The sequence below is a fragment of the Salminus brasiliensis genome, chromosome 1 (genome assembly GCF_030463535.1).
Source record: "Salminus brasiliensis chromosome 1, fSalBra1.hap2, whole genome shotgun sequence".
Classification (NCBI taxonomy): domain Eukaryota; kingdom Metazoa; phylum Chordata; class Actinopteri; order Characiformes; family Bryconidae; genus Salminus; species Salminus brasiliensis.
Genome location: NC_132878.1, coordinates 62,364,805 through 62,508,983, shown reverse-complemented (window position 1 = coordinate 62,508,983; position 144,179 = coordinate 62,364,805). Strand labels below are relative to the sequence as shown.

Sequence of the window (144,179 nt, the reverse complement as noted above, 5' to 3'; positions counted from 1 at the left end):
TATGCAATGGCATAACAGGGAATAACAAGCGGCCATGGCTCATCGATGTGATCCATGGAGCCCCCACCTCGATGGGTCACATCTGTTTTGGCAGGTGGTTTTAAAGCTATGGGTGATCCGAGTTTGTGCACAAAGCTCTTTAAGTGAACAAGCAAGTTTGTTTTTAGTTTAAGCCATAAGCCGTGTTGTACTGCTGCCCACCTTGGTGATGATTCTGGCATACTTCGGTACTTTGTAGTTGATGAAGATGCCAACAGCGCAGGGCAGCAGGGTCATGACCAAGCTGGCGATGATGCCAGTGTAGGGCACAGCACTCTCCAGGCCAGAGAAGCCCTGGCAGTAAAGGTAGAGCAGCAGGGGCATCATGCCGAGCCCCAGCACTGTAGAGCAGGTGGTCATCACAATACTGAGACAGAAGGAGATCACACACAAACAACTGATGAGGCAGAAGCACACTGCTTTCAGCTATGATGAGATTGCCCTATATATGATGGAATAAGCATAAGTAGGATATGACTAGCAGGAGCAGTAGCATATTTTGTGGAGTTCCACAGGGTTCTATTTTAGGGCCGATGTTAATTATAAGAGTACTACAGTTATGAGGGTGAAGGACTAAGGAGTAAAGACGTGAAGGGACGTGTTTCTTAGATTGTATTACAATATATGGACAAAAGTATTGGGACACTTACTCATTCAGTGTTTCTTCTGAAATCAAGGATATTAAAAAATAGTTTATCTGGCTTTTGTTGGATTTACTGTCTCTACTGTCCAGGGAAGGGTATCTACTAGATTTTGGATCACTGCAGTTGGGATTTGATTGCATTCAGTGACAAGAGCATTAATGAGGTCAAAATGTTGGATGATCACCACACCACACCACACCACCTCATCCTTACCTCATCGATTGATCGATAGTGCTATTGGTGTGAGCACTAATTATTCAAGAGAGCACAGTTCCACTGCTCCACAGCTCAATGCTGGGGGGCTTTATACCCCTCTAGCCCACGCCTGACATGGCAGGCATGGTGCCAATAGGAGAGGCCAATTCTATTAGCAGTCTATTAGCATCTGTGTCAGCAATGGTTGCAACTGAATTAGAAGGGGTGTCCACAAACATTTGGATATACAGTGTATGTCATACAATATTAATTCTTTAAAAAAGAAATTTGAAGATGTAAAGAAAGTCATTGAGATTGGTTTGGTAATTGGTTTGGAAATGTACAGAACTTAAATGTGAACTTAATTTCACAGCATTACAGTGTCTGTATCACAGCTATCTACTGTCCAAACCCACCACATGTCTTTTGAGGTTAACATGTAATGTTAATAATGGCAAAATACTGTACATTTATTTCTGTACAGTGCAATCTCACATGTATCTCCCCACAGTAAATGGATTTATCATATCATAAATCAGTGTCTCGGGCATCGGGCAGTGTTTTTCTAACCTTTTAACTATGTGTGACCTTGTGTGTACTAATCACATTAGCCTCATAGATACGCTTAGGACACATGTTGAGCAAGCCACTGTGGCAACAGTTCAACGTGCATTTCAAGTGTTAAGTCATGGCCTTAGTGAGTCCTCTGATATGTTATGAGGGGTGAGTGAACAGATGGCTCAAAACATCACAGTTCGTTATCAATTATCATTACACTAGAGGTCATTCAACTCACACTGTCTAATAGGTCATACTGAAGAGTCGTTGGCAAGATGTTAATATTATATTGTACAAAGGCCCACACTTCAGTTCTTCACCTGCATAACTGCAATACTCTCATAATCAACATTTCATCAGTTTCATAGACCCTGAAATAGAACCTTATGGGACTAGTAGTCTTTGCAGTGGGATTAATGTTTAGATAGGCAGGCATATATGATGGGACTTATATACAGTCATATCGCTGCTGTCCAGAGAAAAACATGTATCTCCATTTTTTGTCCATTTTTAGTTTTCTGTAGCTGCTCTGTTCACTGTGTGAATAGTTCTGGATGAATGGACCAATAGGAATGCTCCAAATGACTTGGAACAAACTCTTATTTTACATTGACTTCCATTCAAAGCTCAGAACATTTTAGCCTTCTCCTGTAAAATAACCATTAGGAGATACATGTTTTTCATTGGACAACAAGGATATGATATTTGTATCGTGACTGTTCTGCAAAAAATGTCCAAAACGTCAACTTTACAAAATAAGGGTTTTTAGTGGAAGTCATGGTAATAAATATATTACATGTCATTTAAATTGGTCAGGTTACAGTTCCAATAAATATAAGAAATTAAAAACTGGTGACAACACATCTATGCCTGGCTGCTCCAGAGAGTCCACTTCTATTGACAGTGCTTTTCAATAGAGATTAAACAAGTTGTATGTGCAACTGAACGCCTTAAAGTAGCAGAATGGACTAATTAGAAGCAGTGTCTGGTGCACCTTTGGATGTTTAGGGCCAGGTTCTCGAATCCAGATTAACTCTAACTGAGACTTGACTAACTACCTTTGGCTTAATACACGTCCAGGATAATTGTCCCAGTGTTCCAGTGTATTTCGCTCGCAGAAGATTTCATTGTCTGTGCTACAGAGCTGAGGAAATAGCAGATATATAGCTTTGCTTAGGTCTAGGGATAGCTAATGATTATTTACCCAGTGTAAAAACTATTAAATTCTATTGAAATGAGGAAATACAAATGTGTTTGTATTATGGATATATTTTGACAATGTTAAATTGTATTTAATTACTGAGTTGTGTGTATAACTATGTTATCCGAATCACCTTCCTAGTGGTGGTAAAAGCATGTAAACAACCCACAGTAAGAGCTAAGCAGGATAAAGTACATCCTCCACCCAGCGGGGGTTAGTCTCCCCAAAGAAAACTACACCGGAGGTCTGTATCTTCCCATATAAATTCATGACAGTTCAGACAGAGGTCTTCATCCACATACTCATCAGTAATGTACCATAAATGTGATGTTAAACAGCCACTTTTCACTAATTATATTCTTTTGGATGCATACATGTTTATGTATTTAGGTTAGGAAGCTCCAACAGCAAAGACCTGTATGGAACCTGTACTGACTGTTTTAAAGATGATTTTAGCAACTTTTACAACAAGCCCCTTAATCTTTCACAATTAACCCCACAAATGTGGTAACATTTGCACTCTGCTCACTGTAATTTATCTGATTGTAGCATATTATTAGAAGTCTACCTGAGGTTCATATCTCCTCTGAGTGCCAGGGTCAGGATGTTGGAGAGGTTTCCTCCCGGACAGCAGCCACACACCAGCACTACCATGGCCTCCATGGGGCCCAGCTGGAGCAGTTTAGCCAAGGAAAAGGCAGAGAGGGGCATAATGCCGAACTGAGCCACCACAGCAATGGCCACTCCTTTGGGCTTCCAGATATGGTCCTTTATCTTCCAGATCTCCATAGTGCAGCCCAGGGAAACCATGGTGATAAAAAGGATGACTAAAGTGATCAAGTTGATGGCTCTGTCCACATTTTCAGAGAACACTTGAAAACCCACCGAGGAGTTTGTGAAGGTGAAGTTCCTTTGGTTAAGGGTGACCTCCATCATGGGTCTGTTCTGGCTGGCTTTCTGTAAGGCAAAGACAGGGGAATAACAGCCATATCCATTAGGTTAAGTTTGTTAGTTAACACAACCAAAAGGCAAATAAGTATTATAATAATTGTCTGATTATCGTTGTGCAATGCCATCTGCAGAGATCTGAAGTTACCACCACCTTAAACATGGAAGCTAGTATTTTGTTGTTGTTGTTTCATTAGCATGGTTGTGGTAGTTTTATTTTATACCTAAATAGTAAAGTCAGAGAATTCCCCCAGCCTTTGGAAAGCGCAAGAAGTACTCTGAAGGTCTACGGTAAAAAAGTAACTCAGTTTCCAACACTTGAGTTCAAATCCCTTCAAACAGTACTTTACTTACTGGACATTACCCACCCTGAATGAGAAAGCTCCAGTCTCTCCAAGTCAAGAGGTAGACCTACCTGCGATGCATGATCTGAAGGAGTAAGAAAGCGTGAGAAAATGTGAAAGAATCAGAGCTTTCTTCATTTATTATCAGTGTCTCTCTCTCGCTCTCGCTCTCGCTCTCTTCATCTCTTTTGTTTTTCAGAGAGTTTAGTGAGTTTTTGTCACGTGTGATTGTGGCTGCGAGGCAGTGTACAGGATTTTTTTTTTCTTCCATCTTCCATCTGTCTGGGGTTTTGAGTCAATAGGACTGGGGTTAAAGTGAGTGTTTATGGTAACTGATCATATGCGACAGACATGGCACAGACATTAGGTGGAAAAATGCTGGACTGTCCCCTTACCACATGTAATCGTGTTTGGGGCTCTTTGCCCCAAAGCTAAGCTTTGTATGACTGCAACCTGCAGACCCAGGTGGACATTTGCACAGAGGAATACAGTGATGTGACAGGCCTGTGTTTTTGTTTTTGTTTTTGTTTTTTTGATAAATCTGGGCCAAATCTGATGCCAGCCTTGAGTGCAGCTCAGCTTTTTTTGGGTGCCAGCTCAAACCTTTTATCTCCCAGCAACCACATCCTACACAACACAGCGTATTGCAAGTTTCAGAACAGAAGTTAGTGCAGAATAACACGTTACAACATTTCCATATAGAATAACCAAGAAAACAACGTTGATCTAATTTGACCCAGCGCCTTATGCCAGCTTTGCAACTCAGCGATGTACCTGCAAATTTACCATACTTACCATACTTGCTGTGAGTGTCTTCAGAATAGAGCTGTTATTCATTTCATTCTTCCATTACAGTGCATCGCTGCAATGCATTAGTACAGGAGAGTACCGCATTTTATGAACACACCTGATTTTTACAGTAAGGTATTGTTCATATACAGCACTGCTACAGTATACCATCATTTCTGTTCGGGTATGGGACATTTTGTTTACTACAGGTTAAGATAACAGCAAATTTCAAATATTCTGTTTGTGTCTGCCATTAAAAAACTACCCTAGACCTTAGAGCCAAGTATTTCAGATACCATTCAATATCTAACCAGTCCCTCATTACAGCAAATGAGATGAGCTGAACAAGTCCATACAGTGACTGGAGAAATCAGCAACCCATATATATATATGCGCACTATGGCACAGACTGATCTAATCTGATCCGGTGTCTTATGCAATCAGACAAGTCAGCAAACGTAGTAAGTACAGTGGCATGGACCCCTGGCCCAGATTTCTGTTACTGTAAATAGTTATAGTATAGTAACAGCGAGTAGGAGATCAGGTGATCTTCGAAAATGAAATATGAATTAGAGTATTAGTATTAGTGCAAGATTAGAGTTTTGTACTTTTCAGAGAGGAAGAATGGAAAGGAGAAGCATACAAAGGTCTGGGCAGTGATATGGTTTATTCACAGGAAAGGCCAGATGATGCAAAACCTTTAAAAAATATTCCAATTCCTCAGACCTTCCTCAGTCCCAGCAATCTGCAGCTATGAACTCATTTAAGTAGCTTCCTAGCACTCAGAAAGCTTAAATAATTGATGCCCTCAAAGCAGAAGAAGGCTATATGAAGCAACATGTTTACAGATGGCCACTTCCTCTGTTCATGATGTCATTAAAAAGTGACAGTTAACAGGAACAGTGGAGGTCAAGAAAATATTTTGAGAATGTTTGACTGAAAACCTTTCCTGCATCCTCCTACCACAGCATTCAGCGTCAGACCTTTTAGAACGAACACCTCAACAGCCCGAAGGCCATGAAAAGAACACCTCTGCAACTGTTAGACACAAAAGTGGATTGATCAAGCTTTGGGCTAGTGATGCAGCTAGTGGCGTGGGAAGCATTTCTCTGGGAGAGAGAAGAATAGATTCAATTAAATACCAGCAAATTCTGGAAGCAAACATCACACTGTAAAAACAAACTGAAGATCAAAATTGCACGGCTTCTATAGCAGTGCAAACATCCCAAACACACCTCAAAATCCACCTTATTCCTCAAGAGGCAAAAGCTGATGGCCCTCACAGCCCCCAGGCCTAAACATCACTGAACATCTGCAGTGGAGCAGAGCAGTACATGCAAGATGGCCCAAGAATCCCACAGTACATGAAGCCTTTTGCAAAGAAACATGGGCAAAATCCCCCTAAGCAAGAACTGAAAGGCTCTTAGCTGGCCACAAGCTGTGATACTTGTCAAAGGGGCTGTCACTAAGTACTGACCAAGCATGGCGTCCAAACTTTTGATTCGCCCAATTGCGAACTGATACTGTAAGAGAGGAAATCAAGTTTAAAATACACTTGGTACACTTTTGTGGACCAGGGATGCCCGAGGTTTGCATGCCAAAATCATAGTTAGATATCAGTTTCATAGTAGCTGCCACATAATTAACATAACAGACTGTGTCATAGGTCTTCAGACCTTTGGTTGTAGATCAGCACACCAGTGCCAATGTGCACAGTTTAGCACTGTATAGGGTATAGGATATTGTGATTATACCCCAGTATTAACTGATAATCCTGGTATTTATTCGATTATTAGACAATGAGACACAACAACTGATTAACAAGATCAGTCTACTCACAATCTCAAAGACAAAAAGCTCCGATCTGTAATCAAGTGTTGATTTCAACACTGAGGGTCACACAGCTGTGTCACCTGTAGCACCTTAAAAAAAACAAGCTCCCCGATTCCCCCGAAAGACAGAGTCCCTCCCTACCTCATGGTTAGCAGGAGCTCCACCCAGCAGTAGTACAAGTGTTCAATACAGGACAGACCCTGTGTGCCTGTAATCTCTCTCATTCCAGTACTTATCAGAAAGGGAAGAAACAGAGAGTACTAGACAGATGATGCAAATGTATCTAATCTGCAGTTTGTACAATTTTTTTGGAGCAAAGCGTGCAGTTTACTAAATTAGCTCTTCTCAATATTAGATTTCTTACTAACAAATCCTGTTTTTAAATGCTTCTGAGGTTTTTAACAGCAAATAGGCTGGAGTTTATGTTCTTAACAAAAACAGGGTTAAATGAATGTAGTGCTGCCATTTTCACCAAGTTGCCATTTCAGTGTATCTGTGCAGTTCTGAAAAGGGCATCAAGACTATTACTAATAATTGTCTACAGGCCTCCAAAGTATATGATCCTTTTTCATTTATTTTCACTGATTTGTACTATTTCTAGTGATTTGAATATACTTACTGATATTCCCAAAGACAGCTATTACAAAGAGCTCTATACTGCAGCTATATTGGACTCTTTCGATCTCTCACGGCATGTGACTCACCAACATGCACAGCCCCTGAATTAGTCTCAACTAAGAGATGCATTAAGTTGGCATTATTTTTTTAAATAGTTAACACCTCATGTCAAGTTCTTTTCCTAAAACTGCAGTTGTGAAGATTTTTGTAAATGCAACAATCCAGACACAACTCTGTTAAGTAATTACTGGCCCATTTCACATTTACCTTTCATTTTAAAAAAAATTATTCAGGCAACTTTCAGTCCCTAAACAGTTGTCCAGACCAATACCTATCAGGATTTTGGCCTATTTAAGGTAATTAATCATATTAATTTAAATATTGACTCTAGAAAAATATCTGTTGTACAACTACTGGATCTCACTGATCATAAAATGAGCATATACAGACTTAAGAACTGAGTTAGGCTCTCAGAAACAGTGCTAAAATGGTTTAGTTCATTTCTGAGAGTGCCAGTTACCTGTGGTGTTCCCCAGGGTTCAATTGTTAGGCTGCTCTTATTTACTTTAAAAGTTTCATCTTGGCTGTATTTTACAAGAGTATGGGATATCTAACCACTATTACGCAGACGGTACTTGACGATACCTGGCCCTCTCCCTAAACAACTTAACCTCTTGAGACCCTGCGTCCTCATTTGGGGGCATTACATTACTTAATTTTTAAAAACTTTGACCCTTTGGCCTCATATGAAGACATTGTGTTTTGCAAAAATATCTTCCTGTACAAAGACTAAGTTTAGTTTTTATACTTGTGTGACTTGAGAATTTTTTTTGCTTAATATCTTTTAAAATATATTTTTTTCATGTTTTTATTTTTGTTTGTTTGTAAAGCACCGAATGATCTCTGTGTCTCTAAGTGTTTAAGTGTATAATTATTTAAGTGTATTTGAAGTTAATGGATTGTATGTTCATTTACTATAGAGAGGCAAATGTGGGGAAATGATTGTTTGTGCTGACCTGTATGCTAGAGATCCAGCAAATAGAGATTAGGTTGCAACAGTGCTGAAATATTATTAATGACTTAGATGAGGTCTGGAAGATAAATTCTTAACCTACAAGACATTGAACCTTAACTTAAAAGGTCATTAAAAAGAGCACTTTCAAATAGTTTTATGTTTCTGCTGTACTTTTCAGCATGTTCATCATCTCTGTCCATAGGTAAAAATGAAATGTATTGACCTAAGTGATGTGAAGTACAGAGTTACATTTTAGACATTTATGGAAAGTGGAGATTTGTGGTGTGGTCTTTTTACCTGGTCAGTAGAAGCCTCTGGCTGGTGTTCTGCTGAGATCCATTCAGAACAGATCACTATTTATGCACATCCTCTGAGCTGGCTGATTATTATCAGAGTCATAAACATATATATTTTGAACTCTTGGAACTGTGTCCTTCTACGCTAATCCTCTTATCAACAGCCTTGGCTTAGAGCTTAGGTAAGAATTTTAGAATTTGACACCAATTTAAGTGGTTATTGGTTATTACATATTTAATCATGTCACAAAATTAGGACACTTATTAAAACATTTGATGGAGGTAATATAAGTAAACAAAAAATATCACAGGTAAAATGGAAGTTCTTGTGTTTGAAAGTTAGGGCACCCATGCCCTAATAGCTGGCATTCCCCCTATTAGCTGAAATAACCTCAGTTAGATGTTTCCTGTAATCGTTTACCAGTCTCTGATATCAACTGATATCAACATCACATTCATTTGTGTGATGTTGGAGGGGTTTCTTGCTTGCACAGCCCATTGCACAGCATCTCAACAGGATTAAGATCCAGACTTTGACTTGACCATTCCAGAACTCACCATCTCTTTCTTTAAGCTGTTCCTTGGTGGAGTTACTGCAATGTGTTTTTTGGGCCATTGTCATGTTGCATGGTCCACCTCGGCTTCAGCTCCAGTGTTTGCACAGATTGCACAGATACATTGTCCCTAAGCACCCTCTGATACTGTAAAGATTTCATAGTGATATATTAATATTAATGGTGGAGAGCTTGCCAGGCCCTGCTGCAGCAAACCATGACATTTCCCCCTCCATGCTTTACAGTTGGCATGAGGTTCATGAGCAGTAATAAATGTAAAGTTTCCTAAAATTGCATTTCTACCAGAAGTCTCTGAAGACATGAGGCAGTAAATCGTGAATTTATTCTTGACAATTACTGTGATGGAACAATTGTTAACAAGTTAGAGCTGTTGATTGTCTTTGTCGTAGGCCCCGTCATCAGCCCAGGTCTTGCACCATTGGGACTCTCGCAGATCCTGCCGAACTTTGAGGCAGTGGGTGGAGCCTACCCCTGGACATCCATTGGGACCAAACTGGTGGCTGTGGGGAGGAAGGAGGGAGAGACATGACGTCACTTCTGAAAGCAGGGAAAAAGCGTGTAATTAGAGGACGTTTTAACACAGGTGGCGGCTGGTGATTGGCTGAAGAACGGTGATGCTGCATTAGAGTCTCCTGGTAGAACTTCCACCCTCTGCTAGAGCTTTCATTTCTTTTAAATACATTTTTTAAATATATTTTTGTGATGTGTTTAGATATATTACCTCCATGGCTCAGTTTTGTTCAAATGAACTAAATATGTTGTGGGGTGTCCTAATTGTTCTCACATGATTGTACAATACACCTTTTCTTCACTAATATCATCATTATGAATCTTCATAAAGCACTGAACAATGCTGAGCACACAAGAATTGATATAAAAAAGTAAAACCAAACCCAAACTTTCATTTTGTGTTTGTCATATATGTTTAATTCACATAGACAATGGTTCTGTTCCATTCTATTTTCTCTGTAGGGAGCTATTGTCATTATGGTTTTATTGTTTTAGCTATTTGTGTTTAGACATACAAGTTTACATTTGACAAAAATGCATTCATGAAAACGGGTAACCCAGTTTAACAGCTCCTCTGCTAATCAGGTGCAAGCTCTACAATACAGTGACCAAAGAGAGAGAGAAAGAGAGAGAGAGAGAGAGAGAGAGAGAGAGAGAGAGAGAGATGTAAAAATCCTGTGGCTGTGCAGAGCCCCCCTGAGGAGGAATGGGGGAAGGGTGCCGCTGGCTGTCTGGCTGAGTGTGTAGTGCCGAGCTGCCACACACACACAAGCAGTGTTTTTTTGCTGTGACCTTTAGCCTACGTATCACACGCCACCCCATCAGTCCCCTTCAGTATTCAGGCAACTGCGGCAGCAGAGACCTCTCCCTGTTGCTTAACAGTCCTCAGTGATTTTGAAGCTTTTGGTTTATGTTGTCTGTATTAGGGCTGTCTGATATATGTGGATCGGGGGCATATGAGGATGTGATAAATTAATATTTCCTTTTACTTTCTATAAGTATCTTAAAAGAAACTTTAGCGTGATGCTTTTAAATGCATTTCCTATTTATATATTTACGTATATCATTTCCATGAGGAATACCTATGATGTTTTTGTGGCTTTATGTACACTTCATTTTTACATGACCATTTCCTGAGCTCTCATTTATTCCTTAATCAAACCATATATTGTCATTATTGTGCCTTTTAGGTAGATATATATATATATGTAGTGAAGTGAATAAGCTCTGTACTGATTAGCCTCTTTATTTTCACTACATTACAAAAGAAAGGCTTTGCAGCTTAGTTTACACACAAAACAATTATGGTAAACATACTTGATATGTACCTATGTACCTATTTTATTTCTAGATTATTATCTATATTATTTTATATTATCTCTTTAGCCCTCCACCCAATACAAAAATGGCCTTTTGGCCCCCCAAGACAAAGATTTTTGCCCCTCTTGCTCTTGCCTTGAATTGCTGAATTTATCATATTGTATATATGTACTGTGCCTGTCCCATCGTGAACATCATGTGCCTGTCCCATCATCCCACCAATTCCCACCAAAATGTAAAAATTATTCCAACAAAGGAATACAAACAGCAATGAAGACATGAATAGGTATAGATTCTTGTATATAGGGAGGCACTTAATTGTAGCACTGATTCATTTTAGTCTGGTTAAAATCATACTCATAATCTCACAACACAAAATAAAAATAAAAGCCAGTGAGCCTCTACGTTCTTTACATACCCAGTCTCACAGAAACAAAGGATAAAGTGTCCCTTTACAATACACAGGATTATTATCAAAGCTGACCTACTTGACCAGAGGTCAGTGTAGCCTTGTGTTGTTCACAGAACGGTTAATAAAAACAGCGGGTTTCAGTGGCTCATCGGTTCCAGCTACGCTATTTAAGGCATCCCTTATTCCTGGGTTTGAAGACTATAGTGTTACAAACATCAGGCACTACAGTGCACCACTAATATTGTGGCCAAAGGCTGGAAGCTGATGAAGTGTGTGTGTGTGTGTGTGTGTGGCTAAAATCCCTCCAGGCCTCTGACCTTGTGGGCAAGTGGATGCGGCACTACGCTTGTTTTTACCCAACGAACTGATCCTGTTCCAGCAGCTCATATAATCCACCATGTAAGCTCCTTATCCACTGCACTATTTTGTGGAGGGTGGAGGGGGGATACATTATTTGCCTTTAGGTTGGGAAGGCTAAGCAACAGCTGTTCCCAACAGAGGTTATGGGGAGCCGATGAGACTGCAATAACACCAGCAGCAGCAGCAAAAAGTATTTTATCCACAACAGAGAACAGAGCTCTCTCCTCCTCTTTTCACGCATCACCCTGGATTCCCTCCAGTTACACTGCAGTGTGCTTTATGCTCTGCTTTGTCCTTCATGTCATCTCATGCAGATGGCTAAAATAAGAAGTCAGGCTCTGTAATTTGCTGACCAGAGGATGCTGATTTCCCCCTCTTTTTTTGGCCACAACGCATGATGCACCATCCTCTGTCCTAAAAAGTGGCAGTGGCAGTGGTGGCTCAGCGGTTAGAGGGGTTAGAGTGCCAGGCTATTGATAACAGGGTTGTGGGTTCGATTCCCGGGCTTGGAAAGCTGCTACTGTTGGGCCCTTGAGCAAGGCCCTTTACCCTCTCTGCTCACTGAGCGCTGGAGTTGGCTGCCCACCGCTCTGGGTGTGTGTGTGTGTGTTCACTACCACAGATAGGTTAAATACAGACACATTTTGCTGTACAGTGACATTTACCTTTCTTACTAACGTTAATGCAATTCCAGTTGACAAAATTCTTCCAAAGTCTTACTTTCTTTTCCAGGCTCCCATGTAAACCAACCTTTTGGTCAGACACACACCTGCACTCCACAAACAGACATTATTCTTCTAGTCTTATATAACAACCTGAAAATACAATATTTATTAAATAAATAAATCAATCAATAAATACACTTTGACATGTGGTGTAATGTCACTATGTGAAACTGTGCTAATCGTGACTAAACAGCTCTGCCTCGTCCACTCCACGTGTCTAGACCACGGACCTCGTTTTGGACTACAAATCCCACAAGCAAACCGTTGCAAACATTCCGCGTGGGGAAGCAGTTCTTTGCCAGTACGTTATATGGGCGTTGTAGTCCGTGTCCGAGATCAGCACAGCGTCGCTGATATTGACCCGCAGTGCCCAAAGAACTACAACTCCCATGATGCCGCGAAACGCTCGCTGTAGCGTTAATGGTCCGCGTGTAGGCGAGTCACGCGCGGCGGAGTTTCATCCGTTGGTCTTCGCTCCGTTTCTCTTACTGTTGGTGACGGTTTGGTCCGTTTCATGTCGGTTTCCAGAGGCCAACTTCGCTGAGATTAACCCACTTCACCGAAGAATGAGCGACAACGATGATATCGAGGTCGACAGTGACGTGAGTACAGCTGATATTTCTGCTCCTGGGCTTGTTTTGTTGTGTTTGTCCCCCCGTCGCAGGGAGCGAGAGCTCGGCCGAGGAGCCGTGTGTGTTTTCGGTTTGTGGAGCTCCCAGCTAAGCGCTTTAGCCAGCTAGCAGCGGTGTCGTTCACATTAACGATTCAGTCCTAACGGGAACGCACTGAAAAACGAGTAGTAAGCAAAGCTGGGTCTCTAGCTCCTAAAGCTAGCTATAGCTATGTGCTCCAGTTATTTTCTGTGCTGTTTTATTGACTGCAGTGCTTAAGAACACGAAAGTAGCTCAGTACAGACACGTTTAGCTAGTGCTACCATTACATCCAGATTATTATCAGTCATATCCAAACCTAGTTAATCGCTAGCTTCATTTCTTGCTTGTCCTGTTGTGTTTTTGTTTGTTTTTGTGTTTTTTACAGGAAGAATCCTCGAGGTTTCACTCTGTGGTGCGTAGTAAGCGGAGCAATTACTCCACTTTTAGCCTTTAACGGCGATAACGCCTTCTGTTTTTGACATTGTGTGGTCGGGTAGGTAACGTTAACTTACTGTGCTCAACACCAATGATTTAACGCCACATACAGAACCAGAGGCCAAGCCCAATCACACACATGTAATAAGCAGTTGACGGTTCATTTTGCAGCTTGTGTACGGCAGGCAGGCAGGCAGGCAGGCTGGCTGGCCAGTGCTGCCTGTTTCATAGAGCAGCTCAGCGGGCCACCGATGCGGCGAGAGGAAGGCCGGTTAAGCCGGGGCTTTAGCTAGTTCGCCACGACCAGAACATCATGTCCATATTAGAGTCTGTGCTGGCTAACATTATCCCTTCTAATTTCGTCCTGTGTGTCTGTGTGACCGTCTAGCACAGGTCTTGCAGGTCTGAACAATAGAGAGGTGTACGTCTTAATTATACACTGCATGTCCAAAAGGTCTGTGGACACCTGCTCGCCCAGCGTTTCTTCTCAGATCATGGCTAATCATTGGGGGGTTTGTCCCTCTAACAGCCTCTGCCACTCTTTTGGGAAGGTGTTGGACTAGGTTTCGTAGCATTGCTGTGAGGATTTGTTGGCTTTCAGTCGTGAGAGCATCACTGAGGTCAGGTACAGGTACTGATGGAGCTCCATCACTCGGGAGAGCAGGGGTCCACTGTTCCACAGCCCGGTGCTGGGGGGGGGTGTGTGTTTACACTCACCTACCTGATGCAGTGTCCCACTGTACTGGAACTGATTTTCTATGGAGATTACAATCTGTTTGAGTGCAGTTACTAAATTCACACAGAAGGGGTGTCTTGGTACTTGGTACTTAGTACATACGTGATACTTTAAGGATAATGTGTGCTGTTTAATTATTGAGGCCTTTTTAAAACAAGCACCATAAATAGTAGGAGATTGTGAAATGGGTGGCTTCAAATGTCCGACCGCATGGCCTCCTCAGACCTGGTGATCTGAAATGGTTGTGTGTATTTGGCTAGTTTGTGATGATGTGCTGGGTGGTGATCAGTATTATGGTGTTTTTCAAATATATCACAGTGTCCCATGATTGCTGGGTCCTGCTGCTGTGCATTTAAAGGCTTTCTAAACCTGCTACAGCTTGGATTGTTTTGTTAGTTTCTTCTACTAAAATAGAGCCTTTGAAGGTATTCTAAATATTAACCAGGCAGAAAGCCCATTTTCAGAATGGAAACTTTTTTTTTTAATGCTTCAAACTGTTCTTAAAAAACAGTTCGGAAGCATATGGTTAATGCCATGTGTTCTGGTTAACTCTCAGGTCCTGAGAAATACTGCAGACTAAAATGTGAAAATGTAAACATAGTGATTGGCTGTAGGAACCTTGCTACTTCATGGGCATTATGCAGTTCCCATGTCAGTATCAGGACATACTGATCAGTTTCTATCAGATAAAATCTGTATTTATTAATACTTGCACCAGCAGATGTGTATGTAAAAAAAAAAAAAAAAACTGGACAACATTTCCTATATTGGTGTCTCCCTACTGTCAAATATATCTAGTTAATATGACAATATTGAAAAGCACGGTCATGGTCAGTACTACAGAATACCACTTGGGTGATTATGTCGCCCAGCACTTCTTCAGGAACATTTAAAATATTTACAGCATTTCATGTATATTTGAGGCACATTTGACACCAGGTGTGAGACCGAGCAATTACTACGCCCTTTTGTTTTGCCCCAAACAGCTCTATTTTTCATGAATGTCCTAAATATTTAAGTGTTTTATTCCATAAACATGTAGTGGCATGGATTTAATAAGAAAAGGAGTATACAAACATCCTCAGTACACACTGGACCTCCTTCTGTGGGAGATTCTGATCTTCTTGAAATCCAGATATTGCAAATAAATAATAGTGATCTCACAGTTGCATTATTTAGTAAAGAGCGCCATATGTTCACTGAATAAATAGTGAACAGATATAAAAGCATCATAAGCATCAGTTATTATTACACAATCTATTGTTGCAATTATCTGGCATCTTTCTGCAGAATGAAAGGGCCTGCTGAGTGTGTCATGTAGCCACAATACATGGAGGAAAGATGTAGAAATACTGACCATGACCAGCATAGCAAAGTGGTAACACAGCCATAGTGAACAGTGTACATCTCAAATAAAAGCAGAAGTACCCAGCATCCACTAATGTATACAATCACTGAGCACTATACTGAGCTGGGCCTCCATTTGCTCTTAAAACAACCTGTAATATTTGGCATTGATTCCACAAGATGGTGGAAACATTTCACTTGACATGATTGCATCGCACAATTTCAGCATATTTATCAGGAGCTCTTTCATGCTGCAAATCTTCCATTCAACCACGTCCCTAAGGCGTATGGTTGGATTTAGATCTAGTGACTGGGAAGACCACTGGACGTTGAACTCCATCATGATGTTTATGAAACCATTTTGAGACGTTTTTGCTTTGTGACATGGTGCATCGTCATGCTGGAAGTAGCCACTAGAAGATGAGTAAATTGTGGACATAAAGGGATGCACATGGTCAGCAACAATACTCAAATAGGCTACAGTATCCTAACAATCATTGGTATTAACCATCTCAAAGTGTGCCAGGAAAACCACCACCATCAGCCTGGACTGTTGACACAAGGCACATTGGGTCCATGGATTCTGGTGGTGGTGTAAAATTCTAACCCTAACATCTGTGTATCTCAGTAGAAATAAACTCTTCAGACCAGGCTACATTTTCCCAGGCTTCACCTGTCCAGTTTTTGGTGAGCCTGGGCCCACTGTGGTCTCAGCTTTCTGTTCTTGACTGGCAGAAGTGGAGCCCGGCGTGGTGGCCTTAAAGCCACCTCAAAGTTCAGCATGTTGTGCACTCTGTACAACTGTGGTGAGCAGGAAAGCTTCTCAGAGTGGTTGTCTGTGTTTCCGTCTGCAGAACTGCCACTCACTGGATGTTTTTTATTTATTGCACCATCATGGCTAAACTTGAGAGCGTTGTCCTGAAAACCCCGAAGATCAACAGTTCTAGAAACATCCAAACCAGCCTGTCTGCCATGTTCAAAATAACTGGTCCCAATTTTTCTTCATTCTGATGATTCGAATGAACTAAGCTTCTGACCTGTGCATGCATGATTTTATGCATTGCACTGCTGCCATGTGATTGGCTATTATATATATGTTATAACAAAGTGCTCAGTGATTGTATAAGAGTAAGAACCGGAATAAAAAGGAAGAGTAGTGTATGCGGAACGGCAGGTGCATTAGTGTGGTGTTTACCTTTGTGTTTGCCTTAAGAGAACCATAAAACAGTGGTGTATTAGGATGCTAGATTGTAGTAAATATAATGGGCAGCATAGGTGTGACATCTACATACCTCGCAATGCGTAAGGCTCTGCCCAGGCTTAAGTGATTTCTAGGAACACCGTGTCAGGGTTACTCAGGTAACCTCTTATGTAACAGGAATGACTTCCAAGCATCTGCCAAGATTTTTGTCCTTGTAAACTTTAGTACAACATTCTAGACGTACCCAATGCACGTGCTCGGGATGTTTAAATGTGCATGCAGTGTTAACCGGTTTGCTCAGGAGACACCCAGATGGCGTGCAGTACACTGTATAACGCCCCTTTCAGAGGCATACCAGTCACTACTGTCACCACTGTTTTAGCCAGCACAAGCTTATGCTCCAGTACTTTGTCATGGTTTGTGAATGTTTTTTGGGGGAGGGGTGAAAAAAATGAATTAAAAGAACTTGTGTAGTCAAAATAAGCTCTTTCTGGTCCATACAGGCATGACTTTAGCATAGAGTACCATCAGGAAGCTTAAGCTCATTAAATTTTAATGTTCATTTAAATGTCACCTGATACCGTGACATACATGGATACTGCTATTACTGCTATTTCTAATTGTATCTATATATATCTATATCATATATATACACTACAGTAAAGGGGAAAATTTTGGGGCTGTTGGCTAAATAGTGGTAGTTCCAGCAAAGGTGTCAGTTTGTGGCTAGCGATGAAGAGTTGCTGAACAAGATTGGAGTCTAGATGTCTGGGTTGTGCCCAAAGTGCCTTTTATGTTTTCAAACAAGGAAAAACTGTCTTTTGGGCTGAGATGAAGTGTTTGTTTTTAGATAACCAGGCCATGATTAGCACATTTAGATACTTTAGCAGACTTTGGAATGTTGATAGGATATTACATATGGTACGTGTTTGTAAAGGACAGTCCACCTACAGTACATTTCATGTACATGTGACACTACTAATAGTCAGACTTTGAGAAAGTTTTACTTTCGGAGGTTGTGGCCTTCTGTTATTTGCATTAACAGTTATCCTCTGGTTACTTCCATGAAATACATGCAGGGCATTGTAAAGAAGAACAATACCAAAAGAACGATTTTCATGAATTTACCACTGTAGATAATTTGTGTAGAAAACATTAAAGGTTATATAAAACAGTACTACAGTTACCATAGCGATACTCCTAAACCACTATAGTTCCCGCAATACTATGTAACTCCATCCAAATTATGCGTTTGTGAAAATATTGTATATACACTAATAGCACATATTGTGTATTGTCCGTGCAGCTGTGTGCACCAAGCCATGACCCCCGAACACATGTACCATTACACCCCTAGTAGCTTCACTGGTTAAGATACTGTATTAAAATGTTTTTGTAGTATAGTCCACTGGTTTCTGTCACTAGCATTGTAAAGAAATGTAGGTTTGCCTAGCTTCTCTAGAGTGACTCTTCAGTAGATACATGACGTGTGATTTTTTTTTTTTTTTTTTTTTTTTTCTTCCCTCATTTATTCCTCATTTAAGATCCATTATAACTATCAGTTTTTGCCCAAGACACACTAGAAATGTCCTGCCCTGCCCAGTCTTTACATGACACTACTTATAATCGTCCTGTGGATTAAACACAATGTTGTTGACATTCCAGCCATATTGACTCATGATTTGCTGCTTCAGGTCCGCACCCTACCACTAGTATCTCTTAATCTTTGTGTTGTTCAGTGGGGCTTTAGTGTGTACATGTGTTTGTGTGCGGATCACTGTCAGGTTTAGTTTAGTTTTGTTTTTGCTTAAATTAGTTTTGTTCAGATGCAAAAGAGACATCCGTTAATGAGTCACTGGAGGTGAAACGAGTTTTACAGCTGTGGTTGTAGGTAATGCAGCTCTGGCCAAGCCTCGTGACAATTGACTCTGGCAGACATGTCATTTCCTCCATGCAGGAGTCCAGGAATAGCTAAACTGGGCTTAATGGAGATGTTTGTCAGGTTTCATTAGAGCACATTTTCTGTCCTGTAGGACAATGAAGCATTCAGCAAAAAAAGGAAAGACAGTTAGGTAAATGATAGACAAATCATTTGGAACACTTTTTTTTTTTTTTTTTTTTTAGAAAAGCTTTCCATAAAAAAAAAAAATCAATGTGCTTTAGTTTCAGTATCAGTGTTTAGTTCTAAAGTGAAGGTTTGCCGTGTGGAAAACCTACCCACCTAACAAATGGCTAAGTTGGCTCATTTGTCATGGGCCTTTTTTTTAAGTGACATTAAAATTGTTGTTCCTTTCAAGCCTTGTGAGATTATGAGAAACGTAGGTAAATATGAGAGCAAAGTATGAAGAGTAGACACACAGCCATAGGTGACCCCTAGAGAAAACATTGGTGTCCATTTTAGCACAGTGTCACTGTAATGGAGGATTTGTGGCCAGTAGTGCTGCTGTGAAGCCCCCCCTGTGACTCTCTCATTGCAGGCAGACAAACGGGCACACCACAATGCGCTGGAGCGCAAACGTAGGGACCACATCAAAGACAGCTTTCACAGCCTTCGGGATTCCGTGCCGGCCTTGCAAGGGGAAAAGGTTGGTAAACGTCACTGGTAAAAGGAGAAGGAGCACAAGCAACTCATAAAGGTTCTTTGTCATTGCATGCATGAGTTTGGATTAATGTGTGATGTTTTTCCTAGTCTGATGTAAAGCCTGCCAGTTTTGATCATTTGAATATTAACACGAGATACTAGTTAAATGATTTGGCAGGTGCAGCCTAGAGCTAGAGTTGAGCACAGAGCAGAGGGAAGTCCAGGCTGACTGATCCCAAACACAGGCCTAATTGTTGTTCTGGAGAAATTCCACTGCCACTTGTTTTGACGTGTCTGACATTGAGGGCATTGGAGTGTCACAGACGCGTTTTGACCTAGAGATGAAATTACCTTCCCCCCCCCCACAGGCCCTTGTTTGTGTGTCTGCTGAGGTGGTGCGTGAAATGCCCTCAGTGACTTCAGCATGTAGCTTAGCAAGTGGGGGTGGCCAGTACGACTGTTTACAGTAAGCCTTTCTGAACAGATTAGGGGAATCATTATTGCCTCTGCTACACCTAATTGCTGTGCTAAATTGGATGTAATGCTGTAAAATATTTATTAAAAGAACCACAATGCTTTTTGTTTAATTCTTTAAGCATGTTACGTCAAATGTGCCTGATCAGCTATCATTCTCATGTCTGAGAAGCCTGAATGATTTGATGAGGAACTGTGGAGTTGTGTGAGAAGTCATTGTACAGAGTATATATATAAATATATTTAGACTGATTGTTTTTTTAATTCAGAGTTCACTCATGATTCTTTGATTCTTTAGTAATGTGATAAGGACAATGTAACCTTGCAGCGTATTTTAGTTGTCCGTTTGTTGCTGACAGCAATCTATCAAACAGGCATCTCGAGCTCAAATCCTAGACAAAGCCACAGAGTACATCCAGTACATGCGACGGAAAAACCACACACACCAGCAGGACATTGACGACCTGAAAAGGCAGAACGCTCTGCTGGAGCAGCAAGGTGGGTAGCGTCAGGCTCGCTGAGCCGAGTTCCATCACCCCCAGACCACGTGGCCATATGCTCAGTGTGCCCTGTGCCAAACTACGCACTAGACATCTGCTCAGAAAAGCAAAATCCCTTTGGCCAGATATTCTGTGTGGGTTCTCAATGCTTTGAGATTTTCTGCTGGATCTATGACTAAAAGTCCAGGTGCAAAGCAGCCTTCTCCAGTTCCACTGAAATGTACACCACAGCTTGTGTTCCCCTGGCTTTTAAATAAACTTAATAGCCAGTAGAATAACAGTGTTGGATCAGGAACTGTATTTAAGTCAGCTTTTAAGAAGTGGAGTTTTTAGTACTGGTGGTATTTGATTCAGTACTGGATTTTGTAACCGCAGGACCCCAATGCTCTACACTGTTCAAAGGTTAAAGTATGATACTGAATGGCCAATCAGTTACATCAGCCAGTAAAATGTATCGGGGATTACAAAGTCCTGGACCAAATTCTTCTGCTAGAACATATCAATACTTATCTGTATTTATCTACTTATTTATAGTGTTGGTTGTCTTCCTGCTGACTGCTCTGGTACTGAGCTCTCTTGTTTTTTTTCTCTCGTTACAGTTCGTGCACTGGAGAAGGTCAAGGGGACCACGCAGCTACAGGCCAACTACTCGTCCTCAGACAGCAGCCTGTACACCAATCCCAAGGGCAGTGCAGTTTCGGCCTTTGACGGGGGCTCTGATTCCAGCTCAGAGTCCGAGCCAGAGGAGCCACCCACCCGGAAGAAGCTTCGTCTGGAGGCCAGCTAAGAGCACCTTGTTCTCAGGCTCTTCCAGGATCTCCTAGGCTGGAGGGTGGAGGATCTCTGCAGCACCCTGTGCAGTGATTTTTTAAAAAAATCTTCCTCCACCTCTCCTGCTTTCTAGGCTCCCTCCTCTTCCTCGGTGTGCACCAACCAGAGACTCCACAACCTACAGTTTCACATCTGCAGAATCTTCCTTGATGCTGGGCCAGGCCAAAGGAGGGATGTTGAAAAGGGTAGGAGGACTCATGTTAGAAAGGCAACACACAGCTCCTGTCTTTCTCTCTCTAGTATGGCCTCCCTCCTCAACTCTCTCAGTTTGTCTTATGTCCTGGCACCCACATCTTGGCAGCAACAACCAACAGCCCAAACCCGAAATAAGGCAGCTTTGCGATGTAAGGACTCAATGCTTTTTCTGTGCCCTCGTGTGTAACCCCTTCTGTAGGAACCCAAAAGGGCATACGAGGCGTACAGCTCCAAGCACTGCAAAAATGTTCTTTTTTGTTATCCTCTTGTTGAATATGTTAAAGAACCTGTTTAGTACTTGCGTTCACTCTAGAATAATTGTTTCAATGGACTTGTTAACCTTTCTAAATATTTGTACTTTTCCACAGAAGAATGTGAACCTACTTCAGCACAGTTAATGAATTAAGTAATCCCCTCCAGAGATCAATCAAATAGCTAAAACAGGTTGTTCATTTTTTTCGGAGAAAATTTCCAGACTTGGGTTGTATATTTAGCTTGGTCTAGGGAAGAAATTTAGCTGGCTGGAGAAAAAAAAGATTTTATAAAGAAATGCATTCAGTTTGCATTAATATCATGGCATCCAAAAAATGTACTGCAGTTTGTATGGTTCTTGCAATTTTTGGGAATATATAAATTTGGTAAATGTTGTTTTCCCCATTTATGACAGAGAATGTCAAGATAAGCCTGTTTTTCAGTGTGAATGGGGGGAAAAAGGTGTTGAATTCCAGGGTAATATGTAAAAGCTGACTGAAATTTGACTTAAGCCCTGCCCTACCCCGTCCTCTAAATGTCGCGTGTCTAGGAGATGTAAGTATATTGTTTATCACAGATGTTCCTCTTAGTACATACTTAATAGGTCTTTTGTCTGATTCCATTCCATGGAAATTACTGGTATGTCGTACATACTGCCAACAATTGTCTTGCAAGTTGAGGCCTACCTTTAATATGAGACTATAAATAAATATTTTATCCTTTACTAAAAGTGTGTGACTTATTAAAGCTGCTTTAGGGGCACTTCAACAAAAACAGAGTTCTATCACTTTTAGGTTTTCTATTTGTATTTTCCATGGAGATGCTTTGCCACCACTTTAATATAAATAAGACCACTTTAAAATAAGGTTTAATGCTTATTATCTGAAGTATTTATCTAATTCTAGTATAAATCTAAATCTAGTATATATCTAATTAAAGCATTAATAAACAGGTATATTACTTAAATAGAAAGGGCAACAGTGATCTGTTTGCCAAATAGTGAACCCATAATCATCTGTATTGTTTAACCTCAGATCTTGCTGGATACTAATCATACTGATCTACCTCATCACCCATTTAATAAGCTAACATTTACAAAAAGCACATTCTGTTCGTGGTTAAATGTTTTAAAAATTGACAAGCATTAATACATTAATAAAAAATTGTGGCACATGCTACAGTGGTAAGCTTTCTACACATTAATTCCAGTAGTTGAGAATACTAATGAAAAATAATACATATTAATAACTAATTATACTGCCCTGAAACTTACTACCACAAAACGTGCTTTGAAAGCCGAAGGGCTTGCTTCATCTCTTCCCCTTAAAAAGAATCGGTCCAGATTTGTGATGACATGAAAGGATGCTGACAAAACACCAACTGGAAATCACTCAAGAATATAATCTTTGCTCAGAAGATGCTTTTGGAGAAACTCTGGTCAGACTCTCAAAACCACAAGTAAAAGCAAATCAATCATGAAGGAGAGTGCTCAGACAAGTGCAGGAAAACATTCAAGCCTTTATTTCCTCAGCCCAGGCTTCCCACCACTTCTACATTACTAAAACCTTAAAACATGTTAAAAAGGCTAAGCATGTGCAGTATCAAGAAGTGGTGTATGAAACCCTCTTTCTAAAGCAGTGACCACAATGCTGAGTTTCACAGAGTAAAAGTCATTTGCCCATGCTAACAGCTTTAGTAACTCAGCCCCTTGGAGCATTGTGCAATTATTACCAGCACAGGTTTTGACTACAGCATCTGCTCGTAGCCCATACAACAACTGACTGATTTCCATTATGGATTAGAAAAACGGTAACTATAACTGATCATTAGCTCCGTTCTGCGCTGGAACTGCCAGCTGATGGAAATACTGGATGGCTTGAGCGACCTTCTCTGGGCAGATGTTGTAGACTGGGTGAGTCGGTGCCTGAAAAACAAAAGAAGTGTTTGCAATGAGGATCATAGTTAAATGCCATATAAAACAGGATGAAGTTATTCAGGATAAGACCTATATTTTACCCAATTATTTGGGGTTACACATAGGACCCAGCCCATTTCCTTTAGCCACATTCTAATTGCCCACTACCCCAGTAATGCACACCAAGAGCATTTCTGTGCTAATAACAGTGACCATTTTCCTGCCCCATCATCCTTTTAAAGTACCAATAGCTTCTAAACAGGGTTTATGTCAGCGTACCATATTAACAACACTAATTTACTTCATTTCTGTCCCCATGTTTTAAATGGTGAAGACCACAGAAGAGCCTCGTCCTTAAAGAACCATGTTTGTAACAGAGGTGTGTGTGGAAAACCTTTAAATTGGTAAATAACTTTTACATCAAGTGAAGGTTCTCTAGACCTTTCAAACGTTCTTCACATCTCTATTACAAATATGGTTCTTTAAACGCTCACAAAAAAGTTCTTATATGGCAAATGCTATTTGTAGTTTATTTATTGTTTAGAGTGTATGAACTCTTCATCAGCCCTCACCAGTCTGTTCTCCTCTTTGCCGAGGACCAGCTCATTGTGGAGATCTTTATTTCCGAAATGCTGTGCTACCGAGAGGCCACTCAAACAGTAGCAGGTGTGGTAGAAGTCCCTGGACCTGTGAACACAGTGTTAAACCTCAATTCACACAGACATAGGTTAGCTGTTCTTTTACTGCTTAATAAAAGTTAGGTGAAATTTACATTGAACGATACTGCAGGAAATTGAAACTACACCACATCAACCAAAAGATTAACACCACCTGTTTAATACGGAGTAGGTCTAGCAATACTGTGGTATCTGGCACCAAGACATTAACAGCTGATCCTTTAACTCGAAGTTGTGAGGTTGACAGCAATAAGCCTTGGGTGCCCATGACCCTGTCACCAGTTTACAAGTGGTTTATTTCTTGAACCACCTTTAGTAGATACTGAAAAACCCGACAAGACCTGCCTGATGTTTTGGAGATGCTCTGACCCAGTCGTCTAGCAATCACAATCTGACCCTTGCCAGAGTGCCTCAGATTCATATGCCTGACCATTTTTCTTGATTTTCACAGAAATCACCTTCAAGAGCTGACTGTTCACTTGCTTAATATATCCATCCTTTGACAGATAAAGAACATCAGTATTTTACACTGCAGTGATGCGGATTGGTGTATGTTACACTACAAAATTTAGTATCAAAATTGAGTATACACTACTCAAATCAGTATCTGGCAATATAGCGAGAGGTTCACGATATTGTTACTAGTGAAAACAAGCAAACCGGTCTACTTTAGTAATCATGAAACTCAAATTAATCTCAATGAGATATTAGATACAGTTGCAGTTTAAATACACTCATCATGGACTCATCAGGGTCATGGAAATATTGAGCTTTCTGTGATTTCTTTGAACAGTGGCTTGTGTGGAGTGACAACACACATTTAGGTGCACAAGCTTATTGTTTGGGAGGGCTTTCTGAAATCGACCCAGTACAGGGTCAAAAATCACTTTTATTAATTTATTAATTTAAACAGTCTTTTGCTCATGCAACATGCTCATGACTGACTATAGCTGGTAGCTTCTCTGTGCCCCCATGAACAGGGTTTGTTTGACCAACACACAGTACACAGTAATAGCTATAATAAGTTCAAGGAGCTCAGTAAAAGGAAAGCACTGCTAAAAATGACACTTACTTTCCTGGTTTGTCCAGCAATCCGCCCGCAGGGTTCTGGCAGCAGAGCAGGATGTACTCCTGCAGAGCCTGCTGCTCAAACATCCAGCTGCTCAGACTCAGCGTCATGTCACCTACAAACAGCGGCACATCTTTACTGTGCTCAAGTCAGACATCATGAGATGCCTTGACATTTAAATTGAGCAAAGTGGCTACACCATTACAGAAGTATTAGACAAGGTTTCATTAAGTAACAGAAAGAATGAAAATCCACCAAATCAGCAGTGCTTGTATAAATAAAAGGAATCTCTGTCTACTCTTTCCATCGGGACGAGAAATAAGAAAAGAGAATAGCCAAAAACAGCAAATAAAAATACTGAGTTTCCACATAAATCATAAAGCGGCTTGAAATTCACATTCATGACAAAAGTCTCACCGTCTTTAAAGAGAGCTCTGTGAAGCAGCGGCAGAAGACCAGCCTGCCAGAAGGAGTAACAGCCATCCACTAGTTTATTACAGCGTCCCTGGAATCCACCCTCAAAGCGCATCTGCCTGCTGGTGACCCAACGCTGTGGATTTTAGCAGAGAACAGTCTGCGTTACACTTTCACTTATAATAGCTCACTTCACAAAAAGCCAATTCAGGGGAAATAGTGATTAGGCACTTCTCCCAAAATAGCTATTCCAGATAATGTGTACCTCTCTCATTTGCTCACCAAAATAGGTTTACTGATCAAATCAAAGAAAAAAATGTTGCCAATCCAAAATGTCACGGAGGCAAAACACAGCACGCCGTTTTCCTCCACAGCTCATTGAATGCAGTGCTTTTAGTAGGTGAGACAGTAGGGGTTTAAAATAATACTATAGAAGCTATTTCAGTAGTGATGCTGGAACATGAGCGCTTCAATATCGTGTGGAGACTTTCCACACTTCCTGTAGCCACATTTTATTAGGCTGTGGTTAGAAGAAGCATAGTAACTGATATCCAGCCTTACTGCTTCCATTCTTCCTGAAGCAAATAAGCAACGGAAGCCTTGATATGCACATGCTTTTTCCCCCCTTGCAAAAACGTCAGTCTATGATATTTTGGGCAGCAAACATCAGTCTTCACTCCATTCCTCTTTCAACGCAAGGCCTCCGGTAAGATGACAGAAGGCACAGGAATAATATACACTAGCTACATTTTCTCCAGTTCCCCATATCTCCAAATTATGTAGATGCACTGATATGGTGTTTCAGGGCTAACAATGCTTATGCCTCTTTGTGACCAGTGCTGAGATCAAATCATCTAAATGTCTTTTTAGATTTTCCTTATAATTAATTCAGTGTATGAATGGCAACATAAGACATGCTACATATTTCCATTTCCTGTGTTACACTGAGCATTTTACATGATTTAGCTGAATTTTATAGACAATTACAATCAAATGTGATGTTATTGATTAAAAGCTTTCCCAAGGACTCCTATTTGTGCAGCAGTGGGTGTTCCTGATCAAACAGCCAATAAGCATGCTTGCTCCAAAATAAGACAGTGGATTGATTGTCAAAATGATTTCTTTTTTTTTTCTTCTCATTTTCTCCCTCAAATTATTCATCAATAATCATCTCTTGGATTCATGGCTATGGATACATTGGTCATGTTATTAACATTAGCGCTTTTTGATTATTCTGTAATCCACTGTGCTTTTTAATATTTACATACACCCTCGTCCAGCACCTCATTCATTCACATTTCAAGCCACGCCCACTTTAGCTTCGTAAATTCAGGCATCGCAAAAACTATAATACAGTAATCACTATCAGTATGAGAAATAGTAATATTTTGAACTTATACATTAGTAGACAACAAGGAGGAGAAACAATACCAAGGCAGTCAAACAAAGACATCACAGCAGGAGGTGCACTCACTAATAAAGCCTTGAGGTCCAGCATGTGTTCTTTTCCCAAGATGACGAGAGCTGCTGTGCCACAGAACGTGTAGCCACCATGGGCCTCCAAGCCAGGCATGCCACCCAAACCACCTTCCCAATTCTGGCAGCTGGAACAACCCAAACACAGAACAGCAGCAAGAGAGTCACCACTGTAACTTAGCAAGAGTTATGATAAAATAATAGTAAATGCTGACATAAATCATTCAAATCATTATTCAGTGAAATATTCAGATTTCCATACACTCACTTTGCACTTTATTACTACAATATTATTAGCTCAGCTACAAAACTTAAACAGCCTGTAGCATTCAAGCGATGATTGACTGGTGTTAACAACCAGTTCCCCACACCATGACACCACCTCCACCAGTCTGGACTGTTGACACAAGGCAGGTTGGGTCCATGAATTCAAGCTGTTGGTGCCAAATTCTGACTCTGCCATCTGTGTTCCTCAGCAGAACTCAAGATTCATCAGACCAGGCTATGGTTTTCCAGTCTTTCAGGCTATCCAGTTTTGGTTAGTGTGCACCCATGGCAGCCTCAGCTTTCTGTTCTAAGCTGACAGAAGTGGAACCAGACATGGTGTTTATGTCCATCCGGGCTGTTGTAGCCCATCTGTCTCAAGGTTTGATGTGTTGTGCATTTTATTTCTCCATTCTGACGACAGACTTGAACATTACCTAAAGCTGCTGACCTTTATCTGCACGGCTGGGTGATCAGACATAACTGTTTCATGGCAGATAACTGTTCCTAATAAAGTGTTCAACTGCACCAAGCTGAAAAAAGATCTGCAATACCTGATGATCCAGTTGTGGGTTCCCTCAAACAGCGTTGGGGTGACGATGTTTGTGAGTGAAGCCACAGACGCAGCACAGTACGCACTCCTATATGGCAGCAGAGCACATAAGCAACGGTTCATCTTTAAAATATAATCCACATATTTTGAGTAGTTAATGTTGATAATGAACTGAATTAATATTCTGAAGCAAACATGTACACCCTCTAACAGTTCAAAACACAGAGTAGAGTTCTTAAAAGGTGTCCAGTTTAGCACAACACCAGTAGTGTTTTAACATAAGTAGCGTAATTTTACGCAGACTGTGTGTTTAGACACGCAAAACTTGTATCATTAAGTAGATCAGATGGGCTCTCAGGGGGATTCTTATTTATTTAACATGTGTTTACCAAATTCTCTTCATTTTTAATTGTGAAATTTTTTAAAAGACTCCAACCAAAGGGAATTACTGAACTCATGAGTGGTTTTACAGTAGATTAGTGCAAACGTATTGTATTAAAACTGTCTGCAGTGAAATGTAAAAGGCTGCTCTTTAATCCTCGTCTGTGCTTTGTTGAATCAGCCCTGGGGGAATAAGCCAGTCACTGCTGCTGAGCTGAAGCCTGTATTTACACTTGCAGGCCCATGCTGAAACCATGGCAATGAAACTCACCTGACATCCACCTCCCCACCCACATGCATCACAAAGGAACCATCTGGCTGCTTCACGGAGTACAGGAAGTCCAGGAGCTTCTCTCTGGTGGGGGAAGGGGAGCGCAGACACAAGTCACTATGTCTCTGAGATCAATGCAGCATACAAGCGTGCTGATGGAGAGCAGAGGGCAAGGCAGTGACTGTGAAACCTGTTTATGACGTTGTATGCCTCCTCTGTGCCCAGGATGCATAGGGCATTTACAGCAGCGTAGGTGGGTGCTAGGTGAGCGTGCTGTCCTGGACCTCCAGCGAAGCCGCCTGTTGGACTCTGACACCGGGCCAGGAACTGACACACACTGGAAGTTGAGATGAGACGTGTAATAAAAATTACATTAGAGGAAAAAATGGTACAATAAACATACAAATATCAGATATAATAATAATAATAATAATAATAATGATAATAATAATAATAAAGATAATGATAATAATAAAAAACACTAGCAATGCTCCCAACATTCGCAGGTTAGGGATTTAAGACGTCTCCTCTGACACATTACTTAAAAGTGCTATTTAGTGGCCAATTGCACTCTCTCAGAATCTAGCCGATGATGGCAAAGTGGCACAGCTTGGAATTAGAACCCCCTGGCCATAGTGCTACCACATGAGATTAATATATATATTTATTTATTCTGCATACAATATCAAATGGTTGAATTCCACACATTAAAATCCTATACACTACATACTGCCTGGACACAAACAGTGCATCATAGACTAGTGTGTGTCTGACATAATGGCAACCACATTATAGTGAGCCATTTCAAAGAATAGAAAATGTTGGGGGTGGGGCTGGCTTGGCAGAAATAGAGTGAGTGGAGCAGAGAGAGATAGCAAGAGTGCGTTTATTTACTCTGAAGCCACAGCAGCAGGCACAGACTCCTCCAGCAGCTCCAAACTGTGCAGGATCCAGTAACAGAGCCAAGGCCGGCTGGCATCCAAACACTACCAGTGTACAACACACACACACAGACACACACAGTCACATACACAAGCCTAACATACAATTACTGGACTGAAATGACAGGGACCACACTCCAAAAAATAAATAAATAAAAGGTGCTACAAAAGGGTACCATAGAAGAACTGCTTTTGGAGCTATAAAGAACCATGTTAGTAAAAGAGATCTGGGAGTATACAGATTTATCAAAAAACAGTGTCAAGAAATGTAGTAAAATAAAATAAAGTACAGAGTTACAAGTTATGGGTGATTTTGCTCACCCATTTTGACCTCTGCTTTTTACATACTGTGTGCAATTCACCTTGCTAATCTACGTAGCAGCAACAACACTGGTAAACTGCACATACAGCAAAATTACTACTACATCCAAATGTATTAATGAGCTAGTTTGCCTTTGGGCAAGCAAAGTACAAGCTCATTTATCTACTTACATCATCACTGTCCATGTTAGTACCTTGAAGGCACTGCTTACCTCATAGGCATCTGAAAGATGGCGTAAACCTTTCTTGAGATATTGGTAGTGCTGATCTCTTAGTAAGGTGGGCCTAAAAATAGAAGACAAAAATATGAATCTGTTTGACATGAGTCATTTATTAAGGTCAGGAAGAATAAACAACACTTGAAACAAAAGAAGACACACAACTGTACCTACACACTTGGTACTGTGCCAAAAGCTGGGAATAGGAATCTGTGAAAACATGTGATCCTGTATATCCGTACAAACTGTCCAGAATGGTCTAGTAACCTTCCATAACCACACACTAGTTCAGAAGCTCCAGACATCAACAGGCCCACTAATGTCACAAAACAGGGGTGATGAAACTAGTCCCTAGTTCCCTAGCGATCATGAGCGAGTCAGTGCCTCTTTCTCTCTCAGCTGTGGAGGCGCTGGGGCCGGTCTAATTGGTTGGGGGGGGTCTCCTATGTCCCACTGGGGCACACCGTATACAGTAATAAAGAAGTATCATCACACTTCTCATGGCTATCAGCAGCATCAATTACACTGAATTAGGAAAATTGAGGAATGAACGTTCCAGGGACCTACAACAGCTCAAAGATTCATCAGACCAGGCTATGTTTGGAAACCATCTACGGTTCAGTTTTGGTGAGCCTGTGCCCACTGCAGCCCCAGCTTTCCGTTCTTGGCAGACAGAAGTGAAACGTGTGGTCTTCTGCTTTTGCAGTCCGTCCTCCTCAAGGTTCCTCAAGATGCCTTTCTGTTCATCACAATTGTAAAAGTACAGAGTGTTCTGGACACAGTTGTGCACAAAAACAGGTTGTACCTGAAGCTGCAGGCCCATGTCTTCATGATTCATGATTATTAGATAATTGCAATAAAGAGGAGGATCCTAATAAAGAGCTGTGTCAGCGATGAGTCTCCAGGCCTCATTGAGCAAGTGTGATCATCAGATAGACCAAGCCAGAGAAGTTCTCTCACTATGCAGGATCCATCAAGGACTTCATGTGGGATGCATCGCTTTATATTACAGCACTTTGAAAGTTGAGGATCCTCCAGAAGCAAAAATCGGACATATCAGAAAAGAACATCTGTGCAGGAGCAGAACGGGTGTCTTGTATGCTAGCGAGACTATTAGAGACAAAATTACATTTGTGCATTTTTGGTGGCGACCAAAGCTAAAATAGAGCATCCATCAATGATTACTTCCCTTGAACAAGGCTAATAATACACTAAAGTTAGCATAAATGCTAACTCAATGGACATAATTCATCAGTCACTTTTGACATTTTGAATCTTCTTAGACTGGCTTATGTGTCAAGGAGTCTGGTCATGAGTGGGCTTAAGCAATTAGGAGACAAGGAAACCTGCAGCTTCCAGGCTGGCACATAACATAATAATAATAATAATAATTATAATCATGCCAGTGACATAAAAAGTAGCACAATCGGAATCGTCCAGAATCAGTACTGTATTTACGTAGCTCATGAATGTATACTGATGATATCACAGGCAGTCATGGAGAGGGACTATGAAATGCATCTACAGTCTGTACGCTGAGAGACAGCAACAAGCAAAAGAAGGCACAAGCAAAACCGAAATACTGCAAATCCGTCAACACCGTCATTTAAAATCCAACAGCTTTCTTTAACCAGTCAGCTAGGTCTGTACGTAAGCAAACACACTGTAAAAAAAAAAGCACACACACCAGAATCCACACACTCTCACAGTGACCGCGATGGCAGTGTTAACAGATATGGTCTTCTCGTACATCCTGGTTCTTCATGATGGCCAGAGAATGTCGAACGTTACTTACTGTGGTAAGCTGTGTATTTGCTGGTAAACAGTGAGTACGTCTTGAATACTGCGTTCGACTTTTCTCTGGATAGAATGATAATACAGAAAACAAACAAACAAACAAAAAAAAGACATGGTGGTGAGACAACCAAACAGAAAAGTGACATAGTGGCCAAAAGCAGCATGCAGACAGAGGCAGGCTTCCCACATGAGACAGAGTGAGGCTAGCTAACACACTCCTATCTGGCATACTGTCCATCGTACCTGTGCAACACGTCCTCACATCTGTGAATGAATTCTGACTAGAGCAAATACTAATTCCAGAATATCTCATTTAGTTTTCACTAGCGGTCTCATGCACTGAAGACGTGCAGTTTCAGAGATCTAAAATTAGAATTGCAACTAGTTCGAATTACAGTGTAGATTTCTGAAATTGTGAAGTAGAGCTGGGCAATATGACGACGAATTTCATCGCATCGTGATACATGTTGCTATCATAATAACAATATGCTTTTCTAAGCATATCCAGGACACTGTTAGAGCTTAATAAACACTGATCAGCTGCAGGTTTCATTACAAACAGTGTAATTAGACTGGTTTCGTTAGCTTAAGTGCAGCAGATGTTGAATAAAAAGCAGAGTGCTCAGTACAGGGGAGTATGTGGGTGTGTAGTTTTGTTTGTTGTTACTTTTTACAAGCAGAAATGTCATTCTAGATAATGAGGAATGAGATAAATCAGTGTTAAGGATAGGTCATCCTGACAGTATGACCGGTCAGAATATCGTTATAGCTGTAGATCTGATATTATTACTAATACAAATCTCCCAGCTGATTTGATAGTAGCATGTCTACTAGGAGAACTGGATTACAGAGACTGAGTCAGAGATCGCTGGTGGCATTTTTAGCTAGCACTAGCTACACCGGCTTGTCACGGTGTTGACATCTAGAGGGGCTGGGAGGGAAACTGTGGTGGTGGCTAGCACTACTGTTTTTCAGTTTGAGAACTGTATTCAGTATAATTCCCATAAATCAGTCTCCAGCCAGCTCATACACGTATACTGATGATATTAGCTAGCTACAAACAGCTGGTTAAATTATAGAAACCTAAATGTAGCTTATGGTCACCAAGCCACTCTCAACAGCAAGTTATAGAGAAGTTAGCTAGCCGGCGCCACCGAGCTGCCATGCCGTTAGCTACAGCATTTCACACCGGCTTAGCTGGACACTGCACCCCCTCATGCCAACGGCTGGATGACCGCTAGCCTAGTAACTCGCCGACTAACGTTATCTTACTAGCTAGCTACGGGCTGTAAATCCGCTCACTTGCTCTGCTGAAGTCACCGTCTGCACGCCGTCATCTTTAAACAACTCCGACTGATGGGAGTCGCTGAAGCATCGTAAAGGCTGGGGTACGGACTCCATAATGACAGCTGCTCTTTGTGAAGCGATCCGGCGTAAAGCAGGCTCACTAAAAGCTAGCAGTTAAGCCAGCAAAGTTGTTATATCTTCCCTTATGTCAGAGCAATGGTAGTTTGCTCCAGGAGCCACTCGGCGTCTCTTCTTTCTTGTTGATCGGGACGCTGCGCGGATCCGCTGCTCTACAAGTCATGCACCAGCGCCGTAGCCCCCGCCGCCACGGAACGCATGACTTTAAGATCTGCGCAAGTGACACACCGTGAACGCGCTCACAGATTGGTGCGGGCCGAAGTTCGACGCCTACGGAAAGTCGGAGAGACCTAACTAAAGGAGAAACCCCCGCTTCCTACCGCCTCTAGAAACGGGTTAACTGCCAAATAGATCCACGCTTTCTAACGAGTGCACTACATAGATCTGAGAAATAAACGAAATAAACCTCTTTACCAAATAGTGCACTACATGTCCAGTAATGAGGGATTTGGGATCTAGCAGTGTTGAGTGGGTATATTGGTTTTTTTTATTATTACTAATTTTTATTTTTTATTTTTTTACATACCTACGCAAAACAAGGATAGGTTGTTTTAACATTCACATAACATAAACTATGTTATAAGCATATAAACATACAAAATGAAGTAAGAAGAGAAGATGGTTTTGTACACACTAGCTATCTCCGCCCATTTCTTGAGGTGACGGCGAAAGGCTGAGAGCATCCTCGCTCACCGCACCCTTCGTTCAGGGCTGCTTTTCACTGCTAACTGCGATCTGCTCCACTTTCACCGTATGCTTGTTTCCTCTTCTGGCAAATAAAGGACCGACTGGTCTCTAGAAAGAGCGAGAAGGTTTATTTTTTTTGCAGAATGCAGACATGGGCTGGAGCTGTTCTGCTGGGAACCCGTCGCTGCCTTAGCTAACCGCTCCAACACGACATCATGGCCAAACAGTATGATGTGCTCTTCAGACTCCTGCTGCTTGGGGACTCTGGTGTGGGGAAAACCTGCCTGTTATGCAGATTTACGGACAATGAATTTCATCCTTCTCACATATCGACGATCGGTAAGCTACGTTCCCTGTGTCAGAAGTTGTTGGCTATACGCTCTGGGTTGGTTGGAGCAGGGGTCTGACACCTGGAGTAAACACCAACTACCATCTTTTCAGTGCTACTGAACCTGTCAGCCGTGGTCGACGTGTCAGTAGACCACAGTAATGTACAGTATTGCCTTTAGCCTTGCACTGACTTCCCCATAACCATAATATATAACTGGCCATTATATGGCCCTAGGACTAGCTTTACTATCATACAATATAAAAGGCTGCTGTAATAGAGACTTGACCACTAGCTTTAAATGGGTTTTCACTATAATGCATAAGAAGGCTATCAGAATATACAGTAGGCTGCTAGCTTTGGACTGCATATACTACCAATATATTAGAGGCTACTATAATATGCGATAGGCTGCTATCTTCAGAATTGGCTTTTATATTCTATACAGATGGCCACAAACTTTGGCCTGCTGGACAGAATCTTCTCTATCTATTAATATGTCAGAAAGTCTTAAAGGATTTTTTGAAATGCTGTTATTAAGAAGATATCCCGATTTCAGCCTACATGTCAAGTCCCATATGTTAGGTCAGGTGGCCTTATTCAGGTTACTGTAGCCTGAAACTATGAACCAGGCATTCATGGTTAATTGACTGATGGTTGTAATTAATGACACAGTTCTCAAATAACATGACTTTCCATTCACAAATCAAAATGCCGGCACATTTATACAATTTGGACAACTATCAACTTCTATCTATTCCACAATAAATACTCTTCTTATAGCCTGTGGTTTATAATGATATCCATGGTACTAAGTTATTATTGACTGTTTCGAGGACAGATGAACAGTTTTCAGTGAGAAATTCACACTTCCATTCTCTACTGTGGCCTTAGGTTGATTCATTAGGAGCCTATTTGAAACACAAACAAGCCTAAATGTGTCTCGTCTATGTTATAATGAGGTGTGCCTTACCGAATTTATACTTACACACTGTTGTCATTACATGAGTGTGGCCTGTTCGTACTCTACACTGTTAAAAATAAATGTGCTTCAAATGGTTCTTTAAGTCACGCCATAGAAGAACCACTTTTTAGAGGCCTAAAAGAACCATCACTAGATGGAAAGGTTCTTTAAGACCTTCTTTTAGAGCTCTCTCACAAATCTCTGTTAGATACATGGTTCTTTTTGGGGCTGAATGTGGCTCCTACATATAATGGGAAACTGATTCTTACTTCTTTTTATTAAAAGAGTTGAAGAACGTAAGTGAAATTAAGCTACATACATATCCTATGTCTGTTTGGCCTGCTGCCAGGTCAGCCCACCTATTCACTGTGAAGTTATAAGGAGTGTTTCAGCCTGGACTGCTTGTTGAATCAGGCACAATTTAAGCCAGCCCATAATAGATATATCAGTCTGAATGAAGTGAAAGCACAGTAATAAAAACAGGCTGTTTATCTCTGAGAGATAAAGAAAGGAAAATGGTTTGGTAAAAAGTTGATTATACCTGGGAAATGAAAGCAAAGTGGAACTAAAGTGAACATCAAGAAAAACAGATCTGAGAAGAATGGAGAGTATATACTAGCCTTTAAAGCTAGTCTTTAACCCACGTTCTTGCACTCAAGGCCTCCTCTAGCTATGCTTAGTATTCTTAAGCGTGTAAACGTACCACTGTCATTTTAATGGATACAGCTTAGCAGCATCCACCTGCTAAATATGGACAGAACACTCCACATATGGATGGAACACAATCCATATTCAGCAGGTAGATTTGTGTTTTTCAAGAAAGGCCTGAAGCCAAAGTCCTGCAAATACTTGCATGTGGTGCCGGATTAACAGGATTTGTCCCCTCTGATTATATTCTCTGCAGCAGCTACTGCCAAGTTGCTCTTCTTAGCAGTTACTAGCTAGTTTTCCTTCAACCGTCCAAGTTATTTGTAACTTACTGCTTCTATTTCTTTAGTGTTTTGGGTGGGCACAACACATTTTTGAGTGAGCCAAAACTTCAGTTTCACTCTCATGGCTATGGGCTATGCACTGACTGGGCATCGACATCAGAACAGGTGAAAACTCCGAAACACAAAACCTTGAAGCTGTTTATGATCATACACATAGCTTCATGTTCTTGATGTGTGCGGTCCGTTGATTTGATTCGTGTGTGTGTGTGTGTGTGAGTGTGTGTGGATGATTTCAAAGCAGGTTTGTCCTCACTAAAGGCAGATATGGATTGCTTACCCATACAAATGCGAACCTCCAAGGCTGAAAGAAAAAAAAAAAAAGGAATTTATCAGTGAGGCTTGTGGATCTGCTGTCTTAGCTAGCTGTTGTCTTGTTTCAAGGTCAAAGCCATTTTGTCACACATTTAGCAAGAACAGATTTACTAGCATGGTTTGGTGTAATATGCTTCGTTCTAGTCAGAATTGTTCAGGAACCAATGAATAGAGTTCTTCTCTTTATAGTGCCTCAGAAATGTCCCTCATTAAACATTATTATGTGGAATGCTTAGAAATACACTGCCTGATGCCGAGCTACTGTTTTACAATAGTTTTGAGAGAACATTTCAGACTATTTGCCCAATTTGGCTCACCAATTACCCAACCCATACAAATTGTCCCCCTATCACATGTAATGCTCCCGACACTGAGGGGGTGAAGACTGATGCGCCTTCACCTCCACGCCTCTTTCTCACAGAGGATGCGACGTCACCGAGAAACCAACACGCTCGGAGGACCGCGCCATGTACCCGGCTGTGATGCATCAGCCAGCAGATGCCAGTGCCAGCCAGCACTGCACTGGAGAATGGGGGTAGAAGGCGCCATCTACCCACCCAGAAGAGAGCACGGCCGACTGTGCTCTCTCTGGCCCTGGCTGCCGATGGCTAGCAGCATGACCAGGAACTTGTGATCCTGTAGTCAAAGTGACGGCGCCTTATTCCGCCGGACGACTCTAGACTCTTCTGGTGCTTTTGCATTATAAATAAAATGCCTTTATTTGAGTTGACTCCTGGTTCCTATCACCCGTTTAATGAAATCCCAACAAACCACTTTGAATGACTTTGTTTACATCAGTCATACAGACTAGTTTGTCACTGCAAATCACCTTCGGAGCTGTCATTTTCAGTGGGCTAATAGGAAAACTGGTGAGTCAAGGCCTGCTGGATCCAATTCTACAGTTTTATAATTTCCGGTAGGGCATCTCTAAGATCCGTGTGAGATTTTGTCCATGTCTGTTTTATTGTTTAGAATAAGCTTTAACCTTTAGTGGGGCAATATGGTTCTCAAACGCAGACACTGGTGCATTAATCTCTTCCCCAGGCTCTGAAAGATGGCTTGAGAGCTGTCCTAGATCACGGTTCAATAAGCTGTAGGACAGGCCTGCACGCCATATATATTATAATACTAGGCTGTCAAGGGCCCGAGTGCCGTAGATATAAAAGGCAGCGCTGGGAGTGTGAGGGGAGGATACACACTAGTTCTTCAACACTGATACATAACATTTTTTTATGGGCCGGCTATTAATAGCATCTGTGTGAACATTTAAACTGTGGAAATTATTAGCATGACATCATTACCAGTACATAATCGTGGATTCCACTGCCCCAGGGTTAGCTTTCCGTGCTCTGGGGCTCTACAGTTCTGAGTTGAATGCTGTGTAGTAAATTTTTGAGCCCCCCCCCACCCCCCGGGATCTGAAAGGGTCACTGTTGAGTGAGCTTTAATATGCTAACAAAGAACTCAGGTCATGCAAGGTCTATTCCCTGTTGGCACCCTTCCTTCTTTCACAGCCTCCAGTCCACCACTACAGTCTCTGTCACCACCGCTAACAATGCAGTCTAATGTGGCTTTATCTTATCAGCTCGTGGTGCTGGTGAAGTGTATTTAAAGTACTAGAGTTTGAATGTGTTTGAATTTGTACTCTGTAAACAGTGGCGCCTGCCAGCTTTTACATATTACTATTTCATTATCTTCAGTGACATGGTCATGCGGCTAATGGCAGCTGAGGGTAAAGCTGGTCAGGACTGTTTTCAAACCCTAAGAATGAGAGAAACCTTTTCTGTTACTGTGCCTTTTCTGATCTGTCCAGGCAGAACACTTCTTATAACTTCAGCATGATTGGGAGGGGCTAAATTGCTAGGTTGAATAGACAGATACACAGATCAGGTGCCATCACCACTGACAGGTGAAAAACATTGATTATCTTCATCTACAGTGACTGTCATCTGTCATGGGGTGGATATATTAGACAGCAGGTGAACAGTCAGTCCTTGAAGAAGATTTCTGTTACAATCTGAGCCACTTTGACAAGAGTCAAATTGTGATGTGACTGGGTCAGAGCGTCTTGAGGCATGAGGGTTTTTTCTGGTACGCAGTGGTCCAAGAAAGGACAACAGGATCATTGGCGCAGGGTAATAGGCACCTAAGGCTCATTGGTGCGATGCATGGAGGCCTCACCTCACCTCACCTCACAACTTACAATTTAAAGAATCTTGGTGCCAGATACCATAGGACACCTTCAGAGGTCTTGTGGAGTCTATGCCTCAGATGTTCAGATCTGTTGTGGTGGCACAAGGGAGGCCATCTTAATATTAGGCAGGTGGTACTAATGTTATGGCTGATGGATGTTGTTTTTTCACAAAACCTGTGTAGTCAAAACTAGGTTTTGGACCAATATAAACTGTATGGACTGAGGAGTGCGTGGTACACTGTTCTGAAACAACTAAATCTACTACTTTTATTTGGAAAGAAAAATATGGGAAAAAATGGAAGTTTTCCGTAATATATTATTATATTATATATTTGTTTATTTGTTTATTTATTTATTTTTCATCCGTTTTTGCCTGGCTGTAAAATGACAGTAGGCAGTTGGTACCATTGGACTAATGAAGAACTGAACCGTTATCCTCATCCAAGACATAACTCTGGTATTAGGTGGTAAACACACATATGGTGTCTGTGTCAATGTTTAGACATTCATTGAGTCATTATACTGGATATGAAAGTGTGTTCTATCTTTGTGTACTTCTGACTGCTGCTTTCTCTGTAAACTCTCCATATTTCTGCAAAGTGTATCTATGAAGGTGATGCCAATGCAAACTCAGCTTGATTCACATTCACTGTTTTGGCAGCAGTTATTTACTTGAATTGAACCTTGCAGTTAAAATCTGCACAGCCCAACAAACCGGGAGCAGTATATGACAAGATGCCTTCAACCATAATCAGGAGGTCATTGGTTCAGATTTCACCAATAATAATGAATGTGGGTGCTCTTGTATGAAGTAAGACAAGCTTGTTGTTGAGGTTTAAAGACCGGAGCATGAATGTCTTGCTTCATTTTGCCTGAAATGTACTTGGTCACTGGCGATGGTCACACTCTTTCCACGGTTTACCCAATGCAGTTTAGTCATTTCTGCATTTATCCTTTACTCCTGGAGTTCTTGAATATCTTTTAATGTAAACAATTTCTGACCACAAAACTAGAATAATAATTGCATAAATCGATAAATAGATCCAGTGTTTTCCTTTAAAAACTCAAGATGAGCCTCTAAAAGTAGCATTCTTACACTACTCAAACACTCAACTACCCCACAGGACATATAACTAACAACCAGGACTGCGTGCCATTCAAATGCTGATACTAACACCTTGCCTGGTAATTTTTTTAATATCCTCTTCTATATACATACAGTATTGAGTTAGAAGTTATACAGTGTAAAACGACCTATTATTTTGTCAAAGAAGAAGTTAATATTGCATTTAAAATGTTTGTAATATACATATATCTATAGTATGAATTGTACTATATATATGCAGTATATTCTTTACATTGTGCAAAAAGGGTAATGAAAAAGGTTCTTTGACTCGTAAGAGTAGTGGAACCTTTTTGGTGCTATATAGAACCATCTTTAAAAGGCTATCTAAAGAATCATCTTGAAAAGGACTTCCTTGTATTTAAAAAAAAAAAAAAATGTTAAACCACACAAAACCATTTAAAAAAGCATTTTGTTGGTATGGTTCTATATAGCACTATTAAAGATCCTCTTTTCTTAACAGCATATAAAAACAATTCATCTAAAAGGAAACTGGGACATTACTGTTTTTGGCAAATGAACAGGCTTGCTCATGGATGCTGATAAAACTGCCTGCTTTGGTACAGAAATGCATTATTGAATGATGGTGTTGCAATAGGCCTTGCTGGTGTGCTCTTTCAGGCTAGATTTCACAGTGTATATCTTTATCTTTATCTTTATTAGTAAGGTAGTCAGTCAGCCCAGTGTTTTTCTCTTTGTCTTTCAGGGGTGGATTTCAAAATGAAGACTCTAGAGATAGATGGCATCAAAGTGAGAATACAGATATGGTAAGTCAGTGAGATGTTCTGCATTACAGTGTTGGTTTACCACAAAAGAGCTGTGGTCCATTACGATGAGTCTAATTCTCCTGTGTGTTGGTCGTGTGTAGGGACACAGCAGGCCAGGAGAGATATCAGACCATCACGAAGCAGTACTACAGACGAGCACAGGTGAGCTCCCACATCCGTCATGCTTAATCAATACAAATCTGACCAGACTCTAACCTACCGCACCACAGTTCTGCTGAGTGTGTGTGTGTTCGTCAGAGTTCCTACTTTCTCCTTTTAAAACTTAACTACATCACGGTTAATCTAACCTCTAGCATTCAGCACACACCGCTTATACTGGCCTTAAATGAACATTTAGGGCCAGATTTACTAAAGCGATTACTGTACTGATTACAGGCAGTTTGTGCTGGTGAGGGCGAGCAGTTTAGTGGATTATCTACTAAAGAGCTTGTATGCAAATAACACAGACACACCTTTATTGGCATGTGACCAGCGCAAGACGAAGGCGCTGTTTTGCTAATATACCTTTTAGATGAAAAAGAGTACATCATGTATAAAAAAAAGCAACTAATATACAACATTTTACTTGGTTAGTCACAATAATGATAAAAGTTAAAAATTTTGTCTTCTCAAGAATGTCAAAATAATATTGTTGTACTCATTGAGTGCATGTAGTTATTTCTAGGGAAGCACAATCATTATTTTTTCATAGCCAATTCTAATTCTTATTTCTTTACAACCCAGTTTCTAGGCTGATTGTTTTCCACTTGAAGCTCTCTGTGCCAAATTAACACAGAAAAAACACTCTCACACATTTCCAGTACGTTCTGTGAGTCAGAGTTACAGTATGTCATACACATTTAAGCCAAAGTGGCATTTTAAATCATCTATATTAATAGAATAACATCATATGATGTGACATGATATGATAAGCTAATAAATCGGCCTATGGTTTTGTTTGGAGCAAAAAATAACTAAGTGTGCATCCCCAATCAAGATCATTATTGTGGCAATAATACATCACAATAGGAAAACATAATAGCTCAATGATTTTGAGAGGCCAAACATGAGCCAAAATTAGACTGACTTTTCGTTTTGTTGGGGGGAAAAAAAGCAACATGTAAAAATTGCAGCCAAATATTGGACAAACCTTTTCAAGTGTTCAACAGCACACATCAGTATTTATTACCATCCTTACTGAATCAAGTCAGTTCTTGTTTATAATCAGTGCATGGGGGGAAAAAGTGCTGGTATTCCCCTTTTATTCAAATATTCTGATTGGTTTCTGATTTGATTGAGTTTGACCCTCCTGGTGTGTATGGGCCCACTTTGAGCACTGTTTATAATAATTTCCTCACAGTGTTTTGGGCTTTGAAATTCATTTGTAATGCATTTGTACAATAGACTATCGACCTCCCCTTTGACATTATTGGCAGGTGGACATGGCACCTATTTTTCACTCATGACAGTCACTTTTTAACAGCAAAACTGGGTTTGCGACAGTGTGGTTTAACTCAGTTTGCATTGTTTTCCATGTAATTCTTACATAAAGAAGCTTTAGGGTGAAAGAAAATTGGGGTTTAATTTAACATCATCTTTTTGCTCTGTAATAAATACGCATAACCTTTAGTCTAGCTTTGGAACACAATGTGGAACCCAAGCGGTATTACACTACCTTTCCACAAATCAAATCAAAGGAATCAGTTTCCTCCTCAGTATCCTCAGAAAACATGTAGTGAGGAAAAGAACCACTTGATCATGTCTTTCTGTTTGTTCAGACACTAGCAGGTCACGGCTCTCACAATGAATGGGTTCATATGGAGCTTTTGGAATAGAAGGAGAGCAGGCTCCTCACAAACTGCCTCTGGTATCCTCTACGTTCAGTCCTCGACTGACTTATAGTAAGAGGAGAATGTAACTTCAGAAGTAATGTCACTGATGTAGCCGTGGTACTTCTGCCTGGACAGAAGGTTGAACCTTCGCTCTTCTGTATGCTGAGCAGTATGATTATCCATCATGCTTCCACTTCAGTCATTCATTCTCAATACAGATGGCATACAGGCAGACATATGATTAAAGACATCGTATTTTAACATATGCATTTCTCTACTGACAGTTTGTATACTGCCTGTGTTGCACAGCTGTAGAGCTGATGTTCTGACTGATCCGTTTTTTCCTCATCAGGGAATCTTTCTGGTGTATGACATCACAAGTGAGCGCTCCTTTCAGCACATCATGAAATGGGCCAGTGACGTAGACGAGGTGAGACTTCAGAAAAAGGATATACAGCTTCACTCCTAACAAAACAATCCTAACACTACTACAACTACCACTACTAATAGTCATAATAACAACTGTGTAAGGTGTTTCTACTGGTAACCGTGCACTTTAGCTGCCTACATGGGCTTTAAAGGGTCCATTTAATGAAAAAACGCATCCTCCTTGCTTTTTGTAAATAAAGGAAGTTTGAAGTAGTATGTAAACATTGTTAAAGTTCCAAGAGGTAAAGCTCATTCCAGTCCATGGATAAAAACATAGGCTGCAAAAACATCCTGCTCTGAATTCTGGGTTTGCGTGATGTCACAAGAACCAGCTCATTTACATATCTCCGCTCACTCAGCCTACCATCGCTTAGCCCTGTCCATTCATCTTTAGTTCTCTAAAGCTTTTATCTCTGAGAGCTTGTTCAATGTACAGTACAGCGGCCAATCACAGCAGAGCTCATTATCTTATATCTGTCTTCAAGGCACCATATTTTTATGAAAACTAAAGCCACACAAATGTTTTAAGTGGACCTAAAGAAAAGTGTAGGCTATGGGCCCTCTATACTCTAAGACACAGTTGAGCCTTACTGAAAACGCCTTGTATCTACACTCCTTGGCCATTTTATCAGACCATACTGACCATAGCCCACCTGTTTACCAGCCCCCCTATGTCCTGTTCATCAGTGGAAAAGGGACACTATTGGTCCACTGCTGTCCAGATATTATCTAGCTGGTGGACCATTCTCAGCACAGCAGTGACAGTTGTATGAGTGTCTAAGACATAAGGCTTTTTAATAACAGGCTGCACTGAGAATATCTCTCATCCTCCTCCCATCTTTCTCTGTCAGGCTTATCTGAGTCTGCTTCTGTCTTTGTGTCTCAGAGCTCAGAGCTTTCTCCTGAATCTTTTATGCTAATACTCCCTCTCTGTCTGATCAGTATGCTCCTGACAAAGTGCAGAGGATTCTTGTTGGGAACAAGTCAGATGAGGAGCAGAAAAGACAAGTGGCCACAGCGCAGGGAAACAAGGTATGTGCTCATAAACTCACTTTGTACAGATGGTCTGCTCAACCATTCTTGTTAAATGTGGACACGTATTGATATAGCATGCAATTTGGCCCAGATTGGAGAGATCTTTTCTTCTCAAAAAAGCAAAAAATGTTAACTGAGCATCTTTTCGACTTCGGAGCACAATTACTTCTCTTGCTGCTTAAAAGAACAGCAACTTGGCAAGCTTACCTCTCTCGAGGGCCTCCAATTAGCCAATCTATCAGGAGTTGACCTGACTATACTATATGTGCTGCAAGTGCGTACTGTACATGTATTATGGGAATCGATTTGCACAATAGTACATTTACATTTACATTAAAAATATAGACGAATAAACATATTTCACTTAAAACTTTACTTGAGACACAATGGATATCTGATTACTCTGCTACTGATAAATACAATAAACCTGCTGCACAAACACTGTACATTTCTGTGTCTGTTTTCTTCCTTTTTACTGCAGCTTGCTAAAGCCTATGGAATGGACTTTTTTGAGACAAGTGCCTTTACCAATCATAACATTACAGAGGTATGTGTTAACCTCCTCTTTTCTCAATTCTGTGCCATCTATTAGTGTTGTTTGCTGACATAGGGAACGTAGTGACAACTATAGCTGATTTTGTGGTAGTTTTGTAACTTTTATTTCACTTATTAAATGAAGAAAATAGTGAATAATAAAATGTACACACGTTTCTCCCTAACTCTGAATGTAGATGAATAGTCAAGACATTACTACAATGTCTGTAGTTTGCTTCTTTTGTTTGGCACTGGAGCGACGATGCTAATGTAGCTAACAGGTAATAGATGTATCTATCTCACACATTAGCTCTGTCTAAACCGTCACACACCTTCCTCAAAAAGCTTTGTTTTTACGGCTGTAATTCAGGTATGGCTCTTTTTTCTCACCCTCCTTCTGTTTCAGTCCTTTACCCGATTGGCTGAGCTGGTCTTGCAGGCCAATAAGAAGGACCTCGATGTCCTGCGGGTGTCTGCCAATGACAAGTTGAGTCTTGGAGCCCTTGAAGACGATGAGGGAGTGTGTGACAACAGCAGTGATGCCCAAAAGACCTGCTGGTGCTGAGGATTGGACTTGTGACTTGGAGGTGGCTGCACCATGTTTCCTTTTCAGACTGACCTTGTGTTACTGTTGGACATTTTTTTTCCAGTGCCACCATTGCTAAATTTATTGTTTGGCTGAGTTTGGTGCCTTCCAGTTGATCACAAAATGGACGAAGATGGAATCGCAGACCTCTGAAGTCGTGTGTTCATTTGTAGCCGCTGAAATGCCCAAATCAAAGTGTGGAAAAAAACTCCCCAAAATGTTCCAAACCTGATTCTCCCCGGGTCCTCTGAATGATGAGGTTTAAAGGAGTCATCATTTGAATAATGCTAGATACATGCAATGAGAAAGCTACTATTATACAGATGTGCATTCAATTTACGTCACATCAAGGTAAGGCTAAAACCAGTGCTGTTATATGACATTACCAGTTGTTCAAATTGTTAACTTCTACTGCCACTTACGTACTACACTGGACAAAGCTTCGATGTCAGTAAAATGCTCTGTGTTAACTCACAGTGTTACGGTAACACTAACGGTCACTTTTGCTGGGTAGTTTGCATGTAATGTGAATGTAGGTTTCTATTTAAAGAAAATATCAGCACATCTAATCTGCACAATGTTCCACTTAGCCCAGTTGAAGAAAAAGATTTAGTTTGATGCTGGAGCCACAAGCAAACACTAGAAGCCAACAGTCACCCAAAATGTTCTCCGTGAACACACTCCCACGTACTTCTGTCAACCCGCTTAGATTACAACCAGGTTGTCATTAAGCAGGCATTGACTTGTCAGTGTGGCGTACGATGCAGCCTGACATACTGTGAACTAAAAAAATGATCAAAACCTCACTGCGTAGCTGAATGCAGAGGGCAGCCATTTTGGACAACAGGTGCTGTGCTGTATCCTGACTCCCCTTAGACTTAAGTGAGGTTTGAGTGGATTGAGAGAAGGGAAAATATATTGGGTGACTACTGAGCTCTGTTGCTCCAGGGCTAAACTGAAGAAGCGGCATTTGTACACTAAACTGTCTTGGATGATCGACTACATCTAAAAATGATGTGTAAACTAGATCTTGTACAAACGCCCTTGTAATTCAAAGGATACAGTAATATTTGGGAGGAACACATATGTATGACAGCATGCGTAGCAGTGGTCAACCACAGATCTACCTCCCTAAATCTATCATTTATCTAATCCAGCTCTTCTATGAACAGTAATGAAATTGATCGGTTGGGGTCGATAGGATTTGGAGCTGAGGTCTGCAGGAAGGTGGATACAGAGGTGCAGGGTTGGGGAACACTTCTGTGTAAGATTCAAGAACTTCTAATCACAGATCATGATGGGGTGGCCATTTGGCCATACACAGAAACAGTTTAGGGCGCCACGTCCTCAGAGGTCTGCTCGACTCACGTTAATGTAATCAATTGTAAGAGCTTTCTGTGTGCACCTGTCGCCTTTTACGCTAGATGGCACTGTCTGCGCTCAGTCTGGCTTGCAAAGACGCTTCTGTTATGCACACCACAATGCAACAAAGCTCTCAGTGGTGTATTGTTTTTTTTTTTTTTTAGACAAATATTTAGAAATGTATTAATTAAAGCGTTAGAAAGATGTTGCAAACAGTGAGTTCAAACTGGCTGTGGAAGTGGATCTTTCATGGTGATTTTTACATCCCTGCATGATTCTTGTTGAAGAATCCTTCAACTTTACGGATGTCCTGCAGCCTTCCCTTTGAGAGGCCATATCCTGAGGAGTGGCCAATAAATGGAAACCCCTGAGGAACAGATCTACAGGAACTTTGAGTTTGACTGTAATCCAAGTTTGATTCTCTGTGTTTCCTCTATACCCCCCACCCCCCCTCCCAAGTTCCTCCCTAACTGCAGTGGTGTTAGAAATGAGTTGTTACAAACTGGAAAGTCTACCCTGTTGTTGTTGTTATTATTAATTTGGAACTGTTGGATTTTGATGCACATGATCATGCCAGGAAGCAGGCAGAATGAAACTGATCACTTTTTACACTGAATGAGGATCCCCCATATGAGAGCAATGTGCACTACCACTGGAATTACTTTGATGCATCTGTTGAAACTGACTCAATGTAAAGTATGCTCTTCTAACATTTAAAGTGTGTGTGCTGTTGGTATTATGGTATGTTGTGTTGAATGAATTATTATACAGTATAATGTTAATGTATGTCTGTGCATATTTGTTTTGAACATATATAAACATGGGAAAAATGACTTCAGTGGAGTTCTTAAAATTTTATTGTTCGCCAAAACAGCAACTTCATAGGAGGAGGACAAAAACCTTAACTTTCAATGGAAGTTAATGTAAAAAGATTTTATTCCAAGTCATTTTGGAGCATTTTATTGGCCCATTCATTTAGAATTATTTACACAGGCCACGAGGCAGCTACACGGTTCAAAGGATGAAAAAATGGAAATACATGTTTTTCCACTGGACAGCAGCCATATACAGGTATATAGTGTTTGTATCTTGTATCTCCAAAATAGCAACTTTAAAAGAGAAGGAATAGGATTTTGCATGTCAGCAACACTATATATATATGTATATGTATATATATATATGTAGTATGGTACAGTACTGTGCGAGATTTCAAAACACTTAATATGAAAATAAATAAATACAAATAATTCTAAAATAAAACATTTTATGGCAATGTGTTCATTAAAACATCTCCAAAGCTCTTCTCATGAGGGTCTAGTATTATTGATATTAGTTACTAGTTATCATTCATGTTTAATGATGGTAAATGAGGAGAGCTGGTGATGGAATTGAACAAATCCACGGTCTGGCTGGAGGTGTCCAGGAGAAATCTGCAATCATGCTTTGTTCTTCAGGCTAGTTCACAAGATGTCAACTACTGTCTGCAAAAGACATTAGAGACAAGAGACATTCCCAGTACTTTTACTGTATTTCTGTTTACCTGCATCTAATAAGATGTTTAACAAGCTAAATCCTTATACTACTAAGATTTTAAATAATGTGCCTAAACCATCTGCACACTACTGTACATGCTAGGCCAATTGTGATTCCACTAGGGGAGGCAATTATTTATGAACTCATTGATACTTTGCTATTTTGATATGATATCTTAGCACTGGAACTTAGTCTATAGTATAACACATTCACCACCAGGGGACAGTGTACAATCAGGCCTTTCTTCATGCTATGTACACATTTCATCTAAATATATGTGGTTTTGTTGTGTAACTGTCATGAGGCAATGAAGTACATCTATGACACATAAGGCATAGATAGCAGACCGATGAAGTGCATCATTTCTTGGCATAATTTACACCTCATACTGACAGTCAGTGCTGGGAAATCATTCTTGCAGTGACTCGGCCGGTCATTTCTCACTGAACTACATTTCTTAGAAAGGGTTTTGGTTCATTTTAGCTCATTTAGCAGGAAATAATAAGAACACCTACAGTCTGCAGTCCAAAGAATACAGTATGTGTATGTGTTGGCAACACAGCCAAACAGGTCCAAAAGTTTGTGGACTCTTGCTCAGTCTCCACTCCTCTGGGAAGGCCTTACACTAGCTGCTGGAACATTGCAGTGAGGTTTGGACTGCGTTCAGCCACAAGAGCATTAGTGAGGTCAGGTACTGATGTTAGATGTCTCATCCCAGAGGCATTGGATAGAACGCTTCACTACTGATCCAATGGCATGGACACTACAACATACCTGTTGTAAGCCTAGGTGTGTACTGACTGCTGCTCAGTCAGTGTCCATGGGGACACGCCCCCAGAATTCAATCCATGTTCACAATGTAGCTCTTCATGTCGGAGAGCCACCACTGCATACAAGCTATCTGGTTCCTTCAGTAGGCCTCCATTTGACTGATTAATCACCTTTGTCGGCAGTATCGGCTGTCTGCGTCTCTGTTATAACAGCTGGGTTAGTGCAGCGGCCTACAGCTACCATCAGGCTCCAGCCAGTGCTATTTTAGTCTGGTGTGCGCTGACTGCTCGCTGAGGGGCTTGAAGAAAAGTGTGAGCCAAGTGCAAGAGTGGACCGCTGCTGTCCCTCCACACAGTGTCTCTAATTAAAAAGCTGTGTGCCTGCAGACTGAGCTGAAGGAAAGACTTCTCACCTGCCTCCACCTCCCACTCTTCTTATAGAGTAATGGGCTACAATCCCATCCTTACAGAGTCTTCTGAGTGTGGCATAAAACTCAAAGCAGTTCATTTCCTTGCACCATGAGTTAACTGCTTCTGTACTGTAGGCCATCCTGAGTCACTGGCAGTAATGGCCATCGTGTGAATCAGATGATCATTGGGTTGTACAGGTGGGCATGAGGCACAAAAGTATCCAGACACCACAGGGTAATTAGTGCTAATGAATACACACAGCTTCTGTGATTTTTGGTACAGCCTTGGTAACTGAGTGGGGTGCTCTGGAGTCTCCAGACATAAGCCTAAATTCACCATGCCCAATGCCAAGCCTGGACTAGAAGGGTATAAAGCCCCCCAGCATTGGGCTGTGAAGTAGTGGAACTGAATTCTTTACACTCTTAGGTGCTAGAAAAGGTTCTTTAAGCGCCACCATACGAAAACCACTTTTGTGTTGCATAAAGAGACATTTCTGCAGATGAGATGTGTGTATTTAAAGAACCTTTTAAAGGTCTAAAGAACAGTTTACAAAAACTTTTTTTTCCAGAACCATAGGGGTTCATCTATGGCATCACTCAGACAACCCTTTGAAGGAGCTTTATTTTAATGCTCTTGTGGCCCAATGCAGTCTATATGCAGAGTACAGAGAAATGTACTTACTTTCAGAAGCTAAAAATGTTATGATTATCTGTTTTTATTCTGTGCTGTGTTATAAAAGCTACCCCAGGGGTCACAATCTCTATACAGATATATAATATGCTTTATTTACTTTTCAAAATAACTACGTGTCTTTTGAGTGTTTATATGTACTAGTAATGATGGTGTAATTGTGGTCGATCTGAAAAAATGATGATTTCTTTGAGGACAGTTTTGTCTTTTCAACACCCTGCACCCCGCGTCTCTAGGCAAATTGGCTTCCAATACTGGATCTTTGGCCACACACTGGATTTTAGGCCAAAGGCATTATTTACCAGTAGCTCAGTATGATGACTCAGACATCAGGAAGGATATCCATGACCATTTCATGCAATAACGTCTTCTGATGGAGCTTTTCGAGCAGGAGTGGGCATTTCTAGACCTGAAGGTTCAAGCACACCTGATTCAACTTACCCATCAATTGCCAGGTTAGTAGGTCTGTTAGAGCAGGGAAATCAGCAAACCTTGCTGGGCTGCAGCCCCCGTTGCCCACCCCTGTTTTGGAGGCTTTAAACTCTTGTATGGTTGTAAACTCTTGTGTGTATATAAATAACTTATTGTATAGTTGATTTTTGTGAGCCATCACGCTTTAGTACTTTCTAAAGAACATTTCCAGTGAGTGTTTATAGTAATGAACTATTTTTGTTCTCTCTACATCTAATCCAATAGCCTTTGCTCTAATACGCTCTATTGTGCACCAGATGAGACGTGGTATGGCTAGATCTTGCAGCTTCTTCGTAAATCCTGCTGTAATCAAGGAACGGGAGGAGTGGCTTGTAAAAGGTGAGAGAAGATGGTGTAAATGTGTGTGGGGGGCTGGAGATCCAGATCTAATCCCAGAGCCTTTCATTAGCCTCCCTTTAGTCATGTTAAAATAACACAGGGGCAGAGTTTGAGTTTAATCAGTTTCTCTTTGTCCAGCCGTGGCATCCTGGGGTTTGGATGTCGCCCCAAGCTGATCTTAATTTAGACTGGAAAGAGAGAGTGTTGCGCGCTCTCTCTCGCTCGCGCTCTCTCTCTCTCTCTCTCTCTCTCTCTCTCTCTCTCTCATTCTGTCTACCATCTTACTCTTTTACATACTCTCTCTTTACCTGTCTCTGTATTTCTCTCTCTCTCCCTCTCTCTCTCTCTGTTCCCTATTTATCTTCTCTTCTCTTGCTTCCTCTGTCTCTATATATACACACTTTATCTCTCTCTCTCTCTCTCTCTTTTTCTCTCTCATTCCCTTTGGCCCATTCCTTCTAAATCTTGCTGTACCATAGCCAACTATGGTAACAGCATTGGTTCACAACGTCCCCCGTTGGTTTGCTGCAGAGCTCGACCAGTGAGAGAGAGAGAGAGAGAGAGCGGGAGAAAGTGGTGCTTTTTTAGGACAGGAAAGAAGGAAGACAGGGGATAGAGGAGAGAGAGAAAGAGAGAGGGAAGAGAGATGTGCTTCACTATTATTTTTGGGCTCTGTGCGCATGTGGCGGAGGCGTTTGATGTGGGAGGGGGGGTCCAGCTTCAAGGCACTTCTGCCAATCGCCGTGATGTCATCCTCCCACGATGCCGCGCTGTGCTTTCACACCAGAGTGAGTCACGCCGGCTCTCTTAGTGCTGGAGGAGCGCACTGAGGAATGCTAAACACCCCGACACACACAACTTCACTGCCTTCTCTCTCTCTCTCACTCCCTCCTTCTGTCTCCTGCTCTCATCTCTCTCTTTCACTTTCTCTCCTTCTCCCTCTCATTCTTTATCTCTGCCATTCTCTTTCTTTCTGTCTCTCTCCTTTTTTTCTGTTCTGTCTTCTGTTCTCCTCTGTCCTTTTTACCACCCCTCCCCTCTCACCCTGTCTCTTTCCTAAGAGTTCTATCCGTCTCTCTCTCTCATTCTCACACTTTTCTTCCTTCTTTTCTCTCTGTCTCCTGTTCTCTTCTATTTCACCTCCTCTTCTTGCTCTCTAATTTTCTCTTTCTCCCTCTCTCTTCTCCTCTCTTTCTCTATAGCGCTTTCTCCTTCTCTCCCCTCTCTCTTCTCTCTCCTCTCTGTCTCTATAGCTCTTTCTCCTTCTCTCTCTTCTCTCTCCTCTCTGTCTCCACAGCTCTTTCTCCTTCTCTCTCTTCTCTGTCTCTATAGCTCTTTCTCCTTCTCTCTCTTCTCTCTCCTCTCTGTCTCTATAGCTCTTTCTCCTTCTCTTCTCTGTCTCTATAGCTCTTTCTCCTTCTCTCTCTCTTCTGTCTCTATAGCTCTTTCTCCTTCTCTCTCTTCTCTGTCTCTATAGCTCTTTCTCCTTCTCTCTCTTCTCTCTCCTCTCTGTCTCTATAGCTCTTTCTCCTTCTCTCCTCTCTCTCTTCTGTCTCTATAGCTCTTTCTCCTTCTCTCTCTTCTCTGTCTCTATAGCTCTTTCTCCTTCTCTCTCTTCTCTCTCCTCTCTGTCTCTATAGCTCTTTCTCCTTCTCTCCTCTCTCTCTTCTGTCTCTATAGCTCTTTCTCCTTCTCTCTCCTCTCTGTCTCTATAGCTCTTTCTCCTTCTCCTTCTCTTCTCTCTCCTCTCTGTCTCTATAGCTCTTTCTCCTTCTCTCTCTTCTCTGTCTCTATAGCTCTTTCTCCTTCTCTCCCCTCTCTCTCTTCTCTGTCTCTATAGCTCTTTCTCCTTCTCTCTCTTCTCTGTCTCTATAGCTCTTTCTCCTTCTCTCTCTTCTCTGTCTCTATAGCTCTTTCTCCTTCTCTCTCTTCTCTGTCTCTATAGCTCTTTCTGCTTCTCTTCTCTCTCCTCTCTGTCTCTATAGCTCTTTCTCCTTCTCTTCTCTCTCTTCTCTGTCTCTATAGCTCTTTCTCCTTCTCTCTCTTCTCTGTCTCTATAGCTCTTTCTGCTTCTCTTCTCTCTCCTCTCTGTCTCTATAGCTCTTTCTCCTTCTCTTCTCTCTCCTCTCTGTCTCTATAGCTCTTTCTCCTTCTCTCTCTTCTCTGTCTCCATAGCGCTTTCTCCTTCTCTTCTCCCTTCTCTCTTCTCTGTCTCTATAGCTCTTTCTCCTTCTCTTCTCTCTGTCTCTATAGCTCTTTCTCCTTCTCTTCTCTCTCTCTTCTCTGTCTCTATAGCTCTTTCTCCTTCTCTTCTCTCTCCTCTCTGTCTCTATAGCTCTTTCTCCTTCTCTTCTCTGTCTCTATAGCTCTTTCTCCTTCTCTCTCTCTTCTGTCTCTATAGCTCTTTCTCCTTCTCTCTCTCTTCTGTCTCTATAGCTCTTTCTCCTTCTCTTCTCTCTCCTCTCTGTCTCTATAGCTCTTTCTCCTTCTCTTCTCTCTCCTCTCTGTCTCTATAGCTCTTTCTCCTTCTCTTCTCTCTCTTCTCTGTCTCTATAGCACTTTCTCCTTCTCTTCTCTCGCCTCTCTGTCTCTATAGCTCTTTCTCCTTCTCTCTATCCTCTCTGTCTCTATAGCTCTTTCTCCTTCTCTCTCTTCTCTCTCTTCTGTCTTTATAGCTCTTTCTCCTTCTCTCTCTTCTCTGTCTCTATAGCTCTTTCTCCTTCTCCTTCTCTTCTCTCTCCTTTGTCTCTATAGCTCTTTCTCCTTCTCTTCTCTCTGTCTCTATAGCTTTTTCTCCTTCTCTTCTCTCTCCTCTCTGTCTCTATAGCTCTTTCTCCTTCTCTCTCTTCTCTCTCCTCTCTGTCTCCATAGCTCTTTCTCCTTCTCTCTCTTCTCTCTCCTCTGTCTCTATAGCTCTTTCTCCTTCTCTCTCTTCTCTGTCTCTATAGCTCTTTCTCCTTCTCTCTCTTCTCTCTCCTCTGTCTCTATAGCTCTTTCTCCTTCTCTCTCTTCTCTGTCTTCTCTGTCTCTATAGCTCTTTCTCCTTCTCTCTCTTCTCTGTCTCTATAGCTTTTTCCCCTTCTCTCTCCTCTCTCTCTTCTCTGTCTCTATAGCTCTTTCTCCTTCTCTTCTCTGTCTCTATAGCTCTTTCTCCTTCTCCTTCTCTTCTCTCTCCTCTCTGTCTCTATAGCTCTTTCTCCTTCTCTTCTCTCTCTCTTCTATCTGTCTCTATAGCTCTTTCTCCTTCTCTTCTCCCTCTTCTCTGTCTCTATAGCTCTTTCTCCTTCTCTTCTCTTCTCTGTCTCTATAGCTTTTTCCCCTTCTCTCTCCTCTCTCTCTTCTCTGTCTCTATAGCTTTCTCCTTCTCTTCTCTCTCTCTTCTGTCTCTATAGCTCTTTCCCCTTCTCTCTTCTCTCTCTCTTCTCTGTCTCTATAGCTCTTTCTCCTTCTCTTCTCTCTTCTCTGTCTCTATAGCTCTTTCCCCTTCTCTCTCTTCTCTCTCCTCTCTGTCTCTATAGCTCTTTCTCCTTTTCTTCTCTCTTCTCTGTCTCTATTGCTCTTTCTCCTTCTCCTTCTCTTCTCTCTCCTCTCTGTCTCTATAGCTCTTTCTCCTTCTCTTCTCTCTGTCTCTATAGCTCTTTCTCTTTCTCTCTCCTCTCTCTCTTCTCTGTCTCTATAGCTCTTTCTCCTTCTCTTCTATCTCTCTTCTCTGTCTCTATAGCTCTTTCCCCTTCTCTCTCCTCTCTCTCTTCTCTGTCTCTATAGCTATTTCTCCTTCTCTCTCTTCTCTCTCCTCTCTGTCTCTATAGCTCTTTCTCCTTCTCTTCTATCTCTTTTCTCTGTCTCTATAGCTCTTTCCCCTTCTCTCTCCTCTCTCTCTTCTCTGTCTCTATAGCTCTTTCTCCTTCTCTTCTCTCTTCTCTGTCTCTATAGCTCTTTCCCCTTCTCTCTCCTCTCTGTCTCTATAGCTCTTTCTCCTTTTCTTCTCTCTTCTCTGTCTCTATAGCACTTTCTCCTTCTCCTTCTCTTCTCTCTCCTCTCTGTCTCTATAGCTCTTTCTCCTTCTCTTCTCTCTTCTCTATAGCTCTTTCTCTCTCCTCTCTCTCTCTCTTCTCTGTCTCTATAGCTCTTTCTCCTTCTCTTCTCTCTTCTCTGTCTCTATAGCTCTTTCTCCTTCTCTTCTCTCTTCTCTGTCTCTATAGCTCTTTCTCCTTCTCTCTCCTCTCTCTCTTCTTTCTCTCTATAGCTCTTTCTCCTTCTCTCTCTTCTCTGTCTCTATAGCTCTTTCTCCTTCTCTCTCCTCTCTCTCTTCTCTCTCTCTATAGCTCTTTCTCCTTCTCTCTCTCTTCTCTGTCTCTATAGCTCTTTCTCCTTCTCTCTCCTCCACTCTGTCTCTCTGTCTTCCTTTCTGTTTTTCTATCTCTCTTTGTTTCTCTCTCTTTTTCAGACTAATCTAATTCTGTTTTTTAATGTGTTCTGAAACTTTATGAAATGAGTTTTTTTCACAATTAGCGCTTAATTAAGATCTTCATTGAAATTTGGACATTTTTCAAACCTGCTTAGGTGGACTGTGGTGAGTAATAGTTTGAAAGCGTGTTGGATCTGCCTCATGCATTGCAGGCCACTGGAGCTGGAAGCCAATACACCCCCTATGAATAGGTTTCCAATGTGACTCATGAAACTGAATAATCAACAATTTCCCATATATCTATGAGCGTACACTGACAAGGAACTCATTATAACAGACCTAATATGCATCTAAATGTAAGGAATGCAAGTACAAGAATGTGGGCAGTGCCATCACCAAACTCTCTTTTGAAAACCTGACCATTGTTATGCTGATGCCATTGTCCTGAACCGCTCCAGCAGCAGCACTAAACAGCTTAGGTCTGCTTAACTGCTCCACATACAGAATTCCCTGCGCATCAGTTAGACAAATCGCTGCATCAACCGTTGCTTTGAATCCTTGCACGCTGTGCGTACCGGGTCAGACAGCGGTCCAGTATGCAAGAACAACCCTTTTCCGTGTCATTTTATATTAGCGTTCTGCTCTGCTTGAGTGGAGTTGATGAATGGGGCCATTCTTTCCAACACCCGGCATCCAGGGCCAACCCACAAGATAGTCCATACAGCAAGTTCATGAATACCCTGCCACGGCCATGCTCTAGGGGGCGCCAAGTGTTGCCACTGGACTTTCATGTCTGTGGACACTAACTTTGCTCTTCCTTTCTGTGGAGTTTAGCTTGAACACATCTGATCACACTCTTAGAAATAAAGGTGCTCAGTGATGCCATAGAGGAACGATATCTTACTAGCTATGTTCTGGAATTTTCTTTTGAGAAAAGTCCTAACAAAAAGTCTACATCATTTTCATGATGTGTTTTTGAAGTACAGGACTGTTTGCAGCTCTGCTCCTACAATGTTGGATCCCACTGTCCTCCTAAACTGAACATATTCTATAAGCAAGTGTCAGAATCTTGCATACGTGGATTTATAAACAGTACAGTTGACGAATAAGGCATATTGTTTGTAATAGAGATGTATAAGAGAAAAGAACTCGGGCTCACATAAGATTTAAAAAAAATGATTAATAAAAGCTTCTTCACACTCACATCACCTGAGCAAACACGCTTCTTCATGGAACTGGTTCTTCTGTGGCAGCACTGAAAGCACCTTTACTTTTAAGAGTGAATTCTTCAATATTTGCAGCTGCATTAGTCAAAGCAAATCTTTCATTTAAACTAGCAGATGAATGACAGGTGAGAAGACTGGATGTCACCTGCTTTAAAGGAGAGCGCCTGTTTCAAAGGAAGTCCCAAAAGTGACATTGTTGGCAAGAAGCAAATGGGATCATTAAGCAGCCTTCTCCTCTGTAGACGCTGCACAAGTTCATGAACCCTTAGAAGATGTGAAGCAATTTGTAAGTACAGTACAAGGTTTCTGGTCCCCTGGAGAGCAAAGATACCATCCATTAAGATTCTCTCCAGTCTGCAGTTTGTCACTCCATGATAAAAATCACCCTTGGCACTGGGAAACCCTTTGAATTTGAGCCGCTGCTCACTCACAGTAATGAGTTATGCATATAGCTAACTCACTTCAGCACAATTCTGAGAGAAATCCAGCTGATACAAGTGAATCAGGTTCGTGAAGACCCTAATGGATCTCAGTGAATTAGCGTACTTGAGTACTTTCACTACACTGTTTTTAGTCAATTAAAGACTGTTTAAAGAAGGCGGAATGCCTCTGATGTTTCAGAGCTTCTGCTTAATAAAATGGTTAAAATATCATTCAGAGTGGTTTGGTTTAAAACGCTTCAATCCAGAGTCGGAATTGTTCACAGTAGGATCTGAGGTGTACACGCTGCAAGCCCTGGTTACTATCACCACCACCCTCAGATTTCTAATATAAGTCTGAGTCAGTAAATTTTAACACGTTTTGTATTAAAATAAACTCATATAGTCAGTGATTCATTAAATCAATTTTAAAAATTGCACCATATGTGTGTCTAGTATCCCTCTAGTATTAGACACCCTTTATAATTCAGATGCTTTAAGGTACAGAACAGTTGTATAACCACCATGGAAAAGCACTGACCTATAGAATGGGAGGCTTGGCACATAGGCCTAAGGTCATCCTGCCCAATGCCAAGTAATGGCTAAAGGGGAATAGAGGCCCTCAGCACTGGGTTGTGGAGGAGGAGAGCATTTAAAAAAAAAAGAGTTGAAGTGGTGTTTGAAGACAAGACAAGGCAACCATGTTCACCATTTGTGTTAGACACACAGATGGAATATAGCCTCAGATGGAACATAGCCTCAGTCATTGCTGCGGCGCCAGGGAGGCAAAAACAGGGAGGGCCCAACAGTGGCAGCTTCCCGAGCCAGGGTATTGAACCCCCTACACTTTGTGATCCAAAAGTAAAAATCCAACATCAGTACCTGATCTCAGATGAAATCCCTATTAAAGGGGGGTCAACAACTCTGGAGGGATTCTGAAATTTGAGCTCAACAGTAAGACATGCACACTCCTCTCAGTGCTCCTACAGAGGCTTCGCCACCCAGATTCTGACCCTTTTACATAAACTGTCAAGGCAAATGGCACTTGGCTAATGTGGTTGGTGTAATGTAAGGGGTAACAACAACACCTTCCTGTGGCAGGGTTTGATTCCCAGCTTGGCATGCACACCACTCTACACCAATAAGAGTCTTTGGGATGAGTCCTAACACTACATTGTCCTACCCATGTAACATGATTCAATTCCTGTGAGTTCAAAGTAGCTTTAAAGTTGCTCTGGATAAGAGCGCCAGCCAAATGCCATGAATGTAATGTAAATGGCTAGCAAATGTTTTTTCAGGTTGTTGTGGCCACAACAGCTTTTCTCAAATGTTGTATGGTATGACCCTACCGAACAACAATGCAGTTAGCTAGGTTGTGGGTTAGCACACTGTCTAGCTATCATTAGAAAACAAGATTAACAATCCTGACCTATTCGTTCTGTGAAGCAGCAAAATAAGTGTGTGTTACCTATCTATCCAGCAAAAACAGCGCAACCTCCTCATACACAAGCACAAAATCTCCCTGTTGCTGATTGGCTAAAACAGTGCTGCATCATTCTGTCCAAACCACTTTGTTTGTTTCCCATTTACAAAACCACAGCTTTTTTTCAAGCATGCAAACAGAATGGACAGCTGGGGAATCATGAGGAGACTTAATATTGCTTACTGCACCTTTAATACACTATGTGGACAAAAGTACTGGGACACCTGCTCATTCATTGTTTCTTCCTAAACCAAGGGTATTAAAACATATTAAGCCAACCATTATACTTAATAACCATGGGTATTAAAGTTTTTGCTGCTTTTGTTGGAGTAACCGTCTCTACTGTCTACCTCATCCCCAACTTCCCAACTCACCCCAGAAGGGTAATGGATGGAGCACCATCATTCCAGAGAACACAGTTTCACTGCTCCACAGCTCAATGCTGGGGACTTTATATACCTCTAGCATACGCCTGGCATTAGGCATGGTAAGTCATGTTTATCTGCTACAGCGAGTCCTATTCTGATGGCAATACTTCTCTACAGGGAGCAGACAAGCTGTACGTGCGTGTATTTGCACATCTATGTCAGCAATGGGTGTATCCTAAAGCAGATGAATGCATTTATTAGAAAGGGTATCTGAAACATTCAGGCATACAGTATACCTACAAACTTTTGGACTTGTGGACAGTTTAGTAACATGCCACATCTCTCGGTTGTGAATGTATGTACAGTGTATTTGTCTGATTTTTCAGAGTTCAGGACATTGCATCCTTATTTTGAGATAGGTAGGACCGGTAGTATTCAGAAAGCAACTGGATGCCACAGGTCAAGGCTGAACCTGATTTGGTGATGCATGTCACTGGCCTGCCTGTCAGTGAGAGCAGCCCTCCCCCTGTTCATCATTATGCAATGACCACAGGACACAATGTGACTGAATTTTAAGAGAAAGACACGTGGCTTGTGTCAATTAGTACAGTAATAGGTGAACTCAGAGGTCGGAATGAGGTCGGAAACCGTGTGGCATTGATGCACACTGACCATCTACTTGATTTAGCTCCACTCATCAACACTCTCTCCGCTCCACCTTCTGCAACGAGCGCAGAACACCAGCTGCCATGATGAAGACTGCGGCGCTGAAATTGTGCTGTTGCCAGAGCAACGCTTTCCAGGAGGCACTATTCCCATAGACACGGGGTTTTATGCAACACTGTATTCAGAAGCGATGAATGAATCGTCCATTTGAACCGATTCTTTAAAAAAAAAAAAAAAAAACGTCCGATCAAGTGACATGTCCAACTGAATCGAGTTTCTACAGCATCCGTGCATTGATCGTGCCTGTGATATTGGCTAGGTCTGATTACCCACCCCCAACCTCATTTAACTTCAAATATATCGATACATCTGAGTCGAGATTGAACTGATTTCGGTTATATGTTGTTCATTTAAAGTTAGACTTCATTAGTAAGCAGCAGAAGTGGACACCAGACATTGAATTGAGTGCACTTGTTTATGGAGAGTGTGAGGATAAAGTTGCCGAGGCATGATGGGCATCAGACTCGCTCGCTGAATCGACTCTCACCGTAATGCTTTTGATGACGGGATGAGGATAACGCTGACGCTGGAGTGATTCTCTCTTAGTTCACCAGACTAACCTGTCAAATCCAAGAGTGCATGTATATTCAGGACATACGGTTTAATCAAGCTGTTGTTGCTCCGATTGAATCGGTCAGTGGAACCAAATCAGTGCTTCGGTTTTCTCCTCGCTCGGCTTTCCCGTTTCCCTTCAGACGTATCGCGAGATTTGTGGGAGAGCCGTTGGTGGCTGGCTTTCCGTGACGTCACCGGCAGCTTCAACTTTGTATGAAGTTGGAAGTTGAGCAGTTTGTGAGGGAGAGGGGGAAGAGAGCGGCGCCGCGGAGGGAGAGAGAGGCGCGGTGTAACTTTAAAATACTTTCAGAAAAAACACAAGCAGAGCCCCCACAGGGGGCAAATAGGAGCTCCCGTGCGTGTTCCCGACTGTCCGGAGCCGTTTATCCGTCGGAGAAGCCCTCGTGTGGAGTTTTTGGGCGAGATTGTGCTCGGGTAGGGGGAGACACTCCAGCGGGAAGGAGCTGGGAAGGTGAGTCCACAACACGGCTCTGATTTAACGGTCTCTCTGTTAACATTCACTACTCTCTGTCCTGCAAACGTGTCGTTATCAGCGTCGTTTGAGGGGAACTGGATTTTTTTTAGTGTAAGTGCAAGTGCATCTGCCGCTGCTAGCCCATCGCCACAGATAGCTCAGCTAAGTGCTGCTGAGACGGAGAGCGGCCAGGCAGCGGTTAGCAGGCGAGAGTTACAGGTGGCAGCGATGCTGCTGGCTTTCCCTGAATGTGTTTGTTATTAATTAGCCGGGGTTCAGCCACGTTCATCGCTGCACTGTCGTCGAGGGTAGTGTAGAGGTCTGCCTCATGGGAAAACCTGGGATAAGCGAGGTAGCCCAAGATGTTTACGGTCAAGACAAGAGCGAGCCGAGGATCCTCTGCTTTCGGAGCTGCTCCAGCTGTGGAGAGGAGAGCAGCAGCAGCAGCAGTAGGAGCTTTGTCCATGGCGAGGTAGCTAGCTAATGTTATTTCGCTGGTTAACTAAAGCTAATAGCAGATATTTTTACGAGTAGTTAGCACTAAATATCTAAGGTGGGACTGGCAAATATTTTTAAACGATCACCAACCGCATGTACACGATTAATGTTGCCCGCCCGGACAAATGCATAATTGGCTAGTATGGTCAGTTTATTGACCAATGGATCGGACTAATTTGCCCTTAGCACCCATTTTTTGAAATAACCTACATTCAACATCTATATTTGTAGTAATAATACAAAAAACACTGTTTTGGGCTTTGATTCATCTATAAATCATTACATTATTATAGCTGCATATGTATATACATGCATGAATTCATATACCTGCATTATATAGCTTTTTTTGTATTATATAGTTTTATTGTTGTTATAGTTTTGGCACTATATACGCATGGCAGCTACTCTTATAAAGCCGCTTTCTCTCTGTATATGGGAGTGAGCTGAAGTAGTGAGCTCATCAGAAACTTAATCATTCACCTGCTGAAGTGAATCCTCTGTCTGAACTATGCACTTTGCTTCATTTGAGCTGCTGCTGCTGGAGGAGGAGGAGGAGGTGGTGGTGGTGATGATGGTGGTGTTAGACTGACTGGTGACAATTCCTGCAGTCCTCCGAGAGCTTCACTGATTTGCCGGCTTATTTGCATCTCTTTGCTTTGTCTTCGTTGGGTGCGTGGGTGGCTGTTCGCCGTGTAGTGGTCAGCACACTAGTGTGGTTTAAAGGGGGGGGGTGAATTTGGAGAGCTGCCCCCCGATTGGAGTGGTGACTTGTGCTCTTTTGTATCTTTTAAAAGGATAAAAATCGTGTTCTGTTCAGTTAAAATATTAGAGAAAATTTCATCAAACGGCTAGTCTGACAGCTGCTCTTCACCGAGCGCCAACAACTTTTACCAGAGCTGTCATGGTTGCTGTTGGATTACCTTTGATTAGTGTTGTTGGCAACAGAGCTCTAAGAAAGCAGCATGTTATGGATGTGCCTTTATTGATTTTTATGTTGCTTTAGTTGTAGCTTTGTGGTAAGAGTGAACGTATTTGGGTTGTAGCTGTTCTCTGATCCAGTGACGGTAGTCGGTCTATATGCTTCTGTTCAGGGACAGTATTTGGTCATTTGGGCAGTGTGTGCTCAGGTCCACATTTAGTATTTGGTCTGTAGCTAGGCTCTGGCTGAGTCACAGTATTTTCTCTAAATACCAATATTTGGTCTGTATGCTTTGGCCTACTCACAGTATTTGGGTTAAATGGCAGGATTTGGTCTGTATTTGTTGACCCACTGACAGTATTTGGGTTAAATGGCAGGATTTGGTCTGTATTCGTTGACCCTCTCACAGTATTTGGTTTAAATGGCTGGATTTGGTCTGTATTCGTTGACCCTCACACAGTATTTGGTTTAAATGGCAGGATTTGGTCTGTATTCGTTGACCCTCACACAGTATTTGGGTTAAATGGCAGGATTTGGTCTGTATTCGTTGACCCACTGACAGTATTTGGGTTAAATGGCAGGATTTGGTCTGTATTCGTTGACCCGCTCACAGTATTTGGGTTAAATGGCAGGATTTGGTCTGTATTCGTTGACCCTCACAGTATTTGGGTAAAAATGGCAGGATTTGGTCTGTATTCGTTGACCCGCTCACAGTATTTGGGTTAAATGGCAGGATTTGGTCTGTATTCGTTGACCCTCTCACAGTATTTGGGTTAAATGGCAGGATTTGGTCTGTATTTGTTGACCCACTGACAGTATTTGGGTTAAATGGCAGGATTTGGTCTGTATTCGTTGACCCTCTCACAGTATTTGGTTTAAATGGCTGGATTTGGTCTGTATTCGTTGACCCTCACACAGTATTTGGTTTAAATGGCAGGATTTGGTCTGTATTCGTTGACCCTCACACAGTATTTGGGTTAAATGGCAGGATTTGGTCTGTATTCGTTGACCCACTGACAGTATTTGGGTTAAATGGCAGGATTTGGTCTGTATTCGTTGACCCGCTCACAGTATTTGGGTTAAATGGCAGGATTTGGTCTGTATTCGTTGACCCTCACAGTATTTGGGTAAAAATGGCAGGATTTGGTCTGTATTCGTTGACCCGCTCACAGTATTTGGGTTAAATGGCAGGATTTGGTCTGTATTCGTTGACCCTCACAGTATTTGGGTAAAAATGGCAGGATTTGGTCTGTATTCGTTGACCCTCTCACAGTATTTGGGTTAAATGGCAGGATTTGGTCTGTATTCGTTGACCCTCACAGTATTTGGGTAAAAATGGCAGGATTTGGTCTGTATTCGTTGACCCGCTCACAGTATTTGGGTTAAATGGCAGGATTTGGTCTGTATTCGTTGACCCTCACAGTATTTGGGTAAAAATGGCAGGATTTGGTCTGTATTCGTTGACCCTCTCACAGTATTTGGGTTAAATGGCTGGATTTGGTCTGTATTCGTTGACCCTCACACAGTATTTGGGTTAAATGGCAGGATTTGGTCTGTATTCGTTGACCCTCACACAGTATTTGGGTTAAATGGCAGCATTTGGTCTGTATTCGTTGACCCTCACACAGTATTTGGGTTAAATGGCAGCATTTGGTCTGTATTCGTTGACCCTCTCACAGTATTTGGGTTAAATGGCAGCATTTAGTCTGTATTCGTTGACCCGCTCACAGTATTTGGGTTAAATGGCAGGATTTGGTCTGTATTCGTTGACCCTCACAGTATTTGGGTTAAATGGCAGGATTTGGTCTGTATTCGTTGACCCGCTCACAGTATTTGGTTTAAATGGCAGGATTTGGTCTGTATTCGTTGACCTTCTCACAGTATTTGGGTTAAATGGCAGCATTTGGTCTGTATTCGTTGACCCTCACACAGTATTTGGGTAAAAATGGCAGGATTTGGTCTGTATTCGTTGACCCTCACACAGTATTTGGGTTAAATGGCAGCATTTGGTCTGTATTCGTTGACCCTCACACAGTATTTGGGTTAAATGGCAGGATTTGGTCTGTATTCGTTGACCCTCACACAGTATTTGGTTTAAATGGCAGGATTTGGTCTGTATTCGTTGACCCTCACACAGTATTTGGTTTAAATGGCAGGATTTGGTCTGTATGCTCTGGCCTACTCTCAGTATTTGGTATTGGCTGTGAGTGTTTGTGTGGTCTGTATGCTCCGGTCCAGCGACAGTATTTGGTCTGTATGCTTTGGTCTGACATAGCTGAATGGTTGTACAACGAGTGTAGGGTGTGTTTAAACAAATCTGTCCAAAATGCAAGGGCAATGAATGGTTCTGGCAAGGGCAATGAATGTGTGGCTTAACTGTAATTGATTCTAATTACAATTTAATGCCTGGCTGTTTGACATTGTTTGAAATAATTCCACTTGATTCGATTTATTAAGCCGCAAATTGATTCAGTACACTCCTTAACAAACACAGAAATGCAGCTAATGAATTAATCACCCAAAGAGAATTAAGACTGTTCGAATAACTTATGTGGGCGGTGAATGGAAGTTATCTGTGGCTGTTCGGTTGAGTGTAGCAGATGTTTTGAAGTTTTTACGTTTGCACTTTGATTGCTGTTAGGTGGTTTGGGGTGTAAGTGTCTGTGTGACTGATTGACACTAGTGCTGCAGCTCGCAGCACATGGTGCTTTTCTGGGGTCCAGAATACAGAGTGTCTTTATGTGAAGCTGACATCAATGTTGCAGTGGGTGATGTGTTTTATTGCATTTCTTTAAAACATGATTCAATTGTTTCAGTATGGTTTTACTTAACCGCTGCAAAGTCTTGAGGACTGAACGTGCGCTAAAGGACTGCTGGCGTAAAATTGGAAGAAATTTGCAGGCTTTTCATAGCTTTGATTAAATTAATGAGGCTTTTACACGACTAACTCAATTGATGCCGTTAAATTGGCCAGACATTTATAGGCTTCTCTTTGCTTGGATTCAATTAATGAGCCTTTACATTACTAAAGCATACACCTCATAAACTTCTAGTTTCAGCTCACCACAAAGTACTTGTAGCGTTTATTTAACTAATCATTTGGAGGGGACAGATGAAACAATCATGTTAAGATATCTTTCTCAAGACTGCCACACAGTGTCTTTCACATCAGCCACATTTTGCTTGTGTATTTTCTTCAATCCATCTAAGAATGCCAAGGATGCGACATTGCCTCCAGATAACTGCATTTTCTGTATTAAGTAGCCTGTTGAGAGCGAGTGTGTAGGTGGACACGCACACGTTGTGCAACATGTAGAGAAGGAAATGAGAGGGGGGAAAAAACAGCCTGGGCGGGTGATTGGCAGGAGAAGGATTATCACAAGCTTTTCACAAGTAGAGTGAATGCTGAAATCTATAAGTGTTCATGGATTAAGTGGAAGTGTCGCATAACAAGTGTGTAATATATCTTGGACGTCAGCAGTGTGTATATGTGGGTTTGGCCTACTCAACACAAGCAAGTTTGATTTGTGTAAAATTCTCTATAAACTCTTTCCTTGTAGTTTTCTTAACAGGTTTACTGCTGCAGTATACACAAACTACCTTATTTTGATTGTATCAAAATCTTATATTATTATTATTATTATGATTACAGTAGGACTTGTAGAATATCAACTTCAACTTCACTAATAATGAAAATATAATGTTCGAAAGCTGTCTGAAAAGCTGATGATTATCCTATATAGCCTTCGGATCTGGCACGCTAGCCACAAGCTAACATACTACACACAGTACAAACAGTACAACACGTTGGCTCCACCACCAACAATGATAGGTTCCTTCCAGCTTAGCTTTATTTCCCTAAATATCAAACAAATCTAACGTCTTTGTCCTTCCACTGACTGTCACTGATGCCCTTCTCTTCCATTGTTTCCATTGGTGTTGGCTGATGAAAGCATTAAAAGCACATGCGTACAGGCGAAAGGACACGTTCATATTCACACAAATCAGATGCATATCCAATCTAGGGCCAAATTTGATTGGGAAAGATTAGATTTGACATGTCCATGTCCCTGAGAAAATCAGGACAAAAAAACAAAAAAACAAATCAGATTTAAGCCTCTTCAGCCTGGCAGTGTGAACTTGCATATCATGCATATCAATAAATTCTGCAACATTATAAACTAAATCTAAGTTTATCAGAGATTTCAACAGAACTTCCTGTTTCATTAGAGGGACATAATTAGTTATGTTCTACAGCATCAAACCTTTTGCAACAGTGTCTCTAAGTATCAGAATTTGTTTTATAACCATATTGCTCACTGCTGTCGGCTGTTAGGAAGTATTACCTTTACCTTATTACTTGTGTGCTAACTAGTAACTAGAGTGCTTATATTAAACATATCTGTCAAATCTTTCTAATAACCCAGATGCTCTTATACAACCTGAACATCTGTGGTGGTATGTTTTCTGCAGTGGAGTCAGATTCATTATCTCAGTCCTTTCTGTTGGTCATTACCTCACACCTCCCAGGTGTGTGCTGCTTCGGGGTGGATGTCATATGAGGAGAGAATGAAGTTAGCACGGAAGGCAGTGCTGGAATCCACCAGTGTTGTAATTTAATAGGCTAGCGTGGGCAGCGCTTCCTTCACTCTCACCTCTGCAAAACGAAAAGACCTAATTCAATTGTTTCGAGTCAATCAGTATTGATTTAGTGGGTTTATATCTAGACTGTGTGTGTCTTGATACAAATAAGCGTAGGGTCTAACTTCAAGTATTTGTAGAGCACAGCATCTTGCATGGAGAGACAAACACTGCTTAAGAAAGCTTAAGGATTTAAAGCCTAGTGTTGGCTACAAATTATGCGTGATGTGGAGCTATAATGTAAACATTGGTAATTTAGTATAACCCAGAATCAGATCTGCATGATTTTTGCACCTGTGCCATGCTTCCATACTGCTTTACAAAGCAGTTCTGAAAATTAGTTCTGAAAAAATGCATTTGGTTTGATTACATTTATTTATGTCAGCTGTACACTGTAAACATCTTGTCACAATAGTCCTTAGTCCTTACTTCTGTTATGATAATAAGAAAGAAAGATTGGCTTTGGTCAGATTTCATTTCATATATTTGTTTATTTGACAAGTATAATGCTCATTAATGAACAAAGAAATTACTGCAAATGAGCCAGAGATGGCCTTAAAGGCTAATTTCTGTCTGCAGTCCCTGGTCAGTTCTTTAAATGGCAACTGAAAATATTATAATAAAAAGACAAAATCTCATGCAGACAGTATTAACAGAGACAAAACATATATAAACAAACCAAACAGTACAAGGAAAGCAACAGAAATGGACAGAGGACACTTCATGTTCTAATGTAAACACATTGTATATGTACACTTCAGCTGGTCAGTAAAAGAACAATATTCTGTTCTAATATTGCACTCATATTCAGATGATCAGGCAGTCAGATATTTCAAACCAATACTTAATGTAGTCTAATGTAGTCACCTAACTCCAGAAGAGTGGAGCTGGGGCTACTGTGCCAGAATATCTGCTTGTCATTCTCTTTTACTGCATTTGTAGTAAAATATCATTACTGTTTTATTGGTTTACGTCCTAATTAAATTGGAAACAAGGTAGCCAAACCTCTGCATGTAGTTGTGGATGAACTGTCCTGAATACAAGCAGACCTGTGTACACCTCCCACTGTTCCTGCTTAAGTGTGCTAAGCAGTATAAGTAAATCTGTGTAAATTATGCTAGTGCCCAAAAATGAAAAGAAATGCTTTTTTGCTTCATGGTACAAAAAAAAAACCTTCTTGCTTCAGATTTAGTCCAACTTTGCTTACTGTTATCTACCATTTGAACCATCCATTACCTTATCTGCAGACATTTAGCATCAAGTTGAAGCACGCAGCATTATCCTCCCAAAAAACAGGTTTTATGACATCCTGTATCTATTTTTATCATCTCTGGGATGACGGGAAGACATTAGTCTGAAGCTGTGTATGCCAAGTGTGATAGATAAACAGCATGGGCTTTGAATTCTAATGGTTGCGTAATTTGTACCAGGGGAACAAGCCTAACGTTTCAAGCAATGTAAAAACCACCCGCCGATAACCATAATGTAAATTAGAAGTCTATCTTAAGTCATTGCACTTCTGTACAGCTTTTTTTTTCCTGTGTTTTTTTTTTTTTTTTTTTTTTTTTTTTTTTTTCATGCAGCTTTTTTAGTGTAAATGCGTATCTGGGGGAAAAACAAGTCTGACAGTTGCAGTGTTAATTTTTTTCTGGAATTTCAAGAAATAAACTAACACTAATTTGTGTTCTCATCTCTTCTAATCTCTTTATTCAAGAGAAGCTGACACTGACCCATCGCATGACAAAGAAACAGTGAAGATTTGGAATATCTGTATTATTGGTGAAATTCTCACCAACTGTCTTGCCATCTGCCTAGCAAAGCATGTGATGCTTTCCACAGGCAGAAATTGTGAGCTCCTTGCTGAAGAGAAGAAGGATGTTAACATGGTTCCCAAAGGCTGAAATTAGTAATGAATGCGCCCGTCTAACCCATGGACTCAATAATTACAGTCCTGTCTCCTGCACCGTTTTGGGTACCATCTTATTGCAAGCTTATTTCAAGCAGCACCCTCAGATATATTCAGCCATTAGTCAAGACCTCCGTCATTTGATAATTCCGAAATGATTGCTGCGGAGGTGATGGTTGGTTGGTTTCTCCATGGGTATTTGTTCTTTTTAATTTATTCTGTATCAGTCAGCAGACTGTATTTCTAAACATGGTTTGAATATTAACATGGCTGTAATGGTATCAGTATGTGTATCTATTAGGGATTTAACAGTAACTACAATTATAGCTTTTAAATTATTTGAGGTTTTTGTTTGTTTTTTTCCCAGGGAATCAATAATTACATTGTGATATTATGTAATCTCAGACAATCATAGAAACATGTATTTCTAAACAAAACATTGCAGTAGCTGTGCAACTATAAGCTATAAATTAATTTAAGAATGTGTAGGATTAACCCAGCTTAGTTTTAACAGTTTTTTTTTTTTTTTAAATGTAGGCAAATTCAGTCTCCGACACAGTATTAAAATAATTGAATTTTTATGTTCCAATATAATAATTTCTCATTCCCAAAACTACCCCGCATGACTGTATCTATGCTGATTGGGTGAGTGCTAGCACGTGCTTCTTCTGAATTACATGAAGCCAGCCACTACGTCTTTCCCACCTTACCCACCCAAAGAAAGCGAGGCCAATTATCAACTCTGGGGTACCCGGCCAGGGATGACTGTGTCCTCGCCGGGGCACTGTGTCCTCGTCCTCATAGCAGCAACAATTAGATGGCTGAGCCCTTGTGATTTGCAGTTATTAAAAATAAGCACATGAACATTGTAATGGCACTTTTGCGGATAGAAATTCACTTCAGTGTTAAGTACCTGCTCAAACCAGTAATTCAAATACAAATGATGTGATTGACTACTCACCATAGGAAAGTAGAGACCAGTGAAACTGTGAAATCTGCCAGCTACTGCTTCTATAATAGTGAAGTTTGCTCATCACCGCCTGGTCAAAATGTTAATCTACTCCTTTTCCTACATCTTCACCATGCTTTTGAGCTTCAAAAGCATATGAACAAGCTTTTAATGGTTTAATGTACTAATATCACAGCAATTACTGTCAAAAAGGTCCTTTTATGTTCTAGTTATTGACCTTATGACCTAAACCTACCCAGGTACTGCTAGTATTGCTCAGCGAAATGATTTGTTAAGGCTCCTTTTGTCAATGCCAATATAGTGTCCATTATAGACTGTAGTATCCATTACTAATAGTGGCTAGTGTTGGCTTTCTCTCCTGAGGTGGAATGTGTTGGATATATTGGTGTTGACACATTGTCTGGAGGATCCGTCTTAATGAGGCCTTCCCTCGCTTCGCTCACCTGATGAAATCACTCAACTTCACCGAAAATGTAACCTACACACATCTGTCACACTTACAAGAATTTTTAGCTATGGCAGTCATTTCTGGTTTCCACTGATACAGGGCTTTCTATATATATATATATATATATGTCTATATCTCTATATCTCTCTTAATGTGTGTGTGTGTGTGTGTGTGTGTGTGTGTGTGTGTGTGTGTGTGTGTGTGTGTGTAACAAGTTCTGTGGGCTAGTTGTGTTCCCAACACACTTTACATGAAATCCCCTTTAAACTGGTTTAAGCAGGACTTTATCCAGGTAACCAACAACACCCATTCATTGCTGTGCTTGACTTGTGCAAGATATTAAGTCATCCCATCACTGATTCATTGTGCTGTCAGACAAAAGGTACTTTTAAAAGCATGTTTCCCTTGTTTTATACTGGTTGGGGAAGTATTTTTATTGTGTGTGTGCTTTTATTGTATTTGGGGAAATGAAGAGCAGCACAGGGCATCACATGGGCATGTTTGCTGTAGTCAAGTGCAGTAACTTGATGATAACTCGTGCAATCACAAGAAATCGTAGTTGAAGCACAAACTACATTGCCTGATACTAAATGACTTCTGTTGTGAATTGCTTTAAAAAATGTTGTGGTGGTTAAGTGATCTGTGCATGTATGAGCTCTGCACAGTTGATAAGTGGTGGCAGTGGTGGCAGTGGTGGCAGTGGTGGCAGTGGTGGCAGTGGTGGCAGTGGTGGCAGTGGTGGCAGTGGTGGCAGTGGTGGCTCAGCGGTTAGAGCGCCGGGATATCGATAACAGGGTTGTGGGTTCGATTCCCGGGCTCGGCAAGCTGCCACTGTTGGGCCCTTGAGCAAGGCCCTTTACCCTCTCTGCTCCCCGGGCGCTGGAGTTGGCTGCCCACCGCTCTGGGTGTGTGTGTGTGTACTCACTGCCCCTAACACATGTGTGTGTGTGAGTGTGTGTTCACTACCAGATGGGTTAAATGCGGAGGACACATTTCGCTGTACAGTCCACGCTGTACAGTGACGAATACGTGCACCAAAATAACACCAAAATAAAAAAATAAGAGTCAATAATGTCAGCACTGGGAGTGACTGATGGTTTAACTTGGTTTAACAATGTTTACAAAGGCCTCTTCTATTTGAAACTTTTCAGCTGGATCTGGGTTTCCATGGAAGGGGTTGAATACTGTGTGTGCATGTATTGGCTGTTATCTTTTGATATGCTGATATCAGCAGAACATTTGGCTGACTCTAGGCTGACCCAAGCTCTTCCGGTCAACCTGCCAGGAAATATCCTAACAAGGTGTTTTAGTTTTTTTTAGTTTGTTTACTCATTTCACAAATTTGATTATGTGTATGAAAAGTGATGTCTAAATAATGATGATTTTATTTATTTATTTATTAATTATTATTATTTTTTTGGATGACTTGCATTTGTAGGAGTGCAAGGAGTGTTGAATGCATTTGGTGAAAGTCTAATATTCACATTCTATTTAGATTTACATTTATATGTGGCAGTCTGTATTGCATGTTTAAATGACTGCAGTATAAACCAGAAGTGGTTGACAGTGAAGGGGGCGTAATTACCCAAGAAGCATCCTAACACTATGATTATTGTTCTCTAGTACAGCCATGATCGCTCAGGCCTCGAGTTGTTGCTGAAGTAGTAGTTGTAGCAGGATGATTCACCAAATGTTTGTGTAATATTATATATTTGGGGACACTGAAGGTAAATGTCTTCCAAATATTATTTTTTCTTGAATATAAGCACAATAGAGTTTATAATGATATATTCTTTTTTTAATTTAATCATCTCAAAAGTAACTTCGCATTTCATTTCATTGATTGATTTCATTGATTAAATATGAAGTGTTTTTCAGTTAGATCAGTTAATTCCATGGCAAACATATGTGTTATTATTTATTTATCTTTTTTTGTATTGGAATATATATATATATATATATATATATATAATTATATTTATTATATTTTTAGATTTAGCACCCAGTGTAATGCGTCTTACTCTTCAATTTGATAATTTTCACTTAAATTGATGAAGAAAAAACAATAATTTATACGACTTCATCCTATGAAGTATTTTAAGTATTATACTTCTGAGAATTTCTGATTACTTAATTAATAATCGATGACTTTATTACTGATTGATAGTGACTATGCACATTACAGGCCAATGCTGCCAACTTATAACTAAATATATGCACATTATCTGTATCCCATATGTTATACTTCCTTTAGGCAGTGTTGTAGGTGTGGCACCAGGCTCGGGGTTAGGTCCAGCAGGCAGGAGCCAGAGAGAGCGAGCGGGTGCACAATGGAGATGAGGTCATCCTTTGAGCTGTGGTAAAATCCAGCAAACACAGGAACAAGCCAATGTGCATGCGCCACTACACACTGCATACCCTGCCACACTTGCTGTGTGTCAGTATAAACAATGACTCTGAGAAACAGGTTAGTGATTGTTTGAACAGACAGGACCAAATGTGTGTACCATTAGTCACACAGTTCTGCTAGATTAAACTGGATAGTAAGTCATGGTCTGTAAACGAACTGTAACTTTGCATTGCCAGTCCCAAATGGCTTATTTGGACATCTGTCCTACACTTTATCTGAACCTGTTTACTGTTAGTTTCAGTTCTTTTCGTAAGGGGAGAGGCTGCTGGGGTTATTGGTAATTTAGGATATCAGTATTTACCCAGTAAATTACATTGTCAGGGGATTACCTATTTAAGTTTGCATTATGAAGTAAATGAACCCATATTTCTCATATATCACAGACAGAATTGGGCTTTTTTGGCTCCAGAGGAGCCCTACACAGTATTGTAAATGTTAATCAGAAACAGACCACCTTTCCAGAAAGGAATGTCACTATTTATGAATGACAGACTGTTCCTTCAACAAATTATATACTTTACAGTCACCCAAGTTTTTATCATCAGTGTAAGCCATTGGTTTGGAGAGTTAACTGCAGTTACGGAGGTCCTTTTGGAAGCTGACCAAGAACAACTCTTATTAAAGTGATCCAGTATCAATCCACTTAGCCACCTGCTGAAAGAAGGCTTGGTGGTCTGAGTCTAACCTTTTTAAGAAGTGTAATTCTAAATGCACACTCAAATTACATGAAGATCTTCCCTGGAATGTCTAGTCTTGCTCCTGCTATTATACATTTCATTCATTTTGCCATAGCCAAGGGTTTAAGTGATCCTGCTCTGAAAATCAGGCAATAGGTCTGCTGCTTTCACAGCTGTATTAACTTTGGAGCTGCAAGAAATTGATCTGAAAATTGCGCTGCCTTTTTGTTTGTATATGTGTGGGGATTGACTTCTAATGAAAGTTAAGGTTCACATTAACAATTCTATGCTATCGTTCTTATCGGTCGGTTTACAAGTTTATCACACAGTCTAAATGACGGTTGGAGATTTCAAACTGTGAGAAAAAATAAAAAATACAATGAGAGGTGTTCTGTTGCAACAGAAGCCATGTCCTTTACACGTTACAACATACTTTCCCTTATCTTGAACAACCCCCCGGGAGCTTGCATTCCTCATTGACTTGTCGAGCTGCTGAACTATTGACAGCTCTGCTTTTCAGTGCACATGACCCATCACAGAAGTGGCCACAGTTCCAAGTTTCTGAGTGATTTCGAACATGCGTGAAGCGACCAGGCATCCAAGAAGCCTCAAGAGTTGAGGTGGGATATAGTTGGTGAGATGTATCATATAATATTTCTCCTTATAATTTCTGCATAGCACGTAAATATACTGGCATTAGGCATGGTGCTTATAGGTTCATGGTTTTCTGCTCCAGAGAGTCATAATTTATTGGCAGTGCTTCTCTACAGGGAGTATACAAGCTGCGTGTGTGCTTTTGCACATCTGTGTTATCAATGGGGGCAGCTTTTACAGCTGAATGCATGCATTAGAAGTAGTGTCTACAAACATTTGGACATGAACAGTTAATTTTCTTTTTTTTCAGGTGAAGATTATTTAAGCCTGAGACAGATCTTGAAGATCTGGTTTGCTTTGTGTTGAACTGTATGCAGAAATTAAGCTTGGTTTTAGCAAATAACGACTGTGTGTGTGTGTAAGTGTGTGTGTGTAAGTGTGTGTGTGTAAGTGTGTGTGTGTAAGTGTGTGTGTGTAAGTGTGTAAGTGTGTGTGTAAGTGTGTGTGTAAGTGTGTGTGTAAGTGTGTGTGTGTAAGTGTGTGTGTGTGTGTAAGTCCAAATGCTGAACCGTGTGATGCCTCTTTCAAAGTTTGGATGATTTTAAGCAGCCTTCTTCCAAGAGTGAGGCGTGGTGTCAAGTGGGTGACTTACAGTAAGGCTCATATCTTGTGAAGGACACAAGATGTGATCCTATTAATGTGTGTGTTGTTTTTTCACTTGAAAAGGCAAGTTATGCAACGGCTCATTATGGGGACGTTTTAGAGTTTGGTTTATGCTTCTGGTGGGCAACGACTAAATTTATTTTCAGCAGAGTAATTGCTGTTCGCAGCTCTTCTGCTTGGCAGAAGTTGGTCTTAGCAGGAAGGAAAATGAGTGTAGTTATGAGTTAATTAAGCAGACTGTATGCTGAGACGTTCTGTAAGATGGCAGAAAACAGCCTTTTGTTTCACGTAGCTGTTGAATGAGAAGTCTGAGCGGTGATTGACATTGTCATTTGCTTACCTCTCTGTGGGGAGGGGGGATTGCTGTGGTAACCACTGAACACTCCTGTGGTTTTGTTCTTTTCCTGACTGAGTGAGTGGGGAGCGGAGAATGAGGGGCTTTTTGTGTTGTTCCGACGCTGTGGTTGCTGTAAGTCGCAAACCACGTAGACCAGTAAAAAAATTCTTTCAGAAGCACAGTCCAGACGTGTGTAAAATGGGAAGACACCAGTATGTCTTTCTACAGATTTATGGAGTAGTACGAGTCTGTTGGGTCTGAAATCTAACTTCCGTTCATTGTCCTGCAGATATCTGTGGGATCCATACAGGTGAAGTAAGAACCACATGCAATGTGTTTTCTTTGTTGCCATAGAGTAAGACATGCTATGACCTCACTGGATGTCCATGGTATTTAGAGGGCCTTGCGCAATTACTCTAACATCACTACTTGTCACAATAGGCTACCACAGTTAGAGCTGTATGCACATACATATAGTGTAATTAAGCACACCTTCTTTATGGCGACACAGCGGCACCTGTGTGTCCGTGTAAGACTGTATATCCTATATTAAACCCCAACTTCTAATCTGATGGATATGTGGCTTGAAATATACCTTAAGCTATAGTATTTACATAGTAATTACATAGTAATTTCCTCCCTAAGCCAATTTTGTATTTAGATAAAAATTTTAATCTGTTGAATTGTAAAACAGTTTTAGCACTTCTTATCAAAATTACAAAATTTTAATATTTTTGCTGTGGTCAGTTCAGCTGCTGCATCGCCCCCTCGGGTTCACCTTAGTCATAGACTCAGGACTAGAATACTAGGCTAACCTTTCCAGGTAGTACTTGGTAATGCATCATAGTGCAGGACTTTTGTAATGCTTCTCGCAAAATGTGGATCATATGATTGGCTGAACTATCTGCTGCTTATCGATCGCATATTGACAAAATGACAAAACTTCAATAAGCCGGAGCTCTAACCACTGAACCACCACTGCCCCATAAACGTGTTCAAGTCCAGTGTTAAGAGCATGAGCTCTGCTTTGTGCTATAGCTCCTCTTTGGCTGCAGTGCTACCTGGCACCACAGACCTTTTGGCTAGTTCACTTTGCCCATGTATGATGCCTGTTCTTACATGCATTGTTGAGCATCTTTTCAACCTTAAAGTGCCAAAAGATGTCAATTGCACCAGGAGAGTTAAGATGCTCTTGGTGACTGGAACAGTGTAGGGGAAAAATGATAGTTGGCACACCGGGCACAAAGGAATTATGCATCATTTAAAAACTGGCATGCCAAAGTTCCTTTTTAGGAAATGTGTTAGCAGGAAGCGAGGTGATTTCATCTCACGCAAATGCATAACTCTACACCTTTAGTTGAACCTCACCTAACAACCAGGACCATTTTTGGGCAGAGGAGCAGGAGTACTGCTGGAAGACCACACAGGCGGATCTGGGCCTCCGTGATGAATGGACAGCCCGAGCTGGAGTGAAATAACAACCGAGAGAACTGTCTGCTCACCCTTCTCCAATGTAACTTCCACTGTTGCGGTCACAGCATAGGCATCTGTCTTGCTTAGACGGTATCTCCAGTTGAAGGAGGGCCTCTTCTTTCTTGTGGTTGTGTTCTCTTTCTAGGTTCTGAAGTGCTTTGGGATCTGTTCGCCACAGGGAAGAATGGAGACGAGCCCCAGCCCCCGCAGTTAATTGTTTTGTTTTGTAAGGAGTGGCCCAGATGTCTGTAGTCAGGCAACGGCTTGACCCTTTCTTTGGAATTTGGCTGCATGGGTGAAGGCATCCGAGAGGAAGCTTAGCAGCGGGCCTTTCTTTCAGTGGCTGCTTTTTGTGCTAGCGAGTTTGGGGGCAGCAAAGCTGCACATCTGTCAAAGTGTCACATGGCTTGTGCCCCATGGACCTGCACAGGTCTTAGAAGGATTACCCAAGTACCTATGTTTCTCACGATCATTAAACATTGACTTCAATCTGACTTTATTAGGTCACACATCAAATTCTGCAAACCTTTTTTTTTTTTTTTTACTTTTCTGTGCTGCATTGCATATGTATATTCAAAAACTTGGTCCCAGATAGTCAGATGTTTTATTGTACCCTAATGCCTGGATCAGGATCACAGAATCACAGAAGAGCTTGTTTTCAATTTTGGTCACTTGATTCAGTCAAGCCAAGTTATTTGGTGCATTCATTGAAAGGCTTTGGAGTAAAGACCTTAAAAAGCAGTGGCTTTTGTTCGTTTAAGAGCAAAACGTGTTCAGTGCTTGTGTAAGCTTAGTGAGTAGTAGGCTGAGACACTCAAGCTGGGTGGCATAATGATAGAACTGGAACATATTAGTGTCATACTGAGAGCCCCCCCGAGTGGGCCTACATGACGTATAGCGGTATGAGTGTTAATGTGAGAGCAGGGACACTCTGGACAGTGTTTTGTGGCATTGAATTGATGCCGCCAGGGCAGAAGTTAGAGATTGGATGCTAGTGCGTTGCCCGTGATGTTACTCCTTTAGCTCGCCTTGCTCATAAACGAGGCACCAAGGGTACAATAAGAAGGGTGAGAAGGGTTGTTTTCGTTTTAATGGCTTATGTGAGGTAAGAAGAGTGATTTAGGGTTTTCATTAGTAAGACTTCTCATCTTTTGGGGGGGTCCTCATGGGTCTATAGCATGCTGTTATGGTAACTTGGTAGCAGTAGATCAGCTTAAGAGAGAACTCTCAATCTTTCACTCCTGACTGTAACCCTTACCATGAAGCTCTTCCCATTCAATTTCCTGCCCGTTAGAGAGTGACATTTAAACAGGACTCTCTTGGGACAGACGCCATTCACACTGGGACGTTGGATGAGGGCGTATATACAAGTACAGCAGTGGAAGTTTACAGAGCAAGCAATATGGCAATACATTTTTAATGAATTTTAATGAAATGTTAACTACGGAACATCACTGGTTGTTTGTTATAGTTTAGACTTTTTTTGTTGTGTTTTGTTGCACATAAAGCTCTTATGCAAAAAGACAACAATAATTAGGCAGCTATTGATGAATGTTTTTTCTGAATGAATTAAATAGAGCAACTGCGATTAATACAGCCTCCATGTTCTAACTTACTTTACATCAGTGTGAAGGTTACAGTGTTTATATCTGGAAATATGTAGAAATAGGAATATAACCACATTTTCACTGTTTGTGTGGATTGTATCACTTTTTCATGTCAGTATTTCATAACAATGTTTTTATTTTTTATTTTTAAAGCTTGTTTGTTTTCCCAAAGGACTTGTTTTGCAGGAAAGATGGTTTACTGCAAGCTGTCAGCTTAAAGGTGTTTAGTCAAGAGTGAGTCCCCATAGGTTTAAAACTGTTGACATGCTTATACAGCTTTTTTCCATCTATGAACTGTATTTGTGTTAAAAGACAAATTGCATAACCAAGAACCAAAGGATTGAATAAATGCAGTGACTGTACACAGCCAGCCAGCGTCAAAATGTAGTTTTAGTGAGTTTTAAAGACCCGCAGGAGTAGAACTAAGCCTACAAAGAAGTTTGGAAATGTAAATCTTGTTGGAATTTGTGTTCGGAAACTGCATCCCTTTGCCCAAACAGTGATCTCTCTGGCAGCATCATTTCATGACTCACAATCTCTGAGGAGATGAGCGGAGGCCTCTGCGGTAGCCATTCCCTTGCTGGCTGTCCATTTCATCTTCTGTGGATTGCGATGATCTATTCACGACTGGCCAGATGTTTTGTTGTATTGAGCACTCATGCACTCGGTCCAGCTATTTCTTTATCTGTTAGTTTAGGAACTGTGTGGATTTCTCTTGATCCCTGGACAGGATTGCATACTAATTACTAATATTTACTAGATTTTGGGCATGTAGTATAGATAAGTGTCAAAGTTAAGTGTCATTTTCCAATATACATTTAACCGTCAATTTGAGTGTGGTTATGGTGGACACGATTATCCTACAATGTGGAAAGGAAAGGGAGGAATTGCAGGAACAAGTAGAAATAAGAAAAAATGGAGGATAATAATGCAAGAGCAACAGTGACCGCATGGATTCCAGAGACACATATTGGTAAGGTTTCTTTGGCCTTAGACCTGCTGGAGATTAAATCAGCCTTTTTATGTTTGTCAAGATCTGCATTAGTAGTCATTTCTGTGTAATAAAGTCTGCACCACTGTGGTCAATAGTCAATTCTTTAGGAGTAGAGAAACGTTTGGCACCTCGTACTGAGCTTGATATAGCTTCCCTGAAGGCTTACATCCACATAGATGCTAAGTCCACAGCACGCCTGTGTGTGTCTGTGTGTGAGTTTTTCTGCAGGCTTATGAAAATGTTGACTTTGTGCTCTTTAGTTGAGTCAAGCCTTCATATAAGTCTGGTTTGATCTGGTTACGCAGATTTAATATGCTATTAAAAATGTGTTGATTTCACACAGGGAATGCGATTCCCTTCCCTTCTCTGGCATATTACAACCTTTAGCTTAACCCCCCACCTAAGGCAAGAAGTATATAAAGGTGTTAATTACTGTCAGTTTTCCTTTGACCCTGAAGGAAATTTTTTTTTTTGTTTTTTTTTTACTTTTCATTACTCCGTGTACTCGAGGGTTTTAACACCTCACAAAGCAGAATTAGATTTTGAGAATTTCTGAGGTCACTATGTGATCAAGAATAGTCTGGTTAATCAAAAACCTTGTGGTGTCACGATCATATGTTTCTTGAGATCTTGAGCTGAAGTGTAAGTGGTCAGTAATTGTATTGCTGTCCTCACCAGAATATGCCAGTTTATATGGTTCTTTGTTACTGAGGATAAAAAATTAAAGCAGTTTTGTGTGGGTTTGGGTTTGTGGGTATTTTTATAAATTGGGGAAGCAAACATTTTGAAACATCATTGCAAATTCCTCCATAGGCAAACCTTTTTATGTTGAATGTAGCCTACTCCAGTAATTCTCAAACCGGTTGCCAGTTGGAGCAAAATCTGGACCATCTGGGGGTCCCTGAGGACCAGTTTGAGAACCACTGGCCTACTCTACAGTCGTTTATAGAAATGCACCAGCGGCTGAGCCATAGGTTGAAACCAGCAGAATTTTGATCATGCTAACTTTAATGAAGAGTGAGTGTTCATATCATTTAGCAGAATTGGTCTCTGATGTAGACATGGGTGTTCTTGTACCGTGATTATTTTCTGAGCACTTACTGGACATACTGACCCACTGCGTGTTTAACTACATGGACTGACTAAACGCCTTGTAGTCAAAACCCTATGCTGAGTTTTTCCTCTTTCAACGAAATGTACTAGTAGTCCCAAATTTGAAGATGTGTGTCAAAATGTCTCAAAATGTCTTGGTCATATGTTAATGTCTTTAAATACCATACTGAATATTTTGCTGTATCAACACACCTGCTCTGATGTAAAACATTGTGGATACAATGTAAATACTGGCATAAAGTTCAACTAAACATAAAGAGCATGTTAGCCAGTGCTGCTAGACACGGGGCACCTTTTTTTTCCGGCATGAAAACTGTTTGTGTTGTGTAGTGTGGCAGTACTTCATCAACACTGCACTGAATGAACACGTGCACGTATGCTAAGCTGGTGGTTGAATGATCATGGATGTGCTGTGTTTGTGGTTAAAAAGTAGCTTGCTCCTTATAGAGGCTCACGCAGCAACAGAACCCCTCCTACTCCTAGAGCTACAAGAGTCTTTCATACTGTCTAATGGAAAAGGGCTAGGGTACAGATGTGTTAGGGCTAGGGTGTTCTACATTTGGATTAGTACCCATAAAGCACCGTACTTTACTGTCCTGTGGAAATCTGCAATAAATGGTACACCTCTAATTGTGACTTCTGTCTAGATACGCATTGCAGAGAACGTTTAAACATTTTGGAACAAATTTGCCGACAGTGACCTAATTCCACAGTCAACCTGCATCCCTACAGATAACTAAACAGATTTACAGTGTCTTTGTTCTAAACTGAGATGTGTCTAGTTTTCGCTTGTTTTTTTTTCTCCATGACACCGCATGAGCTGGCTTTGCTTTGTATTTTGTGGCAAGTTCAACCAATTCTCCCTGGTTCTTCATGCAGTAGTTTTGACTTCTTAATGTTTCCGTCTTACTTCTGTGATCCAAAGGAATTAGCAGCAGAATTAAATGAGTCATCTGTCGCATGCACGTGGCAGGCAGTCCTGCAGGTTCTTGCACTGAGCCAAGTGCAGACTCCCCACTGCTGCTGTTTGGGTAGCAGCTTTGTATGTGCACACCTGGAGTTAGCTCACCATAAAGATTCACAGAACCCTTACATTTTACTGAACCTTGGTAAATTAGGTAATTGATTGCCTTTGTTTCCTGTTCTAGCACGGTGTGCTGTTTGGTTGCTTGTTAAGCCTTCTGTTTCTGAAAGGGTTCTTCCCTGGGGGTGACTTTCTCCTGGCTGTCGTGAACGGCACATTTGTGCGTGCATGTGGGTTTGTAAGTGATTATTTGACAGGTTTCTTGGATCTGGTAGGAATGTGTGACCACTTTTTGTATTTTGTATTTGATCACTTGTAGTCTTCCATCAAAATTTGACAGCCTTTGCTGTCTTTAAAGCATCTTTCTGATTTTTTTTTTTTTATTATATCATTTTGCACCTACCTTATGACTTGCGCTGGATTTGAGTAAAAGAAGATGCAGCAATAAACACAGATGAGCCAAAACATGGCCACTTGCCTAATGTGTGTTTGCTCCTCTGTTTGCCACCAGAAAAGGCCCCGTGCCCTTGAGCTGCATGAACTCTACAGGATTGCGCTCTGCGATATCTGGCACCAACACGTCAGCAGCAGATTCTTTAAGTCCTCTAAGTTGTGAAGTAGAGTCTCCGACTTGTGTTTCCAGCACATCCCACAGCTGCTTGATTTGAGATCTGGGGAATTTGGATGGCAGTTACGCAGCAGGGGTGTATTTGCTCTGTGCGTTGCAACACACCTTTTTAACCGACATTAAACATTTCTGTTGGTTCTTTTGTTGGCCTTGCACATGAATTAACTTTGGGCGCCCAGCACCCTATTGTTGGTTCCTGGTCTGTGTTTCTTGGAACACAGTAATTAGGTAGGCCTGCTCACTGCTGCTCAGGAGCAATTCCACAAGCTCTGCCGGTTTGGAGATGCTCCAAGCCAGTCATCTGGCCGTTACAATTTGGCTCTTGTTAGAGTCACTCTGATCTTCTCGTCTGACCATTTCAAGATCCAACTTAAGTTACCGTCCAGCATCTCAGTAAGCATCCCAGACGTCACATGCACTGTTACAAGACAATCAACATTATTCACTTAATCTGTTGGTGGATTTAATAAAGGGCTCTTTAGGTGGAGTATCAACAGTAGCTCTCTGCTTGTGTGATTCCTAACCAAGAACTCCTAAACTTTTAAAAAGCTGTTCTTGTGGAACGGTTCTTAGATTTGATTTGACATTTATGTGCTGGCTGGAGAATGACTTGCAAGTGCAATCCATACCGCAGAGAAGAGCCATGATGAGAATGGCCACTAAAACAGATGATGCAAAGAGCCAAAAATCACAAATCCTGTTGGTTCCTGAACGCTATCCAATCGCTGAAATCAATCCACAGCTGTAGGAATTCCACTTTTTTTCCCCCCTGTTTTTCGGAGAGAAATGGAAGCGATGCTGTGAAAGCAGCTGTAGGGTAGTGTGGTTTTGGCCGAAGGAGTACTATGGTTTTAACAGGAGTCTTCCAACCCCCTCCGCCATCTCTGTTCCAGAGGAATGCAGACGGATCTTTCTCATGGTAATCTGTCTCCTGTGTGACGGGCAGTGCTGGAGTTATGCTCCCGGTCCCACGCTGACCCTTTCCTGGCCATGACTGGGCATGGTTTCAGGAGCTTACCAAAACACAGGGGCTTCAGTTTAGGTTAAAAATTCACCTGGCATCGGTTTTGATGGATTGTGGTTGATGCAGACACTATAGCAGTGTTCACAGTGGCTTTTATTAGTCTAAAAGATTCTAATGAAGTGGAACAGAATTTGGGGTTTCCTGGGAGCGTCTTCCTTTCTGGCTCAGGAACAGCTTGGACATGCAGTGTTATTCTCTTGATGGATTGTGCATTACATATGCAGATGTAGAAACCAAGCTTAAGGAGGACACTTTGTTTTTGGATAATGTTTAGCTACCCAAGTTAAGCCAGTGCCAACAAACTCTAAGGCCTCAAGACATCCCTTTCCCCTTGGAGTGCACCGTATACTAGTGGCTGATTATATGCTACATGTCCAACAGTTTGTAGACCCCTGCTCATCCAACACTATAGAAACAGCTTGTACTCTTCTAAAAGGGCTTTTCACTAGATGTTGGAACATTTACTATGAGGATTTGATTGCATGCAGCCACACTACCTGACCTCACTAATGGTCTTGATGTTGGAGATGTTGGTTCTGGATGATAAACGCTATTCCAGCTCATCTCGGTGGTATCATATTGCTTCACAACCGAATACTGGGGTGTTTATGCCCTGTTAGCTGACACTCTGCATTGTCAAGAATGACCTTGTGCTTTTCTATGGAGATTCTAAAAGCAGTGTGGGCACTGTTAAGTAGGTGAGTGTTAAGAGATGTCTGGATATTTGTGGATGTAGGGTATTCTAAGATTACATAATATATATTTTTACAGTAACATAGAAGTTAGGTCACTGTCTGTCCTATTTTTAATTGCATCGTGGCCAAAAATGAATTTTACGAACCCAACACTTCACATGTATATCACTGCTGTTTAGAAACATAATATTTTTCTTTTCTACATCATTTGATTGGACCATTAGAAATCTCATCCACATACCTTAAAAGTAAAGAACAGATTTTAGATTTGACTGTTTTAAGGTTTTTAAGCTTAAGACTTGTATGGAGAGTGATGAAGAGTGGAGATATGAATTATAGTATATATTTTAAAGTGCAAAGGTAAAATTGTACTGAAACCCCCTAAAAACCCCATATAGCATGCCTGCTTTCCTGCTCTACAGCCAATCACATGCGGTTGTGGCTCTTTCTAAATGATCTGGTGTGTGACAGATGAGCCCTCCCTCTCACTCTGCAGGCAAATGCTGCAGCCAGGCACGTCTTGTTCACACAGTTAGATGGCAGCAGCTGAGTGGTGTGTGGTGGGCGAAGGGGCGGTGTAGCGCTCGATGAGGTGCGGGGGATTTGATTGTGGCTCCCTTTGGATTTGCTGCTAGGAGTTATTGAGAGAAAGATCTTGCAGAACTTCTGCATTTCACTGCAGTGTGGGAAGTATGCTATGAAAAACTGCTGTTCCTGATTTAGACATTATTATTGGTGTGGTTTCTAAATGATGTCAAATTCTCCTGTTTGGGTTTTTTTTTTTTTTTTTTTTTTTGGCCTGGCCTGGGGTTGTGGGTTCGATCCTCGCTCTGCCCTCTTACTGTCTGTAAGAAGTTTGGGGTCTTCTCCTTATGTTCTACAATAGACTGGTGCCCTGTCCAGGATGTATACCTGTCGTGTACTTGGTGATTCTTGGTAGGCTAATATAAGTTTGAGGAGTGTGCTGTCTGCCCTTTATTTTAAAGGGTCCATTGTTTTTAAGATTATAAGCATGTACACGCACATGTAAATGAGCTCTGTTCTGATTAGCTTTCGTATATATAAGTTTTGCCTCATTCAGAAAGCAGTCTGGGCTGAAACACATTGTAATTTAAACATGGATGGATAAGGATAAACTACCATTGGCTAAATAGAAGAATGGGTAGCATTTGTGACCGTATGAAACCTTAACAGTGTTCACATACTACATCAAACTCTCAGTTTGATGTAGTGAAGATTCAGCTTTTCATGGGTTCTTTTATGTGAATTTTTTATAATTTTTTTTAAAGAAGAGATGGTATGCTCGTTGGCCTGCTTTTTTTTTTTTTTTTTTTCAAGTATGAAATTCTGTCTTTTATAAAGTTTTCACAAGAGTGCTTTATTTGCTGAAGGCTGTTGGTGGTGTTGGAGGCCTATACTTATTAAATAAGTATTGAATGACACCGCAATGATGTAACAAATCTATTTATGCCCACAATCAGATAAACACTGCCAGCTGCAAATGAGAAATGACACAGTGTGGCTTGGTGACCGTCTGTGCAAACATCTCCATCAATGAATGTCTTCAGAAAACATTTATGTGCATGCGATTTGTGAACAGATTCCTGTTGTGGTGGATAGACTGTGTGTGTGTGTGTGTGTGTGTGTGTGTGTGTGTGTGTGTGTGTCACAGAGGACGTCTGACCTGCTAGAACTGTCCGCAGGATACAAAGTTGCACAATACACAGGAAATGAAGGGGTGTGCGATAACGGCTGGTGGCACACAAGTGTGTTCAGTCAGTGACATGCGAGTCCATTTTCACCGGTCCAGCAGCAGGACAGTGCGACAGCAGGGAAGACTGAGATCTTGCTAGCAGTTTGATTCCATGCTGCTTTCTTACTAAGAAACATTCTAGTTTATCTGCTTTGCTACTGTAAAGGTCAGGGCTTGCATGAGTACAGATGAGTCCATGCCTAATCCAATGCTGACCTTATTAGATGTTGCAATGTATTGTCTGTCGTATGAGAGCAGACTTGGTTAACCGAGGTGCTTCGTAATGCCTGTGCGATGTCAACGTTGAGTAAACGCTGATGTTCATTAAGGCAGAGCTGGCGTCGCGACTAATCAGCACATCCCTTTGCGATCCGAGTTCCTCTCATCTGTCTCAGTCATTCCATCACCATGGTTACCAGACTGAGCTGTGATTTTCTTTGGATAGCTTGCATCATTTTCACTTCAGAAGTTCATACCCACAACCTGCGTTCACCAGCCTGACATCATGACTCGTGCTCCAACTTCTGTTCCCAAATCCATACAAATCCATATCGACAGGCTGCTGTGATTTTTTTTAATTTTTTTATTATTATTATTATTTTTTTATTGTACAGTGTACTTCATCTACACCATCAGCAATCACATGAAGGCGTATACTTTTGTATAAATGCTTGGCTACTCCCCAAACATGCATTCAATTTCCTGCCCAATTTTGCAGAACCAATTGACCCACCCACTCAGTAGGATTCTTCCCATCGCTTGCAATGCTCCTGACACTAGGAGGGTGAGGACAAAAACAAGCCTCCTCCAAAATATGTGAGGGCCACCATTGCGCTTGGAGGAAAGCACCGGATCCTCAGGTCTGATGCATATAGATGTCTATTCCAGCCCCATCTACCCACCCAGAGAGAGCATGCCAATTGTGCTCTCTCAGGCTGTGGCTGCTAATGACGATGTGGCTCATGCGACCCATGGGCCAATTTTCTTGGTTTTTGGATTTAAACAAAAGTAACAATCTCCCAAGCAAATGTGTACTGTAATGTATTTATTCTGGTTTCTACATTCTCTATTACAGAAAGGTTCTTTTCACTTACTTTTGGAGATTGCTATTGGTCATATGCCTTACGTTGCTTACGTTGTTAAGTTAGCATGTTGCTTGTGGTTTTCTATGGGTGTAATTTGATCCTTAGTCCCAGCAGGATCCTTGGTCTCTTCCTGTAATCCACTGTGTAGTCTTTGTTTGTAGGACCTCATAGGCCTAGATAAATACAAGCACTGTTTTCATACTCTGCTGAGTTACACTCCTAAAAATAAAGGCGCTACAGAGTTTTCGAGCAATGCCGTAGAAGATCCTTTCAAGTAACTACAGAACCTTGCTGTTATGGTTTTTCACACTCACAAATCAAATTTATGAAACCAAAAGGGGTCGGACATTTCATTATGGCATTGTTTGAAGAAGCCTTTAAAGAACCTTGTTGAAAGCTTAGTGGTTACAGTAATGACCTTCCTGATTTCAGGTTGTTAAGTTGACTAAAAGCCAAGAACACTGACCTCAACATCCCCAAACAAATGCTAACTTTCAATACCTTCAGTTGTATGCATGGGTGAGTGAACCCAGGCTAACCTTGAATCTGAAGAGCCTTCCTTTTGAAGAGTTTTGTTTTAATTTAAGACCCCCTGCAGTCACTATAGTTATTCAGATATTGCTTTGTATTAGTTTATTTTTTGTGAGCGTGAGGTTTGGTATCTAATGTTGTGATATCACTGTGAAGAAGTACTCACAATTAATTGAGTTGCAGTTTTCATGCAGTCTCAACATTTATTTTGACTCTTCTACTGTCTTGGCCTGAGTATAAGTAGGACTTGTAACTTTCTCTTGAGACAAACGCTCCCACAAATATTTCACTCATGAGTGATGAGTGTAAAAAATAAATAAAGCAGAAAACTTTTCCTTCACTGCAATGCTGCATTGCTTAATGTTCTCCTCCATTCACACTGCTCTCCCCTGTTCTCACAGTCCTAAAATGTGTTTCCTTGTTCACACTGCTGCAGAGTGTTCTCCCCTGTTTGCACTATCCAGTGTTCTCCTCCATTCACACGGTGTTGTTTTAGAAAGCCCCTCATTCATACAGTCATAGAATATTCTCACCTGTTTACACTGTTGCAGTATGTTCTCCCCTGTATAATTATAATATATTTATAATTTACTATATAATTCTATTCTACAGTGTCTTCCTGTCTTCACACTAATCAGAAATGTTCTAGTCTGTTCCCACTGTTCTAGAATGCAGTTCTCCTGTTGAAGCTGTTCTAGAATGTACTATTATTCCCACTGTTCCTGAATGCTCTTCCCTTGTTGAAGCTGTTCTAGAATGTACTATTATTCCCACTGTCCTAGAAAGCTCTTCTCCTGTTTCCACGGTTCTAGAATGCTCTTCCCCTGTTGCAGCTGTTCTAGAATGCTCTTCCCCTGTTGCAGCTGTTTTGGAATGTACTGTTATTAATACTGTTCTAGAATGCTCTTCCCCTGTTTCCACGGTTCTAGAATGCTCTTCCCATGTTGCAGCTGTTCTAGAATGCTCTTCCCCTGTTGCAGCTGTTCTAGAATGCACTATTATTAACACTGTTTCAGAATAAACTTCCCCTGTTGCAGCTGTTCTAGAAAGTACTATTATTAACACTGTTCTAGAATGCTTTTCCCCTGTTTCCACAGTTCTAGAATGCTCTTCCTCTGTTGCAGCTGTTCCAGAATGAACTTCCCCTGTTAAAGCTGTTCTAGGAAGTATTCCTTTCCTCAAGCTATTTTAGAAAACTCTCTCTTGTTCTCTTTGTTTTAGAATATACCTTTATTTGTACTTTATTATTGCAGTTCTATGGTCTAGTCGGACCAACGGTTGATGATCAAAGTTGGAATAAGAATGTTTCAATCTCATGGAATGGCCAGGCAGTCTACATAGAGGTGGAGACAATGAAAGTGGGATCAGCAGTTGTTCAGTCCTACAAGAGCTTTTGTCTGTCAGGACTGAAATCTGATCCACACATCTTTATTTGAGGCTGAAGGAGCGAGCTGTGGAGCTGAAGAAACCCAATTATTTGAGAGACTGCAAATGTGTTTTAAGCTTGTCCACATGGCTACAGACGCTGAATATCTGATCGTTCAATACTTGGTCAGGGGCCTTGTAAATTTATGCGGTTCTATAAATAGACTGCTGTTTTATTTTTGATTAAGATCGAATTTATAATGCCAGTTTGGCTCATAATAGAGCAAATGATATTTCTATTGCACATTTGGATAATAGACATGTGTGGGTGTATTTCATGTATTCCTTTAGCCCACACAGTTTGAAGTGAAGGGTTAAAAAGGCTAATAAAAGTTAGTTTTAGGCCATCAGTCAGTCTGGTTATAAAGACATCTGAATCTTCCATAGAAAATCCTAAACGGCGCATCCCTGTTAGTAACTTCCACAGTATAGATTTCAATAGTGTAAACTTGACCCTCAAATGTTGAGTTAACGGGAAAGAAGCAATAGTTATTAAATGACGATCGACTCCCTGTAATTCCCCGTTAACAGTGTTTGTTGTCAAGTATTCTGCTTAGATTTTGATCATCTCTTTTAAAGTATGAGGCATCCAGATATTCATTTTACTATAACTTTAATTCCTAAAGCTGGATGGTTTTCTGAGTCACATATATTTCTTCTGGAAATACCAGACGATAACACTTCGACATCAAACACATCATCAGTCTTCTTCGTTTGAGCCAGAGATTTCAGCAGAGCTGCAGTGCATTCACCCAGCCTCAGATCTACGCGTTTCAATAGGATTTTGTGCTAAATGGAGAAAAATGAGTAGGCGACCCTTTATCAAAATAAATGTGCGCAGTAAAACGTTCTGGCACTCTTCGGGTTCACCTCCCCCCTCGATGACTTGGTGCTGTGCTGGAGTCTTTAGTAGCTGCTATTGTCTGCACCCACTCACTCTCCATCTTTCACACGAGTGCTAGCGAGAGAAATTAACAGATAGCGCTTAGCGAGAAGTTGGTGAGCGTGGAGGTGTGATTAAGGGCAGGTGGATGACCGACACTGAGGGTTGGGGGGTGGCAGTCATGTGCTACCTAAAACAGAAGTGTATCGGTCATAAACGGTACCGAAGTGGAAACCTGCTGCAGAGCTTGAGATGGCTCAATGGTCTGGTCAGACTTGTGGGTTGAATATACAGGTCATGCCTGTAGTTAGTACTGTTTATTCATTTAAAAGAGCAATATCCTTTTTTTTTTTATTCATTTATCTGAGGTCCACAGCGTTTGTGTAGGTTTGTGTTCCAAAGCCAGTCATCATTCATTTTTTTCCCTTTTTCTCTTGGAATCATTCAGGCTCTTTTTCTTTGTGTGTCTTTAAGACTGATTATATCTAACTTATCTTTTACTATGGATGACTGCAGGGTATCCAGTCTAGGCTCAAACACTTCTTAGAACTTTAATTTGATTGGTTGAAGCAAAGCTGCTGTTGTCTGAGTAGGCATATATTTAAAAGTGGTGTTTTTTTTTTTTTTTTTTTGGGTGACATCACACATATAATGCCTGCAGGACAGGTGGTTTTGACAGCTTATCAGGGTTCAGGTAATGCATCAAACTTCCTAGTAAAAATGTGCAGATATTTCAGGGAAATTTCAGGGTTTTTCATTGGTACAGGCCGATTAAGAACGCAAGAAGGGGTTATAATTAGTTGCTCTTTTGTTCATACTCTTATTATAAAAGCAGAATGTTGTAATTATGTATATTCTATGTCCATTTTGGTACTAGGAAAAGGAATAAACTGGTTTCTAGGCAGTGTGCTATAAGTTTACTGTTGGCTTATTGATAGCAGTTGGCCCCATAATCAGTAGCCAGGAGGCAGCATGGAGGCGTCATGGATGAGTGTAAATTCCAGTCTAGTATGTGAAAAGGCTCTCATTAAGAGTGCTACTCCCACAAGCAGATATCATCTGACTCTGTCAGAAACAACTATACACGTCACCCATACCATTTTAAAAACCATCTGCCTAATATTGAGTCCCCCTACAGATCTGACTATTCGAGGCATGGACTCCACAAGACCTCCTGAAGGTATCCTTTGGTATCTGGCACCAAGGCGTTAGCATTAAAGTCCTCTAAGAGGTGGGGCCATGGATGGCATCAGTGAGCCATTGGTGCTAAGGACCACTGGCTATTGCCAGTTCACCAGTTGTCCTTTCTTGCAGCACTTTTGGTAGACACTGACCACTGAATGCCAGGAACACCTTACAAGATTGTTTTGAAGACTCAGTCATCCTAATGTTCGCTTTATACATCATGCCGTCCGTTTCAGCACTTGCCTAACCATTTTCACATGTCTCCTTTAAGTGTGTCCGCTACCAACAGGTGCAGAAATGTGGCGGGTTTATTGGTTCTGGTAGGTTAGCGAGTCTTGACATGTTGATGAGACAGCCAGCCAAAAACCATCGAAGCTGTGGAAAAACTGCCTGTGACACAATCAGATCTTTTAAAGGGTAGTCGAGAGGCTGGGGTGAAGCTCTCACTGTTTACTGAAAACTGTTTTATTTCAGCTATTTTAAGTTTGTTTTTATGTATCTGGAAAAAAGAAAGTGGAAAAGAGAGCCTGGGAGAAATAACACACTGAATCCCCAGAGCCCTGAATTTCACGTTCAGAAAAAAGAAATACCTGTTCATGTGTTTTTGTGCAAAGAATCCATGTGCTGGCTGCGGCGCTCTGCATTTAAAATGATTTAGTTTGGGGGTTTGTTGCTGTTTATATTTATTTATATTCTTTATATTCTTCTTAAGAATTCTTCACACAGCTTCTTTAATAAGGTAAACTGTGTATCTGTCCACAGTATCTTTGTCATATAGGCAACAGCTGGCTACTATCTTCCAGAGGTACAGGTTGTAAGGCAGTATCTATAAAAAATTAATGTGTGGCCCTAACCTTCAAGTTTTATGATTCTGCTTGCTAGGGACCTTAATGTGGCAACAGCCCACACTGAGCTCCCTCGAGGAGCCATAACACGCCCCTCCATTCATATTCAGTACAGGGAAACGGCTCACTGTTAGTCTAATATAGCTTACTGACCATTTTATGTGGTCCAGTACTAATAGCCGAATCTGGACCACCTTCTTTGCTTCTGATTACTGGCTGTTTGTCATAAGCTATTATAAAGTTTTTTTCAACTCTTGTATGTTTGAGTGGCAGTATGTGAAAGACTTGTTCTCTGACTGGCCCTGCTGTTATGATTTAGCTTTTTTCACATTCAATTCTGAGCTTAAGTGTTAACATCCAGACCTCCAGGCTGACCCCTTGTCCTTCTTTATCTTGAGAGAATGCTCCCATTCCCCATCCTAAGGAATGCAGTGTGGCAGCTCCTGTCTGAAAGCTTGTAAGACAAACCAAAGCCTCATGTGCCACTGTGAGTTAAAGGAGTGCTGCTTTTCAGCTGTTCAACAAGCAAGTAATCTCATTTTCTTGAAAAAGATAATGCATGCACCTCTTACCTGGAAACAGAATGGGTGCATTACAACTATACAATCTCTGTTGTCTCCTTTCCCCTTCAGAATTGCAGAATTCCAGGGGCGTAAAACGTTCTGCTCTCACGGTCAGCCTGTGCGTGTGTGTGTGTTTATTTATTTGTTTATTTATTTATTATTTTTTTACATATACATAACATTAAAGACAGCAGTACAGCATTTTATTTTGTATGAAGCAGCAAAGCAAGTGTAGCATGACCTCCTTTTTTAATATAATTTAACCTAGCCCCTGACATTGCACTTCCTGCGACGTGACCGCTGCACATGCGCAGGTTGAGATTATGATACCGAAACCATATATTGTGCGGCCCTGCTGTAGAGTAATCATTACATTAACAGCCATCTAGAGTCCAGTATCCGTTTAGCGCATGGTAAACCTTCAGCCCTGGCCTTGTCGGTTTAACCATTAGGCTTTTATTGCGTTTAAATTAAGCAATACATTTTCATTATTACTTGTTATTGGCAGTAGGAGACATCCACTTGCACAGCCTCTGTTGAATGTAATCTGTTTGCTTTTGATATAACCACATGATTTATAGGTTAGTAATATCTTCTGTTTACAGCAGTTAAGGTCAGTGTAGAGGAGAGATGGGTCACTTTGTCTAATAATCTTGATGTGACCTTGCATCCTTGAGCTGCTCAGATTCTCTTAATGTATTCAAGAAGAAACTGAAATAACTCGATGTGCAGTCTATACTGTAAAAGCACGGCAGTATTCACACATGGTCCTCAGTCATCGCATTGAAACGGGTCTGTTTGTCCTTGTTTTCTAGTAGATTGTCATTTTACGCAAGCTTCTGCCTATGTCCAGTGTTGACCTTAATATGTTGTTTTTCACAGGATGGGAATCAATTTGAATGCTATAAGCTCACTTGAAAATATGCTAAATTTAAGACGTACAGTATCACTTATATAAAAGAGCAGATTGTTACAGGAATGGTTTTGCTGCATTTGAAGAGTTTGTTGTAGTCATATGATGCAGACCCTAAGCATAGTAATATCACCAGTGGTGTAAATGGAATCGCTGATCTGAAAAAGGATCCAATCCGTAATGGGTGTGAAGTGGGTGGGGCTTTTTCACACCCACTTATATTATAAAATCATATGTTGTTAAAATCGTAAATATAGGCGTCCTCACCATGCTAGTAGATGCGTCACCTCTTTGCTCTTAATTCCGCAATGTTATGAAAGGCTAGTCTTACACAACACGCCTTACGTCGTGTACGACTGCAGTGCACTTTGGGTCCACCAGGGGACCACCTTGTTTTCAGAATCACAAAAGAACAGACAGGAGGTTCATCTGTGCAGCCGTGCTCGGTCACACATTCCATCTCTCGCTCACTTTCTCGCTTTCTGTGAAAGAACAGAGGGAGAGAAAAGGGAAAAAACTGGTGCAGCAGGGACATGTGCACAGCATGAGTGCTGCTCTTGTTTTTTCCATCCCTCCTCTTCTCTCTGCAGTACCCCAAATACCCATCAGCCAGGATCTCGCTTTGGGGGATCGTCAGCTTGTGCCTGAGATAAGAAGGGGGTCTATCCACCCGAAAATGGGAGCAGAACACAGCCGTGTGTGTGTGTGTGTGTGTGTGTGTGTGTGTGTGTGTGTGTGTGTGTGTGTGTGTGTGTGTGTGTGTGTGTGTGTGTGTGTGTGTGTGTGTGTGTGTGTGTGTGTGTGTGTGTGTGGCTATGCTGTACAGCAGCCAGATTGCAGGTGTTTACTGCTCACTGCAAAGCCATTTCTGGATGTAATGACTCACGCCGATATCCTTCCTCCTACACCAACCTGCTGTAGCACAATGAGCGCCCTATTCACAGCCACATTCAGCCAATTAAACTGGAGCTCTTTCCAGTGTGGTATAGAGGCCCTCTCTGACCGCTGTCATCCATCAGCTTCCCTACATATTTATATTCTGTCCAAGCAGTGTGCAGCTAGAGCAGGTGTTTTCATAATCCCAATTATGTAATGATTTTAATGAAAGGATTCTCTCATATCCCATTCATATCAAGACCTTGTAACTTCACTTTTACTGTGTTTGAAAATGAGGTCATCTATATAATTTAATAACATTTTAGTGAGGGTTGGAACCACAAACATTTGTCTCTTCACAACACTATATCAAAAGTCATGAGACCATGTGTGTTTTTTTTTTTTTTTTTAAGTATGGATGGCAGGTCTTCCTAATACAGCATTAAAACAGGAAGTTTTATATAGGGTTGGGCAGTATTCACTTTTTTTTCCATACCTTTTCCAAGTATTACTGCAGTACAGGGGCTGTAAGTTGCGCAAGTAGTGCAAATGACTTCAATACCACCTCAACCTGCCTTATTTTAAAAGTTTGCTCATAGGTGCAATTTTATATTGTCTGACAACTGCAAATGTTAAACTGCTCTAAATCAGGAGAGAGAAGCTGCAAGCTAGCATTAGTGTAGGTAGAAAGGTTTTTTTTGTTTGTTTTTCTTTTCTCCATGGTTTTGGATCTGTAGTCCACACACCAAGCCAGTCTTTGCTGACCTAGCTCGGCTTCAGCTGCACAGAGTATTAGAACGCTAAGTTCAGCTGCTGCTGCCTAACTGCTAAGCTACCAAAACAGTTGAGGATAAAAACGTGTGTCTGAGAGCGAAGTCAAGCGACTGGTGTTGTTGGGAGTAACAGGAAGGCAGACTGAGACAGGATCTGCCGTGTTTGGCACTATCTAGCTATATTTAGATACGTTAGCCAGCACGCTAAACACCACAGCACAGTCCGGGTTCCAGCAAACTAGGGCTCAAATCACACGTTTAAAGAATAGGCAGCATACCTGAGAATGCAAGACGAGCGAATGGGCTTAGGAGTGTGTTTGACTGTTTTCGGGCACATTTAATATCCAAGTTTGCTTGATTTTTCCCTTTCAGGTGAACCCAGCGCATTGTTGACTCCCAACTACGAAGGGCTTGTTTTTTTTTTTCTTATTTTTTTTTTTTTTCCCCACCTATTTTTAGAGCGTGGAATCTTCCACAGCGCCCCCACCCTGTGGCTCTCTTTAAGGCACATGGGGGAATGCGCTTATTTGGCCATAAACTAGATCAACACAGAACAGAACGTCTGACACATCAAACAAATCATCATTTCGAAATACCGTCCTCATTTTGAGTTCCCATCAACATCTTTATATACTGTGTTAAACGGTATTACCGTTCTAATGCCTTACCCTAATTCTCTGTAGAATTATGAGAACTCAACAAATCGTTTGGATGCTGCAGTGCTTCTCTGACTGGAAGAAGGTACTTTGGATTGGTGGAAAAGCTCTTGTGGAGTGTTATCCAAAGCAGTTTCTCTCCATTGTTACAAGTTGAAGAACCCTTTCAGTGCTCAAACCCTTTTTGCTATGATTTGTAGTTGAAAAATGTTGATGGAACACAGTGAGCTTCTGTTTATGATGATTAAGCCTCAACTACTCTGCTAAAGCAGTGTAGTCATTTGTTGTCTATGAAGAAGCAGATCTTTGACCCACCACAGTTTTCTTTTTCTCTCTTTACTTCCATTTTATTTTTCTTGAACTTCTCTGAACGGCTGGAATTACATGCTGTGTTGTTTGACAGCCTCTTCTGTTAATTACACCTCTCTCTCTCTCTCTCTCTCTCTCTCTCTCTCTCTCTCTCTCTCTCCTTCTCTTCCTCTCTCTCTCTCTCTCTTTCCTTCTCTTCCTCTCTCTCTCTCTCTCTTTCCTTCTCTTCCTCTCTCTCTCTGCGCTTCTTTGCTATTTCGGTCTGTTCCTCCCACCATCCCTGTGACTGTGTTGCTATGGGCATTTGGTGGAAATGTTGATATTGCTGCCTCGAAGGTTCATCTCATGACAAATTCTGTTCTTTGCTGTACTGATTACAGAAGATCAGTCTGACTGGGTTTGGTGCATTGCAATTTGGCACACTTTGTACCCTTTTCCTTGTTTGCACGTCAGCACTGATTATGATTTTCAAAGCAGTTAAAGCTGTTAGGCGTTCAGAATAAAGAGAGAAGTACACAGTATTACATCTTGTGCATTTCTAAGTGCATTACAGATGAGCGTAAATTGTGCACTTAAAACTGCGTTGTCCGATTAGGCTACTCCACTTAGGGTAGATTTTAATCCATGTTTTTTTTTCTATCAGTGACTTGAGAAAGTTGTTGCCGATTTTTATATGCATTAAGAGTGTAAGAACAATACAGTAGTGTTGTACTGTAGAAAAGTAGACTTTTCTTTTACTCAGATTTAATGCATATGGTGGTTTGTTCTTAATACTATGACAGTTTTCCTAAAATGTATACAAAAAATTACAGTATAGCACCTTGCGTCCAGTATAACCGTTTTCAGTCGTAACCCCCAATATGTGGTGCAATTTGTATGCAATTTATTTCTTCTTTTTAATTTGATTTATGTATCTATTTATTTAAATCTATTTGTTTAAAAAAGCTTCTTTGGGGTCTTTTAGACAAATACCATATTTTCATTTACATTATTTTTGTCTTTTTTGTTTTGTTTTGTTTTTATATTATTTGTTTTTATATATTCTGTAAGAGAAGCTGAATGCATACAGCTGTAGCATTGAAGGCGAAGTGATGAACACTGATTATCTAGTTCCAGCGGCAGGCAAGAGTGTGGAAGCTGAGTGACTTTGACAAGGAATCAAATTGTGATTGCTAGGCCACATCCTATTGTGTGTTTCTGATTATGCATTGGTCAGTATCTACCAAAAGTGCGTCAATGAAGAAGAACCCGGAGAACCAGCAACAAATTAATGGTTGCCCAAGGCTGATGCAAGTGGGGGAGCAAAGACTAGTCAGTCTGGTCTGATCCTACAGAAGAGTAACTGTAGCATAAACTTTTTTTTTGGATTTTTTGGAGACCATGCCATGAAGGGTCAGCGCTAGGAGAGCTGCACAGTATTACAAAGTAATTAAATGGTAAACAGGTCCTGCTCAGACTGGCGACCCTGAACAGTTTGCTGGCTCTGTTTGGTGACCGTGAACAGGAGAGCTGTGAAAACAATGTGTAACCATCATCCTACAAATGAATATTATCTGGTCAACTCTAGTTAGTGTACGAGTGTGTGATCAAGGGGGTTAAAAAAAGCTGGAAAGCATTTTTCAGGCCTGGATCATGCTTGGTTAAATTAGGCCGTGTTCTGGACTCAAATAATTAATGAAGTTGGTTTGCAAATTGGTACATCAGATGTGACGTCCTCAACCCTGCCACTTGAATTAATTTTTAAGTGATGTGACTTCAGCCAGTAGAGCAAGACCTTGTGTGTATTGAGTGTTTTTCCTGATTACTTATATATAGGGGAAAGACCTGGCTGTGTAGGACAGAGGTGTATTGTCAGGTGTGTGTGTGTGTGTGTTTCATAAGTGTTTACTGATATTAACCTAAGAATCCCAATCCCAGTTTGGTCCACCAGATGCCTTCTCACCCCCCCTCCTTTGCTTATTAAGGTAATTTATCAAATAAACTCCAGCCAGTCAGGGTAGGAGTGGGGTCTGATTTTTCTCTCCTGCTTGCAGTCTCGTCCATCAGCCTGACTCTTCTGCCTCAGGCACTCTCAGCTTTCAGTGGCCCATTTTATAACCGGCCTTTGTAAATACTGACATCACTATCAGAATGCTATAAATACTAGATGGGCCAAATCCACCGTCACACCACAGATTAATAATGAATCCTCTCCGTGCCTAAAATGAACCATCTGACTGCATTTTTTCCCCTTAACCAGTGATAAAATGGTGAGCGTGTTTTGTAGGTGACCTCTCGATTTGGAAGGCGAATTCAAATACGCATTGCTGCATTTTGACTGTCTACGTCTGGTTTTCATTTCCAGCTTTCTGATTTGGATGATAAAGTTCTGTCATATAGCCTAGACAAAGCTTTGTGTGGCTGTTTTAATAGAACAGACATAATGCAGACCGTTTTTGTGGAATATTTCCTTCTGTTGTGTTTGCCCTGTGTGACTTGTAGTGTGGCCTGCCTTCTGTTGGCCTAAAAGCACATTTGTTTGCCCATTTCCAGTTCATTGAACTGGTCAAGAAGTTGAGTGCTGTTTATTTTGGTGCCATAACATGCACAGATACTGACACACACACCCCTACACACACACACACATATATGTAGTTAGTGGGTCCTGCTGGGCTAACAGTTTGCATCAGAGCGCCATGCTCATATTTATCTTTCTCCCCTAGTGGTTCTATATCAAGAGAGCAAGAGAAAGAGCGAGAGAGGGGAAGAAGGCAAGAGTGGGCGAAAGAGAGTGAGCGAGTGGTAAGTTAAAGAAAATATGCTTGTGAACAGGAGACCGCATGGACCACAGTCTGCCCAGTGGTTCCCATTTAGTGGGTAAACATGGTCTTCCGCAGAGAATGGGCGAAGAAAAGAGGGTTTATCACCAACCACCAGGCAACCCAAGCCTGCATCTCTGTGCTGAAATTTCTCTCATTAAGCACAGTGTTAACGCTGGACTATGTAGCAGCTCACGAATCTCAATGCCCACATATAACCAAGCCTCTAAATCCTGTTACTCAGTAACAGAGGAGACGGAAACCAAGGCTGGGGAATATTCACACTTGGCAAAGAACCAAGCACAAGCACTCTATGCTTTGTGTTCTATTGCCTCTGCTTATTGCATTGCGCTTCATCCTGTTAGCTATATGGAGAAACAGCTTCATTGGCTGTTCATAGGTTTGCCATTTTTCTTCTAATCACTGTTTTGGCCACATTTGTGTAAAGAATCCATATAAATTAATTGCTGTAGAGACTAGTTAAGCTGCCTCAAAGCTAGCAGCGTTACGCCATTGAGAGACAGTAAAAGTGGTGAAGGCTTTTTCCTGTGGACATTGAACAACAGTGGACATCATCTAAGGTAAAGAAATTGTTGAGCAAAGCAGTTTAAACAAAAAAACTGCCATTGCATTGTACTGGAGCACTGTCTCTGTGCTGCTCTTTTCCAAAGGGAAACCTGTTAAAACTGCTCATTTTAAAAGATCCCAGTAAGAGCCAGGGGTCAATTCTTTTAGAAGTCTCTCCATGCCAGTGATATTTCCAGAGAAGTTAGTTTCCTCACGTGTATGTGTGAAAAATGTTTCCAGGGTCAGGGTAAAATTTCTGCTGTTTGCTCAGAGATCCTCAGGCCAAGTGAGAGAATTCCGTAGATTGGTCTAAGGCTAGCCACAGAGTGTTTACGTTACGTGATTTATAACAGTGTTTCTCAATCCAGTGCTTGGACCTACCAAACACTTTCACATGTTTTGCTCTATCCCAGATCCCTGTACGCTGCACTTAGAAATAACAGTGCTGCAGAACGTTATTAGAGCAGTGCCGTTTAACATAATTACCACATTTTAAACTTCATTGGGAACTTGTGGGGCTGTGTTTAGAAGAAGAATCAACCCACTATTGGAGGTGTGTGGACAGCAGTGAAGAATGTGTGGGAAGCAGTTAATTGAGCTCAGTTTTAGAAAACCTGGTGGAAATATAACAGAGCAGTGTGAGGTGGTTGTCAAACTTCAGCAGAGGACCTTCAAATTACAGATGGAAAGTCTTGGGCCTTTTTGTTTTGCTGCAGGGCTGAATGGTTCAGAGCATGGAGGGTAACTGTTCCAGTGGCTTTTCAGCACAGAACGCTTACAAACCAGGCTGAGCACCAGTTAGCCGCCCATGCTTGAGGGTCACACAGTTTGGTGAGAGGGCTAAACGATGTAGGGATCACTTTTGTGCCTCAAGATCCTGGGTCTTTATTTTTCCAGTACGGAAAATGGCAGAGACCGTATCTAACAAAAATAAAAAATATTTGTTCTAATTTGGCACGTTAATGACTTGGGCCTTGTCCAACATCTTTGTCCTGGACTATGTTCATGATTTTCTGACTGTAGGTCATCTTTATGCCCGCTATCCGTGAGCATAGTGAGGTTTGACAACTTTGGCATGCAGTTAGCACGGAGTTACTTTCAAACAGACTTGATTAAGTGGATTCCAACATACTACATACATCTGCAAAATGGCCTCCTTGACGTTGTTTGAGACGACTGTACGTTTATGATTGCAGGTTGCCTAATGCTAACGGATGAATTTTGGCGATAGTTATTTGGCGAGCAAGATTAGCATTGTAGTTGTAGTAGTTGCTGCTACTGCTAAAGAACAAAACTGTCAAGATAATTATTAAGCAATATCGTGCCCTTCCGGATCCTGATTTTCCGGGTTGTCTGATTGCCAGTGTAAACTTATATTGCATATTTTTTTACTGTGTGTTCTCCCCAACCTATGAACTTTTTCATACTGCATCTAAATTGTGACTCTTCTTTATATGGGCTTTAACTATTCCTTTGTGGTAATTCGAATAAATTGTGATCGCAACCACATCCTTACTGCGGCAATTTCATATCTGATGGCTGGACTGGCTGACCTTAGAGCTAGACGGTACACTTCAATCTTCAATATGAGCAACAACTGTCTTTATTGTGTCTTAACTTTATTACACAGACCTTGTGGTAGCAGCTTGTCCTTGCTACTGCAGTGCAATACAGCCTCTCTACTGGGCTCTCCTGAGTGACCTGGCCCGAACAGTAGAACATCCTTATCTTGGATAAAGTGCTTCCATGTTTCAGCAATAATGTCAAGGAAGGTAGACCATGATAGATGACAGTAGGTTCTTCTCGAAGTACGTTAAGGGGAGATGACGTCTCTATAACTGCCTCTTTGAAGTGGTTCATTACGCGTTGCCCTTGAAATTGCAGCGGTATTTTTGGAAGGAATAAGGAATAAGGGGATACAGGTCTAACACACTCTGCTCTTAAGTTGCTGTCTTCAGCTGTGAGTCACCGTCTGGGCTTGAATCATGTGGCTGTGGGACAGTGCAGGCATGTTGGAGGGAACACCTGAGCCAAACGCATCCCAATCCCAGTCCAAACGCCTCCCACTGCAGGTGTCCCAGCCCTGAGGTGTGAAGAGAGTTTGGCTCCATTATTGGCACGACAGCACGGCACTGTGCTTCTAAGAGAGCTTATTAGTCCTCAAGTGTCCTCTGAAACAGTGCTCTGTTGTATGTGATGCTGACGAATGCTTAATGTCAGCTATGGTTGGCACAGTTACTCGAAAAAAAAACTCAAACAGACAGTTTAGATTTACCTTCTTGATAAACTGGCAGTGATTGACAGCTTGCGGGATGACACAAATGTGTATTCTGCTCTGCCAGTGGCTAATGGACACCGCTTTTATATGCACATTATTTTTACCCAATAAGTGTTATAAATCTACATGATCTATTACAGAAATGTGTTTTGCATAACATGCGTCAGTGCGTTGCTACTGAAAACTTGGATTTCTCCGGAGAGCAAGCTGTGGCGAAAAATTATTGTGCACAGGCCAATTTAAAGTGTGGGGGTATTCTAGGCAGAGACCCATCAGTGTGGTGCTCTGTAAGCTTTGCGAAGTGGATATTTCTTTTGACCTCAGTAGAACTGCAATGCAAACACATTCAAAGCCCAAGTGTTCTGGAGTGATTTTCAACATGGCAGCACTGTATCTTTTCTGAACCACTGCTGTTGTGGTAACATGACTGGTATTAATGTAAAATCATTGTTACTCCATTTCAAATAAAGGGTTGCTATAACATAAAACAGATTGCCTGATAACACTAAGGTATATTTTGTTGCAGAATAATAACGGCATGAAATGTAAAGAGATGTGTTTTTAAGAGGTGATTTTTTAAAAAGATTTTTTTATTATTATTGTCAAATTATTGTAATTGCGCATATACACCTAAAAACCCCTTCAGATTTGCTAAATGCAGAGCAGCTCAGGCTTCAAAAGCTCCCACTACACGGCCTTATCGTAACCCCATGTTTACTTTGGTGTTGGTACAGCTGTTTAAATGTGTTTTTGGTCGGCGTATCTTCAATGCTCACACTAGAGTTCAAAGAGCAGTTTCTTTGGTACTCGACGTGATGCCTAGAGCATTGTTTCTCAGACCGGTCTCAAGGGACCCCTAGATTTACTGTTGTCTGTTTGTCTGTGTAATGAGTTGGTTGAAGCAAAGATCTGGACCATAAAACTTGGGACTGATCAGAATAACTGGTTAGTTATTCTCTTACTGATGTACTGTATAATCATTAATGTCAGCCCTATTTTTCCCCTCTCAATCATATTTACTTTTTTTATTGTTTGAAGTTTAGTGTAGTTTGGTCGTATTTCTGTACTTTCAAACATTTTTAAGCAACAGGACAAGCACCCTGTGGCTGTATTGTCCGTTATCATAATTGGAGGGTGTTGTTTATCTAGCTGTATTCGTTCTGTTGCTTGAGAGGCTGCAATTATACGCATTGTTCTACACCATGGTGCTCTGGAGCTATGGGTTTTTATTTCTTTCTTTCTTTCTCCAGGTTTTTCATAAAGATGTCAGGGAAGTGCAGCCCACCTCTTGCTTGTCCACGGCCTTATTCATTCTCTCTTTAGACACCCCTTCACTGCACACTGAATGCCTGTTCTTCCTTTTTTTAGACTCCATTACGTGCTCAGATCCATTACAATCACTCTCTGTTTGTACCAGCTCTTCTCATGCCTTTATCTCTCTCTCTCTCTCTTTGTCTGTCTCTCTCTCTCTCTCTCTCTCTCTCTCTCTCTCTCTCTCTCTCTCTCTCTCTCTCTCTCTCTCTCTCTCTCTCTTGTCTCTTTGTCTCTCTCTTTGTCTCTCTCTCTCTCTCTCTCTCTCTCTCTCTCTCTCTCTCTCTGTATCTCTCTCTCTCTGTCTGTATCTCTCTCTCTCTGTCTGTATCTCTCTCTCTCTGTCTGTATCTGGAAGAGATAGGGAGGGAAAGAAGGACAGGCTGCTCTTGTCCTGCTTCTCAGGAATGCTGATTACATTTTGAAATCTGTTTCTCCTGTGAGTTGCACAGGGAGCTACAAATAGTGATGTTTAAAGCAGGGCTCAGAAGCAATAAAAATGACTACTTTTTTTTCTTTCTTTACCTTGTCTTCACACCTCAACACATTGGGCCTAAATCCAGTTACAGCATATGATTTCCCACAAATAGTTGTGATTAAGTAATAGTTTTACGGAGCTACCAGACCCGCCAGTATTTTATATTAATAAATGTACACACACACACATACAGGTGGTAGCTATTTTCTGACCCCTGATTCATAAACAGAAACTAAAATTATTTTCAAGGTGTATGCAGTTTCTTAAGTACAATACCACAGACTGGTATGTGCAACATACAAAGGCAGATCTGTTGCAAGACTAGCTGAAAATGTGTTTTAAATTTAAAGGTATAGTTTGGCAAAAATTATTTGTTGATTTACTAAGACATGTTTAATACCTGAAATCTGCTTCTACAAACAAAAGATTTAGGCAGTCACCAATCTCATACACATACCCAAAACATCTCAACCCAGTGAAAATGCGTCCAGATTTATAGAAAAAAAAAATCATGGTATGATTTACTTTCTATAAAAGCGAACAAATTTCTCTGGTAAGTTTTATAAAATAATTAGTTAATTTATTTGTACCTTTTTTTAAATATTGAGAACACATTCATAGTAAGCTAAATATAACTGGGTTGTGGTTATACTGTGTCTGCGATTGTGGTCTAAATATATATAATGTAACTATAGCTACTGTTTGCCGCCATTGGGAATAATGAAATTATTATGATTTGGTAGCAGACACTCAAATAAATGTTCCTTCAGAGCAGTTGATGACTTTTCTAGGACCAACCAAGTCCAACCTACTGTAAGCCTTCTCTCTATTTCTAGTAGCAGATTCGTACGCATGGTCTGCGTTGTCATCCACAAGCTAGTCATATCTGCTTTGCTCATTTTGTTCTTCACGGAACCTGTCATGGGTACCTCTTCCTCATTAGCCAGTTACATGTTCTGTGTCAGCCGGCGCTTGCCCAATCTGTCAGTCTTAGGGCTGTAATTTGGCAGCTGCGGATGACTAACACCCAAATTTATGCTCATCCTGACTGAAGCACCTGCAGCTCAACCTCCAAAACACATTAGATCATTTGGGTGGGTAAGGGAGAGATGAGATGGTAGGAGGGGGAGAGGGAGAGAGAGAGAGAGAGGGAGAGGAGTGTAAAAGCTGTATTCTCTGGCTTTTCCTTTCCAGGAATGGAAATTCCCATGACCTCATCTTTTCTTAGAGGGTGAATGTGTGTGTTTGTCTGTTTCTGTACGGGGTGTATGTGTGTGCCACGCCCTCCTCACTTCACACCCTCTCGATCTTTGAGAGGTCAGGGACCCGATGACAGGAATATGACCTCAGATTTTCATCTCCACAGGCATGACGTCCCTCACCCCTGCAGCCATGATTTAAGAGTGTGTGAGTGTGTGTGGTTAGTTCAGTCAGGATCTCTCCACCACACTAGTGCTCTCATAGCGCCTAATGATGTCATTATCCGCATGGGTGGTTGAAAAGTACAGTATCAGGTCTTGTATCCTACAAGCTGCCATTTTTTTTTTAGGTTTAAAATGACAGTTTCGTGCTGAACATTTTAGGCCCCCCGATCACATTTGTAGTTCCATCAGCTGCTTTAGTTTTTCACTGGGCCGCTGGAGTAGACAATTTGGCTAACAAGTAATGAAAGCTTTTAACCGACAGGTTAGAATCAGGTTAGAATCACTAAACGTCCCTAAGACACCTCACACTTGTCTGATCAGGTAATCTAGAATGGTCTTGCTTCTGTGGATTCTGGTGCTATATGACATACTATTTTCTATAGTTGAAATGGATAAATATATTGTCACACAAAAAATGTGTCTCCTGTTTCCAGCACTTTCAGCACAAATTTCATCATGAATGGACCAATACAAGTGCTTCGGAATGGCTTGAAGTAATAGGCCTGCCTTTCATTAAAAAGAAATACAAAGTTTTTGCGTGTCAGGGATGTGATGTGATGTGATGGTGTCTTTCTGCAGTGATATAGTTACGCAGAAATAACATTTGTCCTTTTCAGTGTTATCAGTTAAATAAATAATACATTATTTGGGGGGATTATTTGGGGTTCTTTAAAGCAGAGGTTCCCAAGCCTTTTAATGCAAGGACCCAGATGTAGAGTTGGTGGTGTTCTTGTGACCCAACAAATATTTTGTGAAGTGAAGTAAAACATAAACTAGTCAAAAATGTCCATAAGCTTTTAGTCCAGTTTTACTATATTAATGTAGTGCTAAATATTGTATGTGTGTGTGTGTGTGTGTGTGTGTGTGTGTGTGTGTGTGTATATATATATATATATATATATATATATATATATATATAACACTTGTATTGTCCCTGGTATGTTACTGGTGATTGAGCCACCGGCCACTAGAACCATAACTGTGACTGCTTAAAGTTGTCACTAAGTGGTCTTTTACACAGTCCACTTCTGCTGTCAATTAAGCGACATTTGATACAGTTCTTGCCTACATAAAGGACCACAGTGCTGAAGCTTGTGCTTTGGATTCCGTAGCGGTGCATTGCATTGTTCTACAGTCTCCTATATGGAACTCTGCTCTTATGGAGAAACAAAAATATTAATTATTGTAGATCTATATGGACAAAAACAATTATTTGGACACCTGCTCCTTCATTGTTTCCTCTAAAAAATCAAGGGTGTATTAAAAAGAGGGTTTAGCCTGTTTTTGTTGGAGTAACTGTCTCTACAGTCCAGGGAAGGCTTTGTACTAGATTTCGAACATTGCTGTGAGGATTTGATTGCATGATTAGATGTTGGAGGAGCACCATCCCACCTCCCACCAAGAGTATTAGATGGAGCACCATCATTCCAGAGAACACAGTTCCACTGCTCCACAGCTCAATGCCTGGGGGCTTCATACCCCTCTAGCTCACACCTAGCATTAGGCATGGTGCCAACTGCAGCAGCAGACTCAGCATAGGTCAAAGCAATGGTATAGAGATATCTCGGAGAAAAATGACCATGGCTAATCTCTCTCATTTGCCCCAAACCTCAGAGTTGTTAGGTAGAAATGCACCAGTTTGATGTATTATACTGTATTGAACTGCATCACAGTGCATCATACTGTATTGTTAATAGCATTACCTTGTGTCAAGTGTTTGTGTCAGCAATGGTTTTCAAACTCTGGGTGGTATGGGGAGTAGCGAAGGCTTGTGAAGAAGCTACACTGGATGTCCAACATTTGGTTAAATACGGTTCAATACAGTATAATACATCAAACTGGTGCATTTCTACCTAACAACTCAGTGAGTGGTCATTTTTCTCTGAAATATCTCTATACCATTGCTTTGACCTATGCTGAGTCTGCTGCTGCATGTCTTTACTTGCAGCCTCCTGTTAGATTTTAGAAGGTGGTTGGTGTCCTTTTTTTTTTTTTTTTTTTTTTTTTTTTTTTTTTTTTTTTTCTTGTTAGATGTTAAAAATGTTAATTGAAAGAGCTGATCTGGTATTCCGTGTAACCTCAGTGTTGTGATGCAGCCCTCTTGCCCCATGTTGTGGTCTTTCTCTATTGGTGGTAAAGGATGTCACTGTGCAGTCATTTCCCTCTTTCACCCTCACCTCCTCTCTCTTGCTCACTCGCTCCATCGTCCTCTCTCCCTCACCCTCTTTCTATCTCTTATTAAGGTTAACCCGGCAGCAGCACCGCTCTACAGCAGAAAACACTTGGCAGATGGTTGCCAGGAAACTAAGGAAACTGACATTTCAGAGCTTATCTTGACTGTCGTATGGGAGCTGTCATAAGGCACTCCTGCTGCATTGCATAGTATGTAGGCTTAAAACACTGCACCACCTGCGTAATTCCACCATAATGGGGATACATTCTCACACACATTATAGTGACTCAGTGGCTGGTTTACAGTGCAGCAGCATGCAGAAATGTTCACTGCGTCTGTGGATTGTAATGTAGTGGCTCATCACAGCAGTGTAGGCCCTGATTTATTTATCTGGAGTTATTTGCCCTTTGATACATGAACAGGATTTGGGGTTATGAGTGTCAAATGCCAAAACCGTGCTTTTCCATTTTAATGTACGTAACTGTTTAGTGAGCTTCCATGAATGGGCATAAGACAGCACACCTATTTTAAACTCATAAAGGGCTTTCTACATAGCTTTTGAGTTGATTTAGGTGTTTTGGGGGCAGGAATATCAGTCTTGGGATGGTTGAGGACTAGAACCCACTGGTGTAAGCATTAATATGTAATGGGTACAAATGTTTTTTTTATAATTTTGTATGTACTTTGCAAGTTCATCATAATTTGTGTAAAGACTGCTAGGTATATTCAGCAGTACTTTGTGCTGCAATGCAATAAATATTAATTTAATTATGTAGTACTCGCAAGTATTGCAATTTAACATTTTGATCAACTTGTGATAAATTTTGTTGTTTTTAAGCATATTGAGGATATCATCAGTGCTTGACAAACACTAACCAACTGAATGTTTCATTACAGTGTATTTAGTCCTGTTTGATTGGATGAAGCACAGCACATTTTGAGTTTAAATCAGTGTGCAAAGTATGAGAGTGTGTTGAAGCTTTTTATTTATTGAAATAATAATAGAAGTTACAGGAGAAGGAGAAGGAGTACAGGTCTTGCTTGTATCCTTGTAGCGCAGTGTATGAACTTCATGTGTCTACTGGCTTTTCTGAAATGGAATGATGCACCATGGCCTCATGCCACTAATGGTGCAGCCCCAGAGTAACTGCCTAAATATGGCCTGGGCATAAGAGCGTAGTTAATTATTATTAGAGAAACAGTTTCTTATGGCTTCTGTCAGCTGTGGTATTTGCAGTGTTTTTCCCCCAGCTGCACTCAGCATTGGCAAATACCAATGTGTTCAATGAACTGAAAGCTTTGCTGCTTCTTGTGACTGGTTTCTGTGGCTCTGTATTGTGAACATGGAATTCTTGAATGTGGTCCCTTCTCATTGAAGTGTATAAATCAATTTTGTGGCTTATCACAGTGGTAGATTTACTGATTCACTCTGTCTGATTCATGGGTACTGATTCATTGTCTCTCTGTTTCCTTTTACAGAATTGAGTTCACCTTAGTAGTGATGGAGGAGGACGTCTGACCGTTTTGCTTCACTGCCATGTGTTTTGCATTACGAATCACCTTTGTCCCTGTGGCAGCCCATGCTCACCAGGGCTTCTTATTCTGACCATTCGGCAGACATGCCCTTGTGCTGAGTTTCGTTTCCCGTCATGACCAGTCTGAAGCGTTCCCAGACCGAGCGTTCTGTAGGGGGCTCTGTGCCTGCCTCAGATGAGTTCTACACCCGTCGCCTGCGCTTGCCCAATGGAGGTGCTCCACCCCCACGCAGTGAGAGCACCCACCTGTCCGGATGCACACCTGGAGTGCCCAAGATGGGAGTACGAGCAAGAGTCGCTGACTGGCCCCCAAGGAAAGATGGTGGCAGTGGTGGTGGAAGCGGTGGGGGAGGGGGAAGTGGAGGTGGAGGAAGTGGGGGAGGGGGAAGTGGAGGTGGCAGCAGTGGAAGTGGAAGTGGCAGTAGCAGTGGGGGAGGAAGTGGTGGAGGAGGTGGAAGTGGGGGTGTGTGGCATATAACTGTAGAGACTGACTCGCCAACCACGACACAGAGCACCCAGAGCAACCTTTCCGCCAAGCTGGGTCACCTGATCAGCCCGCAGGATTCCTCAATGCTGCGTAACATTCAGAACACACTGAAGAACAAAATGCATAGCAAGGGCAAAGACAACCGTTTCCTGTCCCCGGACGGCTACCTGGGCTCACCACGCAAAGGCATGCGTCGCATCCGCCAACGCAGCAACAGTGACATCACCATCAGTGAGCTAGACGGGGATGGCAATGAGGGCTGGTCATTCTCTGGTTGGACCCCGATGCACCGGGAGTACGGCAGTACCTCTTCAATTGACAAGCATGGGGTCTCCGGAGAGAGCTTCTTTGACATGCTTAAAGCCTACCAGACAGATGCCCCAGACCAGCGTAGCCCTGCTCCAGAGAAACTAAGTGAACTTCTAACTGTAGCCCACAAGCAGACTGCCCTTGACCTCCCGGATGGTCCTCTGGGACCCCCAAGAGGAAGTCCTGCGAGCCGTTTAAAGGAAAGGGAGAAGCACCTGAAAAGGCGCTCCAAGTCTGAGACTGGGGGCGAGTCTATATTCCGCAAGTTACGAAGCGTGAAGGTCGAGGGAGATTCTTCTCGTGCTGGTTCTGACGCAGAAGACGGAAAGTCTGACGATGCGGGTCCTCCGCCAAAGCCTTGGGTCTGTCAGAAGGGCTTTGCTCACTATGATATCCAGAGTGTCCTCTTTGACTTGAACGAGGCAGTCCAGAGCCGTCAGAGCGTGGTCAAGAGGAAGAACACCACCACCGGAGCCTCGGCGGCCGCTGCAGCTTCAGCCTCCACCTCTTCCTCCCTCTCCTCCACCCAAAGCGGGGCCTATGGCTCCCCGTGTGGTAGCCAAGAGGAGCTCAATGTCAAAGATGGGCCCTCACTGGACCCTGGGGACGACAAAAGCAACGATCTGGTTCTCAGCTGCCCCTGCTTCCGTAACGAGATAGGTGGCGAAGGGGAGAGGAACATCAGCCCTTCTAAGCAAGGCAGCATCGGGAGTGGATCGTCCAGTTCGTCAAGGGACGAGGATGGGTCCCCAGAGGTGGCTCCTAATACTCATTTCAGCAATGCAGGGGTAGCAGTACTAGAAGCTCCAAAGGATGGCAAGAGCATTCACCATGAGCGGGGAAAGAGCAACATTGTGGAACATGTGGACCTTGGGTCCTATTACTACAGAAAGTACTTCTATTTGAGAGGTTAGTGAGAGATTTGGGTAGTTGTCTGGCTTTTACTGCAGTTTTGCCAATAGTTCTAGGAATCTTAATCACTCTCTTTCATTTGGGGCTGGTCCAAGTAATTAGAATTCTCGAGGATGGACCTGATTAGAAGGCTTATAAGCATGCAGGTTGGTGCCAATTCAAGATGTAAAACTCTCATCATTGCAGTTTATTTAATGCAGCTGTAAATATAAATGGGTATCTAGTAATTTCAGGATTGCAATGGTATCTCTTGTCTAGGAAGCATGTGTTGTGAAAAAAAACACTAGTGTTTTTCTACTTTTTCTGACTTTTTATTTATTAAGAAATCCGTAGCCTTGCCTGCCCTTTAACTCTGTTTAAACCTCAAAATTTAACACACTTATACATTATTGGAAATTTAATTGAAAACATATTTACTACGGTCTACTGCAAGAACTGTTTGTGACTAGTGCTTTAAATGGCTCTAGAAAGAAAAACAATTAGAAATCACATTATCAGAAACTTTCTTTCATGTTTTTTGTTTTACCAGCATACAGCAGTTATCTGAGGTTCCCTTGAAAAGCCATTGTAGATATCACAGTCTGCACTGTAGATACAACAGGCTGAAAATGCTTGAAAGTGTGTTCTTATAGTCCTCCACTGATTTGTGGGCAGACATTTGCCTAGAGGTGGTGGTTGCCAAGTCTTGGCACAAAGAAGTTGTTAACTTGGTAATTATAATTGCTGATGTACCTCAGGCCTGATTAGTTAATCATGGTCTGAGACTAGTATAAAAACAATCTGGGCCTTTCCAACTATTAGGATATCCAAACTTTTGCACAGGTCACACTGCTGCTGCTGATTTTTGGAATGAGGAACTAATGTATGAGAATTTGCTAAAAATGTGTTTTATGTTATATGCAACATATGCAAAGGGTTGGGCACTCTTGCCCAAACAACACAACTGTATTGCATGGGGGTGTAATGGTACGTGCATTTGTCCCAACCATCACGGTACAGGGTCATGGTTTGGTGTGCACAGTCCCACAGAGAACATGGTACACTGTAGCTTATAAGCATGTACCAAGATTGATCAAGAGAATGCGGACCACTTGCGCGCCAAGCATGGTCATGCTCGTGAGGAGCACATTAAGGAGTCACACAAGCTCTGAGCGAATGAGAAGTCTTTCACATGTGACAGTGTTTGAAAGTCAGAAACCATCCCCTCTGTCTGCAGTGACTGGTTAATGCCCAGTAGCACCAGTGAAACCAGTACCGACCATGATGGTGATCCGACCAGCTTGGTTTCTCTACAGCTTTATAGTATTGAGAGCATCTTGAATGGTAGAGAGTGTTTCACGTGATGATTGCTCTCCCATTTAACACCAATGCTAAATGTAAGCTGAAAGGGGAAACCCAGTCCTGTAGCTGAGCAACACTGATCAGAACCAGTTGAAATGCAACACATCTAATTATTACTGAACTGTGTTCGAGTTCATACTGAAGAGTAAGGCTGAGTGGATAGAGGTGGGTCTCGGCATGAAACCATTTGAGAACCCCTGCCTTAAGCTGTTTGCAACATGCCATGCTAGTATTACAGCTTCTATTTGCTAGATATTCGACAATAATATTAGTGATCAAGGGATGTTTATTATAAGGAAACTTTGAGTTCCTGTGGTTTGAAACATTGAGGTGTAGCCGCTGTACTTTTGAGGGAACGAAGAGGAGATGCATTGTGAAGTCTTAGTCTCCTTCAGTGATGCACCATACCTTACCTGTTTTCTGGTAGAGGTAGAGGTGCACGTATTTGTCACTGTACAGTGTACACTAACCCATCTGGTAGTGAGTACACACACACACACCCAGAGCGGTGGGCAGCCAACTCCAGCGCCCGGGGAGCAGAGAGGGTAAAGGGCCTTGCTCAAGAGCCCAACAGTGGCAGCTTGCCGAGCCCGGGAATCGAACCCACAACCCTGTTATCGATATCCCGGCGCTAAGGCTGAGCCACCACTGCTACCACAACTGTTTTAACATGGCTGTTAACTTCTCAATTATCGTCTTGATCCGAGACGCCGTTTTTGTACTATTGTAATGTTTACTGCTATCAAACTAAACAATGACTTGCTGTTTCTCTCCACACGACCGTTAAAAGATTGCATAACAACCAGCCATTTTATCTAAGTGAACTGCAGTGATAACAGCCACTGTTTGTTTAGTACAGTGTTCAGCTTTGAATGGGCTTGTCCACAACGCCAAAGATGGCCAAGATTAAAGGTCCAGTCATAAGTAAGAAATTCCAACGTCCTGTTATAACCATATAAACATACACAGGTTGCATGGGAGCAATGCAGATAAGAAGGCTGCAACTTATCTCCTAAGCTAAATATCTGGGCCCTAGAAAGTGCTACTGATCATATTGCTAAACAGTTGTGTTTGCGGCCAAGACTCTCCTCCAGTTATATTCATCTGCCCTATGATGCATCCACCAGCACTTGTTAGGATGGAAAAATAAAAAAATATTGTTGCTGTAACACAAAAACCTTGTATAAACCTTTCAAAAACCTCATTTGGAGCATTTCTATTGGTCCATTCATCCTGAGAATTCCAGAATTCCAATATCCAGATTCCCATTATGTCAAAAAGTGAAGAACAAACAAAATGGATAGTCACAATGTGCTGTGTCCAAAAGTATCTAGACATGCCTTCTAATGCCTTCCACACACAGATTAAGACACTGGAGCAGCCACACCTCAGCCTAAGGTTGCCATGCTGCCAAGTGCAGTTCGAAGGCTTTCAAACACCCAGGATTTGCTTTATCTGGAATGATGGAGCTCCACCCAATACCTCTGGGATGAGTTGGAGTGGCGTTTGTTCTCCAGAATCAGTACCTGATCACACTAATGCTCTTGTGGCTGAATACATTTCCCCATCTAGTGTAAAACCTGTCCATAAGAGTAGAGGCTATTGCTGCAGCAAAGGGGCACAAACTCCCTATCAATACAGATTCCAGAGAGAACGCTGAATGCTGGCACATTTCCGGCTGAGGAGGAATGATCTTATTCGCATTCTTAATCAGTTTCGCTTATTTTATTAGAATGCACCAAAATACCTCGCAGCGTTTTTGCAGAGCTTGAAGTATCAAAGAAAACTCAACTGTTGCTTGCAGAATCAGATTTGCATCATTAGTGCTTTATTTAACTGAATGTGAGTAGAAGATTTGCTTGTTTGCCTGACTGCCTTGGTCACCCTGATGTTTTCTGGGTGGCTTGTTTGGTGATAAATATCCGGTGAATGCCATAACCTTCTTTATTCTCCTTTCTATTGGAGAATACAGTTAATGAACTATTTCAGCCGCTTCTTTTTAAATCATTTCAAAGGAACTCGACTACCTCAGAAGCCGTAGCCCTTTGTTTTCTTTGCCCCATGTTTAATACTGTTGGTTTTATCACACAGTTTGACTATTTTGGAGTCAGTTTATTCATCTGATACATTTATGATCAGTTATAGTGATTTTACACCTTACACACTGCTATTTTAAAAACCTCAGTCCACTCAACAGCAGCCAGAGCAATCAAAGAGCCTACAATTTGAGCACTACTTACTTTTAAAAACACCATTGCACTCAGGCATTGTGTGCGTGTGTGCGTGTGTGCGTGTGTGCGTGTGTGCGTGTGTGCGTGTGTGCGTGTGTGCGTGTGTGCGTGTGTATCTGATCAGATAAGCTAATCTGATGCTGCTGGAAAGTCTAACACTGTGGAGGGATTTTTTCCAGGTGCATAATGGTTTCAGACAAATAACATTTACTGTACTGGTAAATGGTGCAGGATTGGTAAAAACATCAAACATATTTTCTTATTGAAATTCAAATATTTCACCTATCCATTATTAAGAATTGAGTAATTGACTGATTTTATTTCAATGATCAATCCAGTAATCAACTGATTGAGCAGTAACATACTATGCAAAGCCTCACAAAGAATCCACAATACTTTACTGCAAAAGATAAAAAAGAAAGTCCTTGAAAATCCTTTGGGAAACACTGTGACAGAAAATGAAAAATGTCCCCCAGGCTCTGTTTCTTACTGGAAGAGAGATCTGCAGTCGAATTTAAAATGTTATCAGAGTGTCTGGCTAAAAGCAGCATTAAAAAGCAGAAATTGCTGATATTAGCAGTCATTTCACAAACTTACCCCAGTGAGATATCGCCATTAGGGATGTAATGCAGCTCCATTATCTACTGCCATTATCTCCAAATTTTCTGTTTCTGTATTCAGATCTGTACTTGAAGTGGACGTGATCAAAACCATAAATTTAGTTTTACTTGAAACAGCATTTCATTAAATTCATTTTCCTGTATGATTTAAGAACAGTGAACAGTGGTGAAAAACACACAATCATCAGAACACCCATAGAAACGTGTGTTTCACGCTGTGATTGGTTACACACAATACACTGTAATATACACTGTGGTTTGTTACATTTGTGGCCAATTCGCAGCCTTTTGTGATGTTAGGTGATGCTTGTAGGGCTACACAATATAACTCATATGTTGGACAGCCTTAACCACCTTGCTTGAAAATCTCATAGTAGCTTTTTGTATAATGACCAGAGGTCTGTAGGTAATTTTGAGAATTTCAGAAGATTTTGTTTCAGAGGGAAGTGCGCTGTCGTATGCTACTCCTCCTGTTATAGTGCGGCTGTGTGCCGTTTTTCCTTCCTTCCTTTCTGCAGAGCACTGGAACTACTTGGGGGTGGATGAGACACTGGGGCCAGTGGCTGTGAGTCTTCGACGAGAGAAGCTGGAGGATCACAAGGAGCACGGCCCGCAGTACAATTACAGAGTCATCTTCAGAACCAGCGAGGTGTGTGTTCACATCTCCGAAATGCTTCTATCCTCGCCCCTTCCCGTCTCTGAATGCAAATTGGTAGCATCCTTAGTCTCCGTGTTGCTTTTCAACAGCCAGCAGTGGGTGAGGTCCAGGTCTGACGCCCACCACTGTCTTATATAACATACTCAGAGGCGCAGCTGAACCGGTTGCCAATGCTTAGCACAGATCATGCTGTGCCCTAACTGGCCCATCAAAGCACTGCCCCTTAATCACATAGAGCTTTTGACAACTACTGTAGATGGACTGATGAAGCTCAGGTCCCTGTAATCAAAAAAAAAAAAAAAAAAAGTGAGAAAAAGAAAAGGCTCTTGACGGAGACCTTAGTCCCTGCTCTCATTTATAGAAGCTACTTGTGATTCAGATGCACTATGATTGGGCTTAGTATCTTTGCTCCCAGGGTGATGCATGGCCCTGTGTGTTGTCCTTTACTATGCTATTTCCAGACATGCAGGTGGGCTGGACGGGGGTGGATTTACCTTTTTATAGAAGCTTTTGTCCAGCCTTTTCAATAGTAGGCTGTCATGATGCCAGACTTCTGATTGCAGTACCAAGTGTGGTATCCAGAGCTGTGATTCCTTAATTGGTATTGTAGTAGTAGTAATAATAATAATAATAATAATAATAATAATAATAACAACACTATATTAAATACATGTAGAAATGGCAATTTGACTGTGTGTGATAGGGTAAATAAATGTATTTGGATTCTAAAAATAAAGGTTCTGCAAAGGTATGCCTTAGAAGAACCACTTTCAGTTCCATAATAAGCCATGGTTGTAAATGAGATGTGAGTGTGAAGAACCTGGTAAAGAACTGTTACAACTGAAGGTTTTTTAAACATTTGAAAGGTTCTTCACACTCCTATCACGTACATGGTTCTTTATGGAACCAAAAGTGGCTCATCGGTACCATCATACAAATAACCCCTTGTAGCACTCCTTGAAGAAAGATTAGCAGTAGCATTATGTTTATCAAAAGTAAAATAGACAACTGCTTACAAATCTTAAATATGTTCTGTGATTATCTAATTAAGACCTGCGCTGCTTTCTTTAATCTCCCCATCTGTAGTTGACAACTCTGCGAGGGTCTATTATGGAAGATTCTGTGCCCTCTACTTCTAAGCACGGTTTGGCTCGAGGCCTGCCTCTGAAGGAAGTACTGGAGTACCTCGTGCCAGAGCTCAATGCTCACTGCCTTCGGCTTGCCCTCAACACACCCAAAGTCACAGAACAACTGATGAAACTGGATGAGCAAGGGGTATCTAATGCACAGTCTTCCTAAAATTCTTACATTACTATATTCTTGTTTTCAGTTCATTTTTTCAGCACTGATTTAGTAGTGTTGTGAATCGAAGAGCTGCTCTGTTTTCAAGCATTCTCTTTATCTCCTCTGGCAAACAGCTCAGTTTCCAGTTGAAGGTGGGGGTGATGTACTGTCTGGCAGGCCAGAGCAGTGAGGAGGAGATGTACAATAATGAGGCGGCTGGTCCAGCACTGGAGGAGTTCCTGCAGCTGCTGGGAGAACGCGTGCGCCTTAAGGGCTTTACCAAGTACCGTGCCCAGCTGGACACCAAAAGTGAGTATGGAGGCTCTGAATTGGTGAAAAGTTGTATATTACACAGTTTTCCCATTTTCCCCTTAATTTAGGCATGATAGTGGTTGGTGGAATATATATACTTCCTTCACTTGTTTGATACGTTATCCTCATGGATATATAGTGCTAAGCTAAACTAAAGATGCAGGATTTGGACATTATTATTCACATTCTGTGTTTTTTTCCTCAAACTACTGCTTTAAAAAAGGCATAATTGTATCATTTGGAGCACAGGTATAATATTCATGAGTACATTAAATACATCAGTGTACTGCTCTGAATGATGCCAAGACCCATTAAGATGTCCTCTTTTCGTAGTATTCACTTGCACTGCCTTGTTTTCTTAGAGCAGAATACCAAATGCTCAGTAAGCTGACGCTGGCTGTTCAGCACCATGGCATGCCCACGATGCCTCTCCCTGATTAAGAGATTGTGTTTTTGTAAAACTGTAGGATCACGAAAATCCCGGGAATAAACTTCTGTTTAGTCATGTGGCTCCTTGTTGTTGGCATGCTGTAACATAGTTGCATCATTATAGCAGAACAACAAAATGTTTATTTACTGGTTTTTGAACCATTTGACTTTTTTTGTGCCATGCCCTGTTTTAAAAACCAGTCCCTGATAACAAACATGCTTTGAATGAACATCAGTTTTGCCATGAAGAGGTACTGAACCTGAATACGCATTAACGGAAGTAATAAAACACCATACTTGGTGGAGTTTGGTAATGAACAGATAAACCAGTGATGAGTAATTTAGCCATCTAGTTGAATTGTTAAGAGTAGAAGAGTGCTGCTGTAAGGACCAGTACTCAGCGTCTGCTAAAGTGTTGAAAATGGAATAAAAATCTGAGTCAGAGCCACGTATTAAAAGAAGCAAAAATGCTGCAGCTGTGGAAAATACCAACATTTGTTAAATGCACAATAACAGCCTGGTATCAGATGTAAAATTAACTTTTACCATCACAAGATGACAAAAGCTGGCAGTTGCTCGGAGTTTGCTCTGTTTATAATGATCTTTTTTATTATTCTGTTGCTCTGCCATGATTTATCTCTCCTTAGTCTTTATCTGCTTTTATTCGTAAGTAAGGTATTAATGCTGAAGGTGAAGTTAATTTCAAGTGCAGTTATGATGTCGGTCCTGCTACTCAATCTAAACGGAGTGTAGCTCACTTATCTGTGAGACTGGTTCCTGATCATGCAATGTTTTTATGTGATGGTGGCTTGTTCACATACATTTGTTGTTTGTGTGGAGTGCCTACCAACCCACAATCTGGGTAATAAGACAACTTACTACAAAAACGCAGCTTTCAAGGTGATCTTTAGATTTGTCTTCTCGTCCTATGTTATTAGCTGGCACAGTAGAAATGTACCACCTTACCTTAGTATCTCCAGTATCTTTTAGTACCTTTGACTGGCATATCGGTTTAGAATCTGCTCTGGTTCAGTGCTGCTCACTGGCTGTGGTTTTGCTCTGTTGTTTCATGGAACTCTTCTGGATTCCTTAGCTTAGCTTGCTGCGCTAGGATTAGCTTCAGCTGTCTCACACTTGAGAACCAGTGGGGTTGTATTCACAGTGCTTCTCAGTTCCCAGTTTGATGCTCTTGTTTCTCGTGGGGTGATATTTTTTTTGAGAATTACGTGGCATTTTGAGCAGCATAGAGAACCTGGTGGAGCCAGGAGCCATCATTTCTTGGAATTCCTGGATTTTGTCACTCTGAATGCTGATACATTCACAATTTTGAATGGCTGTCTACCTTACCAGGAGATCCGTCTTTTGTTTGCACAGGTACATGGCATATATTTGGAGGGATTGGGCATGGGGGTGGAGTGAGAAGTGGTTCATGATCATTATCAAAAGGCATTCAAACAGGCTCTTCTAAACTGGGCTGCTGAAAAAATGGTGCCGTGGCACTTGAACCCTGTGGTATTTTGACTAAAGCATGTCACCGACCCCAGGCAACTGTGCTAACTTGTGGAAAAGGGGTATAGTATATCACCTTTAACATGAGATGCTTTGCAGCTGCTTGTATTTAATCATTCTCAGTGGTTGTACATCACACACTTCATCAAAGACCTGCTTAAAAATTGCAAGGTATGTTGTTGCATTTCTGTGTCTCAACCTGCACACCCCTTATTCATTGCTTATCCTACCTACACATACTTACTAAAACGAGTTCATATGTACTTAGGTATCAGTTTCCCACCAGATCTCTCTTTCAATTGTAGGGGGATCCCCCATTTTGCTGTGGTTAAGTGATGGTTCTGTATGTAACCTGAGCTGTTTCTCTTGCAGCCGATTCAACTGGCACACATTCCTTATACACCACTTACAAAGACTATGAAATAATGTTCCACGTCTCCACTATGTTGCCCTACACACCAAACAACAAACAGCAGGTAAGGAGTACTTTAGCAAAAACTGCTCCACAGTAAATAATGGATGGTTTTAATCTTCACTTGTTATGTATGGGCGTATTTTTAACTTGCCATGCTGTTCTGTTCCCTGCAGTTGCTAAGAAAGCGCCACATTGGAAATGACATCGTCACCATCGTGTTTCAAGAGCCTGGAGCGAAGGCCTTCAGCCCCAAGAACATCCGCTCTCACTTTCAGCACGTCTTTGTGGTGGTGCAGGTGCACAACCCCTGCTCTGACAACACATGCTACAGGTGAGTGATCATTGTAAAGGGCAGAGGAACCTGATGTTTTTTTAGTCTCTTATGATATGTAATCTGAGTTAACCACAGCATATTAATTCATTCTAGTCCATGTACCGCAACTAAAATGGCAAATAGTTTAATTTGATGAAACATAATACAATGTTGGGTGTAAAAGAACAATTTTGAACTGAAACAGGTACCCTTAAAATGAGTTAAGCACAATAGCTTTGTTCTTGGACAGTGGACATGCATCTGCTGTTTTCCTGTAATTTACGTTTAGACAAAGGATTTTAAGGCACTTCTGTGGAACCTACAAAATCCCTTTCACCTGATTTGCTATATTTTGTCTGTGGTGTATTTGCATACACCACAGCACTGTAACACCTTCCTTACACTTGTCTTTGCACAAGGTATTCAATGCAGTACAGTACAACAGAACGCTGTTAGGCTAAGTCTCTGATGCAGAATATGTACGAAATCATACAATGATATCAATATCAATAGTAGACGAAACACGAGTCCAGTTGCATAGACAATAAGTACAAAGACAATAAATACAAGCAATACAAAAATATACAACTTGGTGCATATGTGCAATTGTCTATGCAACCTGTCCTGTGTTATTGCTTAGTTGCAATAGTTTTCCCAACAGTATTAAGAGACAGGCTTTAAGTTCAATGTTTTTACTGAAGGAATTGCTGCAAAACTGCAGTGTAGAAAGTAAAGGATGTTGCATGGCTGGTTGTAATGAGCTCCAAATAAGTTGGACCTTAAGTAGCCTTAAAACTGCTGTGGAAAAGTAATACACTATCAGTACTGTTAAACTGTTAAATTCACTTTATTGTTGTGATGCTCCGTGTTGAGCTTTCTGGCATTGACGGGCACTACTTTTACAAAGACTAATTAATGTCACTTTCCTTATATAGAGGTACTTTTATGTTGTCTTGAGCTGTTTTCACAATGGAACTCAAGACATAGTCTGGAGAACCAGATCCGGATATTATCTGAAGTTGCCCTCCTGCACATGTAGCGTACAGCTGGAGATTTTCCATGTCAGGCTTGTTATCACTACAGGAAATGTTCTACGTGGTTTAGGCAAGGGGCAGCGTCAGTGTAGTGTGTGCAGGAGGCACAGCATTGACCACTGTGAATTCCCTGTAAAATTACACTTTGTTCACATATGGGCTCACCTGGACATTACCTGAACTTTGTACTAAGAGGCTGACAGGATCAAGTCTGGGTAATGTTCTGTACAACTGGTCTGGATATTTGCTCCATACAGCTCCTCCGGGGAATGTCTGGGTTACTGCGCATGTATGAAAGTGGCTATATATATATACAGTGAGTCCAAGAAGTATTTGATCCCTTGCTGATTTTCTTTGTTTGCCCACTAATAAAGACACTATCCTTCTGCACTTTTAATGGTAGATATATTCTAACATGGAGAGACAGAATATCAAGACAAAAATCCAGAATATAATTTTAAAGAATATATTTTAATTAATTTGTATTTCAATGAGGAAAATAAGTATTTGATCCCTCTTGCCAAACACACTCAATACTTAGTGGCAAAGCCTTTGTTTGCAAGCACAGCGGTGAGACGTTTGTTGTAGTTAACCACAAGTTTAGCACACACACCAGGGGGAATTTTGGCCCACTCTTCTTTGCAGATCCTCTCTAAATCATGAAGGTTGGTGGGCTGTCGCTTGGCAACTCTGACCTTCAGCTCCCTCCATAGATTTTCGATCGGATTGAGGTCTGGCGACTGGCTGGGCCACTCCATGACCTTAATGTGATTTTTCTTGAGCCAATCCTTTGTTGCCTTTGCTGTATGTTTAGGGTCGTTATCATGTTGGAAGACCCAACCACGGCCCATTTTCAGATCCCTGGCAGAGGGGAGGAGGTTGTCCCTCAGGATTGTGCGGTACATGGCTCCATCCATCTTCCCAGTGATGCGGTGAAGTAGCCCTGTACCCTTGGCAGAGAAACACCCCCAAAACATTATGCTTCCACCTCCATGCTTGACGGTGGGCACAGTGTTCTTGGGGTCATAGGCAGCATTTTTCTTCCTCCACACATGGCGGGTGGAGTTGAGGCCAAAAAGTTCAATTTTGGTCTCGTCTGACCACAAAACCTTCTCCCAATAACTTGGTTCATCTTTCAAATGATCATTGGCATACTTGAGGCGCGCCTCCACATGTGCTCTCTTCAGCAGGGGTACCTTTCGGGCACTGCAGGATGTGAATCCATTGTTGCGCAAAGTGTTGCCAATTGTTTCCTTGCAAACTGTGGTCCCAGCTGCCTTCAGGTCATTTGCTAACTCCTGCCGAGTGGTTGCAGGACGATTTCTGACTGTTCTCAGCATCATTGCCACCCCACGAGGCGAAATCTTCTTTGGAGCACCGGGCCGAGGTCTGTTGATTGTCATGTTATACTCTTTAAACTTTCTGATAATTGCACCAATAGTTGTTACTTTCACATCCAACACCTTACTAATCTTTTTGTAGCCCATTCCAGCTTTGTGAAGGTCAACAATTCTGACTCTGAGGTCCTGTGACAGCTCTTTGGTTTTACCCATGTTGGAGACTTGAAATCTGTGTGATCTGTCTGATTCTGTGGACAGGTGTTTTTCACACAAGTGATTAGTGAGAACAGGTGGCTTCAGGTCAGGTAACAAGTTGATTGGGAGTGTCTAACTGGTCTGTAAAAGCCAGAACTGCTAATGAATACTAAGGGATCAAATACTTATTTCACTCCATGAAATACAAATCAATTAATATATATTCCTTAGATTTATTTTCTGGATTTTCTTTTTAATATTCTGTCTCTCCATGTAAGAATACATCTACCATTAAAAGTATAGAATGATCATGTCTTTATTAGTGGGCCAACGAAGAAAATCAGCAAGGGATCAAATACTTCTTGGACTCACTGTATATATATATATATATATATATATATATATATATATATATATATATATATATATATATATATATATATATATATGTGTGTGTGTATATATATATATATATATATATATATATATATATATATATATATATATATATATATATATATATATATAATGTCACCAAATATCATTGACCAAAAAAAGACCATCTACAATCATTTTTATCATTAGTTTTCTTGACGAGGCTTCTTTGGTTTTGACGACCCCCCCCCTGCACCTTCTAAACCACTTCAAATAAGCCAGGCTTGCTTAATTTCACTCAGCGCCTCTGTGGACTGTTTATCAGTTTGTTTGTTGATTTTGTTCTCTGTGCACTCTTTAAATGTGCAATGGCACGAGGCAAATTGGGAGATCATTGCTTGTTTATTGCCTTTCTGCTGGGTTTTGAAGTTGACCACAACACTCTCTGCAGAAATGTAAGAGAGGAAATGAAGCCAGAGGCCATGTTAGAAGTTGGCTCAAAAGTTTTGTTTTAATGGTGAGGTGCAGAATTCGAGATGTGGTGATGTTCAGTTTCAAATATTTGAAATATTACATTTCTTAATGCTCTTGAACATCCAGGCATCCATGTTTCCACAGATGAAGGATTGTTAAATGCTGTGCAGTGTTCTGCTGTTTTATAGGTACAAATGACAACAAAGGGCTATAGAATAGTTGATGGTATTACATAATGTTAGTGTTTATAGCACTAATATAAGTAGACTTTACCTATATTTTTTTTCTTTTCCTTCTCTTCCTTCCTACCCTTTTAATCCAGTGATCTCCCTGCCAAATCCCACCCTCTGTCTGAATCATACCAACCTGGTAAAAGCATGCACTTGCTTTCCTCTCAGATATGTGAAACTGGCTGCTAGATCTTTTTTTTAATCTTCAACTCTGTAGGGCGCTGAGCACTCAGTTCTTGTACAGAAACGCCCATTGTTGGGCTGCCCACCTGGGAGCCTTCTCTATCCTTTCTCTCTTTTCTCTTTCTCTGGTTCGCCTCTGTGAATCTCGTGGAGGCTTTAATTGTTGATGCGCCTCATTGTGCGCTGTGTTAATTGTTCCCAGCAGGCAGCCTCATTGGTGAACAGAGTGTGGAGGGATGATATTGGGAAGTTACAGAAGCCTGCACTAAACAGAGCTCCCCAGAACAAAGCCCCAAATGAGAGACACAACAAAGTGGAAAGCTGCTTGGCCATCCTTGCCAGTTGCACCCACCCTAATGGATGGTTCAAAGGGTCCAAGCATGGCGTACAGTTCAGTGTGCTGGGTTAGCATCGCTCCTCCTTTCCTTACACCTCCCCCATAGTGTACCCCTTAATTTGAGAGCTGAATTGCTCTTGTTCATTTTGTTTGCCATTTAGTGGTTCTCATTGGGTATTGCCTTTGAAAGCTGCAGTATTACTCTCCTCTATCAGGCGCATGAAGCTCCAACAGGTAGGTTTTGTGCCTGTTGTTAGTTGCAATGTTTTTTCAAGTGGAGGCCAGTGATTTACAGGGCATTATGAGGTGTTTATGGGGACTTTTAATGTTTTATGTGTGCACCTGCTGTTCAGAGGACTGTGCTTGTTCCCTAAACTGTGATGTTTTTTGAACTTTGCTCTGTGACTTTTAATGAATCTAAATTACAACCACATGCAGAGCATGTTAGGAGAGTGAAAGGGGATTTATACAGTAAAGGCTAGGAAGTGTGACGACAGTCAGTGCTAAGTGCATGTGGTGAGTCTATCAAAGACTGTTTACATCTTTTTATATAGATTAGACGCATGCTGGATGAAGCTTTTTGAGCATGCTGACTCCCGTTTGCGTCTGTGTATGTGCGTCTGCTATTTCTACACCTGCGTATTTCTAAGCAGTCCTCTGTGTGGGCTGTGTTCGCTGTAGACCACGGACGCTGCTAAAGCATCCCACACGCTGTGTATTTATACTTCAGATATGTAATCCAGTGTGCCTCTCTGCTTAAGCCATAGGGGTTAGGCCAGAACAATAAAGCAACCCCTTCTCCATGAGTCAGTGCCCTTTCAGTTGCCCCACACGACTCGAGAGTGCATTTTATTTGGGTGGAATGCGCACCATGTTTCTCCTGACCTTCAGAAAGTGAAAGTGGTGACCATTATCCTTCGTGGGCAAATTCACCAAAAGCTAGACTGTTGTATACCTCTAACCACGTTCCAGCCGTTATTAGAACTTGATGTTCATTGAAAAAAAAAACCTTTATGTGGCCATCTGTTCTGGTGTGCTGAATGACAGTTGTAAGATGATGGAGCTGGTGTCGATTCTTGTTTTGGCCTTTTTTTCATCTCAGTTGAGCCACTCGTCTGGTCAATAGGTTAACTCCTTATAAGCCCTAGGTTAATTACTCCGTTATTAATCCTAATACAAACACCATCGTAAATTATTTGGTAGCCATTGAAGTTTAGTATATTTTGCGTTTAGAGTCCCACAGGGTTCTATTTTAGGATCAATGCAACTTAGTAGTCATTAGTGAAGAACTGAAGTTTGGTAAGGCAATACATATTGACAAGCAGAATTTATCTATTTATTTGTTTTAATACTGCTCACCAAAGTAAATTATTAACTTTTGATTAACTGCTAAAATATACTGTTTTATGAACTGAACCAATATCAAAACAATCATTGTTTTAGCAAATCAGGTGAAAGGGATTTTGTAGGTTCCACAGAAGTGCCTTAAAATCCTTTGTCTAAACGTAAATTACAGAAAAACAGAGCAGATGCATCTCCACTGTCCAAGCACAAAACAATCATTCAACTATTGTATGTATAATACTGTCTGCAATAATCCTTTAGAATGATCAATTTACCACCAAATAGGCCTCTCATGAATGGCCGAGCCAGTTGAGTCAGATGAACCGTGTTGAAATGTAACCCTGTAGTCATTTTAACCACATTTAACAAAGCTGTAGACAAATGCAGCTTAAAGCTCTACAGATAATAAAGTTTTGAAGTGTTTATAGTGGGTGAGCTCTGTCTTTGCTTTAATTGGCACATGTATGTGATGATGAATCTTTTGGTGGACCTCTTTCTATATGTATCCTGCTTCCAATCTGTCCTTTACCTCCTTTCCCACTGCTTTCCTGCCTCCGTCATTGTAAGAGTGAAGAGGGCCAGTCTTCGGCAGGCTTCATTACAGCTCAGCCTGGCCAACCACTTATGAGTTCCATGCATACCAGACAGAACAGGAAGCTTTAGATGTCCATTCCAGAGGCTTAATGAAAGGAAAGGGAGAGGGGGGAGAGGTGCAGGAGCGGGAGAGGGAAGGAGTGGGTGGCTTTTCAGAAACAGAATGCAAAATACCAAAATTTGGGCTGACATCCGTTTTTCTGTGCTGTTTGCAAAGTCTCTCCAAGTTTACTCCCACAAAATGTTCCTTGTGGAATGAGAACTGTTATTGGCTTTCTTAAGCTTTTTTGTAAATAGAACCTTCAGAAAGGAGGAGGTCTGTGATCAGTATGTAAGTTTAATAGGTTCTAGGTAAAGTTTTATATATATTTTCATCAATATTGGAGACCATGGAGAAAGGTGGAACTGCATTCTTTTACATAGCAGCCATCCCCTGCCTGGAAAAGCCTCCACTCATCTATAAACATGAAGCCCTCCAGCATAGTTTGGTGATGGTTCAACAATTATATTGTGCAGGCAGCAAGTGAGCTGTATTTGTTGAATGTTTCATTGTTTAAAGTTCTCTCTCTCGCGCTCTCGCTCTCGCTCTCTCTCTCGCTCTCTCTCTCTCGCTCTCTGTCTTACTTTTCCACCCCCTTCTTTTTTTCCTTTCAGCGTGGCGGTGGCTCGTTCCCGAGATGTTCCTGCCTTTGGGCCACCCATTCCGGAAGGCGTGAAGTTCCCCAAGTCCACCGTCTTTCGGGACTTCCTGCTGGCCAAGGTCATCAACGCAGAGAACGCTGCTCACAAGTCAGACAAATTTCGCGCTATGGCCACCCGCACCCGGCAGGAGTACCTGAGGGATCTGGCCGAGCGCCACGTTACCAGCACGCCTATCGACCCTTCTGGCAAGTTCCCCTTCATCTCACTAGCCCATAAGCGCAAAGAGAAGAGCCGGCCATACCCTGGGGCAGAGCTGCGCAGTCCGGGGGCTGTCACCTGGCCCGTGTATGCAGAGGACCATGGAGCAGGAGGAGAACTGGAGGCCCTGTTGGGCATCTCCAATGACTTCCTCATTCTGGTGGATCCTGAGGCCAAGGCCGTGGTGTTTAACTGCGCTGTGCGGGACGTCATCGGCTGGACGCTGGGAAGCCCCGCCTCCATGAAGATTTTTTATGAGCGTGGGGAGAACATCTCGCTGCGCTCCATCAACAACAACACTGAGGATTTCCGAGAGGTTGTTAAGCGCCTGGAGGTAAGGGAGCACCAGCCTTGTCTAGATTGTTTCATGCTTTGATTACAGGCTTGTGCTTGGGACACCCTGCCTTCAGAACTGTGCATCTAAGAAAACATTTAAATCTTCCATTTTTGTAGGGTGTACAATTGAGCCCTGATACCACACAGACACTCTCACATTTAGCCACTAAAACAGGGAATAACAGAGGATTTATTGAGGGGGAATGATGATTATATAATTATATTAACATGCCAATCATAGATCTTAAAATATTATCAACACCTAGTTTATCTATACAGTCCTTTATTACTGTAAATCAGTTGAGCAGCTGGTTGCATGAAGTCACTGTATGGATCTGTTCAGTTCAGTGTATTCACACAGATGTCAGCAACAAGACCTGTGTTCTAACTGTATTGTGTTGTATGTGCTGGTTTGAAGGTTGATTAATTATAGAATTCACAAGCTTATGTCAAAATGGCCACCTGGAAAAGTTGAGAGTACTTTTAATGGTTTTAAATTCTGCTCCCCAGCACTAATCAGTTTAGTGCCCCCCCCCCCCTCTGCTGTAACACACCTGATTCAACTCATCAGCTTTTTGTCAAACTCTCTGAGAGCTGAACGAGGTGTATTGTTTGGAGAACGCTTTCTCTGTTGAATTATCCTATCCCTGGAGCATGCAGTGTTCGCAGTTCAAAAGCATTGCACACAGGTACTCCCCCTCCACTAGGACCACTATGAATCAGCCACCCTTTTCTTTAGACCTTACGCTTAGTTATTGTGCTCTGTGAAGAGTCTTTCTTGTTAACGGTAACGAGGACGTGGCCTGCAAGAGAGGCTCGTAGCTCGCACGGAGCTATGCGGAGGCTGGAATGTACTTTTGTTTTGGCCACCTGCCCATGATGTCATTCTCCAAGTGCAGGAGCTGTTGCCATGGCAACTACTCACAGAACTGAATGTTCGTGGTCTCCAACGCAGCGTTGAGACGCAATGAGCTGCTTTTCCGGACACCAATGGTTCCTAGCGCTAGGCTACAAAGGGTTTAGAGAAGAGAATTCTTACTGAAGTGTTATTTAATTCAATGCTGATGTTTGTAAAAACTATGAAATCACCAGAAAAAGCTTTAAAAATGCTAAATGTTGCGGATCCGCCGAATGCAGTGTTGTTCAGCTGACGATAGCCTTTCAAAGAGAATGACCCCTTTTACCATGCTTTTAGCATGCTCCATGATTTGTCTCTGAACTGTGTCCTAATGAGAGGCCTCATCAGAGGTGGTATAAGTGTACCAACATTTCAGACCTCATTCAAACGTTTCATATGATTCACAAAGAAGTGGACATTGTGATGTGTTGACTTTGTTGATAATCACATTAATGTTCAGGTTAAGCATTAAGCTTAGGAAGTGTCCTGTTATATATGTCACATTCACTGTGCAGATTTATAGGTTCATGTATCACTGGTGGTCTTTGGTTTGAATGTGAACCCAAAATACATTATTGCTCATTCCCCATTTTATTACTCTGTCCCTCAGTACCTGACTAAAGGTTGCGAGACCTCCGAGATGACCCTGCGCAGAAACGGCCTGGGCCAGCTTGGGTTCCATGTTAACTATGAGGGGATCGTGGCTGAAGTGGAACCTTATGGGTACGCCTGGCAGGCAGGTCTGCGTCAAGGAAGCCGACTGGTGGAGATTTGCAAGGTGGCGGTGGCAACGCTCTCCCACGAGCAGATGATTGACCTGCTGCGTACCTCCGTCACCGTGAAGGTGGTGATCATTCCACCTCATGAGGATGCCACGCCTCGAAGGTACGGAATGAGGGGTGCCCCCCCCCCCCCTTTTTTTTTTTAACCCTTGCCTTTAATGTGCTCCAGTATGCCATTAATGTGATAACTTGGCTAAACATTACATGTAGACAGTTTTCCTATTAGCATTTCATCAAGTTAAGGATATGTTTAGCAAAAAGCAATAATATCTAACATCATACAGCCTGAGTTTTGTCAATTTTTCAGAAGATAACATGTCATACAGTGTATGAAATCACATAGTCTGTTTTTGAAGTCATTGCAGTTTAAGGCAATTTGCCTTGGCTGGGTGACTCCATTTCGGAGGAGGGTAAAACTGTACATTTGATTTATTGCCATTTTACCTTTCTACTGTACCTGGGATGATCCCAGTAATAAACAATAAGTAATAAATGATGAAGCCTATGGGTAAAAAAAACTTCACAAAAAAAGTAGATAAGCCTGATGAACATGATTTAAAAATTTTTTTTATATCATTTTAACAAACTCCTGAACCCTCCAGACATTTGCCAACATTTGTCCTGCTCCCAGCCACAACCTCAGGGACACAACATCCAGTATCCAGTTTATTTACAAATGCTAGAATAATGTTTAGTTCCGTGCACAAGACTAATCTCGTTTGTGCCACTACTCCAGTCCATAATGTGTAATTCGTCTTTAATCTGCAGGGGCTGTTCGGAGCTGTACCGTATGCCGGTGGGGGAGTATAAGGGAAGCTGTGACAGTGGCTCCTTCGAGTACAAGTTCCCTTTCCGCAGCAACAACAACAAGTGGCAACGCACATCCTCCAGCCCCCAGCAGTCCCTCACTGCCTCTCCCCAGAGCCACAGTGGCACCCCCAACCGCGCAGTCAGTCTGGGGGCCAGCATGGGCAAGACCCTGTCTGCTGAGCGCCCAGAGAGGGCCGCTGCCATTCCACGCAGTGTGTCCAGTGATGGACGCCCTCTGGACTCAAAGAGGTTTGTAAAACCCCAGTGTTGGTATGGGATCTGGATCGTCTTAAACTACTTGTTTTGGTAGTTGTAAGATCACCCCCTTGTGCTGTCTGTTTGCTTTTATTATTTTTTTCTCCTGTTTTCTTCTTGTAACGTCCCTATGTTTCCTCTTGTTTGTGTTTCCTCCTCCTTCCTGTCCATTTTTTTTATCCCTCTCCCAGGATGTCTCCTGGTTCTGAGAACTACTCGCTGGCCTCCTCCATCGTGATGGGCCGCTCCCCTCACAACCGCAGCTCCCCCAGCAACCTCTCCTGCTCCAGTGATACAGGCTCGGGTGGTTCAGCCCACTGGAGGCAGAAGTCGATGCCTGAGGGGTGAGCCGCTCTGAGCTACAGCAGCACTCTTTCCCTCTTTATGTTTGCTGTTTCCTTCCCACTCCCCCACCTTCCCTGTTTTGTTCACCTGAGCCAAGTCACCGAGAAAAGCTTTTAATGAGGAGTTGACTGGGTTATGAACCAAAAGTAGTGGAATTGTTCACCCTTAGAAGTCTGGTTATTATTGCGGTTTTATTTACTGCTTAATTGTTAAGCTAATTGAAACCAGTGTTGTAAGGGCATCTGAGTGCATGCTGTGATAGTAAAGTGCTCAGGGAGAGTAAGAGGTTCATGTAATGCGTGCACACATTCAAAAATTGCTGGGGGTCTAATGGTTAGACTTTAAGGTTGCAGTTATTCTGGTTTTTGGGTTGATATTGTTTGGGGGTGGGGGGGGGGGGGGGCTGAACAGTTTTAAGAATTTTTAATGAAGAAAATTAAACCACAGAACCATTAATTCAGACCCCAGAACTGAAAGGGCTATCTAGCCTGATAATACACTTTCCGTCCAAATGTTTGTGGACACCCCTTCGGTTGAATGCAACACTGCTTGTCTAATGCCTGTAGAGAAGTATTGCCAGTAGCATCAGACTCTCTGTAGCAGATGTAACAGAGGGGTATAAAGCCCCCGGATTGAGCTGTGGAGCAGTGAAACTGTGTTCTCTGGAATGATGGTTACTTTTGGGATGAATTGGGGAGTACGGGATGAGGTTGAGGATGAGGTTGGTTGGTGATCATCCAACATCCTGATCTCAGCATGTCACGGTCAAATACTTACAGTAATGCTCCCAAATCTAGTAAAAAATCTTCCCTGGACAGTTACTTCAACAAAATTATTATTATATATTAAAAATACATTACATTTTTATTTTTAATGCTCCTGCTCCTAATCTTCTCTCCTCAGTTTCTCCTCTGTACTTTGCACCTGGTTTCTCAATGTCAATAAGAAACTAATATCAAACTACTAAGTACTTTAATCATTGCTTATAATGTCTGTACCATCTAAGGGTTAATTCAACACTTAAGCAAGCTTGTCGATACATAGTGAAAATTATGGTAAACGTTGTGTGTGTTTCAGATTTGGACCAAACAGACACTCTCCCCTCCCGCCAGAGCGACAGATGATGGGCGAAGGGGGCAGCAGTGGCAAGTCCACGCCAAGCTGGCCCAGAGTGGACGACTCTGACAGAGCATCAGCAGGTCAGCCTACGGTCCATTAATCAATGATTTATCATCGACCCGGGATGGGGTGGGGAGTAAGGAATGAGGTAGTGATGAAGTGGAAAAAGGATTGACTGAATGACTGAATAGCTTTTGTATGAATGAAGAAAGCAAGAGGGGAAGGAAGGGAAAAAATGAAGGCAGGAAATTAGGAGAATGTGTGATGATAAATTGGAGAAAGTGTTTATATGGAAAGTTATGGAGACCAAAAATATGCAGCCGGAGTATAAAAAGAAGCAAACAAGCTTTCACGCAGCATCTCAGATCATCAGTGAAGGATCAAAAGGGAAGATCTTAATGCTTTTGCTGTAGCTATGCCTCTCGGCCTCCCACGGTCGGACAGCTCTAGCAGCACAACGCAGCTGTGTGTGTGGGGCTGTTCATGCCGCTCCTCAGAAACAACATATGAAAAGGAAATTGCATGCTGATGAACTGTCTCCATGGAGCTTCTTCTAGCCAAGAGCCAGCATTATTTCCTTAAGCACAGTTCAGTGCCTCTGAGAACCAGTTCTTCATTGTTTTTGTCCAGTGTGCAGTAATTGCTGTAATTGAACGGGAGTGGAAGTGAAGGGATTGCTTTGACCCCTGTGTGGGTTCTTTTCCCCTTTTAAAGCTCATCTTTGCACTAAGCAGACTAACCTGTGATCTTTCAGCCGTGGATTTGAATCTCTGCACAATTTCTCTCCCACACACGACTAAGAATAAACAGTGCATTATTCCTGAGCGCACCAAATGGGCGATTATGGAAGCCAGAACACACACATGCATACACAGACACCTCTGGGTGCTTTCATTTAAAATGTGTACACTGTAGACCATGCTTTTTATAATTGCCTTCTGTCCAGCTGGCCAGTAAGTCCCTGTTGTTGCCTTTTAGCCTCATCTCAATCTCGCTCTCTTGCTGCTTTACCTTACTGTGATTTACTCTTTCACTCAAATACATTAACTTTAAAAGATCCACTCCCATGCTTAACAGTTGGCAAGTGATTTATTTTCTTCAAATGCTGCTTCTTGTTTCTTTTTTTCATGCAAGTGTGTCACCCAAACCCAGAACTCCTCTAACTGTGACTGTGGCCCTTCGCTATAGGATATTTACTTTAGTGACAAGCAATTGGAGATATTTGATCATCAGTTAAGCCTTTTTTCAGGTCATTAGCCAGCTGCTTAAGCACCATGGTTATTCAGGGTTAACAGTTTTTAGAGAGAATTTAAAAAGCTGTTGGAATAAAGTGGTAAAGATTCAGGGGAGTTAAGGAGATACATTCTGCATCTTTACAACTTAGTCTCCAACCTTATTACTGTTCATTTTGAAAATCAATAAAATGTCATTTGAACAGGAGTGCCCACACTTTTGTAGAAACTGTAGTCCTGGACAGCCATGTGGAAATTGTGGGATGGACAAAGCGATGGGCTTTGACATTAACCTGTGTCCAGCAAAATGTGGAACACTAAAGTGCTGTCTAAGAACAGGCAAGATCAGAAAGTACAGAAATATCTCCATGTTCCTGTTGGTACAGTTGTGTAAGCAGGGCTTTGTGTTCCTATAGCAGCCTCTCTCTCTCTTGTTCTCTCTTTAGCTCTCTCTCATGCACTCTAACGCTTTCTCTCTAGCTCTCTCTCTCTTTTGCTCCTTTCCTCTTCCTCTGCTCAAGGTCTTACACCACCATTTTTCATGCACCACCATTTTTTTTCTCCTCATTCCTAGACTTCACCGCATGTCTCCTGTTTTGACAGGAATCCTCCCATTCTTTCATTCTTTCTTGCTTGGCTGAAATGACTTGGCATGGCCTCACCCCTTTCTCTCTCTCTCTCATATTGTCTCTTGCTTGCCCGCTCTCCTTGCCTGTCTCTCCTTCTCTTTGGTATTTTTCTTTGATGCCATTTCATTGTGAGGATGTGGGTGGTTCTTGTGGTTATGTTGCCCACCTCTGTTCTCACTTTGACCCCTTTTAGTTTTCTCACATGTACTGCTCTTTCTCTCTCTAAACCCTGGCCAGTAATAACAGGGTGCTGGCTGCCCACATTAAACGCATCCCAACCAGCGTGCGCACTAGACTGTGCTGCCTCTTACACTGGACGGGTTATCGCAGCCTAGAATTATTCCCTTCTCTCATAATTGTAGACGTCCGTTCAGGTCACAGAAGACCAGCGGCCGATTTTTGACCTGTTCCAGATAAACACTCAAAATAGCTTCCAGGAAAAATGCCATCGAGGGTTTACTTTAGGACAGATTTGCACCAGGAAGGCCATCATTGGATGGGAATTTTAGATGCCGCATATGATGCTACGTTATGTGACATTTAAATGGAGTGAATTAAACCGCAATGTAGTCAGGCTGGTTTGTGGCGATTGTGTAATCAGTCATGTAACAGATTTATGGTTGTAATTTGTAATCTGTTCATTCTGAGTGATACAGTAATGAAGCATTCAGCCCAAGGAGAAACACAGGCAGGAAGTGAAGGGTTAAGAAAGGGAAGGAAATTCTTTTCACTCAGTACAGAAGGAAATACCCCCCTCTGTGCCATTCAAAATGCCATGCAGGTTTGCGGATATGCATACAGGAAATGGACTCTCCTTGGGACCACAATTGCAGAAGGCAAAAATGAAGTGTGTGAAGTGTGTGTACATAAACTGTACTGTATGAATTGTGTTTTTCCATGTGCAGAATTCCATTTATTTGTGTGTGGCTCGCGGAACAGGCGCTAGGTAGTTGGATAGAATAGTGGTTATTGATGAGGAACCAGAGATTTGACTATTAATATTATTATTATTATTATTATTATTATTATTATAGCTGGCACACCCTGATACCTCTGCCCATCAATCTCTCTAATCTTCTCCCTTTCAGATTCCTTTTTCCTTTTGGAAACTGTCCCTTATTGCTTGTGCCATCTATTTTTTTGTGTTGGTGTTCAGTGATGTAATGCCTCAATAATTATACAATAGCACGGTCATGAAGAAGCTGGGCCTGATCGTGCTGATATGCTCTCCTCTTTTTACCTTTTTTTGGAAGTTGAATAAAACATGACCTGATTAAGTGTTGGGATTGGGGGTATTTCATAATGAGAAGGGGTAATGGCAGTGTCTGCTCTGGGATGTTTTTGTGTGCGGGTTTGTTGTTAATATCATTGCCTGGTATAATGACTGTGAAGTGTTTCTCAAGTGTCTCCTCCCTGCTGTTTTGTCCCCTTTTTAAAAAAAACCCGTCAGCATTTTTTTTTTCTTTCACTCAGTTAAGCACACACTGAATATGCTGTTCTGTGGTATCTATTGAATGAGTATTGTTATCATTATCATTATTTTGTCTCTGTATTTTGTAGATGCCCCAGTCAGCAAGTCTGGACCCTCCTATTCAGGCGGCCCACGCATCCAGCGGCAGGAGCAGGTTATTCACCTCTCTCCCAAGAAGAGCAGCCAGGTGGGTGGAGGCACTCTGCACTGGGCGTCTACAGTGTGCCGCCTTGCAGTTCTGCATTCAAATGGCCTCAGACTGTGAATTATTGATCATTAGAGCTCAGAGAAACCTTCCTGTGCCACTTCTCATTTTGGAATCTGTTCCCACAAGAGCAATTCCCCCAGAAATTGTGAATATTATTATTTTGATATGCTACCTCATGCTACCACAGTTTATCAATAAAATAAAGCTAATTTGATTGACAAAACTTAGTATATTTGAATTTATGGAAATAAAGTCACGTTTCAAGTATTTTCATAGATAGGAAAGCACCTTGAAAATGTAATGATGATCAAATTAAGATCAAGGAGTCCTTGTATTTGAAAAGTGCAGATCAAATCATAAAGCATATTGTTTGATATTTAATAACTTCTTAATGTTCCTGTTAAGAACTTTTCAATTGTAGTGCAAATGAACAATAAAGTTCCTTCCTTTCTTCCTTCCCCAGTCGGAGGGCCCCTGCTCCCACTCTGGCAGCAACACTCTGTCCAGTACAGCATCCAGTGGAGGTCACAGCGATGAGAAGTGGTATGATCTTGGAGGAGGGGGGCCTGGAGATGGGGGCGACTCTGAGCCAAACGGTTTAGGTGGTGGAGGCTACCTTCAGGGAGCTTCGGCCGACAGTGGTATTGATGCCACGTCCTATGGGCCCCCTCATGGCAGTTCCAGCTCCCTGCTGGCTGTAGGAGCCCCAGCTCCCAGAGAGAGGGCTGCTTCACCCTGGCATGGTCCATCTGAGGGTGGCAGGCGTGTTTTAGAGAGATCCCCTCCAGCTGCAGAGTCACCCGTGTCACCTGCAGAGGTGCCAACCACACGCAGCCCCCCAACACACCTACTAGTGCGGGATGGTAGCTCCTACAGCCTCAGCGACATGGCCTCCCATTCCAGGTATTTATACACATGTATACGCTAGCACCAAACTGTTGCGCCGTACACACTTGTGTACTCTTACACTCCTATTAGTTACTGTAGTAGTCTATTCATTAGACCTTTAAGACAGGATTGTGTCGATACTCAAAATTGTCTGCAGTTTCCAAGAGCATAGTAGCCTCTAATCGCACTCAAATGGAAGATGTTTGGAACCACAAACAGTCTTCCTAACTGTGGCCGTTCGGCCAAACCAAGGTATCTGGGAGGATGTGCCTTCCTCAGTAGGGTAATCAAGAACCCTGTAGTCTCAGAGATCCAGAGTTCCTTTGTATAGATGAGTGAACCTTAGAAAAGGACAGCCATCAGTGCAACACCTTCATGCTGAAGTGGCCATACAGAAACATTTCATCACTAAAAGGCATGACAGCTCGCTGGGGGGGGGTGCCAAAAGGCATCAAAATGACACTCCGATCATTAGTGGCAAAATCCTCTGGTTTAATGAAATGAATATTAAAGTATTTGGCCACAATTCCTAATGGGGTGTGTGTATGTAGAGGAAACCAGGCACTGTGCATCACATCATTAATACCATCCCTACAGTCAAAACACAATGGTGGCAGAATCATGCTGTGGGGATGTTTTTCTGAGACAGGGACTGGCACACTAGCCTGAAAAGAGGTAAAGATGGAAGCAGAAAAATATAGCACAATTTTTTAAATACCTGTTCTAGGGAGTTCAGGATCTCAAGCTGGGGTGAAGGTTTATATTTAAACAGGACAATGATGCATAATGCCAAGAATACACAAAAGCGGTTTCAGGAAAACTTTGTGAAAGGCCTAGAGTGGCCCCCTCAGAGCATCACTGGAGAGATCTGAAATTGGCTGTGCACCAATGTTCCACATCCAGCCTGCTTGGGCTTGAGTGATTCTGCCAGAAAGAATGGGTGGAAACCTCCAAAAGAAATGTGTGACATGCCTGTAGGATCATTTCTAAGGATAGATGAAGCGGTCAATGCTTCCAAAGGTGCTTTAACTTGTTTTAAGTGAAGGTACAGAATACTGTAAATGGGCTATGCATTCGTCGTTGTGGAGTACTGTGTGTAGATCGATGGGGAAGAATCACTAAATCCTTTTTTAGAAAGAATCTGAAACCAGGAAGCTTATGTCCAGTCCAAATGCACTGTAGATTTTCTGTGGCTTTATAACACATGCTCCTCGTGTTTCACAGCTCCAAGAACTGCAGCTTCATTCACCTCAAGAAGTGTTGCTTATTAGCTAATGCTTGGATATTAGAGCAGGGAAAACAGGTTTCCAGGACTGTAATTGGGGAAACACTGAACTAATTTATCAACATATCTGCAATTGGTATTAAGTATAAAGAAGAGTAGTCCTGTTAGCCTGATAGTTTACGTTGTTTAATACATCTGATGCTTCAGTTCGATTGTGGCATTGGCATATATGGCCATTTGAGAGGCTTCTGCAAACAACTTGCCACAAGTCTGAAGATATGGTCCAGAAATCCCTGAGTGGTCTTCAAATCTCCTCTATTCTGTGTGTTTGTGTGTTCTCTCAGTTCTCGTCACTCCGTGAGCCCCGCTGTTCTGAGCTCCAGCCACAGCTCACCACGAGACGAGTCACCCTCGGCCACTTCGCCTTCTTCCTCCCAGAGCTCCGTGTCTCCAGGCCCCAAGAGCTTCTATCCCCGACAAGGAGCCACCAGCAAGTACTTGATTGGATGGAGGAAGCCAGGCAGCACAATCAACTCTGTGGACTTTGGAGACACACGCAAGTAAGGATGACTGGATAAGCTGAAAATGAAAGCTTCTCTTATACAGACCTTAGGTCTTAATACTTAAGAACCACTGCAGCTTAAAGCAACACTATGTAACATTTTTAAATGTTTGCGGTTTTTTGATACATGAAAATTGGTACTTCTCTCTCGTTTGTGAGAGATTAATGTGATATTTAAACACTGTTTCAAAACTTTCTTGCAACCCAGTTTATAGTTCATGTATGGCAGCAAAACTACTAAATTGGCACATTCACACTAAGGTCATAAGGACAGTTTCACCCTGAGCCTGGACTTCTTTTTGAAAGAGATGATTCAGGGCAGACAACAAAGAATATAGATTGTTTATAGGAATCTGGCTTGAAGAGATTGAGAGGTTGGAAAATGACAATGTCAACATAAAATATGATTGTTTTGCTACATAAAACCACAGTCCTGATTGGCACAGTCTGGTGTGTTTTACCTTAGTCTGTGCAATTCTGGGGCTAAAAAGTTTAGTAAGAGTAAATTTTATCTAGTAGTCTGTAGTGTTAACTTATCTGTAGTGTTAAAATGTTTAACTTTATAGTCTAGCGCACCTTCTGATCTTGTGGTGAGATAAGAAACCTGATTTGCAGGCTATGCCAGCAAAAGCTCCTTTTTCTTTATAATGCACCATCGCCTCCCTGTGGTTAAAAATAAGAATGACAGTGGAAAAGAATGCTGGCAGAATTTGTGCAGTCACAGTATTGTGGTATAATTGTAGGACAATAAAATATGAATTCTGTTTACACCAAGTAAACAGTCAAGTTTACATTGAATACAGTTTTAATATATTGTCCTACATAAGAACTATAATGTATAATAGTGTATGTATATATTTCAGACATATAAGAATAATAATGTGGTTCTTTTTCGTCCTTTCTAGTGATTTCTAATATCCGTAAGATTTTTTTACATGTATGAAAAGTCTCATTTTTACTGCGTCTTTTATAGGAGGCCACAGGGCGAGGGGCTAGATAGCGGACCGCCTCAGTCTCGGCCCTCTCTCAGAGACCTGCATTCTCCTCAGCCCCATGGCAAATCCACTGTGGAGGAGGACCTGAAGAAACTAATCACCCTGGAAAGCCCTACTGGCCACCGTCACGAAAACAAGGTACCTTCATAAACATGGCTAAGCTGATGGTGACTTGGGGACGATGTTAAACCTGAGAACTCAACACAACTTACAGTTTCGGTACTGCATTTCAAATTAAAACATGCAGCATATGTGGATAGTGCACACTCTGTTCAAATTGTGGAGATCCCATTGCTCATTGCCAAAACTAATTCAGTTCTGGACCACTTCAGCCCAATATTGTAAATGTAGCCAGTACAGGCAGTGTCAAAAGCATATCTGGTCTAACTTTCCTCAGCATCTCTCTCCATGTTCTCTCTATTCACTCCAGTCAGTGTCCTCCTCTGGTTCAGCGGGGACTGGCCGGCGCTCTCTGCACCGCACCCTTTCAGATGAGAGTATATATCGTGGTCAGCGGCTGCCGTCTCTGGGCGACCCGGTACTGGAGCAGGCCGTGGCCAGTGATGTTCTCTTCAGCTGCTCCACCCTGCCCCGCTCCCCCACAACCCGTGGAGCTCCACTCCGCAGACCATCCTATAAACTGGGCATTAAGATGCATGGTGAGTAAGTTCGTTTTCCATGCCATTCACAAGAGTGGTCTTCCCACAAGGCTGGTTGTAGGAATTCTGGAAGGTTAGATAACTCAAAACCTGTTAGACATTACTATAATTTAATAGATACTGTTCAAGCGTTGCTTTATTCTTTTTTTGTAGCCCTTAAATGGGTCAATAATTGATACTATTGAATTTCACAAATTTAAATTTGTGACAATCATGCAAATTATTATTGTTTAACTACAGCTTTGTGAAAAGAAGAACCATCAACTGCTTCGGATTTTAAATGTTGGGTATCTGGTTAATAATGGGACATATATTATATATATTAAATAATAAATAAATAAATGTATGATACAGACTACACTAGTGCTCCCAAGTTTCCCTGTAGCTCTGTTAGCTGCTCAAGCTGACGCTCCCTTTTCTTCAGCTCTGCGTTCTTTAAAATACTGGAAACTGTATGAATGAACTTTACCACTGAGGTACAGTAGAATAGTGAGTAGATGCAAGTAAAAGGTCATGTGACTGAAACTGTTAAAAGTGCAAAATATTGCTATATCAGAGTATTGCAATGCTTTGTTTAGAAATATTTTACTGATTCTCAAAAATACAGTCTACATTTTAGTGAATAGTTTACATGTAAATATTGGTAGCAGACATTTTTGGTTCATTTTGTGTTGTTTAAACCCCTGACCACTAGAGAGCAGTGTTGTACTGTATCTTCAAACACCACTGTTCTGACTGCAAAAAAAAAAAGTTTTTATACTGTGACAGTTTTCCTAAAATTTGATAAAAATATCACAATATATTGAACCGTAACCCCTGTATTGTAGAAAAGTATCGTAGAAAATGGGTAGATTTTTTTTTTTTTTTTTTTGTAGGCAAAGTGGGCAGAGTGCAGATAGGCCCATTCTGCGTCAACTTCCTTACGTTCTATGGTGTATGAGTGCAAATAGTTCAACTCAGTCAGCTCACACGCATTATGTCATGTTTTCTCATTGGCTGCACGTCAGGTGACCTCTCCGCATCTGACACCTCTCTAGCAGACCTCCACGAGCGCCAGAGGCACCCCTCCCCAGAACTGGGCCTCATGCCCCTCCCCGATACAGACACTGACAGCGGCCTGGACTGGACCCACCTGGTGGACGCTGCTAACGCTTTCGAGGGTGAGGGGAGACCCCCACGCAGTGAGCTACTCTTCTTTTCTCTCTCCTCTGCCTCAGTGGACTCACTGCCCTGCACTACAGACTGACCATGTTTGAGTTTTTTTTTTTGTTACAGTAAAGAGAGTAAATAGTGTGCCAGGTGTGGTGCTGTACCGCATACAGGCAAGCAAATCACTTAATAGTCCTGGAATGACTTGTATGAATTGGACGTTAGGATTGGTCAGTCTGCGTGGTTGGAGTGCATGACTCTGTGTCAAACACATGAGGCCTACTTATCGTATCGCTAACACAGTTTTCAGCGCATTTGGAGTAACTCTGCAACTCTCATCACTCTCTCCCTCATTCTCCTCCCTCACTCTCCCACTCTTCTGCTCTCAATTTCTCTCTTTCTCTCTTTTGCATTTAATTTTCTTTGTTTTGTTTTTTTCTCTTTCTCTCAACATTTTTTTTGCCTTTCTTTTGTCTCCTTTTCTCTCTTTTTGTTCCCTTTCCCATTTTCTTTAACACTCTTTCTTGTCCTCACGTTTTGTCTTGTGTTCTTACTGTCTTTTGCTTTTCTTTCTTCCATTCTTATTTCTTTCTTTCTTTCTCCGTCGCTCTTTCTTTTGCTTCTTTTATATTTTTATTTTATTTTTTGTTGATTTGCTTTCACCTTTTCTTTCTTCTGTCTCCCTCTTAATCATCCTCTTCTCATCCTCTCATGTTCCCTCTCTCAGTCCAGAGAGGGTTTATGTTCAGTTCTCAGGACATCAGTCATCGTAGTGAAAGTACAGTGAGCTCTCAACAGCTGGAGCTGCAACCAGTGCCCCACACTCGACTCTCTCCCAGGTGGGCTTCCTTCCTCTTCACAGACCTCAGTCATATCTTTACCATCATAATAACAACCACTGGAATATTGAACAGAAAGCTTCAATTGTTATGGTGTTTTCTTTTTGCTCAACAGTGAGATCCCTGTAGGTTTCGCTGGGAAGATTTCACAGCTAGAAGCCTTGGTGAAGATGTTGCAGGAGGACTTGAAGAAGGTGAAGAAAATGAGAAACCCTTTCTATAGAACTGTTGTGCTTTGGGCCACATTCTGGTTTCAGTTATTAGTCAATACTTTGCCTGTCAAGACTAATATAATTAGTAGTTCCTTTTGCTAAACCATTTACACACACGGATTGAGACACAATACACACTGTGAATTTAAAACAGTTTAAACTTCTTATCAGACATGTTTGGGAGTTTGCACTGCTCCATTAAAAACATACTTAGTAGCAGAGTGTTGCTGCTTCAGCTCTGTGCTCTTTAACTTCATAGCATCCTTTGATTAGGCCTAATCCTGTTGGCTTGGTGTTGGATGAGATGCCTTTTTAAAATAAATATTGCGATGACTTATCTTTCTGTACAAAAAAAAAATGAATGTGCTTAACAGAAGACGCTGATCTTTGCAGGAGAGAGAGGAAAAGCTGAAGCTCCAGGCTCAGATCAAGAGGCTGTGGGAGGACAACCAGAGACTCCAGGAGGAGTCCCAGAACTCGGCTGCCAAGCTTAAAAAGTTCACAGAGTGGGTCTTCAACACCATTGACCTAAACTGAGTCCACGCTGGAGCACTGGGGAGCTCTAAGGAAGAGCTGAGGAACTCCCCACTACTTTGAGCACAACCACCGGGACCAACAAAAGCACAAGCAAATCTCTGCTTTCAACATGCCAACACTCCCGTACAGACTGTGGACCGCTTCCTGTTTTGGGTTATTGGTTACTCAGAATTGGCACAAAAGCCCCTCTCAGATTTTTGACAGAGAAAGAATTCTTGCTTCTCACTTATCAATGAAGGACTTTTTGTCTTGTGCTCCTCTGGGAGGTTTGAGAAGGCTTCAAGCTCAGCTAGTTCCATCTCACTGCTTCACACTCGGGACGTCTGCATCAGCTGCCCGGTTGTGTAGCCTGTCCGGCTGTTCAGTTCCCACGTTTTCAACCTGCTGCCCTGGGCAGCACTATTACACTCTGCCCCAATGCTGTGGCCTTCACCACAGGCCAGGATCTAGGAAAAGGCGAGGGGAGGAAAAAAAAAAATCAAGTCACTTAGCTTTTCTTACTGACCACGTTCTGAGAGTGAACCGTTTATGCGCTTTAAGAACTGCCCTTGCCCTGTTGTGGAATTTTGCTGAGTCACTGTGGTTTCAGAGTTTGTGGGTTTTTTCTTTTCTTCTCTCTATTTTTTTTTGTAAGCTGCCTCATTAATAGCGAGGCTCTGATAGTGGTGTGGCGTGCAAATCTACAGTGCAGCAGCAGGAATCCGTTGTTTAGCATTTTAAAGGAAGGAAGCCACTCTTCCTTGTGAGGTGCCATGAAGTGAAGTGGTGGTATTGAAGTATGGTCTCTGGTCATTTTTAAAAGCAATAGCAGAAAGTCTGATGTTTTCGATGCCTCTGCTTCACCAGACTCTAATCAAAGTATAATCTTTTTTTTGCGAGTCCTTCTTAAACAAAGCAGTCAGACATCTCAAGCCTTGGTACGAGTGCCGAAGACTCCTGCGGTCTCCACGAGTGTTGATCAGGAATCAAAAGACAAGTCTTTTTTGGGGAACAATAAATACAATCAATACAGTAATTTATTTCATTTGTATTATAAATACATGAGTTGCTTAGTGCTTACAGTACATCAATGTTCATTTTCAAGACAGAATACGCTCATTATTTAGTTTTTTTAATTATTATTATTATTATTATTATTATTATTATTATTATTGTTTCATTCCAATAGAATTCAGCCATGATGCTGAGAATCTTTTTGTATGCTTGTGGTTCCCTAGCCTGCTATTGTTGTGTTGCCTTAGTGCCATCTAGTGGTGAAAAGTGATCGTTTCACTCGACTTCTGCTATAATCTGTATTTCTGTTCGTGTTCAGATGTTTCAAAACCTACCTGCGTTTATCATTTCAGCCGCTTGCGAGCGTTAGTTACACTGAGCTATTTTAGCAGGATCTTCAGGTCGGGATCAGTGCGCTTGTTCATTTCCGAGCAGGCACAAGTTGGTCATGTCGTGCCAGCAGGGAGAGTAGGAGGTTCTGAAGGTGCAGGAACAAAAGAAGCAAAAGAACAGGTGCTTTACGTAAGCTGTGTGGAACCTCTCTCTTTGGTAACCAGATCCGCTGAGGATGAGGACCTGCTCGATTACGTCGTCAGCGCAGTCAGTAGTTTACAGTCTTAGCAGGCCGGTGCCAGGCAGTTATGTGCCCACGTTTGGTTTCGCATAATGGATCAGGAGACGTGGGGCCGAGCGGAGAGCCTGGTGAGAGGAAAGCCTTAGTCAGCCAATAATCAATAGCGCTGAACAGCTGTGTCCTGTAATCTCTCGCCCAATCACAGCGCTGTTGCTTCTCTCATCAGTCCCAACTGACATCTGAAGTGTCCTCCACCCACCCGCCTTCCAAACATAGTGGCGTTTTCTGACCAGGGAAATGTCAATCCACAAAGGCCAAGCTCTCGCCTCCTGCTGCATTACTGACCTGATATTGCAGTAAGTACAAGCACCACTGCTCTCCGGTTAGCAGGGTGTTTCTGAGTGGGCTCTCGAAATGGAGATGTCAGTTGAGTCCTGAGCTTCAGGATGCTTTTATTTATTGCAGTCAGAAAGAGCAGCCCCAGCTAAGCTGGAGTTGGAAGTTTTGTATTCGACTGTGAATGGAGATTATCGATTCTGTTCTAGGAATCATGTCAAGCATCTCAACAATATCCATTCTGCTAGCAGCAGGTAAACAAACACTACTAACCCCCTATTGCTCACAAACCCCAAACCTCCACTTACAGTTCCATTATGTACAGTATAGAGAGAGAGACAGCGTGTCTAGATTAATAAAACGTGACCAGTTTCGTTTTTCCTCTACGATTTCATTCCATCTTCTTCAATCAGGAAGGTTTATATGAGAGCTCTCTCCGGCTCTCGCACTGCTGAGAATGTGATTCCTGTTTTGTTTGTTTGTTTGCTTTTTTTATTTTTTTTTTATTTTAACTGGTTCTGGTATCTCGCCTTGTAAGATTTTGTTCTGCCGTTTCCAATTTTTTTTATTATTATTGTTTTGTTTTATTATTTTATTTTTCCCGTTTTGTTTGAAAAGGTATATATTGAAAACTGTGGGAATGTGAATGTTTTTTTTTTTCTTTTCTTTTTTTGGGTCTTCTTTTAAATCAGATTCCTTTGCACTGTAAACTTCTTCCTTTTTTTCGTTTTATTGTATAGATTTATTATTGCTATCGGTTAAAATTTGACGGAGCCACACACACACACATACACATCAGTACTGAAAAATAGTAATAATAATAAAAAAAAAACCTAACAAAAAATCCCTGCCTCTCCTCATGTGTGTGTGCTCCGCCACTCCTGAGGCAGGAGAGGTCTGGATCGTGCTTCTCTTTTCCTCGTGTGCTGCCTTTAGAACATGTCGGTAGATGTTCCTCAACAAACCCCTCTCTCGCCTTTTACGTCCATCAGAAGTCGTGTTTTTAATGATGTGCACATTTTAAAAGGAGCATTATATTTAACGAGAAGTACTGTTTACATATGCTGTTCATTTTATTTGTAAAGTGTAGAGGTTTAAAAAGACAATTTCCAGTGATAACAGTATTAAATTTCATAAATAAATAAATGAAAAAAAACTTGATTTGAGGTGCTGTAATTTTTCATGAAGTGGTGGAAATGATAGGCTGTTGCTTGCCGCCTGCTCTATTGAGGTGTGTATACTCTGCCATTGCTTTCTGGGCCAATAAATTAATTTATATTCATAGGTGAATGTCATGTGACGTCTCCTTGTGTTTATTATGGTTTCCTTCTACCATGCTTGTTTGTCCCCTCTGCTTTCTCTCCAGCAGGGTCCTGCGCAGCTGGGTCTTTTTTTTTTTTTTTTTTTTTTTTTCTTCGGTCATGGTAACAGCAAGGATAATTGCAGCTCGCAGTCACTAATCAGACGAGCTCCACTGAAGAGGAGCTGTGGATCGCCGAGGGCTTCTACTGTTCCCCACCGATTTTTCTCTGATTGTGACAGTAACCATCTCAACACCACAGCCCACTAAACATCACTTTTGGCAGTGAATGCCGCTGCTGGCAGGTACCTTACGTAGCTTGTTTTAACCAAGAATCCATAACATAAAGTTTGCATCTCTATTTGGAAGTTATAGATGTTGCTGTATACACTGCTAAAATTTGAAAACCTACAACTAAGGCCATCAGCTTCAAGAGCAGCTCTTTTCCTCATCCCAAAAGTATTGGATGGTGCTCAATCATTCCAGATAACACAGTTCCACTGCTCCACAGCTCAATGCTGGAAGGGCTTTATACCCCTCTAGTCCACGCCTGGCGTTAGGTAGTAGGTTCGTGTTTATCTGCTTCAGAGGGTTCCATTCTATTGGCAGTACTTTTCTACAGGGACTAGACAAGCTGTGTGTGCATTTGCACATCTGTGAGCAATAGGTGCAACTTGTGCAAGTAGCTG

The 144,179-nt window shown here is 41.6% G+C and overlaps 5 protein-coding genes across 10 annotated transcripts in view; 3 read left to right on the top strand and 2 right to left on the bottom strand.

Annotated features, from left to right (window-relative positions):
- slc10a1 (solute carrier family 10 member 1) overlaps positions 1-3,570 on the bottom strand; it is a 4,527-nt gene extending 957 nt beyond the window's left edge. Inside the window, exons 1-2 of the mRNA XM_072697477.1 lie at positions 3,206-3,570; positions 202-406 (exon numbers count right to left, since the gene is read on the bottom strand). Of these exons, the coding sequence (XP_072553578.1) occupies positions 202-406; positions 3,206-3,570 (570 nt within the window). The remainder of the gene's footprint in view (positions 1-201; positions 407-3,205) is intronic.
- Positions 3,571-12,822: 9,252 nt separating this feature from the next.
- Positions 12,823-22,317, top strand: max (myc associated factor X). Of its 2 annotated transcripts, none has more exons than XM_072685410.1 (4): positions 12,823-12,984; positions 19,232-19,339; positions 20,184-20,307; positions 20,909-22,317. In XM_072685410.1, the coding sequence occupies exons 1-4, from the start codon at positions 12,949-12,951 to the stop codon at positions 21,094-21,096; spliced, it is 456 nt and encodes a 151-aa protein (XP_072541511.1). In that variant the 5' UTR covers positions 12,823-12,948; the 3' UTR covers positions 21,097-22,317. The 2 variants fall into 2 exon arrangements, with proteins under 2 accessions (XP_072541511.1, XP_072541502.1); XM_072685401.1 differs by having other exon boundaries at positions 20,169-20,307.
- A 768-nt stretch (positions 22,318-23,085) lies between these two features.
- fntb (farnesyltransferase, CAAX box, subunit beta) lies at positions 23,086-33,436 on the bottom strand. Its single transcript, XM_072685374.1, has 12 exons — positions 33,187-33,436; positions 31,883-31,947; positions 30,082-30,154; positions 29,502-29,593; positions 28,798-28,944; positions 28,608-28,691; positions 27,957-28,043; positions 27,137-27,266; positions 25,666-25,798; positions 25,252-25,363; positions 24,075-24,189; positions 23,086-23,511 (listed from the first exon to the last, which is right to left on the bottom strand). The coding sequence occupies exons 1-12, from the start codon at positions 33,283-33,285 to the stop codon at positions 23,401-23,403; spliced, it is 1,248 nt and encodes a 415-aa protein (XP_072541475.1). The 5' UTR covers positions 33,286-33,436; the 3' UTR covers positions 23,086-23,400.
- A 541-nt stretch (positions 33,437-33,977) lies between these two features.
- Positions 33,978-47,287, top strand: rab15 (RAB15, member RAS oncogene family). Its single transcript, XM_072685388.1, has 7 exons — positions 33,978-34,335; positions 40,616-40,676; positions 40,778-40,838; positions 42,861-42,938; positions 43,880-43,969; positions 44,454-44,519; positions 44,913-47,287. The coding sequence occupies exons 1-7, from the start codon at positions 34,212-34,214 to the stop codon at positions 45,069-45,071; spliced, it is 639 nt and encodes a 212-aa protein (XP_072541489.1). The 5' UTR covers positions 33,978-34,211; the 3' UTR covers positions 45,072-47,287.
- Positions 47,288-60,083: 12,796 nt separating this feature from the next.
- On the top strand, positions 60,084-143,485 carry sipa1l1 (signal-induced proliferation-associated 1 like 1). Of its 5 annotated transcripts, XM_072685616.1 has the most exons (21): positions 60,084-60,325; positions 107,255-109,015; positions 113,729-113,859; positions 114,955-115,143; positions 115,287-115,461; positions 117,775-117,878; positions 117,991-118,148; positions 124,891-125,470; positions 126,981-127,255; positions 127,921-128,211; positions 128,409-128,561; positions 129,640-129,761; positions 133,103-133,200; positions 133,685-134,124; positions 135,679-135,894; positions 136,870-137,029; positions 137,322-137,550; positions 138,558-138,731; positions 139,427-139,538; positions 139,654-139,732; positions 140,144-143,485. In XM_072685616.1, the coding sequence occupies exons 2-21, from the start codon at positions 107,425-107,427 to the stop codon at positions 140,285-140,287; spliced, it is 5,421 nt and encodes a 1,806-aa protein (XP_072541717.1). In that variant the 5' UTR covers positions 60,084-60,325; positions 107,255-107,424; the 3' UTR covers positions 140,288-143,485. The 5 variants fall into 5 exon arrangements, with proteins under 5 accessions (XP_072541717.1, XP_072541750.1, XP_072541742.1 ...); XM_072685649.1 differs by lacking the exon at positions 60,084-60,325 and having other exon boundaries at positions 107,783-109,015; positions 138,591-138,731; XM_072685641.1 differs by lacking the exon at positions 60,084-60,325 and having other exon boundaries at positions 107,783-109,015; positions 138,588-138,731.
- The last annotated feature ends 694 nt before the right edge of the window (positions 143,486-144,179 follow it).

Coding starts and splice junctions, on each gene's coding strand:
- max (XM_072685401.1), top strand. CDS start 12,949: ATGAGCGACAACGATGATATCGAGGTCGACAGTGAC. Junction 19,340..20,168: donor CGGCCTTGCAAGGGGAAAAG/GTTGGTAAACGT, acceptor TGTTGCTGACAG/CAATCTATCAAACAGGCATC. Junction 20,308..20,908: donor CGCTCTGCTGGAGCAGCAAG/GTGGGTAGCGTC, acceptor CTCTCGTTACAG/TTCGTGCACTGGAGAAGGTC.
- fntb (XM_072685374.1), bottom strand. CDS start 33,285: ATGGAGTCCGTACCCCAGCCTTTACGATGCTTCAGCGACTCCCATCAG. Junction 31,948..33,186: donor CGGTGACTTCAGCAGAGCAA/GTGAGCGGATTT, acceptor CATTCTATCCAG/AGAAAAGTCGAACGCAGTAT. Junction 23,512..24,074: donor GCAAAGAGGAGAACAGACTG/GTGAGGGCTGAT, acceptor TTTGTTTTTCAG/GCACCGACTCACCCAGTCTA.
- rab15 (XM_072685388.1), top strand. CDS start 34,212: ATGGCCAAACAGTATGATGTGCTCTTCAGACTCCTGCTGCTTGGGGAC. Junction 42,939..43,879: donor GGGCCAGTGACGTAGACGAG/GTGAGACTTCAG, acceptor CTGTCTGATCAG/TATGCTCCTGACAAAGTGCA. Junction 43,970..44,453: donor CCACAGCGCAGGGAAACAAG/GTATGTGCTCAT, acceptor TTTTTACTGCAG/CTTGCTAAAGCCTATGGAAT.
- sipa1l1 (XM_072685616.1), top strand. CDS start 107,425: ATGACCAGTCTGAAGCGTTCCCAGACCGAGCGTTCTGTAGGGGGCTCT. Junction 109,016..113,728: donor AAAGTACTTCTATTTGAGAG/GTTAGTGAGAGA, acceptor TCCTTTCTGCAG/AGCACTGGAACTACTTGGGG. Junction 139,733..140,143: donor TGCAGGAGGACTTGAAGAAG/GTGAAGAAAATG, acceptor TGATCTTTGCAG/GAGAGAGAGGAAAAGCTGAA.